The sequence below is a fragment of the Muscardinus avellanarius genome (assembly GCF_963383645.1).
Source record: "Muscardinus avellanarius genome assembly, chromosome: 17".
NCBI classification, from domain to species: Eukaryota; Metazoa; Chordata; class Mammalia; order Rodentia; family Gliridae; genus Muscardinus; species Muscardinus avellanarius.
This window is the reverse complement of record NC_137803.1, coordinates 42,805,488-42,949,666: the sequence shown is the minus strand read 5'-3', so window position 1 is coordinate 42,949,666 and position 144,179 is coordinate 42,805,488. Positions and strand designations below refer to the sequence as shown.

The following is a 144,179-nucleotide window of genomic DNA, read 5'->3' as shown; positions in this document are numbered from 1 at the left end:
GAAAGAATTGAAGGCATTCTTTAGGAGAGAAGAATCAGCATCCAATAAATGTCACATGTATGCACGTTTGCACATGCACACACCCCACACATGTACATACATACATATTCACACACACACACACACACACACAAAAACACACCCCAGATACAATAAGATGATAAAATAATATACAGAAATATTGAAGATGGCAAAAAGTAGGGTTGATCTAATAGTTGGCTATCACAACTACTTTAGGAAATGATTATATTTAAATACCAATTATAAGATGTTTATAGATAGTGATCATTTGATACTTTTTAAAACTTAATCAAATTCAATTGATAAAGTTCAGCCTGATAAAAAGTATAAACCAAAACCTTTCATCAAATATTTACTAAATAGAGATGTTTAGAAGCATTCCTGAGATTGTCAAAGGATATAAAGCAAGTTTTCAGGAACCAATTATTGCTATTCAAAATTTTACTGCAGATACTGATCAAAGAAGTAAGAAAATAGAATTCTCTCTCTCTCTCTCTCTCTCTCTCTCTCTCTCTCTCTCTCTCACACACACACACACACACACACACACACACACACACACACGGATCAGTATTCTCTCAGAATTTGCATAAATACAGTCACTCAGACTTAATAAATCAGAAACTTCTGGGAGCCAACAATCAGTGTTTTAACAAAAGCTCTAGTTGAGTCCAATGTGTTCTGACATCAGAGAGAGAGATTGCTCTGGGAGAGCCCTCATATGTTCTAAAGGAAACATATAATTTTAATATACAGCATTGCTTTGAATAGTGAAAATTTAGAAAAAATTGTCTATCCCTGGTTAATAAAAAATACATTATGGTGTGTTTATACCTCAAACCCTAGCACTTAAAATGACTGCACTAAAATTCTAAGTGGTATGTGTATTATAAAATTTATAGAAATAAAAAATCTGAAAATATTACATTATATTTTAACGTATTACATAATATGGTATTAAAATTAAAATTAAACAAGAGACCCTGAAAGACTAGTGGCTAACTCTGAGAAAGAAGAGGAATATTTCTAAAAACATCAGACAGAGATTGTTCCAGATCTAAATATGCAAAGCAAATGTAGCAAATGCTCAGATTTGCCAAGCCAAAAAAGGTGCAATACATTTATCATACATTTATTTACTTATTTATAATTTACACATATCCCTAACCTACGACATGTTTAGTTTTGTTAAAAAAAGAGAGCCCCAGTTAGGCCCATATCTCTACAATAAGGCATCATCCATATTTTGTGGCTTGAGGTTATTTACTTTTAGAGAATTTATTATAATCTTTTTTTAAAAGAGTATCTCATTATACTTGACCATCTGTTAACAAATAAATATGGCTCTTTTATACAAGACTTTATTATGTACCTACTAAATGTGACCTTATTATAAGAACTGTTCAAAATATTAAATTAGCTTATATCAATAAAGAAATAATTACTACTTCTAGATGCTTAATAAATTATCTAAATTTTTTGGTGTATTTTTCCACTCCCTCTTATACACAATTAACATAGTCATTGAGTAATAACTTGTTTCATGCAAAATTAAAGACTAATGTACATAAAACATTTTCAGGAGAATTTGAATTTCTACTTTCAAAAGCCAACTACAGAGTTCAAATATTAAAAATATATTAATCTAAATAACCAGAAAATTTTAAGCTTATACACATATTGTATGGTATTATTTTGAAATAATAATACAATAGTGTATTTTTCTTTAAAAATTACTTAAATTGTCTCTGTGCATTGCAGAACATAAATATCATTGCAAACATGCTTTAGATAAAATTAAATCATTTTTAGAGACATATGGTGCCAAAAATTAACTCCCCAAAGCACATAATTTAACTGGCTCTTGCAATTTAAGAACCCTGGTAAAAAAGAAAGGGAACATTTCAAGGAAATTGGAAGTGTCCTTATAATGAATTTCTGCTTATAAGAATCAGACATAACAACAGTCTTTTTAATTAAAATACAAATACCATATGTATAGTTATCTGAAAATGAACTATAAATTATCTTTCTAGAAAACAAAGACTAGTCAGTACTGAAAAAATCAGGAGTTTCTTAGAGTACAAAGTCCATACTAAATGGAGAGACAGAGAGTTCATGGTCAGTTCTTTGTCGATGAATAATGATTTGCCCATTTCTGAACTAATGAAAACATGGGACTGTTCGAGATTTGACTATGCAATTCATTTTCAACAATACCACATTTATGCCTTTTTGAATGAAATTTGTTTATAAAAAATTGAATGGTAGTTGTTTTTTTTTCACACAACATGAAAAATCCATTAGCTATGAAGAAAGAGGAAATCAACAGAATCACCATAATAAACAACCCTCATGAATAAAAAATAGAGGGCAAATATGAAAGGTGTGGAATAATTCCAAATCCTACAGGAAAAGTGGCCAAGCAGAGCACAGACGATTTTTTAAGTCATAGTAAGCATCTGTAATATACTCTGATGATAGGTACATGTCATTTTATATTGGTTCAAGTCCACAGAAAACCCAAATGTAAACAATGGATTTAGGGTCATTATGATTTGTCAGTGTAGTTTGATCAATTTTAATGAATGCACTAATTTAGTGTAGGATGCTGATAGTGAGGGAAGCTGTGTGAGTGTGTGTGTGTGTGTGTGTGTGTGTGTGTGTGTGTGGTGAGGGGTGAGGGGTGGCAAAGAGCATTTTGGAAATTTCTGAACCTTCTCTATTTTGTTGTGAATCTAAAAACGGGTAAGAAAAAAAACCTTAATGTCTACAAGACCAAATTATATCCAAGTGCACTGGGGTGGGACTGGCGTGGGTCTGTTGTGGTGATGATGAGTGACAATTTTTAAAGGTTACAGAATTTCTATGTGCAAGAATTAACTCATCACAGTTACCTGAAATCTTGAAAAAAATTATTTTTTGTGTTACCGGGAATGGAACCCTGGGGCATTCTACCTCTGAGCTACACCCCTGGTCCTATTTTTTAGTCTTTATATTTTTTGAAACAGGGTCTCACTGAGTTGTGAAGGGCCTCCCTAAGTAGCTGAGGCTGTCCGCGAACTGCAATCCTCGGGTCTTCCCCTCCTGAATGCTGGGATTACAAGCCTGTGCCACCACGCCCGGCGACAATTTTTCTGATAGGACTGCGAGAAAGCATGGGAACATGGAGGCAAGAAACCTGCGGCCTCAAAGTTGGGAGAAAAATTAAAAATCTCAGACTGTCTGCTTGTATCACCTATCTATAAACACAGTCATTCAAACAATCTAGCTGTAGATGTAACTCTATGTAAGAATATATGTATATATAATTCTTACATATATGTATATATGTAAGAATTACATATATATGCCAAAGGAAAGGGAAATGCTATTTCCTGCAGATTTACATTTGAATTTTAGGCAACCCAATTAAATATCATATTTAAAGCTTTGACAAAATATGATAATGGCCACTTGGAGAAAAAGCCAGTATTTTCTTATAGGAATGTATTTCAGATAGAAGATAAATGGATAATAGAAATGCACATGTATTCATTCATTTGGACTAGAATACTAAAAATAATCATTATAATTTCAACCTGCTTGTTATAAGATTTCACATACTGAAAGCATACTGCTTTTGTCAACTCCTGATAAGCAAAGATATGTGCTAGCAATTTTAATTCAACAGTGATGTGATGTGCAGCTCACAAGGCAAATAGCCTAAGCCTTATCAGCTCTGTTTTCCTAATAACCCAAACAATGGTGATTACAAACGACTCCACAGAATTTTGGCAAGGGAGGAGTGACAGATACATAAAACCCAGTTGATACTGATCTTTTTATAGTACTCAGCTACATATGCACAATATACAAACCTCAGAAGTAATGAGATGTTTATTATCAACTCTATTCCACAGACTAGTGTTAAAGATCACAGCTCATTTCTGGAAAACTCCATTGCCAATTGCTTAGATATACTTCCTTAAAATAAAGGGTCCCCAAATCTGGAGCTGGTTTCTAAAGACATCAATAAAGAGCCACTCTGATATTTAAATGATACAGAGAAAAATAACACACTTCAAAATCTGTTTTTGGACAGAAGATAATCCATAGCAAATGCCACTGAGTTTTGTATTGAGTAGCTAATGATCAAGTCTGTCATTTTATATAAACACACAAATACATTTATTATGCATACTTTACAGTTATAATACATATTGTGGCATAGGATATATAGAAAATCTGGTCATTTTACATATTCAAGACGAAAAACTTACAGTCTTCTTGATTGTATAGATACCTGGTTTTGGAATACAATTACTGCATTTGGATGAATAGCTAATAAAAAAGTGAGGACAATTGTTTAGATGGTTTTGTTTACTTTTAATACTAAATTTCACACTCAAATCCATCCCATGAACAGTTAAAAAAGGAATAAATGAATGATTGTATACTTGCTTCTAAGTATTGTTTTCTGTGACTTAAAAATGATGCTAAGCAAAGAATAAGACAGTTTAAAAATCTACTATTGAAAACTAGCCTCACAATAAATATTTAACATTGCTCAAGAGAATAACTGTTCAAAATAGAAGTACCTGAAGGTTAAATATGGAATTATTTGTTACAGATAAACATATATATATATATATATATATATATATATTTGTGTGTGTGTGTGTGTGTGTGTGTGTGTGTGTGTGTGTGTGTGCGTGTGTGTGTGGTACTGGGGTTCCTGGAAGCCCTTCTACCTCCGGGCTACACTCCCAGACCTATTTTTACATTTTTATTTGGAAACAGGGTCTCCTAAGCCAGCGCGCGTGGCTGGCTTCGAACCTGCGCGATCCTCCTGTCTTTGCCTCCCAAGCGTGGGAATTACAAGCGTGCGCTACCACGCCCGGCCCAGATAAACATATTTTAAGGTATCTATCTCCATGTCTGCTTGTCAACCATTCGCACAAAGGCAAGTAAGTCCCTTGGTTTTAAATGTGGCCAGATGAATGGTCTCAGCTGCCTCTTTGGTGTTCAGTTTGAGTTCTGGATGACCATTTTCTTTCATAATTATCTATAATATATAAGGTATATTTATAGTCTTCTGAGACCCATGTGTTTCCATGCAAATTAATATTAAGAATATATTTTAAAATCACATTTACCTAAAATTAGTTCACAGTAAAAAGATTATATTATAAACTAATTATTTAGAATAACAGGTTTATTTTGAATTTGTAAGAAACAGCATATTTCTATTTTAAGGACATCAAATTTAATTAAAGTAACCTCAGAACTTTTATATTTTTAAATACAAATAAGTATAAAGGTTTCTAATTTTTTACTGGGGAACTGTACTGGAGATTGAACTCAGGGCCGTTCTACCAATTGAGCTACACCCTCAGTCTTTTTTATATTTTTATTTTGAGCTAAGGTCTCACTAAATTACTATGCATTGGCCTCAAACCTGTGATCTTTCTGTCTTATCCTCCCAGATATTGGTATTTTAGGCAATGCATCAACACACCTGGCAACTTTCTTGCTTTAAACTAAAAAAAAAAAAAAAAATCAGCTGTTCCTGGAATAAAGAATATATGAAACATGCTTGTGCCATGTTGCAGAGCCTAGGGAGATAAACTAATCTGAAGAGTATGAACTGAATTTAGAATGTAAAAGTTTTCTTTTTCTTGTCTTGTTTGTGTTACTTATCTAGAATTACTCTAGGGCTAGAAAGATTGCAAGAAGACAATCTGCAAAACAGTATAAACATCACGGGTGCTAAACCTTTACTGACCATTTGTGGGTTTCAATCAGAGTATAATAATTGAGCCTGTGTCCTAGAAATATTACTGCGGATATTAATAATAAAATAACTTCTCTTATATATTTTTTCACAAGCATTATTCTTTCAGAAAGCATTATGAACCAAATTCTAGAGTACTCAAAGTAATTGAAAAGAACATTGGTGTCAACAATTAATATAAATTAAATGGCATTAACTCAGTGAACTGCAATTACCTCTTGCTGGAGGTTGTAATGGTTTGGATTTAGAATGTCCTCCAGCCCTCACAGAAACAAGACAGCAATGTTGAAAGGAGGGGCTCCTGGGGGTGTGACCTTGGGGATTGAAAAAGATTTCTTTTCTGCTCCCCTTTTCCTGCTTCCAGCCTCGAAGATGTGGGAGCAGAGCCGCTCTGCCCTGAGCACCACAGCCTCTGCCTGACAGGGACTAAGCCTCTAATTATCCAAAAACTGTGAGCAAATAAATTTTTCTTCCTCTAAGTTGTGTGGTCAGTTTTTTTTTTTAAATTTGAATCACAACAGTGAGAATATTGAACAAGGCAGAGATAATACAAAGATCAGTTTGGTTGGAACCAGACAACTGAACCTGGGTGTCAGGCAAGACTTGTACTTGGCCCAGGCCTCCCCGGGAGAGAGAAAAGGTGAAACTGATCTTTTATTCTCTTCCTACTTTCTTTATTAAATGTTGTAGCATATCAAAGGGGTTTCCAAAAAAAAAATTAGTGATATTTTGGCTAAAGCACTATCAGCTAAGAAATAACAGTTGAATTGGAAGCCATCATTAATATCACTAAGCTTAACTGAATGAACAACACATAAAGTCATACGTTAGTAGAGATCTGGGCTTCCCCAGAGGAAATGGCATGGAGGGGAAACTCAAATGGTTTGGGAAACAAGCACAAGATTAGTACAAAATTAAGCCAGGTGAAGGGAGAGTTTGAAGTAGCACAGAAAGTGGCCCTAATGGCAGGAAGTAGCGTGAGGTCACAGACAGTGGAAGTGAGAGTGAGGTCCCCAAAACAAAGAGAAGATTCAGTAGATGCATAATGCAAAACTCACTGGACTTTAAGAAACAACAGTGCCTGTCCTGGAAGATTTGCCTTGCTCTCAGTTTATCCTGGACCTCGTGTCTTGACCTTGTGTTCATAATCCAGAAACATAACCTAAATCCCAAGCTGTTTTTCTAAAACGGGGTCATAGCCTGGCGTGGTGGTGCACGCTTGAATATAAATTAAAAATCTCTTTATATTGTTGATAATGGAGCAAAATTATGTTATATGGCTGTGCACACATGTTCTCTTTCTAAGAAAGAGAAATATAAGAGTAATACTCCAAATTAATTTTGCAACTCTTGGGAATAGTGGTTTTACTGCTTACAGAAATTAACAAATGTTATGCCTCGAATAGAGTCTAGTCTTTGCTTTTTTTACTCTTTCCCCGAAATGAAAATCTACATAAACTTAATACTTTTGCTAGTTTGAGGTGCAACAATCTTATATATAATCTTGCATTCTGTAGGAAAAGAATCCATGTTTTAGTTATTTTTTTTTGAGTTCTCTTCATTTAGACTCTCAGACAGAGCCTAGAATGCAGCTCACAGTGCCTAAATTTTTGTTTCTTCTTTGGCTCCTAAGAAAAAACAGTTTCCATTCCCTTTGGATGAAAGTAGTTTAACTGGGGACACAAGACCGATAAGCTCTTAATAATAAATAAATATATGCAGTGAAAACACTGAGATTCAGGCAAACAAAAAGCCCTCTGTATAGCCTTCAAGACATTAGCTTCCACAAACAGAAAATGAAATATATATGCGCAAATGTTCAAGGGGAAAAAAAACACAATTACATGCTGTAGAATGATATCTTTAAATTCTGGAAAATTCATGGCAGTATTTATTTACAAACCCAGGACGACTGTAGTTTCAGAATAAGGATAATGAAGAGATACTTTAGATAAGACCAGAGTGAGAGTATTGGTCATTTACCTATGAGAAAGGATGTACGTAAGGGAGAAGGAGAATGTCCAGAGAAAAGCTCTGAGTTTCAAGAAAGAATGGTGAACAGCAAAATGTTAAATATATTAGTTAAACGTTATCTGCATAAAATAAGAATAAGATATCCTAATAAAATTATAATGCCTAGTTTAGGAGTCCAAAGATGGAAACTTTGTGTTTCATATGAAACACATATATGAAACTATATGTTTCATATAGGTAATATGTATATCTGAAAGTGAATAATTTGAATTAAGATGTTCTCATTGTATGTTACTTAAAAATGTCATGTGCTAAATAAAATTTTAAGTTAACTATCTATGGTTACATTTAAACTGTAAAAATAATAACAATTTTTAATAAATTGTTAGAAATAATGTTTGACTTTTAAACCAAAGAAAAAGAAGTGGAATAAAAAATAAACAATAAAACAATTCTTATTTAACAAGGAATGTAGGAAGAAACAATAAAAACAGAGCAATCAAAAATAAAAAGTTAGATAATAGAAAAAAGCACAAATATATAATTGATTGTAGTAACCATATTTGGATATATTCATCAGTTTAAATAGAATTTAGATTTAGAAAGTTGTGCCTACATATACATTATAAGAAACACATTAAAATCTAAAGACATAGAATCTTGAAAGTAAATAACCAAAAAATAAAAGAAAGATACTAGTATAATAAAATCTTGGACATAAATGCCGGGCGTGGTGGCACACGCTTATAAATCCCTGCCCTTGGGAGGCGGGGACAGGAGGATTGCACAGGTTCGAAGCAAGAGACCCTGTTTCCAAATAAAATATAAACTAGGTCTGGGAGTGTAGCCCAGAGGTAGAAGGGTTCCATCCCCAATACCACACCACACACAAAAAAAATCTTAGACATAATAGATGGAAGAGACTTAGAGGTAAATAGCATTCTCTAAGCAATTGCCTATATCAATGTCTCTCTCTCTATAAAAAGGCAAAAATAGGGAATTGGGTAGGGGCTAAATGGGCAATGTGTACATGTATGTCCACACAAGCTTTTTACCCCATTTTCATGTATGAATACAATGCACCAATAAAAAAATTTAAAAATCACAGTAAAGATGGCAAAAATAGCTTAATTTATTATAAACATTTGTATGAAACAAATAAATTAGAAATAATATAGTAAGAATAGAAATCAACACCGGGCGTGAGTGGAGCACGCTTGTAATCCCCGAGCTTGGGAGGCGGAGACAGGCTGGCGCAGGTTCGAAGCCAGCTGCGCTGGCTTAAGAGACCCTGTTTCCAAGTAAAAATATAACATAGGTCTGGGAGTGTAGCCCGGAGGTAGAAGGGTTTACAGAACCCCCAGTACCAGCAAAAGCAAAACAAAACAGAACAAAAAAAAATCAACAAATGTATCAATATTTGAGAGATTTCAACTTAGCCATTAATTTTGATAAATCCAAAATTAAAACAATAATGACTGACAAATTTAATAAACATGATCTAGCAAATATGTCTACATATAGGTGTGCATGTTCATGCATATATGGCTCAAATGAGAAATCATATTCTTAAGCACTTGTAAAATATTAGCATATACAGTACATATATTTTAATTGACATTATAAAACACATTCTTGATAAAAAGAAATGAATTTATGAAAAACAAAAACAAGATTGAAGTCTCTGTATCTTTAGAAAATCATGAGTAAAGTTCTAAATAACACATGGATCAAAACGAATCATAATGAATTTTAATCAACACTGAATGATAATTTAATGAAATTCAAACATGAGATACAATTTGATGATAGAAGAGTTTTATTACATAATACTATTTAAGCCTTGTATGCTTACATTAGAGAAAAGTAAATTGATGATCTTTATATTAAAAAAAAATTTTAAAAGATTGAGAACAAAATGAACTCTAAAATTTACAGAAAAAGTTAACAAAATGAAAGGAAAACACATTAAAAAAGTTTACATGGACAGAGCTGATTCTCAGTAAGACCTATGAACTATGCCAATGTCTTCTCATATTAGCACAATGAAACAGAAAGTAAAATTTAATATTATTTGAACAGAAAAAAACAATATCGATACAATAGAGATTAATACTACTAAGTCAATACTGTAAGTAATCTTATGTAATAAATTTAAGCTATAATGAAATGGGTAAAGCCCTAATGAACAAAACTTAATTAAACTGACTTGACTTGCAATTATTAAATAAATTGCTTTAGTAGTTAAAAATTACCTACATAAAGAAAACGCTCTTTTCTGAAGGGTTTCACATGAGAAGTCTTCCATTTGTGTGTGTGTGTGTGTGTGTGTGTGTGTGTGTGTGTGTGCACGTGCACGCATGCATGCGTGTGTGTGTGTGTGTGTGTGTGTGTGTGTGTGTGTGTGTTCTGTCTTATTCTTTTTTCTTCTTTTTATTGGTGCCTTGTAGTCATACATCTTAATGGAGTACAAGATGGTAGAGGCATACATGCACACATCACCCAATTAACTCTTACCCAATTTCCACCCCATTCCTTCCCCCTCCCTCCTTCTTATGTTTGGCTTAGTGATTGGCTTTGATGTTTGTGAATGTGCATTATGTACATTAGGGAATTTCCCTCCCCCCACCCGATCCCCTCAGATCACCTTATTTGCTCATCTATAGTTTTTCCTTCTTCATCTAGAGTTTCTCCTATGACTCTTTTTATCTCTAGTTTCCCCATATTAGGGAGAACACCCAATTTTTTACTTTTTGTTACCGAATAATCTCAATTAGCATAATGTCCTCCAGTTCCATCCTTTTCCCTGTAAATGATGAAATTTTGTTCTTCTTTATGGATGAGTAAAAGTCCACTGTATATATATCCCATAGTTTGGTAACCCATTCATCTGTTAATGGAATCTTGGCTGGTTTCATACCTTGGCAATTGTGAATTGTGTAGCTATGAACATAGATATGCATGCATTAGTTTGATACTTTGGTTTCCATTCTTTTGGATAGATACCAAGAAGTGTTTTTACTGGATCGTATGGTAGGTTCATTCCCATTCTTCTGAGGATCCTTTATACTCTTTTCCAAAGTGGTTGCATTAATTTGTAATCACACCAACATTATACTAGAGTTCCCACTTCTCCACATCTTCACCAGCATTTGTTGTTGTTTGTATTTCTAATGATTGCCATTCTAATTAGAGTTAGGTGAAATCTCAGGGTACTTTTGATTTGCATCTCTGATTGCTAATGATGTTGAGCCTTTTTTTTCATACATTTATTGGCTATTTGAATTTCTTCTTTTGTGAAGCATCTATTTAGTTCACTTGACCATTTTTATTCCAATCTTATAAAAAATCTTCAGAGAATATTAGAAAGGAATCTTTCCTAAACATTCTACAAGTTGATTGTAACATGAATATTGATATCAGATAAGTTCAATAAAAGAAAAGAGAAGTAGAATCTATTTAGGACCTTGTGTTCAAGGCTGTAAATATTTTTAAAATGAACATGGTAATAAAAACCACAATTAATCATAGATTAATTATGAAATAATTATAGTTAATCATATAAATCAGATTAACTATAATTAATATTGGAATGTAGAACTTATTTTATAATCTAAACATATATTTTATTCACCACATTAACTGAAAAAGAGGAGAAAAATCATATTATCTTCTTACTGGATTGAGAATATGCATTTGGAAAAATTCAAAGATCTATTTGTGGCAGTCACCATCACCACAGATAATAACCAAAGGTATCTTGATTCTGTACACAGGGTTTGAAAACATTTTTCTAGAAAGATCTAAAAAATAAATATTTAGTCTGTGGGCCAAGCTATCTGCAGGAACCACACAACCCTATTGCTTTAACTTGAAATCAGCCATAGAAAATATGCAAACAAATTAGTGTACCTGTATTATAATAAAAAATATTTTATAGAATCTGAGTATTATATAATTTCTCATGTGGGGAAATATTTTCTTCCTTTGGTTTTTTTCCAATAATTTTTAATTTTTAATTTTTTCCAATAATTTAATAAATGAAATTTTTCTTTGCTCATGGGCAGTACCAAAGCAAGTGTCGGGCCTGATCTGGCCAGGGAGCTACAGCTGGTCCTCTCCCAGCATAAGACATTGCATTGGAAGGGCTCAAAAGTGCAGTAAGACAGAAAAATACTACATAAGGAAACACACACACACACACACATATATATATATATGTATATATATATATAATCACAAAGGAAAGGGTGTTACATGATTAATAGAAGATAATTTACTGGTGATAAGAAAATACAATGAAACTTTTGCCAGTGACCACATTTAAGACCATATTTAGAAACCACTTAGAATTGTATTGGAAATAAACTGAAACTGTAAATATGTATACATATATATATTTAAAGCACCAAATTATAAGGTTATTAAAAACAAATAACTTTTTAAGTTGAACGGGAAAAGATTATAAACTTCTTTAAATATACTGAATGTTACCAGAAATAAATTCTGATATTGAAATTACAAAAAAATATGATAAGGAAATACACAAAGGAAAAGATTATTGGATTTTGCTTTATACAAACCATATATACAAAAAACACCATAAAAATGAAACAGATTATCTAAAATTCTGAGAAAACACTTGCTATGTGTTCAACCAAGAAAATTAGAATCTATGATTTATAAGTAGATACATGAGCAATACCAATATAAAAAGACCTTAAAATAAAAGTTCAGTGATGAAATGATATTACTTCTCACAAGAAAACACAAAAATCTTATTAGAAATAAATATGTAAGTTAATGACTCAATGTGATACTTTTATACATATTATATATTTGCCTTAAATAATAATTATATTTATGTGGTACTAATGTCATTATTATTTGGTGAGTATATACTATATATCAATCACTGTACAGAATGCTTTACTTATGAAAGAGACCTCCTGAAAATTGGAGAGGAACCAGTAGCATAGTGCAAGGGGATTGGGGAAAGGATGAGGAAAGAAACAGGAGGTATGTGGGAAAAACAGAGTATACTATGCTAGCTGTGAGGCAAGGCTGGTGCTGGGGTCTCCAAGGCCAGGATTGGAACCTGCCGAGGGGTTAGGCCAGTGCTGGGGGCAACAAGGCCGGGATCGGAGTCTCCCATGAGGCAAGGCCGGTGCTGGGGCCTCTGAGGCAGGGATCGGAGCCTGCCAAGGGGTGAGGCTGGGATTGGAGCCTGTCATGAGGCAAGGCCAGTGCTGGAGCCAGCGAGTCTGGGATCAGAGTCTGATGGGTGGCTAGGCCAATGCTGAGGCCGTCAAGAGTGGGATTGGAACTTGTAATGTGGCATACACAGAGAAATATCACAGAAAAAAAAAAAGATGCTTTCCCTAATATGCAAAAACTAGGAAGAAATAGGTAATAGGAGGAGATCTAATTGAAGAAAGGGCCCTATAAAGGAGCAATTAAGGTGACCAATCAGAGGGGATGGGATAGGGGAGGATGGAATCTCTTTAAAACTTATGAGGTATGTAAACAAATGTATCAAAGTTAATCGCCAATCAAGCATGGGATCAAGGGAGGGGGAGGGAATGAGATGGGAATTGGATAAAGGCTAATTGGATCATGTGTGCTTGTATAACCTCCCAAGTCTTGTATTCCATTGTGATGTATGACTACAATGCACCCATAATCTCTCTATATATATACAGATATATGAATATATATATATATATGTATATATATACATATATAAGAATATATATATATTCATATATATGAAGAAAAATATATAGTGTGCCAATAAAACTTACAATACTTACTTATATTGGTTATTCTTATATAAAATGATTATGTAATTACAATTTTACAGGATAGACAAAGAATTCTTTGTAAGAATAAATGGCTTTCTGTGTAATGTAAAACATGATCTCAAATCCATTCCTGTCTGACTGTGTACCCCACACTTTTAGCCATTACCCTTGGTAAATATTTGCTGGATAAATTAAACAGTTAATTTAGGTGTCCCATGCTTATACATTTTTAGGGCATCAGATACACATCAATGAACAAAAGAACAACTACAGGAGTTTACAACCTATGGGAGAAAGTAGGCTTTATAAGTAAGCAAACAATAAGTACACAAAAAACAAATTGTGGTATATGCCACACCATGATACTTATGAAGAAGAGTGACAGAGTCAGGGTTAGGGCAGCTGGCCTTTTGTAAGCTAGAGAGATATTTATTTCAAAATGGCAAATAAAACAACTTTAACATTGGTAGTCTTTTTTTTTTCTGACTGCTTGCTGCCTCTCCTCTTTAAAGTCTCCCACTCTATCTGCATCAGCCTCTGTGTCTTCAGACTGTCTCTCAGCTGCTTACCAATTTGCTCCTTCAAAGCCCAAGCACAAAAATTGTCTTTTCCCATTCCCAACAAAACTTTTTCAACATTTGACCCTATCCCCGAGTTTCTACCTTGAGACTCATCCTTGCATGTTCTAGATAGTCTTATTAACCAATTTCTGCTTTACATAACAATGTTCCTAAAGAGTGTTCAGCTAATTATGCCAGGCACTTACAAAGGAAATCTACAATTGCTTTGCCTAAGAGAGTAAAGCTAATGAACGGGATTTTAGATATTGGATTGTGTTTGTGATTAATATTTTAGAAATAATGCAAACATCTGTGTTTTCTCAAACCATACCTCAAAAGTCTCTACATATGCTGAAATTTAACATGTAGCACTTGGAATAAATGAAAGTGTAATAGTTGAACACATTTTATTTTATTTTCTGTCATGTTAGGATAAGTTCTATAACAACTTGTCAAATCAAGCATTTTTTTTTATTCTTTTACTTTCAGTAAATGAGCTTTGTGGATATCTAGTTACTCCTTTGTTCTTCTGAAAGCCTGTTCTGCTCATTACATGATATGTGGGATTATCAAATCAGTGAGATTTTTCTGTTTCTGAAATATATTATAAAATGGTATAAACTCTCTGGATTTTTCTAAATACAAGTTTCAAATCAGAAGATTATGTTTAAAAGCAGGAGGCTGACACAGAAAACTATTCATGGTTTTTCCTAAATTGTGGCCCATAGATGTTCAAAAGATATGCTAGAAATAAACCAAGACAAAAACAGTCACTTTTCTGGGACAAAGTGATAGATGAGAAAATTTTGAAGCTTAGAAGAAATGCAAAGGATATATGGACATTGTAAAGGTATAAAGCAGAACAGTTTGAGGATGTGCTTTGTATGTGGTGTTCTGTGATGTAGAGGGTGACTAGCCTGGGTGTGTTATGGTTGGCTGCACACCTGCTTTCTCTGCTAGTTCTTTTTCTGCTAGGTCCTTGAGGGCAGGATGTGTGGTGCTCATCTGTGTGTTCCTTGCACTTCATTTAGGGCCAGGTGCATGGAAAGTCCTCAATAAATATTATTGGAATTAATTAATATAAGGTATTTAATGAGTGTCAAGAAAGCTGGGTTCTTTTCACTTCAATTACAACAAATTGTACATTGTAAAATGTTATTACCTATTATGCCTGTTGAACCAACACCACAGGTTAACTCAGTACAACACAGTCTTGTATTGTAACAGAGATTACTACTCTGTGGAGAAGCCTTTCCTGAGGTTTCTTCCTGTCTCAGGCATAATAAAGAAAGCTCTTCCCCTTTCCTTTATAGAGGGCTATTATTATCTCTAATAAAGCACGTATCACACATAATTGTAAATCTTTTATAACATGCAGGTTTTGGTGGTAGATATAGAGGATACTGAGCTCAAGACCCATTTGCTTGTTTTTAATTGTAGTGTTACTGTTCAGTGTCTTAGTAAGTATTGGATAATATTTATTATGTGAGAGCATGAGAAAGTATACTATGATAGGGAGAATAATGTTTTTCTATCTCTTCCCTTAAAAAGTCAACATTCTAATTCCTGGAACCTGTCAACATATTTCCTTATACTGCACAAAGAACCTTGCAGATGTGATAAATTAGAGCTGTTGAGATGAGGAGATTCTGGACTATCCAGGTGAGACTGATGTAATTACGAGGGTCCTTCTGGGAGAGTGGAAGACAGGAGTGGCAAAGGCAGAGAAGGCTATGTGAAGACGGAATCAAGTTCATAAAGATAAGATGACACCATGCTGATGTCACAGTGGGAAGGACACAGAAACTAGTGAACGCCAGAGACTATGGAAACTAGAAAGGGAACTGAGTGATGTGTGCTGTAGGCCTCTACCATCTTGTACTCCATCAAGATGTCTGACTACAATGCACCAATAAAAATAATAATAAAGAAGGTAAACATTGTCCCAAGATACCTCTGGGAGGAACCATTCCTGCCTACATACTAGTTTCATTCCAGTGTGACTGAATTTGAACTTCTGACATCTAGAATTACAGAATAAACTTAGGTTGTTTAAGACATCAGGCCTCCTTTATGTCTAGCACTATGAACTAGCATGTGTAAACTGAATTAAGCACTTTGTTCAGGGTTCACCTGAACTACATTCCTTGCCATTTGAAAAATTTTTGAAACACAGTCTGGCTAAGTTGCTGAGAGCCTCACTAAGTTTCTGAGATTGGCAGTGAACCTGCAATCCTTCTGTCTCAGCCTCCCAAGTACTGGGATTACAGGTATGCACCATCATGCCTGGCTAAATTTAAGCATTTTATATAAGGTATAGAGTGCAAATTGTTAGACAGTAAGAATTCCCATCTAATTTTAAGAGATTAAATCTTTTCTTGTTCTTAAATAACTATTTGCTGATTAACTATTACTTGATAAACAAGCTGTACAAGGAGGCATAGAATACATAACACTGTGTGACCCTGTGCATTCCAGAGTAGAATCTGAAAAGGCATAGGAGGCATATAAATATATGATCAGCAACATAACATAGTATTCATGAAATATCAAGCAAGTCTTTTAGAAAGGGTTAGAGGCAAAATGGATTGACATAGTTCTAGTTTTCTTGGCCCAGCAAAATCTCTAAAGAAAGGAAAGGAATCTTCTACATTGGGGAAAACAAGGTCCTTCTAGTGAAAGAGGAGAACATGAGTACAGAAAGCTGGCCTACAGGGATTAGTAAGTCTGGACCTCAGTGACAAAACAGCCTGACTAAAGCAGAAGAAAGGGTAAAATGGAGCCGGGTGCAGTGATGCACTCCTGTAATCCCAAGACTCAGGAACGTGTGGCAGGAAGATTCCAGATTTGAGGCCAGCCTGAGAAACTTAGTGAAACTCTGTAGAAGGACCTTGGGTTCCATTCCCAGTACTACACACACACACACACACACACACAAAAAAAAAAATCATCAACAACAAAATAGAACACATCCCTGGGTTTGATTCCAAGTTCCACACACATACACACACACACAAAAAAAAAAAAAAAAAAAAAAGGAAGAGAGGGATGGGAGGAAAACAGTGGAAGAGGGTAGGGACCAGCAGGAGCAGGGTAAAATTTTACCCTGTAGTTAAAAGTCTTTGTTTCTTTGACCATACAGTACTGTATATAACATAATTCTGTTTCTTCCTTACCAACTATTTTAGATTTCATGGACTCTTTGGTCAATGGTGGCATCATACATATCATTATACTGTGAAGTAACTTTGGTTACTTTCCTCTTTGATTATCTTTCCTCTTTCCTCAAGCATCCCTATCCAACTGGTTACTAAACTCTTTGTTTCTACTACTATATATTACATTATTTTTTTTCTCTGAAATTATTGCCATTGTTTAATTTTCTTTTTTAACTTACCTTGCTGGACTATTTCACAAAGTTGGCAACTGATGTAGAAAGAAACCCAAGATAAAATTTAAAGAAGAAGGGATCCATTCTGCAAATTTTTATCACCTGGAAAATCATTTTAATTCTCTCTGAGCTCCTTCTCTGGGCCAGCAGTGTATGAATTTAGACCTATATCATCAAACACAATTCTACTTGGCCTTAGAAATGAAGATATCCTATTTCTAGTAATAATGTGTCTGCAGTTTTATGTAATAAAATTCAAATATAAAATATAAATTGACATACAGTACTTCATTTATATAAAAAATTGAACAGAAAAACTTTGAATAAAAAACAGACCAGAATAATCACTAAGTTCATTGCTCTGGTCAATAGAAATTATGGGTTAGCAAATAGAGAAACAGGTTTCATCTATACCACTTTCAGTTGATTAATTGTGGCACCTGCAGCGTTGTGTTTATGAGGTGCTGGAAGATTTGTTTATATAAGGCAAAAGAGAGTGTAATGATGATTATCCAGAAAAGGCATGGCTGTGGCTAGGAGAAAAAGAAACAAGAATAGACCTTTGGTTTTAGCACTTAGAATATCATGTACTATTTCCACGATACAAAATCATGATTTTAACACCAGCAGGTACAGGGATATTTTGTTTTGTGGTACACATGAAAACCGGTGCAGTGATGCATGCCTGTAATTCCAGGACTTGGGAAACTGTGGCAGGAGGATCCCAGGTTCAAGGCCAGCCTGAGCAACTAAATACACGAAAGTGCTTAGTGTTTTGTTATCTACTTTGATGATAGCAGATAAGTTGTGCCAGTAACTTCAAATGACAGTTGGCAAGGCTCTGTGCTCCCTTTTATAGGGGCTATGCCGGCCTGCCTGTGGTGCAAAGGGAATTACCTGGACACAGTCCCTGGAATAGCATTTCATTAACTTACAGGCGGTCCTGCATTTCAAATTATGGATGGAAGGAAGGAGGAGTTTATGGCTCATAATGAAAACAACTCTACAAGTAAGAATCAGAATGTAACAATGCAGTAGAAGTTGTATCTTTTTATGGATTTGTCCTTTCTGCAGGAAAGCAATTGTTATTTAAGTATATGGGATTGTTCAGTCTCGAATGTGATTCTTCAAAGAGGAATGATTTTATATCAAATTGATGTAGTTTTCTTTCTATTATTTTTGTTAAAAAAAGATGCTCTAGGAAATAAATTTGCAACATGGAAAATGAATCACCAACTGATTTATATGAGATTTATTAAAGAAAAGTATAATAGAGCCTTAAATGAGGACTAGATATATACAACATAAACAGTTGTGTGCAATGCCACTTCATAAAAATGGGTAAGCTGCCTCTTTTTCTAGGTAAAAATATTAAATGGATTAATAAATTCTCTGGACATATTTCTTAACAGTGTAAGCTATGGTTTCTTTTTAGGATAAAACAAAGCAAGAAACAACAAACCATAAACTGAGAAAGTATTTTTAGATATGTCACATTCTATGAAAGCATGGCACAAGACAAGGATTTTGGGGTATAAGTCAATAATCCATCAAAGCAATTGAGTTAGTTATCAACAAATAAGCATGACATTTCTGCAACTTTTTTGATACTAGGTATTAGCACCCAGTTCTATCTACCTTTGAGCATTCTACCTCAGAGCTATCTCCTATTTTATTTTTATTTTGAGAAAGGGTCTCACTAAGTTTCTGAGGGCCTAGATAAATTGCTGAGGCTTTCCTCAAATCTGCAATCTTCCTGTCTTAGCCTCCTAAGTACTACTAGGAATACAGGTATCTATCACCATGCCCAGCTAGCATCACTGTTCTTTTGCAAGATCAGTACAGTATAGTACAGTAGCACAATAAATAACACAGTCAAGAAATGGACAACTGAACTGAATAGACACGTCACAAAAATTTTGTATCTCTTGATACAAATGGCCAATAGATACATGAAAATATGTTCAACATCATTAGCCATCAGGGAGATGTAATTTAAAACTATGCAGAGATTCCCCAGTGTAACCCATTCTTGATTGGGTTACCCAATCAGAGTGTCGAGCATAAAGAATTCAAATAACAAATGCTGGTGAGAATGTGAGGAAAGAGGAAATCTTTTACACTGTTGGTGGGAGTGCAAACTAGTTCAGCTGCTATGGAGATCAGTGTGGAGATTCCTTAGAAAAATGGGAGTAGATCCAACATATGATCCGGCTATACCACTCCTGGGTATCTTTCCAAGGGGGTTGAAATCAGATGACTACAGTAACATATGCATACCCATGTTCATAGCAGCACAATTTGTAATAGCCAAAATATGAAACCAACCTAGGTCTCCATCAACAGAAGAATGGGTTGCAAAATTATGGGAAATACACACAATGGAATTCTACTCAGCTATAAGGAAGTCCAAAATCATGCCATTTGCAAGAAGATAGAAAGATCTGGAGAACATTATGTTAAGTGAGATCAGCCAAGCACAGAAAGAGAAGGGACATATATTTTTTTCTAATATGCCCAAACTAGGGAGCATTGGGGATACCAGAGGGACTCCAAATAATGGACGGGAAACCTCAGCAAAGCTAGAATGGGAAAAAAGGAGAGGAAGAAGGATGAGGTTATTAATGGAAGAGCTATATCTGAATATGTGTAGAAGTATGAATATAGCATGGTCAACCTGGACACTCATTGTTGGGAGGGGGAAGGGAGACAGGAGGGGGGAGAGAGGGTACCAAGCACAGTCTAAATGTATGCCTTTTTTATATGTTACACATATAAATAAAATTAAAAAAAAGAAACCCTGTAACATGTAGTCAGGACCCTCGTGTATGCTTGTAAAGTTATAATGATCCAATAAATTTATAAAAATTTAAAAAGCACAAGTTGTATAAAAAGCACAAGTTCAAACATAAAATTATCATTCAGCTACGCTGTCAGATAAATGATAAACGTATAAAAACTTGTGAGCTTTCTGTTACCACAGCAGTGACTTAAGTAAAAAATAGTAGGAATAAAAGTTTCCAGTCATAATAACATGAAAGATGCTGACAACCACACAATTAAAAAATATAAAATCTTGGGATAAGCTTTAATAACAATGATAAAACCCCACAAAATATATTGTAATAAATTTATACAATTTCATTAAAATATGTATAACATTGCCAGTTTAATCCTTTCAACAAACTTGAGTGTGATATTATTATTCCTATATTGTATTCAAAGAAACTTATGCACAGATATATTAAGAAACCATAATAAAGGTCACATAATCAAGAAATAATATGCAAGAACATAATATAAACTAAAACTTGGAACCTATGAACAATATTTGAGAAAACTGGAAACTTGGATAACTATAAATGATATCTCAGTTCAGATCATATACCAAATATTTGATTTTATTGGAAAATGCTCTACATATAATGCTATATGAATAAAAGGTATATAAAATTGCAAGTACAATATGATTTAAAACTGATAAAATATAAATTAAAGAGTTAGATATAAACAATTAAACTAGAGAAAGTAGAAGTAAATCCAGATGAATTTTTATTGGTCATGGGATCTGCAAATATTTTCTAAGCATCTAATCATGAAATAAATCATAAAGGAAAATCTAGATGCATTTGGCTGCAAGCAAAATTTAAAATGATGAACACAAATGCAAATTTTGAATCTAGAAAATATTTGAAACAAAGAGTTAGGATATGTGTAATAAAGAGAAAATACAAATCAGTAAGAAAAAGACTACAACTTCAATACAAAAATAATAAAGAACAAGACCACATTAGAAATGAATTTATATGAATGCTGAATAAAATTATAGACTAGTCAGTGCTATGTCTGTCAAAGAAGTACAAAATGACAAATCACAGAATTTACCCTGCCTTTCCCCATTCCTACAAATATTTCAAAGCATAATATAAAAGTTCTCCCTTTTTGTCTTGGATTTAAGTTCTCATTTCTGGGAATTCATGAAAAATTTTGTGAGATGGTTGAAATGAGCCCAGTACAGTTTTTATTCTTCATGGAGTGGAGGGGGTGTGAAGGAGGGAAGGCAGATGTGATCGCTAATTTTATATGTCAAAGTGGCTAGGCCATGATGCCCAGATATTTGTTTACACAGAGTCCAGGTGTTTCTGAGAAGGCATGCTTTTGGATAGAATAGTTACATGAGTAGAATATGTGTAGTCTATTGCCCTCCAATATGGATGAGCCTCATCTAATCAGTTAAAAGCTCTAAGAGAAAAGAACTGAAGTGACTTCCAAAAGAAAAAAAGAAATCTGCTGGCAGACAGCCCTGGGTTTCAAGCTATATCTCTTTCCTGGGCTTACAGCCTACTGGCCAACACTGTGGATTTTAGTTATCACAACTTCCAAACAGTGTCATTTCTATCTTTCTACATCTTTATTTTATTGGCTCCATTTCTCTGGAGAATCCTGACTAATACAGAAGGTATCTAAGGAAGGCATATAGTTTTGCATGTATGTATGTGATGGGGGAAAATCAATAATCTCATTCATTCTAATAGTATCCAAAATAAATTCATGCTATAGTTTGAATTTGGTGTATCAATGAGAAAATAATTATCTTTACAATATAACTCCTGCCAGTAGTGAAAATCTAGACTAACTAGAAATAGACTTACATCCTAGTATAAAATGCAACTATATCAGTTTTTCAATTGATTGTGATGTCTTTCACTTGAATTTAGATAAAATAATAAAACATTTCCTTTAACAGAAAGTTCTTTTTTAAGCAAGGGAGAAATAAATTAGCATATTCTTCTTTTAATGTGAGATTAATTTACAAACTGATCACCAGTTGCCACATATAAGGACCTGTGAGAGTCATCTGGTTGAGTATATTGACATCACATATTTAGACTAAGTCAACTTTAGGATAGACATTGATTACTGTTTAGCTTTTATAACTGGCTGAGATATCTTAATTTATTTAAGATTGAGTATGCTTTGGTTTTATTTTGCACCTCAGAATATTTATTAAGAGATGCTGTTTTAAGAGGGAAACATTCCTAATGCTTCACTGCATTGTGTAAGCTAATTTACCTCCCAGGTCACAATTCATTGGAGAGGAATGTACAAATGAATGTCTAATAAATGTTGTCTGATGGCAATAATGACAATTTCCAATTCCCAATTTGATAATTTGTTCTGAATTTCACCTTACAGCTACTATTTGCTTAGTGTTTAAAAATTACATAAAAAATAGAAGTCATAACAGTTTATCCTTAGCAAGTAATTTCATAAACAATACTTTAGACAATAGATGCATTATCTCAATAAATACTCCCTATATGTGGCAGCTGTAATTCTGAGATGATCCCCATTGAGTCAGACTCTTGTAGAGTCCCATCCTCTTGAGCTGGGGCAGGATCTCTAAATTGCTTCTAGCTAGCAGAATATGGCAAAATAGATAGGATGTTACTCTGTGATTATGTTTGATTATATATAGAAGAATTTATTTTAGCAGACAGGAAGAAGTGTCTCCTGGCCTTAAAGAATTAAATGTGGTGCTGCAAAATGACTATTGAAAAAACTACATTGTACCAAGAAACTGTGGATCCTCTATAAGCTGAGAGTAGCCCCCAGCTGATAACCAGTAAAAAAGATTGAATTCTGCAAATAACATATGACCTTGAGAGATGAACCTGAGTTCTAGACAGGAGCACAGCCTAGCTGACAACTAGATTGCAGCCAGATCTAGAGATGCTCAAGAGAGAGCCCTGGTAAAATATGCTTGCATTCTGATCTATAGTCATTGTGAGATGGTAAATGTAGCTTAAGTTACTTAAGTTACAGTAATTTGTCACATAGCAATAGAAATATAATGCAAACACCAGTAAAAACTATACAGAGTCATGCATGGTGGTGCATGCCTGTAATCCTAGTACATGGGAGGTTGATGCAGGAGGATGGCAGGTTCAAGGGCAACACATGGTAATTTAATAAGTCTCTATTTCAAAGTAAAAAATAAAATAGAACTGGGGGTGTAACTCAGTGGTACAGCTTTCCTGGACTCAATCCCACATAACACAAACAAAGAAGAGAAAACGACTACATATTATTCTTGTAGAGGAGAAGTACTTCATACACAGAAGTCACATAAATATTTCATGTTGGGGGCAGGTGCGGCACGCGCTGAGTGGTCTGGTCCAGTCTCCTCCGCTTGGGACCCGACCCGAGCCCCGCGGGTTCGGGGAGAGGTGTACTTTGCAGGTATCTGATGAATCAGCAGAAGCCTCCACCATATCCGGGCCCAGGCCGACGGCCCCCTAACCACCTTATCCACCACAGCCAATGGGGCCTCCGGGGAGGGGGGCTTACCCACCTCCTCAGGGGTACCCCTACCAAGGATATCCACAGCTGGCAGGGCGGGCCTCAAGAGCCTCCTAAGACCACAGTGTTATGTGGTGGAAGACCAAAGAAGGGATGACCTGGGCCCATCCACCTGCCTCACAGCCTGCTGGACCGCTCTAGGTTGCTGCTGCCTCTGGGACATGCTCACGTGACGGGCCAGCCCCCACCTATGGCTCTGTGCCACAGTCTCTTTAGATGCTAAGCGCCTCGCCCTGCAGACACCTCTACCTTCTGCACTATGGGATTCTAGATTAGCGAGGTCGCTGCTGTTTAATTCAGTAACTTGATTTTTTACTGTTGAAAATACCTTTCTTATTGATCTTTAACAAATGTGCTAAATGATACTCCTTTTATTTTTTTTGGCCAAAGATGGCTTAGTTATGAAATATATATTTATAATTTTCAAATTATAAATTCAAGGTAGTGAGTGGCAAGATGTAACAAACCACTGAATGATTTCTCTGCTAACATCCTATATGTTTCAATAAATCTGTCTACAATTAAAAAAATAAATAAATATTTCATGTTCACAGAACTTATAAAAGGGTTTTTATGCCATTTTCTAGCTGACAACAAGGACTATGGCTGTCATTCTTCAGCATAGAAAGTCCCACTTGCAACAATAGTTATTTGCAGGGATTCTAAGGTCAAGGCTGTACAACATATAAAATGTAAATTCATATTCATTTTTTATGGTCTTGAGTTGAAATTTACTTCTCTGTCAAAAGTTCTAAACAAACAAACAAAACCTGATTCAAAGTTTATTTTTATTGGTAATGTAAATGGACATTTCAAGTTAGTATATATTCACTGATGAGTTATTTCTATGGCCAGTTTCACTGTCATCACAAAAATCCTCTAAGAGCTCTGTTACTCAAGATCAAGGAAACAGAAACATGTCATCTAGTAACTCAAATAATATCTGTTCTCCCATTGCTGATAGGAACTGGGCCAATGGGAAGAGTTCTAAAACGGAACCCTGGAATACATAAAAAATAAGGCCACTAGTGAGTACTGTATTTTTTTTTAATCTCAGACCATTTATTTTTATTTTTATTATTTTTATTTTTTTATTTTTTATTTTTATGTGGATCATATTGAAATTGGCATACATTTAGACTGTGTTTGGTGTCCTCCCCCCACTTCCCCTTCACCTCCTTTCAATAATAAGTGCCCAGGTTAACCATGCAACATTCATATTTTTACACATATTCGGATGTAGCTCCTCCATTAATCAACCTCAGCCTTCTTCGTCTTCTACCCTTCCATTTCAGTTTTGCTGAGGTTTGCCCTCCATTATCTGGAGTCCCTCTGGTATTCCTAATAGTCCCTATTTTGGACATATTAGAGAAAACATATGGCCCTTCTCTTTCTGTGCTTGGCAGATCTCACTTAACATAATGTTCTCCAGATCTTTCCATCTTCTTGCAAATGACATGACTTTGGTCTTCTTTATAGCTGAGTAGAATTCTATTGCGTGTATTTCCCATAATTTTGCAATCCATTCATCTGTTGATGAAGACCTAGGTTGGTTTTATATTTTGGCTATTACAAATTGTGCTGCTATGAACATGGGTTATATTACTGTAATTCTCTGATATCAACCCCTTTGGAAAGATACCCAGGAGTGGTATAGCCGGATCATATGTTGGATCTATTCCCAGTTTTCTAAGGAATCTCCACACTGATCTCCATAGCAGCTGAACTAGTTTGAACTTCCACCAACAGTGTAAAAGATTTCCTCTTTCCCCACATTCTCACCAGCATTTGTTGTTATTTGATTTCTTTATGCTTGTCACTCTGATTGGGTAATCCAATCAGGAATGGGTTATGCTGGGGAATCTCAGCGTAGTTTTGAATTAACATCTCCCTGAAGGCTAATGATGTTGAACATCTTTTCATGTATCTATGGCCATTTGTATCTCTTCTTTTGTGACATGTCTATTCAGTTCAGTTGCCCATTTCTTGATTGGGTTATTTGTTTTACTAATGTAGAGTATTTTGAGCTCTTTGTTTTGGATATTAGCCCTCTATCAGAGTGGTGGCTGGTAAAGTTCTCCCATTCTGTAGGCTTTCTCTTTAAGGTTCTTGATGGTTTTCTTTGATGAAAAGAAACTTTTTAGTTTGATGCCATCCCACTTGTAAATTATTGCTTTAATTTCCTGCTCTTTGGAGGTCTTGTTGAGAAAGTTACTGCATGTGCCTATATTTTGTAGTGTTGAGCCTATGCCCTCTTCTAATAACTTCACAGTCTCTTGTCTAATTTCTAAGTCTTTTATCTAGAAGAGCCAAAGAACTCAACCAAAAGACTACTGGAGCTGATCAACCAATTCAGCAAAGTTGCATGATACAAAATCAATCTAAAGAAATCAGTTGATTTTCTATATGCCAACAATGAATCCACAATGAAAGAAATAAAGAAAACAATTTCATTCACTATAACTTCAAAACCAGTAAAATAAACCTAACCAAAGACATAAAAGACTTCTACAATGAAAACTACAAAACTTTAAGGAAAGAAATTGAGGAAGACTTTTGAAGATGGAAAGATCTCCCTTGCTCATGGATAGGCAGAATAAATATAATCAAAATGGCCATTCTGCAAAAAGTGATCTATAGATTCAATGCAATTCCTATCAAAACACCAACAAAATTCTTCATAGACCTAGAAAAATCAGTCATGAATCTTATATGGAGAAAGAAAACACCCAGAATAGCCAAAGTAATCCTCAGCATTAAGAACCATGCAGGAGGTATCACAATCCCTGACTTCAAATTATATAGAGAGCAATAGTAGTAAAAGCAGCATGGTATTGGCACAACAACAGGCCGACTCACGAGTGGAACAGAATAGAAGGTACAGAAACAAACGTACATTCCTATAGTCAATAGGGGCTAAATAGACAAAGGGGCCAAACTCATACACTGGAGAAAGACAGCCTTTTCAACAAATGGTGCTGGGAGAACTGGCTATCCATTTGTAGAAAGATGGAACTAAATCCTTACCTCTCACTGTGCACAGGAATCAACTCGAGCTGGATCAAAGTGGCTATTATATTCTTATTCTCACTGTTTAGATCAATTAATTGATACGACATGACTGACTTAGGTCATTTGATTGTTTATAGTATAACTCAACTTTCACAAAGGCTGAGTATTTTTACTGGTAACTACTTCTATGAACTTTTCAACCCTTCCTAACATGTATGAAAATGAAAGATACGATGCAAATATTGTGCAATAGAACCCTTAATCTAATGGTAATTTTTTTTCTTTTCAGTCCTGGGGATTGAACTTAGGGGCATTCTACCTCTTAGCTATACGCCAAGCCCTATTTTATTATATTTATTTTGAAATAGGGTCTCACTAGCTTGCTGAAGCTTTTCTAAGTAACTGAGGATGGCTTAGAACCTGAGATCCTTCTGTCTCAACTTCCCAAGCACTAGAATTATAGGTGTGCACTACCATTCCTGGCTAATGGTAAACCCTTAAATGTTGACAAATAGTTGGAATTGGGCTTTTGTTTTCTAGGTGTGATGTTTTGACTTTTTTTTTATAATTGTGATTGGAAAAAGATTGATGAATTCAGTGGCTACCCGCAAAATTCTGAGTCCTAATTTTGGAAATGCATTTGAGATTTAGGAGGCACAGACCTGATTTGGGGTTTCTTTATCAGTGTCCCCAGGAAATCATCCTTTACTTGGGCCACATTTCAACTTGAAGTGAAAGAGTGAATTAGGGAAATGGGTGGGTATTAGCAGCGTGGATCTTAAATAGCTCCCAGAGGTTACAAGTTTAAGTCATGGTTGACAATTCCTTGTACTATGAGAGGTGGTGGGACATGTAAGATGTTAGGTTATTGGGGCATGCACTTGAAGAGTTACCAGCACCACATTCTCTTCTCTCTTTGCCTCTTGGATGCCAAGAGGTAAACAAAATTCCTCTACAATGTACTTTAGCCATGATACAAAATAACTTGTGTATCAGCACAGCACCTAATATCTCTATTTGAATGTCTTGAATCTCTACTTGAATGTCTCAAAAGCATTTTAAACATTACATGTTCGAAACTGAGCTCCTAACCTGACTTTTCTGCAGCCTTCTAGTCAGTTAAAAGCAACTTCTTGTTTAGTTTTTTATGCAAGGCAGTCGGTGTCACTCTTACTCCTCTATATTTTTCTTAGTCCCTTTTTCTGATTATCAGAAAATTCAAAATTTGGCTACTTCTGACTCCTGCCACATGTAACATCTTTTGTTTTGGCCTAGGAACTAATTCCACTTCTTTTTTATATTGGTGCATTGTAATCATACATTTTAATGAGGTACAAGATGACAGGGATATACATGTACACATCACTGATTTAGCCCTTCCCCAACTCCCACCCCATTCCCTCTCCCTCCCTTCTTCTCATGTTTGCTTAACAGATTGTCTTTGATACAGGTACCATCTTGATCCAAAGTAGCATAATGTCTTGTCTGGATTATTAAAATAGCCTCTTTGCTTCTATCCAAGACTCCTTCCAGCCTTTTTACCCAGCAGGAAAAGTGGTCCAGTTAACTAATGAAATAAACATTTCTATTGAAATTATACACATATGTGAAATTATGAATACCAATCTCAATATATAGAGAGATGGGGAGGGAGAGATGAGGGAGTGGAGAGTGGTGGAGCTTACCAACTACTGTGTGCATGTATGTCACTATCACTCTGAACTACATTATGATGTGAGATTTCAATGCAGCAATAAGAGTTTATTTAAAACAAAAATAGCCGGGCGTGGTGGCGCATGCTTGTAATCCCCGCGCTTGGGAGGCGGAGACAGGAGGATCGCACAGGTTCGGAGCCAGCCGCGCTGGCTTAAGAAACCCTGTTTCCAAATAAAAATATAAAATAGGTCTGGGAGTGTAGCCCGGAGGTAGAAGGGCTTCCAGGAACCCCAGTACCACCAAAAAATAAATAAAATAAAATAAGAAATAAACAGTAATTTAGATTTTTCACCTCTTTGCTCAAAACTTTTAATGGATTTCTATCTCACTTTGAGAAAAATCCAATGATTTGCAAAGCTCTAAATAATATGGCCCCTATCACCTCTGTCTCCTACTCTTCCTCTTTCCCTTCTTCCTACAGTCCCTTTGTTCTTTTATTATTCCATACATGTTCTTGGTGGTCTCTTGAATAATCTCTTACCTCAAATATCCACATGGCTAATTCACTTAGCTCCTTCATATTCTTTTTTAAAAACAACCCTTTAAGATAATTCTTCTTTTTCCACCCTCTAGAATCCCACACCTCTTTCTCTCCCAAAATATTTCCCATTCCTAGTACACAATGCATTGCATTTATTCTGTTTGCTGTCTATCTTCCTCATGAGGACAGCTAAAAGGATGCATTCCCCTCATTATATTGCAATGTATGAAGGGATAAATGATAGTGCTCTCAAATGCTTATTTGTAAGAACAAAATATTTGGGAATTGAGGCATAAACTATCTCTTGATCTTAGAATCATTGACAGGAATTTTTAAAATTATCTCTCTGGAATTCCAGGTAACTGAACTCTCCATAAAAGCAATTGACTCCATGACACTGGCTACATTACCACTATCTTCTAATCATCCACGTTAGACAGTTCTTACCACACACTATCCAGTGTTTTATGCTTTTGCTATTAGAAGAAAATAGTGTCTTGAGATTATTTTCATGAAAGAATAGCAGAGTTCTACAAGGTGAACTATACACTTAATATGCACAAAAATTTATTTCTGCAGTTGTTTTAATATTATGCTTGCTTTTTAGGTGTTTTTTCTTCTCCTCTCTAAGCTTCCATTGTGGAAGTTCTATTTTATAATGGGCTACTGATCAGACCTGTTATTTTAATGGTGGAATCCCAAAGGAAAACATGTTTCAGATGTAAAGTATTCCCCTCAGATTCCCTGGCGGTCATGGAAAGCAGGAGAAATTCTTGATGTATGAAGTCACTGTCACCATTGTCAAAGCACTGTAGTGTGGGAAATGAACCACAACCAAAATCAAAGGGTGTTTCTTCCAAGGCTTTGAATATTAGTGTACAAACAAAAATTTTTCATTAAAGTACAAAATATTTCAGATGAAATCTTAATGTTTAAATGTCCAGAGAACACATTTTAGCCTGAGGTGGTGATTTGGGGATACACTTGTAAATATCTAAAAGATATTAAAAACTCTTCATCAAAATGCCTAGACCATTTTTTCTTGTAAATGTGAAATTCTCTATAATCCAACTTAACTTTCACAGCAAAAGGCACTGTAAAAGTAGTCCTCTGTCTTCTATTCTCAAGAATTAATTTCAAGGCATGCATATTTTCTCTTTAAAGACTTCTTAAACCTAAATTAAATGACCAAATGCCTCAATAAAGCAATATTAAACTTGAACTGAGTTCCATGAGAGCAAGACCATTTGGAGGTAGGGTAAAATTTCTTTCTTGCTCTTCAAACTTAAATCAGACTGTGGTGTTAAGGTGTTGTAATGATCTAAGACTGCGTGTCATCTTTCATGCTAGGCAGAATATGTTACAATTTCTGAATTAGAGAACAGCTATTCTCCCAAATTATTATTTTAACTACATAGTCATTCTCAGTTTAGATTTAGGTCAGGCACCAAAACTTCTTCTATGATCTCAGGAATGAATATCATAACCCTCAGCTCAAAGCATAATCATCAAAGCCTCATCCCAAAAGGCATTACAGGACACTTTGAAAATTAAAAGAAGATTTTGACTATTGCCTAATATGAGGGAATGAATGTGTTTATCTTTGTAAGTAGCACTTGAATATGAGTGGCTCAAATGTGGCAAAACATCCACACATGGTTCCAATACAAGTTGCAAAATCAAACATTCAGGCATGAAAAGTCTTTTCCTTAAGTTGTTTTCAAGCTTCATCCTTTTTTCTGCAATAACTAAAGCAAAGCTACAGTAGCTGCAGCCATTTGCATCTGAGGAAGAGATGTTTTGCCTTGGTGATATAGTTAATGAGTCTAAAAATATTCAGTATAATAATTCTGTCAAAGCCCCCACAGTCTCCTCAATGAGCAGAAGCCTGCAGGATTCCAATGGGGAGCCAAGTAATGAGCTCTCAGCATTCGCTCCCACACCGTCCAGGCGAGATATACTCGGGCCTCTATGGTTCCACATCATTAGCAACATGAAACAAAGACACATGCTTGACTTTAATAAGCGACTAAAGTTGCTGGCTTACTAGTCTGTTACTGCATGTAAACTCTGTTTTAGGATTTCAAAACAGATCCTTGCAAGGAGAAAGCAGGGGAGGCTTTGGCAAACTTGGGTTTAATTTAATGCAGCAAATGATTGAGCAGAATGGGGAAAAGGACAGGAAGTGATGAGTTTCTGACACTGAATCTCCTGGGCTCACTGCCGACTGCAGCTGCACTGTTGGAGACAACTGTTACAGTGGGCAGCTGTGATAGGGCTACAGGCACATGCGACTGAGTTTTAGTTGATATTCTTGCAAGACAGCGAGACAGGAAGTGAACAAGCTTATTTCCCACTGGGAAAGGTTCAGACATGATTAACTTGGGCATGACCAAATAGGTCAATAATATGACAATGAATTTCTATCAAAATAATTAAGTGGGAAAATTTGTGTGATTTGTTCTTCTTGTTCTGCACATACCAATAATGCATTAGCATGGATGCATTTAGTTTCTTTCATTAGGTAAAATCATATGGCTACAATTTAAAGTAGTGAGAGCTCACTTTGAATACTTAAAAGTTATTTTTGCAAAACAACATCACATTATTTTTCTATTTTTCATTTTCAACATAGGCTTTTGCATTTCAGCATTGAAGAAGAGATCTGAAATCTGTAGCTACATACATACTAATTACTTCAAGGGTGATACTCTAATCTAATCTCAGGTCTTACAGATATCAATTGCCAGGAAAAAAGTAGGACTTATTGCAGAGAATGAAATAGGTAAAAAATAAACACATTGCTTTGCAATATTAGAATTCAACATTCTTTATATATTTTTTAGGTTTTTTTTTTTTTTGGTGGTACTGGGGTTCCTGGAAGCCCTTTTACCTCCGGGCTACACTCCCAGACCTATTTTTACATTTTTTATTTGGAAACAGGGTCTCCTAAGCCAGCACACGCGACTGGCTTCGAACCTGTGCGATCCTCCTGTCTCTGCCTCCCAAGCGCAGGGATTACAAGCGTGCGCCACCACGCCTGGCTATATTTTTTTAGTTTTTAAAGTGTTTAAACCTTTCCTCAAATAAACAGTCCCTAAATTTAATCCTCAAATTTTAGCATTAGAAAATAAATCAGAAATAAAAAATTCTGTTAGTTCAGTCTGTGCAGTTCTGGATTTACATAATTGAACACTGAGATCTAAATGTAGAGGGTTTCCCTTGTCTTCTTTTAAATTGTGTCGTGGTTTTATGTATTATCAAGATAATCCTCAATATTTTTCGTCATTGTGCGTATTGCCTCAAAATATTGAAAACTAAACCTTTTATAAAAATTTGCCTTTAGAAAAGAGAAGAAAGTAATACAGAGCCTAGCAGTAGTTCAATGGTAATATCAAGGATAATATTAAAACTTGTAATCAACTTTCATTGGTTTTGTATAATCACTTTGTCCTATACACAAAGATACCAAAAGATAATTTCATAATTTGCAAAATCAACATATATAGTAAATGGAAGTTAGAGTATACTTTGAAGGGAATGAGGGAAAATTTGGTATTCACCATTTTGGTGAATCCATATCACATTTCAGGGAACAAATTGTCTTTCACATGTTTTCATAGGAGTCTCCTAAATAAGTCAGCCTAGGATCTGTTTCTGAGGTTCAGATTCATTGGTATTAAGCTTTAGTTTTGTCTCCTTTTCGATGGGGAGGGAATGGGACGGGGATTGGGTAAGGGCTAACTGAGTGATGTGTGCATGTATGCCTACACCATCTTGTACCCCATCAAGATGTATGACTACAATACACCAAGCTGGCAAAACTGGTTAACCATATGCAGAAAAATGGAAATAAATTCCACTATCTCACTCTGCACAAGAGTCAATTCAAGATGGATCAAAGACTTGAAAATTAGACCAGAGACCTTGAGAATCTTTGAGGAAAGAGGCTATAGGTCCAACACTGCAACACATAGGCAAAGATAAAAACTTTCTCAACAAGATCCCAAAGGCACAAGAAACTAAAGGTGAATCAATATTTGGGATTGAATTAAACTGAAGAGCTTCTGTACAGCAAAGCACACTATCAAGAACCTCAAATGAGAACCAACAGAATGGAAGAAGATTTTAGCCTACTATTCTTCTGATAGAGGACTAATATCTAGAATAAACAGAGAACTCAAGAAACTTAGCACTAAGAAAACAAATAACCCAATCAAAAATGGGCAAGTGAATTAAATAGATATATCACGAAGGAAGAAATTCAAATGGCCAATAAATGGATGAAAAAATAGAGATGCAAATCAAAACTATTCTGAGATTTCATCTAACTCCAACTAAAATGGCAATCATTCAAAACACAAACAATAACAAAAGTTGCTGAGGATGTGGAGAAGTGGGAACTCTAAAACATTGTTGGTGGGATTGCAAATTAGTGCAACTACTTTGAAAAAACAGTATGGAGGATCCTTAGAAGAATGAGAACGAACTTACCATATGATCCAGCAATACCAATTCGGTGGTATCTACCCAAAAGAAAGGAAACCAAACTACTAAACTAATGCATGCAGATCTATGTTCATATCTACACAATTCACCATTGCCAAACTATTGAACCAGCCAAGATGTCCATCAACAGATGAATGGATTACAAAACTGTGGGATATGTACACAATAAAATCTTACTCAGCCATAAAGAAAAACACAATTACATAATTTACAGGGAAATGGATGAAACTGTAGGACATTATGGTAAGTGACATTAGTCAGAAAAAATAAGAAATTGGATGCTCTCCCTAATATGTGAAAGTTAGGGAAAAATAAGTTATAGGAGAAACTCTAGATGAAGAAGGAGATTTTATAGATGAGCAAATAAGGTGACCTAACAGAGAAGATGGGAGAGAGGAAGAGAGAAATTCTTTAATGCACATGATGTACTTTAACAAACATATCAATCACTATGCCAAGTATGAGAAGGAGGAAGGGGGAGAGAATGGGCAGGAATTGAGTAAGGGATAATTGAATGATATGTGCATATATGTCTCCACCATTTTGTATACCATTAAGATGTATGACTACAATGCACCAATAAAAAATTTAAAAATTTTTAAAAATTTAAAAAATTTAAAAAAGATGAGGCTAATCACCCAATACTAGTTTTCTATTATATCATCCACCTGCTCCAAAGCTTCTTATCAATATCTAACATGAAAAGAAGTTGATAGGCAAATGTATGCAGAAGGTTGTGTGAAGATTTCAGACAAAAAAAGAGAGAGATACTCTATAATTAATCTGTGTAAATAGGCCAATTAGAAAGGCCAACCTTATCTGGATGTGGTGGCACATGTTTGTAATCCCAGCATTTGGAGGCTGAGACAGGAGGATTGTGGTTCACAGGCAGCCTTAGCTATTTAATGATGTCCTTTGCAACTCAGACCCTGTTTCAAAGTAAAGAGTAAAAATTAGGGCTGGGGATATAGCTTGGAGGTAGAGTGCCTCTAGGTTGCACCTCCAGTACTGCCAAAAAAGGGGGGGGGGCAACCTTAACAATGAAGGACATTGTGTTGGTCTGCCATAAACCCTCTTTCTGTTTTTTCATCCTATGTTGCTCAAGTCATATGTGATTGCTAATTTAGTTTCCTGGTGACCCTGTGTAACTGCAGCACAAGCATGTTGTTCTTATAAAGATAGATGTACTGATTCTTAACTCTTGCATAAGGCATTTTTCTCATTAATAATTAAAAGTAAAAGAAAATTATTTGTTGAGCATCCATATTGTCAGGTACTATGAAAGGTGCCTTATTTATATACTTTATGTATAAGTATCTCAATAATTCTACCATGTCTAATACCCATTACCATTCAACTGAGAAAGTCTTAACTGGTGGAAATGTTTTCAATTTTATAAATCAGAGAATATTTAATATTGGAATCAGAGACTGAGTTGTTCTATTGTTATAGCCCTTTAGTGAGATAATTGTAAAATTATAAATTAACTCTTTTCTAGCAATCATTTTTGATTCCTAGTTAAATCATTTTTGATTTCCTAAGAATCATTTTTGATTTCCTAGTTAAAATATCTCTAAGTTAATTCATTTAAGGGAATTTGGGGTTGTATTTACTGGCTATATTTGTGAACCTGTAAGATGCACTACAACTATTTTAAAATGATATTTGTCTTTGTGTCAAATGACCTCAGGTTATCATGCATCTCATAGAAAGAAATGGGATGTGATAAGTTACACATAAAAAATATGAGTGTGAGACTTCACTGCAAAAAAAAAAGTACAAGTGATTTTATCATTTCTCACGTAGGATTCCAAGCCTGCTGGTGTCACAAAAAGCCACTGCAATAAAGCCACTGCCACCTGGAGGCTCAGAAACAGCAACATTATTTAATACAGTAAGTTCATAGAGTTCACTAATTAAAGTGACTTTGTACAAAAAAGAGCTGCAAATCAGATGGGGCTAAAGAATAAACAGAGATATTGTGGAACTCACTAAAAACATTTTTATCTTGCCTGTTTTGATGGAAATGGACCTTCTGTACACCCAGCAGTTCTGAAAGAAAAGATTGTACTAAAGTTCTGAACTGTTTTCTACTTTTCTTTTTTCATACACATTTTCATTTTCTTTTCTATTCACATTTTTGTCACACACACATGTACACACACTCATACACATTGTATGTGTGTGTATATATATATATATATATATATATAGAGAGAGAGAGAGAGAGAGATTGTATTTATGTTAAAAATAATAAAAAGCTTCTTTCTTTAGCACTGGTTTGTGACAAATGTACTACCCTTTTGCTTTTGCCCCATTTATAAATTTAATTTTATTTTTGTGGTATTGGGAATTGAACCCAGGGGCATTCTATCTCCAAACTACATCCCCAAGCCTATGTAGTGTGTGTGTTTGTGTGTGTGTGTGTGTGTGTGTGTGTGTGTGTGGTGTGTTTCTCAAAAATTTATTCGTTGGAAATAGGGTATTACTAAATTGCTAACAGCCTGTGATCCATCTGTCTCAGCCTCCCGAGTACTTGGATTAGGCACATTCCACCACACCTGACCATTTTTACTCCTTTTTAATCCAAACTTCTTGAAAGTACACCTCAAGTCTGACATGAGCTTCCCATTACCTGGCTCTCATGAAAATCTCCAATGACCTGGAAACGTCATATTTGAACCTTCAAACATTTTCCTCTATTCCAATCTTCTACTTCCTTAACTTGATAAACACTCCCACCTTTTATTTTTCTTCCACTCAGGCTGCTAAACTCAATCTTCTCTCCTTCTCTATGCATACATTGATGTCTACAAAGATATGTATTTTTTCTTCCTCTTTTTTCATTATACATGTTCTAAAAGCAACAGTTCCACAATTTTATTTTAATTTTAAAATTAAAATATGGTTAATTTGGGAAATAAACATACTACAAAACCAAACAAAACTGAGGAATGTCTTACTGCCTAACTGTCCTGTGGTACAATTTTCTAGCATTTACATAGGGAAGGAGATATGGCTATATTGTGTTCATCATTTGTTCTTTGCTTTCAGACCCTTTACTCTTTGGTTTGGTTTGTACTGTGGACGGTTGAGCCTGAAAAACATACAACTCAGGTTCTTTAACCCACAGAAAAGTAAAGATAAAAACTTTGAAGATCAGAAAAAAGGAAAAGAACATGATATGCAAAAATAGGTAGATACAATATGTTCTGCTCCTTCTTGAGTTTCTTTATGATACAATTGTCCCAGTGTACTTGCAGGCGATTGCTCTATGTTCCATCCTGTCTCCCACAAATACCCAAATCAGCAAATCATCAAGTCTGTTACATAAAATTGCATAGTATACACATAACCTATGCCATTTTTCTCTGCACATTTAAAACCATCTCTAGGTTACTTGTAATACTTTATGCAAGTAAATTATATGTAAATATCTGTTAACTGTACTGTTTAGGAAATGACGACAAGAAGAAAAGTCTGTATGTTCAGTACAAATGTAATTTTTTAAAATGTATTTTTGAAGTCAATCAATAATACAAACACAAGAAAGAGGTGGATGGGAAGGGAATGGGGTGAGAATTGGGAAAGGGCTAAATAAGTGATGTGTCTATGTATGCTTCTACCATCTCGTACCCCATTAGGATGCATGACTACAATGCACCAATAAAAATGTAAAAAAATGTATTTTTGATTCCATGGCTGGTTGACTACCCAGATGCAGAAACAACATGGAGGTTCAACTTTACCATAAAATTAAGTAGGTAAAACAATAAGGTCAAATTCAACTTCATCTCGGAAAGTTTTACTGGAGAGTAATTAGATATTTTATGTAAATCAAGTACCTCTATAAGATATACTAAAAATAAGCATGCACTAATAACATATCATCATAATATATTAAGCAGAGATGCTCATATGGTAGTTCATTAAGAAACTGAAAAATTTCCAGACTGTATCAAATCAGTTCTTTGATGTCACTGGAATCAAACTAGAAACCACTCACATAAAGATAACTAGAAAAACAATGTACAATTATTATTGTTATTAAATTAAGCAAAATATTTCTTCTTCTTCTTCTTCTTCTTCTTCTTCTTCTTCTTCTTCTTCTTCTTCTTCTTCTTCTTCTTCTTCTTCTTCTTCTTCTGCTTTTTTTTTTTGGTGGTACTGGGGTTCCTGGAAACCCTTCTACCTCCAGGCTACACTCCCAGACCTATTTTATATATTTTTATTTAGAAACAGGGTCTCTTAAGCTAGGGAGGCTGGCTTCAAACCTGAGTGATCCTCCTGTCTCTGCCTCCCAAGCCCAGGGATTACAAGCATGCACCACCATGCCAGGCAACATATTTCTAAAACAAAAACACTGGTCAGAAAAAAATCTAAGAATAAATTAGATAATATTTAGAAATTAATGCTAATAAGCATATGATATCTAAACCTATAATTTAATGAAATTAAATCATTGCTGGAGCAAATTCAGAGCTTCCACGTTAGAGAGTCAATGCTCTGAATTTCTATCAAAGGAGTTTAGTATGAATTAACAAAGATGAGAAGAAATAAAGTTAGGATTAGAAATAGATACTAAAATGTATTTATAATAGAGAAAACAGCCAAACCAAATGCTAATTCTTGGGCTAGATTAATAAAGCAAAACAAATGGGCAACTCATTTAGACAAGAAGTGAAAGAAGGCACAAACCATTAAGAATATAGGCAATAAGATTATAAATTTAATGTAAAACAGTGAGAATATTAAACACTAATTCACAATAAATTATAAAATTTCAATGAAATGGACAACTTTTTTAAACAATGCAACATTATCTAGAATGAACTGTTTTCCAAAATGACTTAAAATTTTGTATATTTTATTTAGTACTAATGATTAAGCCCAGGGCTATTACAGTTCCTAACTATACCCTAAGGTATTATTTGAAGATTTTTTAATTGGGTCTTGCTAAATTGTGCCTGGACTTGAGCTGCAGTCATTCTATCTCAGCCTCCCAATGACTTGGATTATAGGCATGTGTCACCTTAGCTGACTGAATACATCGTTTGTTGTTTATGTTAATGCTCAATTTTCAACAGGGTTGGTTTTTTTTTCTCATCTCTGAGTTTTAAGACTTCTTTGATTTTTGTTAAGTCTTTTGTCAAATGCGCCTTTTGCAAATAGTTCCTTCCAGTCTGTGACTTGTCTTCTTTTGGCAGTGTCCTTCCAGAAGTTTTTAATTTTAATAAAGTGTAGCTTATCAACTCTTCTCTATGTTTGTTTGTTGGTACTGGGAATTGAACCTCTGAGTTACACCCAAGTCCTTTTTAATTTTTATTTTGAAGCATGGTTTCACTAAGTTGTTGAGGCTCTTTTTGAATCTGTGATCTTTCTGTCTCAGCCCCCCAAGTACCAGGATTAGGGGCAGGTGCTCCCAAGCCTAGCTCTCTTTCATGGATTATGCCTTTAAAAATCCATCTCCATGCTGAAGTTCATATAGGATTTCTCCTGTTATCTTCTAGGAGCTTTAGAGTTTTGAATTAAGTTTGGTGAAGAGTTGGAAGGTTTATGTCTAGGTGGATTGAGTTATTATTATTATTATTATTATTATTATTAATTTGCTTGTTGTTCATCATTTGTTGAAAATACTCTTTACTACCTTCTGTTTCCTTTGTTCCTTTGTAAAAGCGTATCAGCTGGCTAAACTTCTATGGGACTATTTCTGGGCTCTCTATTTTGTTACACTGATCTATTTGCTTATTTTTCACCAATAACATATTCTCCTGATTATAGCCTCATAATTCCTGATGTTGGATAGTGTTAATCTTCTAAGTTTGTTATTTTTTAATATTGATATTGTGCTGGCTATTTTAGATATTTTACCTTTCCATATAACCTTTGGAATGAGTTTATTTCTATCAATGAAATAACATGCTAGGATTTTGATTGGGATTGCACTGGATCTATAGATCATGTTTAGAACTGAAGTCTTGACAATATAAAGTCTTCCTATGTATAAACAAAAAATATCTCTCCATTAGTTTAGTTCTTTGATTTCTTTAATCAGAGTTTTAAGGTTTCTCTCATATAGATTTATACCAAAGTAGGTTTTTGGTGCATATGTAATAGTATTTATTGTGTTTTTAATTAAAATTCTACTTGATCCTTACTGATACACAGAAAAGTGATTGACTTTTGCATATTAACCTTACATCCTGCAATATTGCTAAAAGTATTTATTCACTCTAGGTGTGTATTTATTGATTTGCTTGCATTTTCTGTAGAAAAAAATGTCTATTTAAGTTTTTCCCATTTTTAAACTGGATTGTCTTTTTTATTTTTAAGTTGCATTTTTGTGTATTCTTGGTAATAGTCTAATTAGCCAAATGATTTGAGGAAGATTTTTTTCCATTCTCTGGGGTGATTTTTTTCACTTTCTTGATAGTGTCCAGGAAGGCACACAGTTTTTAATTTTCAAGAGGTACAATTTATCTATACTTTTTCTTCTGCATTTTTACATTGTTGTCATATTACCTAGGATGTATTTGCCTGCTCCAAACTCATGAAGCTTTACTTCTGTATTTTGGCACCTTTTAGATAAATCCCTCATTACTTTGTGTCTGAGAAGTTTTCTTTTTTATTTTGCTCTTTTTTTATTTATTTATGTGCTTTTATTGATGCATTATAGTCTCAAATCATAATGTAAATCATGTTGACAATGACATACATGCACACAGCACTTGGTGCCCTCCCCGTGCCTCCCCTCTGCCTCCCCTCTTCCTCCCTCCCAATACAGATTATGGAGATTGACAGGTATACACGTGTATACACATAATCGATAGTAGTATTTTCATTAGTAAACCTCAGTCTTCTTCCTTCCCTACCCATAGAGCTCCTCCCTTGCTCCATTGAGTTTTCTCCTCCATTATCTGGAGTCCCTCTTGTATTCCAGTTATTTCCACTCCTTCACATATTAGAAAAATCCTAGGACCCTTCACATTTTGTGATTGGCTAATCTCACTTAACATAATGTTTTCCAGGTTCTTCCATCTTCTTGAAAATGAAATAATTTGTTATCTGTTGTGAGTAGAATTCCATTGTAAGTATTTCCCATAATTTTGTAACCCATTCATCTTTTGATGGACGTCTGATTTGGTTTCATACTTTGGCTATTGTGAATTGTGCTGCTATGTACACGGGTATGCATATATTACTGTAGTTCTCTAGTTTCAACCTTTTTGGAAAGATACTCAGGAGTGATATAGCCAGACCATATGGTGCATTTATTCCTAGTTTAGAAGGAATCTGCACACTGGTCTCCATAGCAGCTGAACCAGTTTTCAATCCCAATGTGTAGAAGAGTTCCTATTTCTCCACTCCTTGACAATATTTATTGTTATTTGACTTCTGGATGCTTGCCATTCTAATTGGGGTTGGATGGAATCTCAGTGTAATTTTGATTTGCATCTCCCTTATTGCTAATGATGTTGAACATTTTTCATGTATCTATTTGCCATTTGTTTCTCTTCTTTGGTGAAGAGTATGAGACTCCTTTCCTATCTCATCCTCTCTGGTGAGCTACTTCAAAGGACTATTCATATACATGATGCACTTAAATAAACATATCAAAGTCAATCACTAAGCCAAGCATGAGAAGGAGAGAGGGAGAGGGAATGGGGTGAGAACTGGGTAAGGGCTAATTGGGTGATGTGTGCATGTATGTCTCCACCATCTTGTACTTCATTAAGATGTATGACCACAATGTATCAATAAATTTTTTTTTAAAAAAAGGACTATTCCTAGGATGAAAGACTTTATTTATTTTTGCCATTTCTCTGCTTAAATTCCTTTTATGAAAACCAGTATATTTTATGATAAAGTAAAACTCAGGCCAGAATATAAAAACCTTCTTCAGTTAGGTTTCGGTCTTTCTTCTAAGTTCCTGAAGACGGCCATAATATTTTTCTTTTTTTTTTGTTGTTTCATATTTGCTGTTTTTCTGTAATACCTTTCCAATTTCATATACGTAGATAACCCAACATGTGGAAAAGCTGTCTTCTTTTCCAACCAGTTTTCATGTCTCTCTAGAGTGATCTGGACACTGCTCTTCTATTATCTTCCTTGTTTATTAAATTATTGCAAAATCTTTCATTATTGCAATATGTATCTGGATCTTCTACTGGCCTGATATCTTGTGGTTTTTAACATTTCTTTTGCAAGGGATATTAGCTTGCTTATAGTTGCTGCTCAGTAGGGATAAGGAGAATTAATTTGAGGTAATCAATAGTTTAATTATTATTTATGTATACATCACATATTCTTTCAGTAGATATTATTTAAATAACACATATATGATATGAGGTATTTTGTGTATATAAATATGAAAATGGATATATTGTTCTTATTAAACTTAAGGAACACAGTTGGGTAACAGAATATTGAACATAACACATGTTTCTTTAAGGTCAGCTCTTTATGATAAATGTATAAGTGAAAATGAGGTAGAATTCCTGAAAGATGTACAAACCCACATCCTGAGACTTCTGGAGAGGAGAAAACACTTTTAGGTTGCAGAGGAATGCTCATGATAGAGGATGTAGGATTTGACTTCTGGTTGAACAACAGGGTAAAGTACACATACATGGTAATGGAGGGAAACATTAGCTGAGTCAGAACAAATGAGCTGAGCACAGGCAAACAGATTAAAAAAAAAAAAAAAACGGACTTCCGGGAAGATGGCGACCGAGAAAAGCGGGGCTTAAGAGCCCCACTAACAACAAATCTCCATTACCACAAAATCAGCGCCTTTCATAGCCAGAAAACACCATCACCAGTGAAACAAAAAATCACCAGGCTCCAGAGAGAAAGCGGACTGAGAACAGAGCCACAGAGGAGATCCTCACGCCCGAGGACGCAGCAGACGCGGCAGCAGCACCATACTGCCAGCGGCACCTGCGAATTCACGGGACGGCTACAGCAAGCCGAGGTGAGCCACTGCGGAACAGCCAGGTGGGATTTCTCCAAGCAGAGAGCGTCTAAAGCTCCCAGTGGCTGAGCTCAGCACACGCTGCAGGGATTCAGAGTCGAAATCAAAACCAAGAAGAAAACGCCAGCCCCATAGCCGAGGGTGTAGCAGCGGCGCCAAATTGCCACCGGCGGCAGCAGCAGCAAATTCAGCGAGGCCAGTACAGCTACATCTGCGCACTCAAGAACAGTGAGTCAAATTGCGGGCCACAGAGGAGAAATCCCAGTACTGTACTCCCTGGGACTTGACCCAGTAGGGGAGGGGCGGTGGCAGAGATATCACACCATAGGAGAACGTGCAACCTGGCACCCCCCACAGTCTAAAGCAGCCTCTATCGACTCTCTGGGTTGGAGACTCTGTGATACAACCCAGTAAAGGAGTAGTGGGGTCTGAGATACTACTGACTCGAGATCCAGAACACCTTAAGTGAAGTCATAGTGACCCGAGGGAAGAACCCAGAGAAGGCACAAACATCCGAAATCATGGGAAAGAGGAATAATACTGGAGCAATGAATGCACACAACCCCACAACATCAGAACCCGATAAAACTGAAAATCAGAGATTTCTAGAAGATCAAATCAGGAAAATAACTGTAGAAATAATAGAGGTGCTTCGAAAAGAACTCAGAGAGAGCCAAAAAGACATAAAGGATGCAATTAATGAAGTAAAGGCCTCAATTCAAAGCACAAACAACCGATTAGAACACATTGAGAACAGAATCTCACTCTTAGAAGATGAGCAATCCAAAAATGAACGCATAGTTTCTAATCTAGAAAAAAATATCCGGCAGCAGGAATCTGATATTGAAGAAATATGGGCCCATTTTAAGAGAGCTAACCTAAGAATAACTGGAATAGAGGAGGGAAAAGAAAGTGAAACCAAAGGGATCAACAATCTCTTCAAGGAAGTAATAGCAGAAAATTTTCCAGACATCGAGCAAGAGGCTGATACGCAGGTCCAGGAAACGTATAGAACTCCCTTTAGACAGGATCGGAGAAGAGGATCCCCATGCCACATAATTGTCAAAATGACCAATGTGGAAGCCAAGCAGCGAATCTTAAAGGCAACAAAAGCAAAGGGCCAAGTGACATTCAGAGGCAAACCAATTAGAATCACTCCAGACTTCCCAAACCAATTTATGAGAGCCAGAAGGGCTTGGAGTAACATATTCCAAACTCTGAAAGAAAACAACTTCCAGCCAAAAATTTCCTACCCAGCAAAACTTTCTATCAAATTAGATGGAGAAATAAGAAGCTTCCATGACAAACAGAAACTGAAGGAATTTATGTCTTCAAAACCAGCGCTAGAGAAAATACTCAAAGAGATTAACTACAAAGAAGAAATAGGTAACACACACCAGAACTAGAGAAACAAGATTTTCCATCCAACAGACAACTAAGATTGGTTATCTGTGGAGATTCATTACTTATGTTAGTCTTTTACCTATCTCTAAAGGGTATTGTTTGCCTTTATTGTTGTTAATTTTTAGGATTTCTAGTTGGAATATTAATATACCTTCAGATATAGCATTTGGAAATATTTTATCCCATTCTATTAGTAACTGTTAACTCTGTTTACATTGTCTTTGGATATACAATATTTTTTTTTACTTTTTAGGGAGTTTGTATACGCTTCTGTTGCCTGTGCCATTGAAATCATATCCAAAAATCACTGCCAATTTCAATGTTGTGAGGTTTAATGACCCAGATTTTCTCCTAAAAGTTTATAGTCTTAAGATTTATATTTAGGTCTTTTATCTATTTTGAGTTAATATTTGTATATGGGATTAGGTAAGGGTCCAATTTTATTCTTTTCCATGTAATTATTATTTTTAACAATATTTAGTTAAAAGATTGATATTTCCACCACCAAATGTTCGTGGAAACCTTGTCAAAAATAACTTGACAATATAGGGAAGAATTTAGCTCTAGGCTTTTATTTAACTCCAATGGTTTATATATTTGCCTTTAGAATAGTACTACACTGTTTCAATTATTGTAGCTTTATATGGTTTGAAATCAGAAAATATATATCTTCTAGCTTTGTTCTTTTTCAAGATCGTTTTGGGTACCTAGAGTCCACATTCCATATTAGGATAGATTTTTTTCTGAAAAATAAATATATAAATATATGATAGTTTCACCTAAAAAATAGAAAAAAATATTCACTGGTAAGAAAGAAAGCAAAAAGAAATATTGAAATGTTATCTTTAAGTCATCAAAAGCTTGGTATCAGACAAATGAAACTGTTATGTGAGATTACCATTTTTAATTTTAGATAAATTGCCATAATACTAGATGTCAACTACTAAGCCAAGCATGGGAGGGAGGGATAGGGAGAGAATGGGGTGGGGATTGGGTGGGGGCTGACTGGGAAAAGTGTGCAAGTATGTCTACAAAAGTATGTATCCTACTATGATGTATGAATATAGTGCACCAATAAAAAAAAATAAAAAAAATAATGTAAAGACAAAAAAAAAAAAAACACACACACACAAATTTCAGAATAGAGCAAATGTAATGGTTTGGCCAAACAGAAGAGTAAGTAGGAACTCTGAGTAATGAAGCTCAAGACAATGAATGAAAAAGAAAAAATGTGAGGTATATATCACATTTGTATGAATATTATTCAGCCAGAAGAAGAAGGAAATCCTGACATTTGCAACAACATGGATGAACCTATTTCCTTCACCCAATGTAATTGGAAACCTTGTCAAAAATAACTTGACCATATATGGAAAAAATGTTGAGGGATTAGTAATACATTTCTGCTAATTTGAAGCATCTATGCAATCTAGTACATAATATCACATATACACATCATATAATAAATGGATATGTTTACATAAAAAAGAATGACTCCCAAGGCTGGGGATGTAGCTCGGTGGCAGAGAGTGTACAAGGTTTGATCCCCCAAATCACACACACACACACACACACACACACACACACACACACACACTATCTCATTCTCCCATTAGCTGATTTATACAAATTACATCTTCCTCAATATGGTCTCTTGTATTTGAATCAGTGTCTGAATTATAAAAACAGCGATTCTCAAAGTAAAAAAAAGAATATTATGCTATTTGATTACTCAGTCTCTCTTATGTGGAAGCTGATGAGTAATTAAGAAACAAAGGGACTTCAGATAAAGTAGAAAAGATACCAGTAGATTAATGAAAGGGGATTGGAGAGAGATGGGAGGAGAGGGAAAAGGAGACTTGAGGAAGGAAACAAGTCAAGTATTGCTACGTACATATATAAAGGTATTGATACCAATCTCAATAATATGGATAATGAGGAGTATGGATCAGAGTAGGGTGCAGTGTAAAGCACACCAAGTCTGTGTGTATGTATGTTTATCACTCTGAACCTCATTATAATGTATTAGTACAATGTACCAATAAAAGCATATTTGAAGACTTCAAAAAATCAAATCAAATAAATCAGACACAGAGAGATGAATACTGTAAGATTTCACTTAGATGTGGAACCAAAAAAATAGTGGAACTCATAGAAGCAGAGAGTAGAAAAGTGGCTACTAGGATCTGGGGTTGGGAGAAATGGGAGATATTTGTCAAAGAGTACAAATTGTAGCTCTAGGATAAAGAATTTTTTCTAATCTAATGTATGGCAATGGTTGGTAATATATGCATTTATTAATTTGGCTGTAATTATCATTACACAAGGCATACATAATCATTGCATTATATACTGTGAATTTATACAGTATTTTTCAGTTATTTACTTTTAACAACAGTTGGGTTTAGACTAGGTTCTGAGAAAATAAAACTCAGGACTTTAAAAATAGAAAAAGCATATATTTTGACATTTTCATAGGTGTATTAAAAGTAAAAAAAATTTCCAAGATTCACTGAGGTTCATTTTGTAGCAGAACTCCAGCAACATTGGAGATTTTGAAAATCTTTACATGCCCTAGAGATCTACTTCTTGAATAAATAGTTATGTGGTATTTTGTAATTATTTCCCAAGTCACTGAACTTCACTCCAATTTGAAACAGGCACAAGAATGTCAAGCATAGTAGAAATAGGCCTGTACTATTCAAGTAACTTGGAAGGGCATCCAGGCTGCTTTTTGTGATTTTTAAATTATTGATATTTATTAAAAGCAGTAATTGGTTAATTCACATATAAAGAAAGAGAATGTGTTTGATTTTAAGAGTCTTTGTAATTCCTCTTTTATTTAGAAAAAAATCTTTTCATTGTTTTATTAATATATTATCAATGATTTAGTATATATTATAATTTGCTAAACCTGTGCTAAGCACAGAGTATAAAATATGGCCATACATGGAGCTAACATTGAGACAATCATATGTAACACACAGTAGAAAGAGCAAGAGACATGGTGTATATATATTAGAGGGGAGAAAGATCTAGGGAAAGCTTTATGAAGAGGAGACATTTACACTGAGCATCACAGGTGGCTGGAAGTACAGCAATCTGATTGGAGCGAAGCATCCTGTAGAGGGAGCAGCATGAGCAGAAGTCCAGAGGGGAGCCAGCAGGTATACTAAAAGAACTACACACAATTCACGAATACTGGAACATATAGCTTAGAGATGGTTGGTAATGGTTCAAATTAAGGATGAGAGTTTGGTAAGGTTCACATTATTGAGAGCTTAGATTTTGGATAATCACATTGAACAGCATTAAACAGCTATGATGAAAAAGCTTTTGAAAAAAAGAAAGAAAAATGAGAGAGAAAAACAAGAAGCTGTTGGGTAATTCAGATGAAAAATGACAATTGTATACACTAAGACAATGATAATAGTGGTGGCAAAGAGAACATATATTTTAAACTCGTTCTGGGCATAAATTTTAAGAACTTGACATTGCTGGCATTCGTATTTGGGTAGAAGAAGAGACTGTGAAGAAGACTAAGAGCAATGCATGCAGTGGTAAAGGCAAATTGGGAGGAAGTAATTCTTCAGGAACCAAGAGGATGTCGGTATAGTGATAAACAGCATCTTAACCCACACATTGACCATCAAACATGATGAAAGGCCTTGTAAGATAAGGATCTAAATGTGGCTGGTGCTTGATCACAATAATTTGTTGAAAAATTATTTTATTTACCAACAGCACCAATAGAACCTGTTGATTTTTGAATTAGACTAATAGAAGTGTGCTTAGATGCAATACCAGTTATTTGAATGACTATATTACTTTTATGGAATCTCTTGAAATCACAAGTGGTATATTCACATATTTCTTATAAAATTTTCTAATATTTTTCTTCATAGAACTCATTTGGAAACACTTCAGTTGTTTAGGAAGGAAAACTCTCTAGCTAGCCTGAGTTTATTTATTCATTAAGTGTAAAATCATGCAATTGAAGTTCTTTGTTACTTTTCGTGTGTGGCTGACTAATAAGAATGTTTTTTAATGTTGTTTTCTTGCCTCTTTTAATAAAGGAAAATTCTGAATTTACTCTCAATAGTCTATATCCTGGGGTTGTAAGATGCTCCTCTTTATTTCATAAATTTCTCAGAAATTTATGAAAGCATTTAAACCTTCTTGGATAAATCAGATCTTACATACCTTTCTCCCTTCATGGAGTCATGTTGGGGAACAAGAAGGCAGCTATATTGTAAAGCAGTTTAGTAATGTTTTGTTTGTTTTTTAAAATAATTTTTATTAATGGATATGTAGCAACAAAATTATATATTTTGATGAATTATGATTAATATATGATATTTCTTTTCTTTTTTGTGGTACTGGAGATTAAAACTAGGACTATTTTACCTCTGAGCTATATCCCAGCCCATTTTATTTTTTCTTTTGAAACAAGGTTTCAATTGGTTGTTGAGAGCCTTGTTATGTTGCTTGAGGCTGTCCTGGAAGCTCTAATTCCCCTGCTCATACTCCCAAGTACCGGGATTACAGGAGTATACCACCATGCCTGGCTTAAGTGCCAAACATGAGAAGAAGGGAGCGGGGAGGAAATGGGCTGGGAACTGGGGAAGGGCCTAATGAGTGATGTGTTCATGTGTGCCTCTACCATATTGTGTCTCATAAAGATGTATAACTACAGTGCACCAATAAAAATATATATTTTAAAACATGTATATGTAGTGTAATATTTAAATCAAATTAAATGTACCTACTTAAAAATTTTCTTAAATATTTTCTTCCATTCTGTGAGTTGCCTCTTCACACTCAGTATTTTCTTGGCTGTGACTAAGCTTTTAAGTTTGATGTAATCATATATGCTTATTTTTACTTTTGTTTCTTGTGCTTTTGGTGTCTTGAATTAAATTGATTTTACTAGGATTTAATAGTAAAGCTAGGCTGGCCCACTTATAAAAACATAAGTTATCATTAGAGAATCATTACCAACAAAGAGAAACATCACTCATTTTTGAAGGATGCTGGGTGATTATTTAAAGCAAAATAGGGATGGGAGCAAAAGGAAGAAGCATTATTACCATAATATAAATTATTTCTATTGGAATGCTATTTATTTATTTATTTATTTATTTATTTATTTATTTATTTAGGTGGTACTGGTATTCCCGGAAGCCCTTCTACCTTCGGGCTACACTCCCAGACCTATTTTACATATTTTTTAAATTTGGAAACAGGGTCTCTTAAGACAGCATGGCTGGCTTTGAACCTGCGCGATACTCCTGTCTCCTCCTCCAAAGCACTGGGATTACAAGCGTGGCCACCATGCCAGGCCCTGAAATGCAATTTTAAATATATAGATCTAATATTTTATTTCAAATTTGTCTTTCTCCTCTATTCACCGGGGAGCCACTGGTTCTTTAATTTTATTAATAATTATGCAGAAATTAGAATTGACCAGAAAACTATAGCTCCCTGTTTTCTTTAAAATAGCATGATGATTTCAGATCACTACAATAGGAAGGCAAAACCAGATCATGTTACCAGAGCAAACAATTGTAGACATTTTATTTCTAAAAGTTTTATTTTATAAGCTCTAAAATATGAGAGATTCAACATGGTTTGATTAGTTTGTAGAACTGGGTTAAGGATGAACTCAAACCTAGAACAAGATCTCTGCTCATATTTCAAAGAAGTGTGAGTAGGGGTCAAGCCTAAGATACGATTGTGTCACTTTAATCTTACATACTCTTAATTCACATATTGAATTTGCTTTCATTTTTATAGATTATTAATTTATAAGTTTTTGCAGTTTTAAAAAGGTAAATTTGGAATTATACTTCTGACTCACTGCTTACTAAGAACTTCTAAGAGAACTTCTGATGTGGAACAACTCACTGAAATGTGTGCCAAAAGTTTAATCTGGATTGCCTTGGACTTCATCTGTATGGATTCTGAGGTATCTCTGTTAAGTAATTCTATTATCATACAATTAAAATATTAGAGAATTCTCATTTCCTGTAATGAAAATGGTATGCATTACCGGTTTAGAGAGCAGAAGCATCATTGGGTGGTCAAGAAGTTGACAGGCCTCCCAATAAGAGGCTTTCAATATTGAATTGGATAGTTCTTAGGAACATGAAATAAATGTATTTATACTTAAGAGAAAATGGATCAAGAAGAATTCAAATTGATTTCTAGCTGATTGTCAAAGAAGTGAATATTTATTTATTTATTTAGCATGTGTTATACTGAGGATTGAACCAAGGAACATTCTACCTCTGAGTTATACCCACAGACCTATTTTATTTTGAAACAGAGTCTCACTAAACTGCAAGAGCCTTGCTAAGTTGCTGAGGCTATTTTCAAATCCTTCTGTCTCAGCCTCCCAAGTACTGAGATTACATGTGGGCACCACATGCCTGGCTTCCTGTTAAGCTTAGATTACAATTTTTTAGTCACTCATGTCATCAACAAATCATACCCAGCTTAGTTTGCTTTTTATATGTCAATATTCTGCACTTGCACCTTGAGTCCTTCTCCCCACATCTAGATGCCTTTGGCACCTTGTTTGGGGACCCACAACCAATACTTGATACAGCTGTGATTTGAACATATAGCCAATCACCTACTCCCATTCTAAAACCATTTTTAAATCCTAGATCTTGGTAGCCCAAACTCATTTTTGATGGATTAAAGAAAGAACTTTTTATATCCTATTGATTCAATATAAGATGAAGGCAGCATACAGTTAATAAACATTTAAAAAATTCTAAAACTATGATAGCTACAGACAAAAAAGGATGTAGTCATTCTAGAACCTAAATGGTGCTATAGAACAGTTAAACTATTTTAGAAAAAAATAAAGTATCAATTTTGTGGTCATACTAAAATCCATGGTTTAAGGATAAATGAAGCAACCTTTGCTACTGAACAGTATGTCATGTACTCATTAAAAGATCATTTATATTTTACTTACTAAGGTTAAAGCATAAGTATAGAAATATAGAAGTGCCTCATGCAATAAATATTTGACTGTCTTCCACAAAGTAAGGATTTCTCGCTTTCCCTCAACTTTGACACATATTATAGATGAAAAAAACACTGTATTGGAAGTATAACTATGCTATCTCCTAGATGTAAGTGTTTTTCACAATTCCAAGAATTGTATAATGATACACAACAATCTTCTGCCTTTATGTTACTTTAAAAAAATCAACTGTAAAAGCAAAAGATGTCACAACTTATCTGACTTCAGTTGCTTCAGTCAGCTAAATAATCAGAGCAGAATTGAGAGAAAAAATACAAACAGTGCAATAAAGAAAAAGTGAATCCAAACCTCAGGCTGATGATGTCCCAGGGCAGATATTAATTGTTCTGTTTCTCTAAGTTCATTTCTTTCCTCCTTTAAGTTTGTTGTCTCATAGTTGTACGCAGCGCGTTGCAAAGTGGTAGCCTACATTGTGGAGGTTTCATTTCTGAGTTATATCTGCATTTTCCTGGATATGCTTGTTAAGTATTAAAGTATCACCTTCCCAACTGATGCCTGTAATTCTGTACACTTTAAAACAAACTATTCTTTATGGATGAAACTTTGTCTGCTTAATCCATCTGCCAGCAGGTTCTTTTGGTTCTTTTTTTCTGGCCAAATATTGCTTAGGGCCTTCAAATGTTTCTTCATCTGTGAAATGAAAAGAGATACTTCCGACCTAGAATGCCTCATCGTCATGTCCCCTGGTAAGTTCAAAAGTCTTTCTGTGAAGTTACATACTACGCAGGAAGTAGCACAGGGCTCGCAACGAGCACTTAGCTCTTCTCAGGGCTCTGTAGAGATGATGAGCTGCCATTTGCTGTGTTTTAGTATTTATGTTTTTTCGTGGATGTTTTAAGTGACTTCCCAACAGCACAAAGCATTTGCTTGAAATATTATTCGTTTGTTTTTATGTATAAATAACTTGTATGTTTTCAAATGATAACATCAATTTTGAAGGTGAAAGTTTCTTAGAATGGTGAATATCATATGTGTTAGCCATTAAATTCTGTCTCCCCGAAATATAAGTTAAAATCCTAACCTTGAGCATTTCAGAAGGTGTCCTTGTTAAAAAATGAAGGTATTTGCACAGTAATTATGTTATGTCATTACTGTGGATTTTAACCTGATATAATTTCAGTCTATATAAGAAGGAGAAATTTGGGCCAAGACACAGACATGCACAGAGGGAAGAGGATGTGAAGCGGCATGGGGATCAGAAGGCCATCGACAAGACAGGAATCCCTAAGCCTAAAATGTAGAGGAGAGCCCTATAGGGCCTTTCCCAGCTCCTTCAGAGGCAGCATGGTTTTGCTGACATCTTCATTTAGCTGCTAGTCTCTAGAATTGTGAGATGAGAGAGTTCTTATTTCATAAACCACCAAGTTTGAGGCATTTTGTTGCCGCAAATACTATGCTCAGTTTTTCAGTAATTCATTCATGAAATCTATATTCAATTATGATAGAATATCTTAGAACCTTCTAGAAACTATTCTGTTACTAGTATTCTTTTATCATAATGGAATATTCTAGAAGTTTCTAGAAATTGTAATAGCACGAGGAAGTTTGAATAAATCACTGAGAAAAATGACAACTATCCCCAATTTACCACAGAGGAACAAAAAGATAAATTAGGTCATGTTAGTATAATCATTAGAGTTTAATTTTAAAAGTTTAATAATATTGGAATGACACTGAAGTCTAATAAATCGACAAGAAGATGGTTGTTAAAGTAAGCATATCTTACAACAAACTTAACAGTAGCAGGCTATAAAAGTGAGACTTCTAAAAAAGAGAGAAGATGAATTAAATCCAAAATTAACCATAAGATAAATCACCTACTGCAAACATTGTATATTAGCTTTCTTGATAGCCTCATAATACGTTTTTGGTTTTTTATTTTTTTGTAGTACTGGGCATGGAACCCAGGGGCATTCTATCTCCAAGCTACACCCCAAGCCCTATTTTTTATTCTTTATTTTGAAACAGGGTCTCACTGATTTGCAAAGGGCCTCACTAATAGTAGCTGAGGCTGTCCTCGAACTGTGATTCTCCTGTCTCAGCCTCCCAAATACTGGGATTTCAAGTGTGAGCCACCACGCCCAGTTCATAATAAGTTTTTTAAAAACAACATTTAACACGTTTGTAATTTATAAATAATATGGTTATGACAAATATTGAGAATATAGAAGAAATTATAAAAATGACAACACATCATCAATAATAACTCATAAATCAATGATAAATTGTATTTAAAAACTTAGATTTTCTATCAAATAACTATATATACCACAAATGTATGTGATTTAGACATTTTTACCCTGTATATAAACTTTAATCACTATATTATATCAATGCAATTTCCATGACATTTATTAACTTAGAACTTACAGTTTAAAGTAGTCACTTTTATATTTGGTTTTATAATTGTTGCATTAACCGTTTTCTAATTGTTTGGCATTTATTCTTAAAAATTCTGGAAGTCTCAGGGTATTTTATAGGGTAAATGCTTGCTAATATTGATCACAGACAAGCTTAATATTTTTAACCTAAAATAGTATACTATACTTTTTTTTGGTACTGGCAATGGAACTCAGGGATATTCCACCTCCAAAGTAAAACTCCCAGCACTTTGTTATTTATTTTGAAACAAAATCTCACTAAATTACTGAAGGTCTTGCCAAATTGTTGAGGGTGGCATCAAAATGGTAGTTTTCAAGTCTCTGTCTTCCAACTACTGGTATTACAGGTGTGTGCCTTCACACTCAGCTTGTACTAGACATTTTACCAAAGGACAGTAATAGAAGAACCAGACAATCACTAATTCTGTTCATTCTCAACATAGTTTTCCTGGAGGAGCACTTTAAAACATTATATGAATAAAACTAAAATCAAATTATGTATTTGTTTAATTTGTACTTCATATCAAACAGCTCTTAATGGAATCAAATCTTTGTGGGACCATTTTATTTTCTGTAGTTTATAAATAAATATAGTTGGGTTCATTTTCTCATACATTTGTTGTATTTTCCAAGTTGTGCTTAGTTTTTGAGGTCAAATGGCAAAATGATTCTGAACACTAAACCTCAAATTTGAATTTTTTAAAAGACACACAGCAGACATCATTATTTTTATATCAGAGATAGTGAATTTATTAATGCAAGATTTTAAGAGGCAAACTGAGGCCCCAAGTGGCCTGGAGTACGTAGAAGAGTAAATTGGGACTCTAGATAATATAAAGGAAATAAATAATAAATAGTATAGTAGAGCAGACAATCAAAACAAATGAACAATCAATTCCAAACAGTATGTGATGCAGCTAACTTGGAAGTTTGAATAAATCAAGATGGTTTATGTTGGATATATATATGTATGTGTATATATTTATATATATGTATCTGTATATATATGTGTATACACACACACGCATCCTACTTAGCAACCTTGCGGATTAGGAGCTGATGCATCTTCTGAAATAACATATCTTTTATTAGAAAGTAATGAGGCATTTGGAGAATATGCTTACTGATGTATGAATTCACCAGAATGGTCATCAAGAAAGACCTGGAATTTCTTTTTCTATGTAGACCTCACTTGTGTCTAACCTATAAGATAGGAACACAATTGTTAAAAGCTCTATCTACTTGATTGCATGGACTTCCGGCTTTTCCTGATACCAGTGCTTTTACTCCTCATGTTCATTATATGATGCAAAGTTAATATAAGTTAAAATGTCACTAATACTAACACTGGATAAAAATTCTCTCAAGAAAGAAATGATAGAAGAAAAGACGGGAGGTAAATATCCCGACAAGAGCTGGAAACGCTTCAAACTTAGATTCCTAACAATAAGTGCTCCAAATACCACTTCTCCAAAAGACAAGAAATAATGCCACTTGGGAAAGGATCTTCTCACCTTACTATAAATTCCAGTGCACCTGAACTGATGTGATGCTCACCCTTCAAATAAATGTTTTCTAGTGACATGAAGATTCAGAAAATGCTTCAACAGCAATAACTGGGATGGACGCTGTGTTGTAATAATTTGGATACACTCCACTAATGCAGTTATTTGCAATGAGGTTGGCTCAGTGCCCAAAGCAGTGAGCAAACAGATATAGCTCGACAATTGTTTTCTGCCTTCCACAGCAGCCAGAAGGATTTGTTTTTTTGCTCTGTCCAGGGGGCTGCTGGTCACTGCTGCAGACTCTGGTCATGAAAACCTCATCAGATACACACATACACACACACACACACACACACACACACACACACACACGTTTTTTTAAAATTGTCTTTGTTAAATTCACTAACGTGTTTTATGTAAAAATGCTGGTGAGGCACTAGTGTTTTTAATCAAATTAGTATGCAACATAAGGCAGCTGTGTATTCAAATGGGTTTTTTAGCAATTTGGTTGTTTTCCTTATAATAACAGGAAAGAACATTTTGATTTTGAAGGTGACAGAGGCAATATTACCAGAATTAAACAATCTGAATTAGCTTTTCATGAAATGTAATATGTTTTATGCTTTTAGATGGAATGCTCCGGTGCTTTGAGATGAGCCTTCCACTGTCACAGTCAGTGGGCAGGAACAGAATAAGCTCTGGAGGTAGGATTATCCTCAAATTTAATTTTTTTTAGAAGAAGCTAATGGCAAATGTTTCTAGCAAACTTTAGGTTCATCTATGTTATAACTAGAGAACCAAGACAGGATATTAAAAGAACAGATAAGTATAAAATTAGTAAACAAAGTTTGACATTTTGCTTATTCTGTGAATTTAATGCTGAAAATGAATATAATCCCTAAAATCATAAACAGCAATGCATGTCAGACAAAAGCTACAAAATTTCATTTCTTTGTCAACTTAGGTAAATTCAGGATGATGGCATAAGAGGGTAACAAGATTGCAAATTTAACTTTAAGTTTGATGATAATAATATTTCCTGCTGAGAGTTTACAAGCAGAGCTGATTAAACATGCAAAGAAAGGCTCTCTGTTATTTCTACCATTTGTATGGCTTAGAATTTCAATGGGCAGCATTCAGAGTCCGGCCGTATCGCCATAAAGCAGGAAAATTCTTGTTCACATTGATCAAGAGGAAGCAAACCCCAGAAGAGGACAAAGTAGATCGTATAGTGTTGAACGGGAATTTGGATAAACAGCTCTCATAAAGCCATTTCTTTGTCAAATGACTAGAAAGTTGACTAGCCCCTTACAAGGTCCACAGTCACATCAGTGTTTGAGTAGGGCCTTAGGAATCCTTACCAACTAGAACTCCCTAGTATTAATATGTGTAGAAAGGCAGTGATAATAAAATAGTTTTAACATTGCTGATGGTGGTAAGCCATTTCTTTACCTCGTCTTAGAAAAAGTGTCCGAAAGTCTTTCCTCAGAAGATGCATTTACAGAAACTTTTACCCTAAGGCTGGACGGATAGTGATTAATGAGAATGACTGCAATAGAGCATAGGAGCCATGTGACCTAGCTCCCGAAAGAATAATGTGTGCCTAATAGAATAATAAGTGTATGCACTAGGGACCACATAGATGCTCTACAAATATTAGCACGAGCAAGGCGACTATAGCCGGCTGCTAGTGTTCTGGATGAAAGGATTTTAAAGCCATCTGTTGTCTGGACATCAGCCTGAAAATCACAGGCTTCGATCCATAAGATAATCCATTTACACAGTCTACATCCTGTGATGGCTTTCCCCACGGATTTGTTCCATTATCCCAAATCAGTCCCTGTAACCTGTGGGAAGGTCTAGTGTCACCTAGACAATAGTAAAGAAGCATTTATTATTTCATTTAGGGGACACATTTATTACAATATTCAAATAGTTGAGAGAGCCATACTTGGAGAAAGAAAAGGAATAAAATAGCAGGCTAACATGGGCCATACTTTGCAATGAAACTGTATTTTCTTTACAAAGAAACAAATTAAGAACATGTTCAGTTGTATGTCTTGTAAGAATGGCAAATAACTTTAAAATGACAGTTTCCATGAGGCCAAAATAGCATTCAATGGAAAATTGACTGACAATATATTAAATGTCACTAGAGACAGAATAAGTTGTGTGGATTTCTGCCTTCACAGATGAAAAAGTCACAGAGTGTGTGTGTGTGTGTGTGTGTGTGTGTGTGTGTGTGTGTGAGTGAGAGAGAGAGAGAGAGAGAGAGAGAGAGAACAATGCAAAATAAAATCAAACATACACAAATGAACAGTCCAACTGCACAAAGTAGTACATTTGAAAATAATGCTCAAAGTTTCAAAACTGTATCTCAAATTGTAGTCATTTAAAATACAATTTACATTCTAAGCTTATTTGGAAAATATTTTATAATGATTTTTGCTTCTTTAGAAAAATTATTTTGCCTGCTAGTATATAAAATAACAAATATATAAAATATTTAAATATAATAATAAAACATGGTTTTATGTTAAAGTTAAATTTCAGTATACTATTTCTATTCTAAACTTAAAATATAATCCTCAGTATTTCTTTTAGTGGTAGATCAACACAGAGCAAGACACCTGATGCTTTTCCTTGCCCTGTATGTGCAAATAATTCACATGTTCTATTCCAGTTTATATATACCCCTTGCCATTATTATTACCTACTTTAGCTTTTCCCACTGGGCTACATCATCTTGAATAGAGTCTGCTTTACACTGAATACTCCTGTAAGCTATGTATTCAAATTAGGTAAATATTATAATCACTTCATATATATTTTTATAAAAATAGAAAATCTGGTCTTCTATTTCCTATAATTTGTGATTGTTCTCTAATACTTAACAGACGAAGTCTCCACCTACAAGGTAAGATTACATATGCACTGAGGGAAGAGCTCGTTCCATCTGCTAATTATCTTGAATGCCCCCTGCCACCAACTCATGGGTACCTATTATATAGATAGGGTTACAAGAACTCAATGGATATTTTTGTAAGGACTGAAAAAAATTACTTCCTTGGGCACATTTTATTGTGATACTCACTACATGTGATTAAAATGTCCATTTTACTATAATATGGCCCCTGTCTTTATCTAGGTATAAGAAGAAGAGGTACAAAGGGATCAGTTTGCCATTTTTAAGAAAATATCTATTGACAATCACCTTGACTATTGACTATCAACCCTCTTATGCCTTATTCTAGTTTTCTTCCCCAAATTACAATGAAATTAGATAATCTAACTTCAAAACATTGAATTGCCTTTTTGGGTGTGTGGAACTGGGGTTTGAATTCAGAGACATTCTACCTATGAGCTACATCCCACCCCTACTTTATTTTTTATTTTGAAAGAGTGTCTCTAGGTTGCTGAGTGTCTTCCTAAATTGAGGCGGCTCATCTTGAATCAACAATTCTCTTGTCTCAGCCTCCAAAGTACTGGGTTTACAGGTGTGTACCACCACACCCAGCCAATTTCCTCTTAATGGTCCTCAATCTTTTCACTTTGTTACTTATCTATATATCTATTCTTATCCTCTTCATTTTGCCTACCTTCCAGATTTCTCTTTTCTTTAAGAGAGAGCCCTGTAAAAATCCAGGCCAGGAGAGAGGTCAAGTTAAATATAATTTTAGCTTTCAGAATTTTATAATTCAAAAAGAATCAAAGAGCTTTATTAGCTTTGAAAAATTATTATTGTCTTTTGATTCTACTCATCTTTTCTCTAATATTACAAACTTTTAAGTCATTATTATTCTGAGATAGTCACCAAATATGATTCCCAGGTAATGATTTGAAATTGGCCAATTATCTGTATAGGTGACAACTAGGATTGGTGAAAAAATATTGCTAAATGTGAGAGAGGCATGAAGTTGGCCCTGTGGAAATAAGTAATCTCAAGACAAGGTACCCAAAGGATATTCCAAGTCTTTGATCACTGAAAAAAAAGTACTAATAAGCAAGCAAACTATCAGGGACGTTGTTAAAATTAAGCTGATAGTTTACTTGTAAACACATACATATTTAAACGGTTTTATAATTTACCAGATTTTTTTGTGTGTGTGGTACTGGGGTTCCTGGAAACCCTTCTACCTCCGGGCTATACTCCCAGACCTATTTTTATATTTTTATTTGGAAACAGGGTCTCTAAAGCCAGCACAGCTGGCTTCGAACCTGCACGATCCTCCTGTCTCCGTCTCCCAAGTGCAGGGATTACAAGCGTGTGCCACCACACCCGGCCTATAATTTAATAATTTTTAAACTTGTAAAGTTTTTATAAAATTGAAGATCAGTGTGGAAATTCCTTAGAGAACTGGGAATAGATACACCGTATGATCCAGCTCTACCACCCCTGGGTATTTTTCCAAAGGGATTGAAATCAGAGAACTACAGTAACACATGCATATGTATGTTCATAGCAGCATAATTTGTAATAGCCAAAATATGGAACCAAGCCAGATCTCCATCAACAGATCAATGGATTGCAAAATTATGGGAAATACACACAGTGGAATTCTTTCAGCTATAAAGAAGAACAAAATCATGGCATTCGCAAGAAGATGGAAAGATCTGGAGAACATTATGTTAAGTGAGACCAGCCAAGCACAGAAAAAGGATATATGTTTTCTCTAGTATGCCCAAACTAGGGAACATTGGGGATACCAGAAGGACTCCATAAATGGAGGGGAAATCTCAGCAAAGCTAGAATGGAAGGATAGGAGAGGAAGAAGGCTAAGGTTGATTAATGGAGGAGCTACATCCAAATATGTGTAAAAATATGACTGTAGCTTGGTTAACCTGGACACTCATTGCTGGGAGGGGAGAAGGGAAATTGAGTTGGTGGGGAGAGGGCACCAAGCACAGTCTAAATGTATACCATTTTCAATATGTTCCACTTATAAAGAAAAGAAAAGAAAAGAAAAAAACCAAAATTGAACATTTCTTTAAAATGGGTTTACTCTATTTTTACATTAAACTATAAAGATGCAGGAAAATTAACAGCTCTACCACTGAAAACAAAGCATAAAAAAGAAAAACAAACTATTTTTATACAAAACCCATAGTAAAATAATATAAAGATGGCCTCTTTTGTAACATATCCTCGTGTCTACCAATTCCTGATATTTATGCTGGAATAAAACTGTATGTATTGTTAAAATATAAAAATTATATGTCCTAAAATCTAGAAAGATAACATACTTCTTTAACATATTTTGCAGGCTACTGAAACATAGAAATATTTTATTTGCTATCAGGCTTACCTCAATTTAATGATAATATATTTTCACATTTTTGTGTTGCTGATTGAACCCAATGATTTCCTATCTCTACCCCTTTTTATTTTTTTTTAATTTTGAAACAAGATCTTGCTATGCTAAATTGCTAAGGCTAGATTTGACCTTGCAAGTCTCAACCTTCCAGGTCCTCGGATTGTAGGCACATGCCACTATGGATGTTTTTTTTTACTTACTAATAATTTAGTTCTCTAAGAGTATCTCCAATGTTTTAACCCATTTTTATCCCTAAATGAGATAGATTGATGAATTATAAATTTATTGCTAAAATGTAGACATTAAGATAATATGGAAAGAGGTCAAATTTAATAATTGTTTATGCAATTTATTATGTTAACAATAATAATTGTCTCCTCCTTAAAATACAATGGCAGCATAGAAAAGGGCAAACTTATGGATTAAAGACTTGAACATTAGACCAGAGACTTTGAAGCTACTAACCAACACTCCAACATATAGGCACAGGTAGAAACTTCCTTAACAAGACCCAATAGCTCAGAAAATTAAGACAAGAACTAATAAATGGGATGTCGTTAAACTAAAAAGGTTCTGTTCATTAAAGGAAACCATCAGGAGTCTAAAGAGAAAACATAGAAGGAACTCTAAATGAAGAAGGAGAAACTATAGATGAGCAAATAAGGTGACCTAACTGAGGAGGATGGGAGGGAGAAGAGGGAAACACCTTAATGTAAATGATGTACATTCACAAACATAAAAAAGTCAATCAGTATGCCAAACATGAGAAGGAGGGAGGGGAAAGGGAAGAGGGTTTGGAGTGGGGAAAGGCTAAATGAGTGATGTGTTCCTGTGTGCTGCTATCATCTGGTCCCCCATTAAGATATATGACTATAATGCAACATTAAAAACAAAAGAGCCTACAGAATGGGAGAAGATCTTTGCTAGCTATCCCTCTGATAGATGACCAAAATACAGAATATACAAAAACTTTGAAAGACATTACACTAAAAAAAAAAGCCAATCAATAACTGGGCAATTGAACTACCTCACAAAAAAGAGATACCAGTGGCCAATAAATGCATGAAAAAAAGTTCAACATCATCAGCAATTAGGGAGATGCAAATCAAAACTACACTGAGATTCTATCTAACCTCAATCAGAATGGAAAGCATTAAGAAGTCAAAAAACAATAAATGTTGGCAAAGATGTGGGGAAATTGGAACTCTTTTACACTGTTGGTAGAATTGCAATTAATTCACTCACTATGGAGATAAGTGTGGAGATTCTTCAGAAAACTGAGAATGGATTCACCATATGACTCAGTTATATCACTCTGTTATATCTTTCCAAAGGAGCTGAAATCAGAGATCTACAATGATACATGCATATTCATTTTCATAGCAGAACAATTCACTATCACCAAATTATGGAACCAGCCTAGATGTCCATCAACAGATAAATGGATTAAAATTATGGGATATACAATGAAAGTCTAACCAGCAATAAAGAACAAAATTATATCATTTGCAGGAAAATGGAAGGACTTGGAGAACATTATGTTAGGTGAGATTAGCTAGTCACAAAAAGTGAAGGGTCATATATTTTCTCTAATATGTGGAAGCTACAGAGTAATTGGAATATCAGAGAGACTCCAAATAATGAAGAAGAAGCTTTAGTGGAGTCAGGGAGGTGGTCTCGGGACAGAGGCAGGGGAATAGTAAAGATCAATGAGGGATTTGCTACCAATGGATTTATGTACACATGTGAGAATACCAATGTCAGTCACTGTACCCTGTATGGGGAAGGGGTGGAGTGGGAGGGAGTTGATGAAAGCCTACCAAGTGCTCGATGTATATATGTATGTCACTACCAACATGATTTACATTATGATGTGAGACCCTAATGCATCAATAAAAGTGTATTAAAGATAGAATAAAAAGGAAAAAAGCCATAATTATTCTGTCAAGTTTAGGTTTTCTTATAGTAATAAATAATGTATAAACTTTACTTAAGTTTACTAATAAGCCTAAATGCTCTAGTTGATCACTTACTTTGATTTTGAAAGAAAGGGAAGAAATCTGAAAACCCACTTGTAGTTTTTATTTAAATTATTTGAATATGCTTTATGATATGATGTATTTCTTAATCATTCATTCTCTCTCTGTAAAGGTCAATGTCAAAACTCAAATTTTAGAATGGATTACATAAGTGACAATCAAAAGGGGGGCATTTTCATCAAGTGGTTTTATTTTATTTACAGTAAATTCCAAGCCAGGCATGGTTTGTGCATGTCTGTAATTCCAATATTTGGGAGGCTGAGACAGAAAAATAGCAGGTTTGAGGCTAGCAGTGTTTGCTACTAAGCAATACAAACTAAAAAATATTTTATCTTTTCAAACTAAAAAATAAAATAAAGTGGGGGGAGTAGTTAAAAGGTAGAACAGCCTTGGGTTCAATCTCCAGTACCACCCCACCATACACAAATAAATTTCTAGATAATATACGCAGATGTTCAAATAAAAAACTAAACAAAAATTATGGTTTAAATGATTCATAAATTGTATGCCATTAATACTTTTGTATTATTAATTCTTTTCAAATATTTAAGATTTGTAAAGGTAAAATTTATAAGGTTAATTATACCAGGATATTATAGGTTTGTTTAGTGGAAATCTCTCTGCTTTAAAGCAGTTATCAGTGGGAGATTTTACATACCTCTCTTCTTAACAAATATTTCAAAGACACAATCAAAAGGTTTGGTGGATTTTATGGAAACATATTGTTAATGTAAAAGTTACTTAGATTTAGCCTGCTCTTATTTTTGCTGCTACTAAGTTGAGGAAATTATGGTGAATGTTAAGTCTTGAAGCATATGAACTGATATATTGATTCAAAGGTAAAGAAAGATATTTTTTAAAGTCTTCTGTTAGGTATCTTGTGTGTAGATACATCCACATATTTTTTTTATTTTTTCCCTCTACTTAGCACATTAGATGTTCTAAATGAAGCAATGAGTAATAAGACAAAGCCTTCAGAAATATATGTATTAGCTAGGTTCGGTTACTCGCAAGAAACCAAGTAAGAATTAACATAACCTAACTATATAGTTGAAGGTCAGAAACAAAAGTAGTTAAATTCAGAATTCCATACGAGATTAAAAACAAAGGGAAAGTGCTTCAAAATTAAATTAATTTGATTATTAAAGACAAATGCCAAAGAAAATAGGCACAAATGCATAGAGACACATTACAAAGATAGAAGTTATTACCAACAGAGACTATAAATATGGAAGTAAATTTTCAAAGCAACTAAGAAAGAGGATTAGAAAATAAACAGCTGTACTAAAGACAGGGAAGAAAAATATTATGGACTCTGTCAATATGTGTTTAACTGCAGCGAATTATTGAATGGAGAGGTTTATACAGTGAACAGCAAACAGGCTGGAGTCCAGTGACTTCTTCACCATTGCCTTTTAGAAGAAAGCAATTGTGAACTGTTGATCAGACTAAGCTGGCTAAGGAAGGATGGGCACATAAGGAAAATGAATTAGCCATGTCGGCACTGAACAAACAAAAAGAGCTGTCTATACATAAAATCACAAGAATGGGAAAATCAGCTGTCCATATTAAAAATCATCAAAAATCTCTTTTTCATATTATTAGGGGTTTATGTCTAAAGATAGAAATAATTTGGAAAGGACAACATGTTTATATATTTTTAAAGAGGCAAAGGAATCTCAGTTGGTTACCAAGGGAAATACCAGAAGTGATCAATCAAATTTTAATCACCTGGAAAAGTATGAGCATCATGAAATACCAACATGGGTTACTGAATAGCAAATCATGCCAGACCCATTACATTGTGTTGTGTGATAGCGTTACAGGCCACAGAGACAAAGGGAAGACAATAGTGATAATCCATCTTGCTTTCAGGAAGTCTTAGAATCTGTTCTTTGTCACATTTTCATTGACAAACTTGGGGAAAGATGATGTTAGCCACATTATTTTTAGGTGGATGAACGTAAAGCATGCTTGAATCTTCAACCAAAGGACAATTGAAGCTTCAATTTCAAGTTGCACTCATCTTTTGATGTACACACAATTTGCATGAAGTTGTTAGGAGTGTGCTCATCATATCTCTAGGTAATTATAAATCTACTTGTATTAAGTGGAGACAAAAAATGAAAAGATGGTATTATTTAAACACCAAATAGATACCTGGGAAATTTTTTATGGTACTAGAGATTGAACCTAGGGGCATTCTACCTCTGATCTACACTACCAGTGGTAGTAGATTTTTTTTTTATTTATTTTTAAAACAAGGTCTCTCTAGGTTGGTGAGTTTCACTACTTGCTAAGCCTATCCTCAAACTTGTGATCTTACTGTTTCACCTTTACAAGTACTGGGATTGTAGGTATGCACCACCATGCCTGGCTGGGAGAAATTTCTAATAGAATAATAACAATGTGATTTATTGTGAAAATTGTCCACACTCTATAGAAAATTCTTAGAAGGAGTTTGGTATGCAAAACTCCTTTAATGAAAAAAGTCCTTTAATTTTAATCATGTTTAAGATACTTGCTTCTAATTAAAATGCCATACTTTTTAATAAATTCTGAAATAAATTTGACTTTTTATGTTTTTTGAAGGTTCTTCATTGTATATGCATTAGTTTTGTAACTGAATAATTTAAGCTGCAATTTACAGATATCTTTTAAAACCAAACAAATATAAATAATTTCAAGAAAATATAGAGGATATCCCCCTCAAAAGTGTTTAAGGCAAAAAAAAAATGAAGATAATGCCCATAAAGAAATAAATACTACACAAAGTGAAGAGAGTTGTTTATACTATGGTAAGTGGATATGAATAAAGATACATTTCAGGCCCTTCATATCCACAGGCTCTGCTTCTGCAGAGTCAACCCAAATGTGGATGAAAAATACTCTGATAAAGCAGTATGTGTATTAGACATGTAACATTTATTTTCTTATTGCAATTCCCTAAATACTACAACATAAAAACTATTTACATGGCATTAACATTTTAAGTAATCTAGAAATATTTAAAGTATATAGGAACATGTGTGTAGGTTATATGCAAACACTATGCCATTTCATATAATGAACTTGATAATTTATAGATTTTGACCAGTCCCCTGTGGATATCAAGGGATGACTGCACTATGCAATAGCCACTACACTAGGTTCCCACATATGTAATCCTATGTAATCTGAGCAGTATTACTCTACAGTTAAAGAGGAACAAAATTTGGAGTAGAAAGGCTGGCTGAGTGATGTTCCCAAGGTTTCAGACTTAAATTTGCATTGCTTAACTGGAAAAAAATTAAACTGTATCTTCATTATTTCTTACATGTATCAGATGGCATCACCACAGAAGAGCAAATAATTTTAACTATATATATATATATATATATATATATATATATATATATATATATATTAAAAGACAGGGCAATGTTTTACTAACTCCTTTCACCACTGGTTCAGATTGTCACATAGGATCACTCTGTCCTTGTGAAGCCATGTGAGCAATTCCTAGGAAGAGTGCCTTGACTTCAGAATGGATATTACAAAGGACCTCATAACTGACTAAGCTTATATTCCTTAATGTAAGCTTAGAATATTTGAACTGCTTTTCAATAATTAACACAGATGAATTATAGTGATAATTATATTTATAGTGGAAGCTAGGGATATCTGGGATTGTGTCTGATCCGGATTTTTCTATATTTTTCTTCTGGATGTCCCACATTCCCCCCCAAAATCCATGCCATTCATTTTGGAATGAACACTTACTGTTTCAGGGCTCTAATTATTTTTCTTCCTTTTGCAGCATAAAAATAGATTTATGCCAGGTGTGGGGGTGCACACCTGAAATTTCTGTGCTGAGACAGGAGGATCATAGATTCGATACCAGAGTCAGTAACTTGGCCAGACTTTCAGAAATCCAGCAAGACCATGTTTCAAAATTTAAAACTAAAAATAAGAAGGACTGGGTGTGTAGGTTGGAGGTAGAATGTCCCTGAGTTCAATCCCTAGTAGCATACAGAAATAGATTTACATTTTTATATCATGAAATAGTATTCATAAAAGACAAAGTTATGGGAAATCTAGTTAAAATTATCTACAGGTGAAGTACTACTATCTTTTGGAATATTGTTTTCTAGATTATGTGATCGAAATTATTATAATAAAATGTAATAAACATGAGAGTACGGGGGTAGGTAGGAATCATATCTTTTCTTTGAAAGACTATAATGCTCTCCACCAATTCTATTATGTATTTAGACAGATATATATAAACATATATTGAATTTGTTGACATTTTCCTTTTCATGAACAATGCTATAATAAACATATTATGCAAATATCTTTGTAGAATTTTTCAGACTTTTTTACAGATCTCTAGTAGTAGATGTGATGCCATTGCATGTGCATTTTTGTCAGATATGCCACTAGCATCGATCATGTTACTGTAAAAATATTTTTCAGTCACTTTTTTTTAGGTGACAGAGTAATGGTGAATAAGATGCTACTTTCTTTAATCTTAATGAGTTTATATTTGGAAATAGACCAGGAACAGATGAACATAAAGTATTATCATTAAATATGAAGAAAAATAATAGGGTGAGATGATAGTGAGTGGCCAAGGGACCTTTTTGTGACATTTTGATATTTTGATTGCAATATGTAAAAGAAAGTTAAAATAAGCAAATTGTTTATAGTCCTATGTGACAGTCATTATACTAGACATTGCATGTAACACTATATGTACTATATCATAAATATTCAGTCAATTACAAATAACATTATCTTTTTTTTCCTTTTGGTACTGAGGATGGAACCCAGGGGCATTCTACATCTGAGCTACACCCCCATCTCTATTCCACTTGTTTTAAATTCTGAAGCAGGGTCTCCCTAAGTTAGCTCCCACTAGCCTCAACTCTACAATCTGTCTCAGTCTCCCAATGCATCTAGTTAGAGGCATACCTTTTAACCTGGAGCTAAGTGGTAAGAAGCAGCCAGCAATGGGAAATTTAAAGAATTTTACAACTAGAAGTTCCTGAAAAATTCTCATGGATACAGAGGATCAAATGTCTTCACAAACTGAACACAGGTCAGAAAGAAAAGCAATACTTCATTCCAAAAGCCACCTGGATGCACTTCCAGCAACTTATTGTCACAAAGGGTAACTACTGTCCTGACTTCTAAGAGCATAGATAAGTTTTGTTCATTTATATAGACAATTTATAGAATTTCTCATAGGAAGAATAATTCTATTGGTCAAGGATTTAAAAATAGCTTGTATTTAGAGAGAAAGAAAGAGTGAGCAGAAGGGGAAGGAAACTGGGTTATGCAGCCTGGCAAGCCAGAGTAAGAAATATGACTACGGAGGTAAATATAAATATATATCCCTTCTGAATATGGAGGCAAATATAAACATAGATGCCTCCTGAATATGGAGGCCAATCACTGAGTGATTTTATGTTTTAAATTAATTATTATCTACAGTAATTAAAATTATGCAAATCATAAGATGCAATTAATGAATTATGTTTTTTTTACATCTGGGGAGATTGCTTCCAAGTCTTCCTACCCATTGGATACCAATACTCGAGAATGTTCAAGTCCTTTATATAAAATAGCATAGTATTTTCATATAACGTATGCACATCCTCCTGAATAGTTTACATCATCTCTAAATTGTTTCCAATGTAAAGGTTATATAAATAGTTTTATTCTGAATTTGTTATACTGAATAATTGTTATAATGAATAATTGTTATTACTCCCCAATAATTCCATAATGATTCAGTCTTTTCTAAAAATATTTTTATATGCAGTTGGTTGAATCCATGGATGCAGAACTCATGGATACAGAGGATCAAATGTCTTCACAAACTGAACACAGGTCAGAAAGGAAAGCAATACTTCATTCCAAAAGCCTCCTGGATGCACTTCCAGCAACTTATTGTTACAAAGGGTAAATAGTGTCCTGACTTCTAAGAGCATAGATAAGTTTTGTTCATTTATATAGACAAAAATCCCTGGCTTTTTTGGGGGGGGATGGCTCCATAACATCTTATCACACAGGTGTGTGACATTGCATGGTTCCAATAATGGAACTGCATGAGGGATACCTCCAATACTGTCATTTCCAGGTAGATACGTTCTTAGTAAGCTGAGTCTTCAAGCATGAAAGGGGATTCAGTGTCCTAGTCCTCACCTCAGCCCATAATCCTCTAACATGAGAGGACATTGGGGTAACAGGGTTCTCATAAGTATTCCATTAGCTTATTGCCATATTTCAGTGTTCTTTTGCAATGGCAGTTTCTCCTTATCAGAATTTATTATCTTTTTTCATTATTTTCCCCAAATTGTAGTGTTTCACAAAAATTCTTCTATTTGTGTGATAAATTTGTCAGAAGCCTATCTTGCCAGCATTGATTGCTCTAATGATTTTTATGATAGTCATTATTGGTACTTTCAAGTTGTCTCTTCTGTTAAGATAACTGGCCATAGCTGTGCATATGGACCTCTAACCCCAGTCACTGTGCATGTGGACACAGGAACATCTCACCCCAGTTTTTCCGAAACCTTGAGTTCAGTATCTCTATCATCAGATTTAAACACATAGCTTTAATTTTCTCTATATTTTCTAATAAATTCTGGCTGCTGCTTGAAGATGCTGTTTTTTCTCCCTCTCCATTTATTTATCCATTTATTTATTTATTTATTTATTTATTTATTTATTTATGGGTTCTGGGAATTAAACCCAGAGGCATTCTAAGTCCAAACTATACTTCAGCCCAAAGTCTTGGTATGTTGGTGAGTCTCACTACTTGCTGAGCCTGTCCTTGAACCTGTGATCCTCCTGTCTTAACCATCCAAGTACTGGAATTGCAGGCATGTGTCACCATACCTGCTTTATCCCTCTCTTTAAGCATGCATAACATGAATGTTTGTCCTGGTATCTGCTGTAATTTTTATAGGATTAAGACACTCACCTTTGGCAAATACATGTTTTGCAGTCTGAGACAAAGGGAGAAGAATTTTAAATTTCCTTTTGGGGAAAAGGTATTTTCCTGGTTGGTTTTCTGATCACTGATAACATCTCTCTCTCTCAAAAAGTATTTATCCACTAGGCTTAACTGCTTAATAATACTCATGCTCAGTATCATAGGAAAAGCAAAATATGTATAATTGAGTTACTTTTGCATTTAAAGGGGTTCATTTTTGGCTATTTGGAAACAGGGATTGAACCCAGAGCACTGAACCTGCAAAGCAGGTGCTTTGCCACTGAGCTACATCCCGGCCCCGAGATTCTTTGCCTTTAAAGAGAGACAATGGTACACCATATTTGGATGTCAAGATGGACAGGAAAATAGAAGAGAATGTGAAAGAGGCTGTGGAATATCAGAAAGTCCATGAGCTTGAGTGCAAAGAGCCAGGGTTGGAATCTCAGCTATGCTTCCCATTCATGAGAAAGGTGGCCTAAACGTACAACAAAGTACCCACTATGAGCTAAATTGTGTCTTTTTCCACACCAAATTCGTATATTAAGTCTCACCTCAGTAACTCAGAATGTAACTCTATCAGAACACAAAGCCTTCACAGAGGTAACTAAGGTTAAAATGAGCTGGATATGCTTTTAACAAGAGGAAATATGGACAGACATATAGAAGGGTAAGGCACCACAATGACAAAAGGAGAAGACAACTCTACAGAACAAGGAGATAAGCCTAGGAGAAATCAAGGCCCTTAGAAGACATCAACATTGCTATAATACTAGATGTCAACCACTAAGCCAAGCATGGGAAGGAGGGATGGGAAGGGAATGGGGTGGGGATCGGGTGGGGGCTGGCTGGGTGATGTGTGCATATATGTCTACAAAAGTTTGTATCTCACCATGATGTATGAATACAGTGCACCAATAAAAAATTAAAAAAAAACATTGCTGACACCTTGATCTCTGGTTTGTAACCCCCAGAACTGTGAGACAATAATTTTCTATTGTTTAAACTACCAGTCTGTGGCATTTGGGTACAACAGCCCTAGCAATCCAAAACAGACAACAACTTAGTTTTAAAACAGGTTATATTCCATTTTTATAGAGATTTTACTTTTTTATGTGTGTGTGTGGTACTGGGGTTGGAACCCAGGGGCTTTTCTACCCCGGGTTGTACTCCCAGACCTATTTTATACTTTATTTGGAAACAGAGTCTCTTTAAGTTGCTGAGAACCTCACTCAGGAGCTGAGGCTGGCTTTGAACCTGTGCGATCCTCCTGTTTCAACCTCCCAAGTGCTGGGATTACAAGCGTGTGCCACCATGTCTGGCTTTCTATAGAGTTTTTAAAAACTTAAGTGATAAAAATTATAATGTGCCAGGAGTTGTGGTGCACACCTGTAATCCCAGTAGTTAGGAGGCCGAGACAGTAGAGTCACTGTTTCAAGGCCAGACTCAGCAATTTAGTAAAGCTCTCAGTAACTTAGTGAGACTCTAATACCAAAAAAATGAGGTTATGATAATGATTAATGAATGAATAAAGTCAACTGAATATTTATAAAATAGTGCATATAGTGCTGTGTGCAATGTCTAACATGATAGATGTCACATAGGATGGTAAACAATTTGATTGTTTTAACTTACTTTCTCTTACTTATTACAACAGATTGAATTAAATAACTGAGAAAGGAAAGATTTAAAATATAGGAATAGTTCGCACTCCCACTAACTGTAAAAGAGTTCCTCTTTCCCCACCACCTCGCCAGCATTTGTTGTTGATTTCTTTATGCTTGCCACTCTGATTGGGGTTAGATGGAATCTCAGCGTAGTTTTTATTTGCATCTCCCTGATGGCTAGTGATGTTGAACATCTTTTAATGTATCTATTGGCCATTTGCATCTCTTTTGTGAAATGTCTATTCAGTCCAGTTGCCCATTTCTTGATTGGGTTGTTTGTTTTGCTAGTGTAGAATCTTTTGAGCTCTTTGAATATTCTGGATATTAGCCCTCTATCAGAGTGGTGGCTGGTAAAGATCTTCTCCCATCCTGTAGTCTTTCACTTTAGGTTCTTGATGGTTTCCTTTGATGAGCAGAAACTAATTCAGCTGCTTTGGAGATCAGTGTGGAGATTTTTTAGAAAAGTGGGAACGGATCTACCATATGATCTGGCTGTACCACTACTATCTTTCCAAAAGGATTGAAATCAGAGAATTACAGTAACACATGCATATACATGTTCATAGCAGCACAACTTGTAATAGCCAAAATATGAAGCCAACCTGGGTCTTCAACAACAGATGAATGGACTGCAAAATTATGGGAAATACACACAATGGTATTCTACTCAGCTATAAAGAACAAAATCATGTCATTTGCAAGAAGATGGAAAGACCTGGAGAACATTAGGTTAAGTGAAATCAGCCAAGCACAGAAAAAGAAGGGGCATATGTTTTCTCTAATATTCCCAACCTAGGGAGAATTAGGGATACCAGAGGGACTCCTGATAATGAAGAGGAAACCTCAGCAAAGCTAGAAAGGAAGGGTAGGAGAGGAAGAAGGCTGAGGTTGACTAATGGGGGAGCTATATTCAAATACGAATATATAAGTGTAAATGTAGCATGATCAACCTGGACACTCATTATTGGGAAGAGAGGGAAGGGGAAGTGGGGGGGGGCACTAAGTACTGTCTGAATGTATGCCACTGTCAATATGATACACATTATGATGTGAAACTATAGTATACCAATAAAATATAAAAAATAAAATATAGGAATAAATAGAGATAGCCCATAGATGGGAAAAGAAACTAGTATACTGTGGAAGAAAAAAGGGAAATATGTCAAAGACTCCTTATAATAGAGGGTAACAATCAGACCTTGAAGTAGTGGTAAGAGACCAACCAGTACCCAGTGCCCAAAGTGAGCAGAGGACAGCATTAAAATACTTTGTACATTTATTTGGCCAGAACTCTCACAACGAATTAAGCTTTTAATTCTACATGAACCTGCAGTTTACAAAGTGTTTGTATTATAATTGTTTTATAATATTAATAACAACAATTATCATGAAGTCATACATAATGTTGACTATTTTTATTTCCTTTTTTGCTTTTTGAATTACTGACACATTATTGCAGCAAAACATATGTAGGGTCAATTCATGCTGAATAGTTATTAGAAACCATGATAACAAAAGTCATTACACTGCAGTTCAGTTTTGACAGTAAAATTTCTGCAACATTATCACAAATCCTCATGCATTAGTGCAATGATCCTTACTATAGTTTCATATTAGAATCAAAAGATTGCTGTAGCATGCTTGATACAAAAAGTCAAGCAAGCCGAAATCTTTTCTGCTTTTACAGATAATATTTTTGTTCTTTTTCTATGTACATCATGCAGATAGTAGCTTTGTTTTATATACTTTCTCAATAACCCATGGGTATATCACAAACCTTTTTGCTTAAAATGAGAAAATTTTCTTGAAGGTCCATACAAATTCTGATGCTTAGAATCAAAGTGAACAATTTTAAAATGTCTGATAAAAGTTCACAAAATTTTAAATGCTGTACTATTCATTGCATTATTATCTTTCCTTTTTTCAGATATGTTGACTGTGTGTAGGTGGTTTGTTTAATTACTGTTACTATGATGAAATATTACACTATTTAAAAAGAATATTTATCATATTTGGTATTGCTCTGATAGGAAAGCATTGATGGGTACTCTTTAGCTAACAAAGAGATTATTTGTTTGATTGTCTGTTTTGGTACAGGGGATGTACCCAGGGGCATTCTACTTCCAGGATACACTTCAGCCAGTTCTTTTTTTATTTTAAAACAGGATCTCCCTAAGTTGCTGAGGCTGGCCTTACACCTGTAATCTTCCTGCATCAGCCTCCCAAGGTTGTGGGATTATAAACATACCATCACTAGCTGAGATAACATTTTAAAATTTAATTTAATTTTAGGGTGTATTGTAGTCATACATCTTAATGAGGTAGAAAATGGTAGAAACATATATGCACACATCACTCATTTAGTCCTTCCCTAACTTCCACTCTTGTCTGTCCTCCCTCCCTCCTTATGATTGGCACTGACTTTGATATGTTTGTGAATGTACACCAAGTACATTAGAAAATTTTCCTCCTCCCCCTTCCCATTCCCCTCAGTTAGGTCTCCTTATTTGCTCAACTATGGTTTCTCCTTCTTTGATAGAGTTCCTCCTATGACCCATTTTCCCCTAGCTTCTGCATCTAGGGGAGTTCATCCTATTTCTTACGTTTTGTGACTGACTAATCTCACTTAGCATAATGTTCTCCAGTTCCATCCATTTCCCTGTAAATAACATAATTGTGTTTTTTATTATGGCTGAGTAAAATTCCATTGTGTACATATCCCATAGTTTTGTAATCCACTCATCTGTTGATGGACATCTTAGCTGGTTTCATAGTTTGGCAATTGTAAATTGTGCAGCTATGAACATATATTCATCCATTAGTGTGGTAGTTTGTTTTTCATTCTTTTGGGCAGACACCCAGAAGTGGTATTGCTGGATTATATGGTAGGTTCATTCTCAATCTTCTGAGGATCTTCCATACTGTTTTACAAAGTGGTTGCAACAATTTGCAATCTACAAACAATGTATTCATTTTCCCACTTCTCTACATCCTCACCAGCGTTTGTTGCTGTTTGTGTTTTTAATGCCATTCTAATTGGGGTAATGTGAAATCTCAGGGTAGTTTTTATTTTCATGTCTCTAATTTCTAATGATGTTGAGCATTTTTTCATACCTTTATTGGCTATTTGAATTTCATCTTTTGTGAAGTGTCTATTTAGTTCTCTTGCCCATTTTTTTGGATGGGTTGTTTTCTTAGCGTTGAGCTTCTCAAGTTCTCTGTATATTCTAGATATTAGTTCTCTAATGAAGAAGTAGTTGGCAAAACTTTCTCCCATTCTGTCAGCTCTCTGTTGAGGTTCTTGATAGCTTCCCTTGTTGTACAGAAGCTCTGCAGTTTAATGCAATTCCATATATTGATCTCCTTTTAATTTCTTGTGCCTTTGGGGTCTCTTTGAGAAAATGTTTACCTGTGCCTATGTGCTGCAGTGTTGGGCCTATGCCCTCTTCAAGGAGCTGCATGATCTCTGGTCTAATTTCCAAGTTTTTGGCCCATCTTGAATTGACTCTTGTGCAGGGTAAGAAAGTGAGGTTTACTTCCATATTTCTGCATATGGTTAACCACTTTTGGCAATATCAGTTGTTGAAGAGGCTATCTTTTTTTCAGTGCATTTTTGGCCCCCTTTTCAAAAATCTACTGGGGCCAGGGGGTGGTGCACGCTTGTAATCCCCGTGCTTGGGAGGCAGAGACAGGAGGATCGTGTAGGTTCGAAGCCAGCCGCGCTGGCTTATGAGACCCTGTTTCCAAATAAAAATATAAAAATAGGTCGAAGAGTGTAGCCTGGAGGTAGAACGGCCTCCAGGAACCCTAGTACCACATATACACAAAAATTCCCTCACTTTTAGCCAGGCGTTGTGGCACACATTTGTAATCCCCGCGCTTGGGAAGTGACCGGAGGATTGCTCTGGTTCAAATCCAGCCTTGCTAGTTTAAGAGACCCTATTTCCAAATATATATATATATATATATATATATATATATATATATATATATATATATATATATATATATATATATATAGTTTGGGAGTGTAGCCCGGAGGTAAAAGGGTTTTTAGGAACCCCAATACAACACATAAAAAAATCTACTGGCTTTGTGTAGATTTGCTTCTGAGTCTTCTATTGTGCTCTATTGGTCTATGTGTCTGTTTTTGTACCAGTACCCTGCTTTTTATTTTTTATTACTATGGCTTTGTAGTATAGTTTGAAGTAAGATATTGTCAATCTATTTCATGAAATAGAAAGAAATGAGACTCTTCCACATACATTCTACAAAGCCAACATCACATTAATACTAAAACTAAATAATGGAGTGCAAGAAAAAAACTATAGACCTATGTCATTGTTGACCTTAGATGTAAAACTTCTAAACAAAATACTAGCAGCAGGCATTCAAAACCACATCAAGAAATCATACTCCATGACCAAGTAGGGTTCTACCCGGAGGTAAAAGGGTTTCCAGGAACCCCAGTACCACCAAAATAAATAAATAAATAATTGAGAATAGCACTCAATGTGGTAAAAATATTAAGTCCATGTTTGTCACAGATGTTGAAGATTTTTTTAAATTTAATTTTATTTATTATTTTTTTAAATGTACAGATTTTAAATTTTTCATACCAGCAAATAAGTAGGTTGTTTTCTAGAATTTGTTTTCTTTCATAATATTGATAAAAACTTTCTTCATGTCAAAATTAGATAAATATTCAGTTCTATTTTATGTGTTTATAACTACCTATATCATTTGTATTCATTGGACTGGTAACAAGTAGGGTTTATTTGTATTTTTCAAAATATAGAGTGAGGACTTGTACCATTTTGTTTAAAATAGTTTTCCATTTGTTATCATCTCTGTATTTTATGTAATTAACTATTTTACACATTAGGACACCTTTTTATTTCTATGTGATAGCATTGAACTTTGTTTCACTCATATAACATGTTAACCATATTATTTCTTTATTTCAGAAAAAATTAGGATAAATGTGCCCTCATTATTTTCTCCATAATTTTTCTGTGTAAATATAGAATTATTTTATCAGTTTATAGCTAAACTATGACATTAAGATATCAACATTCAGCTGGGCGTGGTGGCTCACGCTTGTAATTCCCGCGTTTGGGAGGCAGAGACAGGAGGATCGCGCAGGTTCGAAGCCAGCCACGCGCACTGGCTTAGGAGACCCTGTTTCCAAATAAAAATGTGAAAATAGGTCTGGGAGTGTAGCCTGGAGGTAAAAGGGCTTCCAGGAACCCCAGTACCACACACACACACACACACAAAAACAAACAAACAAACAAACAAACAAAAATGTCAACATTCAAATTATGTATGTATCAAAAAGAATATTGAAAAAGATTCCAAGTTTGTCTAGGGCTTTACAGGTCATACAAGGAATATTTACTTCTTCCTTATTAAAATTATAAATCACTAGAATTTCATGAATGCGTAATTTGTGACCTGAAGGCTTATCCTATTTATATACGGTAACATTTTCCAAGGTATAATCTAATAAATACAAAGTCAGTCAACTGTAAATAGGTTTCCTAAAATTAAGTTTCCAGGGCCAATAGGACACCCAAGTTTGACTAAGTTGCCAATTTTAATATAAAGATGTACTTCAAATATGTAACAAAAGAATATAGAATATAGTGTTTCACATATATTACACATATATGACATGCACATTATCTTTGTGAGTGTGTGTATTGGGATAGTTTATCCTCACTCTGCTGGAATTTTGGGCTGGAGAATTCTGGTATGTGTGTAGGCAAGCAGGTTTTGGGTGAGCTATGCTATGCATTTTAGAATATTTAAGGACATCCTCATGCTCTGCCCTAGATGGTCAGCACAATCAAAAAAGCCTCCAAATAGTCAAATATCCACGTATCTTCAGGGAGACAAACTTAACCCCCTGTGGAGAAATATGAGATATTTTAAAATTTACATATGGAAATGTATACATAAAATATGTACATATACACACATATTTATGGCTTGCCTTGAACACTTTTAATATATTTTTCCATCGTCATCATACTCTGTAAGTCACTTTTTTGTGGTACTAAGGGTTGAACCCAGGGACATTCTACCTCCAAGCTATACCCCTAACTCTATTTTATTCTTTATTTTGAAACAGGGTCTAAGTTGCAGAAGGCCTCACTAAGTAGCTGAGGCTGTCCAAGAACCAAGATCCTTCCATCTTAGCCTCCCAAGTACTGGGATTACAAGCATGTGCCAAAACACCTGGCTTAGTAAATCACTTTTAAGATGTTGCTAACATCAAAATTTTGCTCATTGCGGACTCCTTAAGATGCAGATCCATGCAAAGTTGCACAAAATATCCATAAATCTGAAATTCACTCAAAACAAGGTGCTGTACTGAGGAGCTGGTTTGGTTTAGGCTAAATTTATTTCTCCAAAGGATTATCCAGGTTTTCAGTGTTTTCCTCATGAAGTTTGTAGACTGGAAAAGAGAGTTAATCAGAATGAAACAATAGACTAGGCTCTCTATTCCTTTCTCAAGAATCACAAAAGCTCTTCAGAGGTCTCTTAAGGATAGCTCTTCAGAGAAAATGGACAAATGGATAGCAGGAATTTAATAGAAATTTCTCAGCCCAAAACATTTGTATTTCCTTTAGAACGAATATGTTAGAGAGGAAGAGAGGGGTCGGGGGAGGGAGCTGTGTTTCAAAGAGCAGAGGCCAAAACCAAACGTACTATACATATGCATCCTTCTCTTGTAAGAAACAGAGGCAGAGACACCGACACCAACAGAGCCACCCTCCAAAAGTGGCTGAGAAATTAGCCAAAAGCTGCTGAGAAATTGTGAGTTTCCTCTGAAAGGAATGAATTTCTATTTACATTGAAACAGCACAACAGAAATCACCACCCAAAGCACAATTTTAATATGTGCAAGAACAACAAGCAATAAGAAATACTTTAAAATGGTAACTAACACAGCTTTCACATATCGCTAGGAAAATAATTTTGTTTCTAGAACTGACTCTGACTCCTCACCTAATCAATCTAAAGCAAATACTAGAGGAAACCCTGTTTGAAATCCAAGGAAAGAGGGGAAAGAAAACTAAGGCAATCTACAAAGGATACAGTTTTTTGAGCATATGAATTTTTTGCAGCCCAGAAATGTCCCCCAGGGCCCAGCACATTTTGCTGCAGACTAGTGCTCAGACTTGTGTTTCTCTATGATTCCTTCATATGCTCACAATACTTAACAATGAAGCTCCTGTCTAAACAATTCCATGACAGTAACTCATATATCAGAGGCTGGTGTGTGTGTGTGTGTGTGTGTGTGTGTGTGTGTGTGTGTGTGTTGTGTGTGTGTGTGTGTGTGTGTGTGTGTGTGTGTAGCACATATATACTAATCTACTAAGTTACGACAACTGTATCCTAGACCAATTTATCTTCCACTGAACTGAAAATCACTAAGAGACTCTAACCCCTTCCAAAGTTTTTCATCTGTAAGATTTTCTTTTTAAAGGGTAACCCTTTTAAGGATAATTCTAGTTTGTAAGTGTTAATTTATAGGTATGAGCCCTATCTACAATCTCTGTGGGAATCATATCTCTTCTTATTAAATAGGTAGTCCTTTCTTCTGAGAACATTCATTGACAAAGTGACTCCAATGAGATACAAGTACAAAAATGAGTGAATCAAAGAATCTGTTTCAGCTGGACACCTCTCTGGTAATTTATATGGCTCTTGCAAGCTGTGTAAACCCTGATGAGATATATAGATAGGACTGTTTAATTAATGTCATAGTAAAGAGGTAGTATTACAACTATGAACTGGGATGGATGTAAGAAAAACACGAGCTTTATTCCCATCAGAGCAAATCTCTAGCTCCTTGGATGAACTTATAAGATATTCAATATTATATTATATTGCATCTTATATTGGAATGGTTAATAATAATAATATACGTTTTTAGGGTTATTGAGGAACATTAAAAAGATAATGTTTACAAGTTGTATATAAGTGCTTGTGGAGTACTGCCTGATTCTATGATAATTCTTATTTCCTTAGTTTCAAAGTACTAGGATTTAAAGTAGGCAAGGGTTAAACTTTAAAAATGGGTTATAGAGACTTTCAAAATATTTTGCAACCAGTTTTAGAAGAGATCTGGTTTTCAGCCAGAAGACTGCATTGACATTTGCATGCTGGCTTAACTTACCTTTCTTTGAGGATGAAGAATTTCAGATGGCACTTGAAACAAACACATGATGATTTTCTAAAAATATTTATGTATATTTTAAAGGAAAAAATATAAGGATGTGTTTGAAAGCTTCTTAAGAATATGTCTATATTCACACAGAAGTAAAACCAGGGTTTTAGAATTTTTGCCTTCATTCATTTGTAATGTTATTTTAATTTTGACATTGAGAATTTTTATATTGAATTCTTTTCTATCGTTACCCATGAATAGGGTAAATAAGACTTTTACATAATTGTTTTTGCTTCTTTCTGATTTTAAAGGGGAAAATATCAATTGCTGTAAAAATTTAAAGAGAATTATCAAGAAACACAAGCCAGATGCAGCAAACATAGAGTGATACTATAAAACTCTAACATTGGGCACATCTGTGTATAAAATGTGGTAGGAAAGAAGACATTATTTTCAATTTGTTTTATTCTTCCATCAGGCTTACTTTTCTACTCTTTGTTTAAAAAGACAAACAAGTATGAACATATATAACTTACATAGAGAGAATAATATTTTCTAAGGAGCACAATAATTAAAATAAAATTATTTATCATGTACAAAAAAGAATTCAGATTCAGACGCAATAGAATTAGCTTAAAACAGGAAAATGATTAAAACTTTGAAAGAGTGGGATCCATTTTATCTGATAAATAATTCAACAAGGCAAACTGGAGTTCAAATATTGCTTTTGTATACCCCAAACTAAACTGGCCAGAGAACTAAAACCTAGATACATGGAAAGTGTTGCAATATCAAAGAAATGGGCTAAAATATTAAAGGGTTTTCTCATTTTTGATGGCCAAATTCCATCCTTTAAGCAGTGCATTAGACACTAATGACATACGATTTCTCACTGACAGATTTAACAACATCAATAAGGCCTCTCCGTCCATTGCAGCAAATTGATCCTACATGACACCGACAAGGGCAGCCTGCACTTAATGACCTCCACTGCTGAAGGATGGAGGTGAAAAATGACTGAAAGTACAAATAAATCTTTGAAAGTTTTTCCAAAACAGGTATGCTTAAAGCAATCCATTTGAGAGATCACACACATAATCCCAATCTCCGAACTTTCCTCCTTCCTCTGCTCATGCCAGGGTCTTACTCTTGGTATCTGGCATCAAGATTTGCTTAAATCCAAAAGATGAAATCAAGACACTTTTGAAATTACTATGAAAAGAGGATGTTAGAGTTCACTCTTAAGAAGCATGATTCTTCCCTACTTTTGAAAAAATCAAATGTGTTTTTCACTGGCCCCTAGAGGATTCGGTCAAAACTATAACAAAGGACCGTACACTTCAGTTTGTTTTCTTTTTGATTAAAAAAGAAAATACAGTGTAGCATTGTTTATTTTTTCCTCATCAGTTACTGGCAACACATAGAACATGTTTAACCTCAATAAAAATGTCAAATGCATAAAATGACTGCGCAAAGCCTCCATGCACATAGAGATACACTTTTTATGAATCCTACAAGGTGGTGGAAGGACACCTCAGATTTGGGCAGAAAGGTGTAATTTCAGTTTTTACCAGAGCACTGTTGAAATTCTTGAACCACCTTGGTTTTTTGCTATTCAATACAAATCAGTAAGAGAAAAACACATTCTCTTTCCCAGCATATTCAGAAGGTTTAATTCTCATCCAAGCAAGTGGATGATAAGGGAGTTTATAAACAGCATACCAGATGAGTATAGTAGTTATACAGAGTTGAATAGCATCTTTATATTTTCCAAGTAACTTAATATGGATTTTTTATGCCTGGCCAATTGCCCTGTGAAAAGAATCTTATTTATTTATTTATTTATTTATTTATTTATTTATTTATTTATTTATTTTGGTACTGGGGATTGGACCCAGGGGCATTCATTCTATGTGTGAGCTAAAATACCAGCTCTATTTTATTTTTTCATTTTGAAATAGATTATTTCTAATTTGTTAAGGGTCTTGCTAAGGTTCTGAGCCTGGCCCCAAACCTGCGATCCTACTGTGTCAGACTCCCAAGTACTGTGGTTACAGGCCTGTGCCACGTGATCCAGCTTCAATTTTTTTTTTTTAGATGAGAAAACTGAGGTTGAAAGGGTAAGTAACTTGCCAACATCCCCAAGCTAGTGTCTTGAGATACTGCACTCAAAATCCCTGCTTTCTGCTTTCCTGATATTATATAACAAGAAGAGGTAAGTATAGTGTCAGAACTCTAAACCAGTCTTGAGTACAGCAATATTAATAATACCAATAAAAGAAATTGTCCATTAGCAGTATACTGGTTGCCATGCCTAGGTAAATTGTTAAAAAATGCTCTAGTTTTTGGAATTCTAATCCTGGGAACACAGATTGAAAGAAGATAATGTTATCTTGACACTAAGTATCAGGAGAATGTAACATAAGTGGCTGCATCTGAACACCCTTAGAATGCAGATTTTTCTTCCATGTTGATTCATGGCACATTGTATACTTTACTTTTCTGATCTTCTCATCATGGAAAATTTTCCACATTTTTAGATTATTTAGAAATATTTAGAATTCTCAGCAATATTTAGCAAAAAGTAAGCTATTTTCCAAGTTTATAGTCATTTCTCATATCAAATAATAAGTTAAAGTCACAATTTAGAGAATATATATCAAAAGGAAGACTTAGTGGCCTATCATGAAATTTTAAGTGTGTGATAGCATATTTCTTTTTGGTACTGAGGATTAAACACAGGAACATTCTACCTTTGAGCTACACCTCAGCCCAATTTTCTATTTTTTTTTTTTTTTAATGGAGTCATGCTAAGTTGCTTAGATTGACCTCAAACTTGTGACCCTCCTGTTTCAGTCTCCCAAGTTCTGGAAATACAGCATTACACCACCACAACCAGCTTGTTACAGCATATTTAAGCCTGTAAACCAAGAAAGTAAAAAAGGAAAGAAAAAAATGGATTGGTGGACATATTAAAATCAATGAATAAAAATGGTATTAAATAAGTTTTTCATGGTAATATCAAGTTTTCATGTTTCAAATATTTTTTTCAAAATCAGCTTCAAATGTTGACAGAAATACACAATAGAGCTTTACAAAAAGCAAATATACTATCATTTGAGGCATAAGGACCACCATAACACTGAAGACTCCCAAATTGACTACTGTTTACCTTTGTAGTACACATGTCAGATTAATCATTATTTAAAGACAATTAAGATACATACCTGCTTTTTATCTCTAACTGAATTATCAAATGATAGCTGTCTGCCATACACATTGAAGTAATTCTCCTTTACTACTAAGTAATCAGCCTGTATCTTTTGATACACTTGAGCTAAATGTAAATTTTCTTTCAGTGAAATATCTTGTAGTTCCTAGAAAATAAATAAATATAATTAAAGTATGTTTGAATTTTTGTAACTTTAAATTATTTAAAAGCATTCTAATGCATAGTATAAAAAAATAACAATACAACCAAAAAGTGTTTCCCCTGACACTAATGTCCTTCTTGAATGTAATAATTTTCCATTTTTAACTATTTTTACATGATTTCCAGAGTTTTTCTACCTTTGGCTCCACCTCTCTCCAGTACCCTCTTCCTGGGCTTCCCCCATAGTGCCTGGAAGTAACTGGTTCTGGGAGCGCCCAGGAGCCAATGCACATTCCACTATTTTTCTACTGCTTTTCCCTTCTGCGGCCCCTGGTGTTTAGAATCAGATCCCTAAGAGGCTGAGAGTGCTGCCATTCAGGAAAAAAAAGAAACAAACAAACAAAAACAAAAAATATATCCAATACAGGAGGAAAGAATGAAATACAGAGTAGGTAACCCAAAATTTAGAAGTGCCCAGGACTATTACTTGTTTTTATATACTAACTATATCATGCACATTCCACTGCTTTTCCCTGCAGCCCCTGGTGTTTAGAATCAGATCCCTAAGAGGATGAGAGTGCTGCCATTCAGAAAAAAAAAAAAACAAACAAACAAACAAACAAACAAACAAAAACACAGGAGGAAAGAATGAAATACAAAGTAGGTAATCCAAAATTTAGAAGTGCCCAGGACTATTATTTGTTATTATATACTATCTATATTAAATCTTAAATCTGCCTTTGTAGGCTGAGAACTTTATAACACTCTCCTTAATGACCAAATAAATAAATGTCACTTAGAAATTACTTTTTGCCATTACAAACTGGGGCCACCTATTATTTTATGTTAGATGTATGAATTTAGTTTAGTCGATTTCTTACACAGAAAAATTCCACTGGCTGCTTTAAAATTTATGAATTTTATGGACAGCTTTAAGAATTTTTAAGTCTGGTGATTTAGTCATTCCTTTTTGTGGTAATCTATTCTAATTTTTTTTTAAAAACACCATATTTATTACAATGTTGCTTGCAGTAGCAAAAATGTTTTTAAAACACATAAATGCAAATTGATCATGTCAATAATGATTAAATTACTAAATACAAAATTAACTAGATGCAAAACTAATAAATGTGAAGCAGCTAAAGTGTTTCTTGTAAAAACTGCTATCACATCTGATCTTTAGTATAAATTATTAAAACTATGTGGTATGAATGTACATAGGAAACATGTAATTCAGCAGAAAATTGCCTGTGTAAACATTTCTGTATTTAGGCACTGGAGATTTATTAAGGTCAACGAGCATGTTTCTCATGAGAGCCTGGTATCCATATTGATCCCCTGTGATTCATTCTGGATGTTCTTCAAAGAGCCATATGATGAACTAGAACCATTTTATTTGCCCTTGTCCTTACTTTGGCAACAAAATTTAAGACTTTTTAAATTTATATCTAGTAAACATGCCTAGAATCACACAAAACTATATTTTGTGGGAAGATAAATTTCTATGAGTATTTTTGTTTGATGGAATCATTTTTTAAGCCATGGCTATAATACACTGAAAGTGTCTTCTTTATGCTTTGCTGTCATACCTCACAACTCTGAATCATTTAATTTTAACAAATCATATTAAACATGCAAATGAAGAGAAGGAGACATGATAATTATTGGTGGAAATGTGTCTGGAGAAAATAATGCTACAGGAAGCATTCCACTGCAGGAAGTTGGACTGCTCATAAAAGGAGAGCAGTAGAAAGTATTTAATATGGGCAGAAAAGTGGAGGTCAGGATTTAATAGAGGTGAGAACAGAAGAGAAAAAATAAACTACCAAGGGAAGCAAAATGACATCCATACTTTTAAATTCAAAGGCAGAGGATCATTTTTGTGTGTGTGGTACTGAGGATGGAACCCAGGGGCATTCTACATCTGACCTACACCCCCAGCCTTATTTTATATATTTTATTTTGAAACAAGGTCTCACTAGGTTGTAGAGGGCCTCACTAAGTAGCTGAGGCTGTCTGAGAACTGCTATCCTCCTGTCTCAGCCTCCAAATACTGGGATTACAAGTGTGCGCTACCATGGTTGGCTTCAATTGAATTATAATGTAAAATTTTTCAAGTTAAGATCTTGGGTAAGTATGAACTTGAAAAGTATGTTTATATAAAACTTTTTATTTAGCAGCTAGTACATGCCAGAATCTGAGATAAAAGGGTGCACCTCAAGAAGTTTGTACTCTTGTAGAGAGATTTTATTTGAAAAATTATGCAAACAATAATTAGAATGTAAAATTTTTAATTTTTATACTTTGTCACTTTTGTTTTCAGTATTTATTATATTTATCCAATTATTCTAAATGAATATAGCACTTCTCAAAATTAGATTATTTTGTTGTTTATTCAACTCTCATTATTAATGACAATTGAGAAAACATTGGGAACTCATTTTGATAAAGAGCTCTATAAAGGGAATTATAAACAACTCTCACCCTGTTTAAGTTTCAGCTCAAGATGGACCTAAGACTAAGAATTAAACCCAAACTTTGCAGTTACTTGAAAAAGACATATAATCGACATTTCAATTTATATATACTGGTAGGATCTTCCTTAGTAAGACCCAGAAAACTCAAGAAATTAGCACGAGAATTAATAAATTGTATGGCATAAATTAAAAGCTTCTGTGCAGCAAAGGAAATTATCAAGTGTCTAAAGAGAGACCCTACACAATGGGAGAAGATCTTAGCCAGCTACTCCTCTGGCAGAGGACTAATATCTGGACTATACAAAGAGGTTAAAGATTCAACACTAAAATAAAACAAATAATCCAATCTATTTTGATTTCCTCTTTTGACCTTTCTTATGCCATGCATTTAATCTTGGACTTTCCCTCCATTTTCTTCATTTTTAGTTTATTTTTCTCATTGTTTCCTTTCTTCTTTCCCACTCCCCCTGGGAGTGACCATGGCAATATTCTCATTCTATATGTTTTTCTAAAACTTGTCACTTCGTCTCACAAGGTAGAGTGTTTCTACCTCCCTGGATCTGTGGTAAACTTATGCCATCTTCATATAATAAAGTATGGTTGAAAAGATGCAGTGATATTCAAAGTGGATTTATAAAAAGTAGATAGCTTCTGCCTAGCCCTTTCTGTGCACATTCACTCAGAACCAGCCACCATGCTGCCAGGAGCCCACACCACATGAATAGGCCACAAAGAGGTGTCAGGTAAAGAGCCCTAGCACAAGTTTCATCCTAGCATCAATCAGGAGTGGATGGATCATGTAAAGACGAATCCAAACCCCAGCCTCCATGCTGTCTAGCTGATGGTCCAGAAAATGGGAAATCAAGACAATTCATCCCTGCTGGAATCTTTCCCCAAATTTCTAACGCCCAGACTTACGAGTACAGTAAATTATTATTTTAAACAATGAAAATTTGAGGTATTTGTTAGATACCTGGTGTTAACAATATTACATGAGATATACCAAGTATCTCATGTAATATCACACCGTTATTAGCAGAGGAACTTGGCTTTGCATCCAGGCAGAATAGCAACAGGGCCTATACTATTTTACACATCCCTTCATAAACACAAGCCACCGGTATTAAACATGCAATGCTGGGTTCATAAACACCTAATGACATCGGACATCCAAGCCAAATAACTGTGGAATTCCCTGGTTCTGAGTTCATTTTGGCAAGCAACTGTCTCACAAGCTAAATACATAGCTTGTTAACATAAATAAAATGGGCTGTGAAAGGAAAAGAGAAGATGGGCTTCTTGGAATCCGCTCTCCACTGTAAGGCAATCTAGGCATGTTTGTTGTATATAAATCGCCTCTGGAGTCTTTTCAGCTATGTTATTTTATATTTCATGTTTTGATTAGTACTGCTGTTTTTACTAGGGAGACCAAGTTCATGGACCTTCCATGCTGCACTGCGTTTGAATGAAGCACAGTAATGCTACCATTGAGACTGTGCAGGGCCGGCTAGCGACACTTGACTCTGAAGAGAGCCTAAACTCACTTCATCTATTTATTTATTTGGTACTGGGGATTGAACCCATACCTCTAGCTCGTATTACTTTTTATTTTTAAACACAGTTTCGCTAAGTTGCTTAGGCTGGCCTCAAACCAATGATCCTCTTAGCTCAGTATCTCAAGTATTGAGATTACAGGAATACCTGGCTCATTTGAACTATATTTTTTATTGTAATATGGACTAGTGAAAAAGGAGATTATTAGACAAACACTTGAATGGAACATTCTAGAGAGATAGTTATAATTAAAGTATTTTTATTGTACATATACAAGGAACATCCACATTGATGTCTATAAATACTGTATATTGTGCATAAAATCATGGTGCCAATGAATAGAGTTAAAGTAATATATCATCTATAACCTCAGTTACTCTTAATAGAGGTATTTGGGTCCAGTTTACCAGGCAGAAGGGGCTAGTCTTTTTTTTTTCAATTATGTATTTTAAAGGAGTTGTCATCTTTTGACCCATTTCTAACTCTCCTATACTGATATAATTATCTGCTGCTATCTCTGCTGATCTTTTCTGATGATTCTTGTCTGTCATATCCTGATTCTTGGTTACTGATAGTTTACTGCAGGCAGCTCCTTTCTTTCTTGCACCTCACCAGGGCCTTGCTGCCTGTTACTGCCATGTCTAGATTCTTACACAGACTGTACTGCATTCATTCCAGTCCCATGGCTAGGAGGAATCGACTTCCTGCCAGAACCACCAGAAAGCCCAAGCTGTATTACCGGTGAATATATTGATTAATTTTACTCCAGAGCATCCTCACATCTAGCTTTTCATTCTTTTATTTGTTTGTTCATTCAACCATTTGTTTAGCAGACCTTCAGTATGTTTTCTCCATTGGTCCAGATCTATGGCTGGTGAAAAATAGAAGACATGAGATATGATCCTGTACACCAGGGATCATTGGTAGAGTGGGAGGAGCGAGAAGTGCACACGAGTCTATTCAAGGTGCAGTGGACTGGATTTTGTATGGTGGGGAAGCAAGATCAGAACAGCTTTCACGGAAGAAATAATCCACGGCCTGAATCTTAGACGAGAAATTTTTTTTGGCAAGTATCAAAGCTGCCCAGCAACATAAGCTTGTATACATATGAAAATATTTGGATAAATTGGAGTCAAAAGAAATGTTTTATGGACTCCTTTAGCATTATTAAGATTGCTGTTTGACTGCCTGTTGGTTATCTGACTTGTGAATTAGACTTTCACAGATTATATGTTCTGCTTTCTCTTTACTTTAAAATATTACTGGCCTGTGAGGCCGGGGCCTGCTGCACAGCAGAGGGCCAGTGGATCCCTGCAATCCTGCTGTCAGGAAATTCTGGAAGCTGCTGCTGCCTCACCCCATCTCCCAGCAGATTCCCAGATCCAATTGACCTCTATTAAAAAATTGGGTGAGCCGGGCGTGGTGGCTCACACTTGTAAACCCTGTGCTTGGAAGGCTGAGACAGGAAGATCGCACAGGTTTGAAGCCAGCCTCAGCTACATAGTGAGGCTCTCAGCAACTTAGTGAGACCCTATTTCCAAATAAAATATAAATAGGTCTGGGAGTATAGCCCGGAGGTAGAAAGCCGCTGGGTTCCACCCCCAGTACCACCAAGAAAAAAATACAAAAAACAAAAAATTGGGTGTGAGTGGATCATCTCGTCAGAATCACTCACCTTCTGGCGATCAAGATTTCAGCAAATGGGAATCAGTGTGGAAAATAAAAGAAGGACTTCCAAACAGGAGATAAACTGTAATTGATCTGATGTATCTATGTTCATAGCTGCACAATTCATCATTCCCAAACTATGGAACCAGCCAAGATGTCCATCAACAGATGAGTGGAATACAAAACTATGGGATATGTACACCATGGAATTTTACCCAGCCATAAAAAAGAACAAAATTATGGCATCTAAGCTGAGCGTGGTGGCGCACGCTTGTAATCCCCGCACTTGGGAGGCTGAGACAGGAGGATCACATGGGTTCGAAGCCAGCCTCAGTTACTTAGTAAGGCTTTCAGCAACTTAGTGAGACCCTGTTTCCAAATAAAATATAAAAAAGTTCTGGGAGTATAGCCCGGAGGTAGAAAGTCTCTGGGTACCACCACCACCACCAAAAATAATAATAATAATAATAATAATAATAATAATAATAATAATATGGCATCTAAGGAAAATGTCACACACACAAAAAAAGAAATCAGATGCTTTCCCTAATATATGAAAACTAGAGAAAAATATTATAGGAGGAACTCTAGATGAAGAAGGGACCGTATAGAGGAGCAATTAAGGTGACCTATCTTAGGGGATGGAAGGGGGGAAGAGGGAAACTCTTTAAAGCACGTTATGCGCTTAAACAAACATATCAAAGCCAATCACTAAATCAAGTATTTGAAGGAGGGAGGGGGAGGGAATGAGATGGGGATTGGATAAGGGCTAATTGGGTGATGTGTGCATGCATATCTCCACAAGTTTTTTTGTTCCATTAATATGTATGACTACAATGCACCAATAAAAATATATTAAAATAAAAATAAAATATTGCTAATAGTGTAGAAAAGGAAGCACCCACACATTTGTTATCCCATCGATACACAGCATGGTAACAGATGCTCAACACCTAGCACCAGGGTTTCAGTAGCCTTTAATCCTGTCCACATGCTCATGAATGACACTGCTGATCCCAGACACTAATCTCTGTGGTCTTCACATACACCTGTGGCGCATCTCTGACAGCTTCAGGTACTGGATTGGCAGTCTCGCATGCAGTGATGTTTGATGTCACTAAATCAAGCGTCAGTACTAAGACTGATTCACAGGATGTGCAAGGGAAAGACCTCAGAATAAAAAAGACAAGAGGCCGTCCAAGTCTGTGAATCCTGGTGCTTCAAAAGCAGCCCCTTTTATATATGGGCTTTAGTACAAAGAACAAAAACTGCATGATAACTATCTACAGTATAACAAACACAGCGGAAATATATCAGGTACATCACCTACTGTGTGCACAGAGGCATAATTGCATTTTTGCTTCCTTAAAATCCATATACCAATTACTACAGAAAGCAAGAGTTCCCCAGTGTTCCAGAGGAGCACGTCTGCAAGAATGATATGTGTCGATACCCTGAAGCCTCAGAGGAACAAATAACTGTTCTAACTCTCCCAGGACCCACTTCCTTGTCTGTGCTGCCATGGAAACCAGTCTCTTGTCCAACTTGAGTTCTCTAATAATTAGTCTTAAAAGAACATTCTTGATTTGTAAATGAAGAAATCAGTCCTGTGAATCAAGGTTGTTACAGGCCTCAAACTCTGCATATCATCATTATGCTCGACAAAATGCTCTCTATTCACTCATGAATTCAAAATTATTTATTGAGCAACTGGTATATACAAAGTACTCTGTGGGGCACCATAGAGGCCGAAGAGCACCTTTATGACGCTGCTTGATGGAAATCTGCCCCATGTCACCTGATGAGGCCACCGGTACCTGCCAGAGTTCAAGGAATACTTCAACTACCCACCACAGCACTCACACAAAAAACTACGCAGGACTCCCTGACTGGGTTACAGATTTAGCTACTGCTTTGACTTATTCATAAAATTTATTAATTCACACTATGACACTGCCTTTCTTCTGGAATTTGTGAATTTTTTGTGTTAAGCCTGCTTGTTTCTTATTATTTTTGTCTCTATTGTATATTCTTGGCCAGAAATTGTTGATACCACATGAAAAAAATGCACAGCTTAGCGCAGAAGGGGCTTGCAATAAGATAAGAGAATCAGGGCAAGCTGAGCGTGGTGGTGCACACTTGTAATCCCAGCATTTGAGAAGCTGAGACAGGAGGACTGAGGTTGGTGGACAGCCTCAGCTACTTAGTGAGGCCCTTTGCAGCTTAGTGACACCCTGCTTCAAAATAAAGAATAAAAAATAGGGCTGGGGGTGTTGCTCAGAGTTAGAAGAGACCCTGGGCTCCATTTCCAGTACCCCAAAAGAGAATGGGGGGGGATCAGAACCTTCACAAAGGTAGCTATATCAGAATACTTTATACAAAAAGAAGGACAAAAAACCAGTCAAATAATAATAGTAGTTCCCTCAGAGATCAGTTTCAGTAAAAGTGATGAGCAAAGTTTTAGAGAAGAGTGAGTTTTGAGAAGATTTCTGAAGATATTACATATATAGGGTTCTGTATGTGGTCTCAATAGGAAAAACCTGTCTTAAAATACAAATGTTGACTATTAAAAAACAACTGATTAACATGGGTATGTATTCCAAAAAAAAAAGGATCATTTGTCTCCATATCAACTATAGTATTTCTCCTATAACAACTTTAGGAAAACTCTAGATAAGTGCCACATTATTAGCTATTAAATTTCTATTTGGGCCAGGTGCGGTAGCACATACCTTTAATCCAAGTACTTGAAAGACTGAGATGGCAGGGACATAGGTTTGAAGCCAGCCCCAGCAACTTAGAAGTATCTCTCAACAACTTAGTGAAACACTGTTCAAATAAAATAAAATAAAATAAAATAAAATAAAATAAAATAGGGCTGTGGATATAGTTTGGAGGTAGAATGCTCCTGAGTTCACTTCCCAGTAATACATACACACACACACACACACACACACACACACACACACACCTCTACTTGGTCAAATTTTCTTCTATAATTTTATGTCCCTTCTAAGTATTAATATAGCTGACTACAGAAACAAATTATTCAATGAATAAAGAATAAAAACTAGTGTCACCTAATCCATATCCTCAATGAATTTTTCAAAGCTAAAATAAATGATTTAATGATTACCTTACATAAAGTATGATGTCTTAGTATAATCCCTGAAACACGGTGTGTCCTCATTATCTTAGAGTCACAGTAATAATTTTCTTATATGTATTTTTACTTAGTAAATAATCTTAAAATGTTAACCCTAAATTTGTTTCAATAATATTGTCCTATGATATTATTTAAAATCATTAAACTGAGTCATATTTATGTATTATATCCTTGTTAAGTATTTCCAAACGTTGTCTTAGTTTAATTATATTTCAATCATCAATGTTTTCAAATGTATTTTTAAAGCATTTTACTATTTTAATGATATTGTCTGAAAGGCTGAACAACCATTTCCTCCTCATGTGCACCTTCTTATTTGAATAGTTTAAGTTTTAGAAAGGTTTCCTATTTACTCACATTTTAATGATATACATTTCGACTTCACTGGTGGAAAAGGCTGATCAGTCACAGAAAGGTCAGTTAACACTAAATAGACCCTTTCTTTATGTAATTACAAAGAATAATATCTTTGCACTGATGGCACTGAACATCGAGTGGGTGATGCAGAGAATTAATGCGCTGCCTTGTTGGCCCATGGGATACAGATTCCAATACAGTAGCCACAACTTACTCTAATTATGCAGCTTTAAAAGGTCATCAGCAAAAAGAGTTAAGGAATTATCAACTAACTTTATCATAAAGTAATAATGTAGTATATAAATTCAGAATCTGTAAGAACAATACCCAGAAACTTCATTACAAATGAGAAAAAAAGAACAACCTGAGAGGTTCCAGTATGGATGGCATAACTTGACAATACTCTTCGAAAACTTAAAATATACAATAATTTGCAACTTGCTATGAATGTGGTCAGGTAACCTGATCACATTGAATGTTTGTAGGAAATGCTTATTTTGAAATGTAAAAAAATTTCATTGTCATATTTATGTTCTATCAGAATCTAAATATTTTCTAAAAGTCTCTGTTATAAAATAGTACCTGCTGATAGAGTATAAGCAAAATACCAAAGAGAAGAAAATTAAAATCCTGCTTCCCAACTACTGTCATTTTTTTTCTCGTGGTACTGGGTTCCTGGAAACCCTTCTACCTCCAGGCTACACTCCAAGACACCTATTTTTTAATATTTTTATTTGGAAACAGGGTCTTTTAAGCCAGAGAGACTGGCTTCGAACCTGCATGATACACCGGTCTCCGCCTCACAAGTGCGGGGATTACAAGCGTGCGCCACAACTCCTGGTACCCAAACACTGTCATTTTTATTCCTAGAGTTACCATTAACAATTTGATGCAAGTCCTTCAAAAATGAAAAATTTAAAAAGTAGATTTATTTTTATTTTTCTGTGTATGTGTGGTACTGGGGATTGAACCTACGGAAATTTTATCTCTGAGCTATAACCTCAGCCATTTTTGTTTTGAAACAGGTTCTCACTAAGTTACTTAAAGTCCTGCTAAGTTGCTGAGGCTGTCTTCAAACCTATGATCCTCCTCTCTGAGTCTTCCAGGTTCTTGGATTACAGGCATGTGCTACTATGCCCAACTTTAAAAAAAAATTATTGGGAAAGAAAAGATAATAAGCATCTCTATTTACCTTATAGTTTCCTACATTGGGGTACTTTACAAGCCTTGAAATGCATCTCAAGCATAATTGAGATCTAAAATACCTAAGGAGATTTTCTACAGATGCTCATTTATCAGGATGTGCCTTCTCTCTAACTTAAACTAGTATGAAAAAATATTCCTACTGTTCTTTTTTTGTGTGTGTGTGGTACTGGGTGTGGAACCCAGGGGCTTTCTACCTCTGGGCTGTACTCCCAGACCTATTTTATACTTTATTTGGAAACAGGGTCTCACTAAGTTGCTGAGAGCCTCACTAAGTAGCTGAGGCTGGCTTCGAATTTGTGCAATCCTCCTGTCTCAAGTGCTGGGATTATAGGCGTTCACCACCACACCCGGCCCTATTGTTTTTTTCTAGATCAGGGATCCGCAAAGTTTGGTGTTCAGCCAAATTTGGCCCAACACTTACTTTTGTAAATAAATTTATTGGAATACCATCATACTGATTCATTTACATTTTATCTGCAGCTGCCTTTGTTCTATGATAGCACAGTAAAATAACTGCAAGAGCGTGTGGAATGCAAACCCTAATATAGTTACTATCAGTCCCTTTACAGAGAAAGTTGGCTGACCCCAATTCTAGGCCCTTGGTTAATATATTTTTATGATGCCCAACAGTTTCAATTCAGACCTCTTATTCAAGATCTCTTGGGGTTGTATTTATGCCTAGTGTACAAAGGAAGACTGCTGGAAAACATTTTATTTTTTTCCAGCAGTGGCAGATACTAAGTAGCCTCAGTCAACAAATAATAATTTTTAAATGTCTTATTAAAATAATGAGATGTTTGTGAGCCTTTAAGTATCTCAAAATGGATTCACTAACTTTCAGAAATTTCTCAGAGCTATTAAGATATCATAGCTAATAACCAAATGTATCTATTCCCAACCATACTTTCTTGAGTTAATCATGCTTCATGTAGGTCTTGCACTAGAGAAGGCCAGAGTTCTTACTTTATGTTACTAAGATGAAGTTCAGTTTAGAAGACAACATTCGTGTCTGCTCAATTTCAGAATGACTAAAATGTGGTGATAACCGGCCATGACAGACTGTGCAGTGATTAGGAAAAACAGAGTAGATGAACATTAGAGCAACACTAGTGATCTTTAAAATGCAGCACTGAATGCAGACGACGGAAATAGAGTGACAAATATCCCACAATTAAACACATAACAGAAGTACTAGTGGACAATTAGGAAAAATGAAAATTGAGAATTAAAGAGAAAGAACGTAAATCAAGACTTGATGTTAGCCGGTCGTGGTGGTGCACGCTTGTAATCCCCGCACTTGGGAGGCGGAGACAGGAGGATCGCGCAGGTTAGAAGCCAGCCGTGCTGGCTTAAGAGACCCTGTTTCCAAATATATAAGTTTGTATGTTCAGTAATTACAGTGCTTACTTAAATGATTAAATAAATGGACAACTGCATCTTCTGGGGAAAAAAACTTTAAAATAATGGAAGCCAAACATCAAACACCTTTGGAAATACAAATTCCCCTAGAATCTCAGCACTAGAATTTATTTGTATCTAAGCCGGGCGTGGTGGCGCATGCTTGTACTCCCAGCATTTGGGAGGCTGAGACAGGAGGATTGTGCAGGTTCGAAGCCAGCCTCAGCTACTAGTGAAGTGCTTTGCAAGTCAGTGAGACCCTGTTTCAAAATAAAGAATAAAAAATAAGGCTCGTTTTCAGTACCAAGAAAAAAAGTATTTATTGTATCTTCCAGAACAAATAAAGGCAGAAAGAAGTCAGCATAACTAGCTCCCAGGCCATAGTTGTTTCTCCCTAGGACTTCTTTTTCTCCTTTCATCTGTGTGCCTCAATATTTTTTTACTTATTTCCCTTTTCTGTTTCCTTTTTTCTCCCTCCCTGTTGCCATGTGTGAAACCTCAGTCGATGGAGGGTGTTGACAGCCCTCTCCTGAAGACACCAGCTTCTCTCCCCTCACGACCCCAGCTCTGTTCTCTTCACCTTTCACCCACATCATAGTTTGGAAATAGATGTGCATCAAGCAATTTAAAAGAGAAAATATTGAATAGGACACCTCATGAAAAACCTAATAAAAGGGACGAAGGAAGGTGAGAAGTAAATCATGCAGTTCCTTATACGTCTGCTTCCTTTTTGATCCTGGCCAGATGCTGATTGGTATACTTATGGTAACAGATGCTGATTGGTATACTGATGGTAACAGATGTACGAAACTGAAAATCTTTTCGTCTACCAGGGAAGGCTAGAGAGAGCTCATCCCTCTGTATCAAAATGACATTTCAGCCTAGCAGAGAAGTATGAGAATGGCAATGTAATAAATTTGCATATGTAAATAAATTAAATATGACAAGTACAATTAAATTCTTATATACATAAAATATGCAAGTGTGATTTTACATTTTTAACCTATAAATACATAGGAAGGAAGCTAGATTCTGAAAAGTGAATCCAGTTGGAGTTTCCATAAGAGTTATAAAGAACAGAAAATCAATTAAAGTCAAATTTATGAGAAGGTATTTGTTATTGGGAAGTATTTCTTAATTGATTGGTAGTAAATAATGTGCATATATACCAGCGTGTGGTGAAATGTCTAAAAATTAGCATTTTCAAGTCAGATGTGATGGTACCTTCCTGTAATCCCAGTACTTGGGAGGCTGAGCCAGGAGAATCAAAGGTTCACAGCCAGCCTCAGCTACTTACTGAAGCCTTCTGCAGTTTGGTGAGAACATGCTACAAAATAAAGAATAAAAATAGAGCTAGAGATGTAGCTCAGAGAGAGAATGCCCCTGGGTTCAATCCCCAGTACTGAAAAAAAAAAAAATTGGCATTTTCAATTTTAAAAAACAGGCACTAGTTGTTAAGACAGTCAGTACTTCACTGTTGTATTATGTGCATCTATGCATTACAATCACTGTTTTATTATAGTTAATAACTTTATGTTCATTTTCCTATGCCTACAAACTGCTTGTGCTAAATTAACTTTTTGCCCTTAAGCTTGGTACATAATAGACTCTCACTAAACATCATTGAAGTTAATAGATAACTCAAACTGTATAATGATCTTTCATTCTTGAGCACAGAGATACCTGGACAAAGGAATTGGGTGCATGAAACCATAATGATACTTAATTTTTAAAATTATTCATATCAGGCTGTGGTTGGCCTGACTATGAGCTCAGTACTTGGGAGGCTGAGACAGGAGAATCAAAGGTTCAAGTTTAGCCTCAGCAACTTAGCAAGATCCTCTGCAAGTGAGTAAAACCCTGTTTCAAAATAAAAAACAAATATGGCCAGGGGTAGGCTCATGGGTTGAGCACCCCTGGCTTCGGTTTCAGCACCACTATACAGACAAGTAGCCTCTTCATCCAGGTATTGTTAAGTGAGGGGACTCTTCAGAGGACTCTATGTAAATGACATTTTATGTGTGTGATTTTAGAAATTTATTCTCTTGAGAAACATTTCACGATTCATGTTTACAACATAAAAATATAAGAATTTACCCATTTACATTTTGACTGAGAAAAATAATAAGGTTTCCAGTTCCTTAAATCCTAGTTTGCAAAGGCATTTTACTGTATAATCTCTCTATGTTGTGTTCCAGTGTACCTGTAGAGTTTCCTTGGAAGACTAACAGAAATCTAAACTACTTGCTTTGCTGCCTTTCTACACTTTGCTAAGCTGTGTTCTTACAACTCAGGAGATTAACATTTCAAAAAAAATAGTAAGAGTTCACAAAGAATGAGTACAGTCGACTTTTAAAAATGACAGAGGATTTCCACAGTTATAGATATGAATGCTTTAAGTGAGAATTGTACATCAGAATATACAAGCAGTATGCAAATTATACTATCTCAAGTATTTTTGAACAAAGAAATCATAAATTTACCATGTGTTTCAATGACCTATATGTAGTGACATAACTCTTCAATTAAAAGTATACTTTACACTCTGCTTTCTTTTTGTGTAAGAGACAATGCTACTCAGTTACGAAGGATTCATTCTTTCTTCATCCCAGGACACAAAAATACCATCCCCAATTCCTATGTTTCTACCTATGTCAGATCTACTGTCCTTCCTTGTAACAGATTCTTTCAATATTTCCAAGAAAGAAAGGAAGAAAAATCAAGCCTTTTGGAATCAAATGCTAGAGCCACTCTATATATGTTTACTATCCCTCTTTTAACCTTTCTTTGATCTCAGAGAAATGACTGACCTGAGGATACCTTTCTATATGTTCATATATAATCAATTTCTGAAATTTGGAATCACTCAAAATGAAAGACCTAGTTTGATTGTGAGTTCTCATACTCATGGGTGCTATCTGAAGTCCAGTCAGGTAATTTGCCATCCAGTGAGCCCTTCAGAAGTTGTGTTCTTGAGCCAGACGCAATGGCACACACCTGTAATCCCAGTACTTGGGAGGCTGAGGTGGGAAGATTGCAGGTTTGAAGCCTGCCTCAGCAATTTAGTGAGGCTCTCAGCAAGTAAGCAAGGCATTGTTTCCAAATTAAAAAAAAAATAATAGGTCTGGTAATATGGCTCAGGGGTAGAATGCCCTGGTGTTTAATCCTCAGTACCAAAAAAAAAAAAAAAAAGAGTTGTGTTCTTGAGAGTTTTCCTGGACAACTGTGAGAGTCCCAGTCCCCTGAACCTGTACAAAGCAAGGAGACTTCGCAGACATGGTTCAGGTTGCAGGTTATTTTAGATTTATCCGGATAGGACTATCTAATCACAGGAGTTTTACAAGTGGAGAATCTTTCATGACTGAAGTTTAGAGATTCAAAGCAGAAAGTAAAAGAAATTTAAAGTGTGAAAGGGAACTGAATTCCATTATCTCCTTTTCCCAGTTACTGGATTAGAAGATGGAGTAAAGAAGCTACAAACCAAGGGCTGCAACAGCCTCTAGAAGCTGCAAACGACCATCTTGGACTGCTTACTTACAAACTGTAACATGGCTGCATATTGTTCCAATCTTCTAAGTTTGTGATTACTTATTATGGTAATAATACAAAACCAATACAATGACCCAGATATTGTGTCAGGTACTAGATATATAAAATGTAATAGTACATTGCATAGAAACAAACAGTTTAATGGTAGTAAATCAAACAGTGGTCAGTCATAGTGGTCATGCCTGTAATCCCAGTATTTTTGGAGCCTGAGACAGGACAATCACAAGTTCAAGGACAGCTTCAGCAATTTAGTAAGACTCTCAGCAACCTTTCAAAACTCTGTTTCAAAAAAAAAAATTTTTAAAAAGGATTGGGGATGTAACTCATAGGTAGACTGTGCCTGGGTATAATCCTAGGACAAAATAGATAAATAAATAAAACAAAGAAAGAAAAGAAAAAAGATAATCAAACAGTGTAGATATTTTGCAACATTCATTAGTAAATGATTTTTAAAACTATGCAATAATTTATTAATTCATTTTACATGTAACTTTTGTTTTTAATAGTATGAAAAGTGACTTATGTAGCATATCAATTATCACTGAAAAATCAATTCTAACATATCTAATATAGAGTATACCTTGATTTCCTAAGTTTAAAATTGTTTGATTAGGATTTTAACCTAGAATTAAAAAAAACCCAAAATCTTCTGTTAGAGATTTTATTTGTGCTAAGGAAATTATAAACTGGGTGTAGTAGTGTGGTAACTCACTCCTGTAATCCCAGCACTAGGGAAGCTGAGATGGAGGATTGTAGGTTCGAGAACAGCCTCAACAAATACTGAGATTCATCCACCTAGCAAGACCTTGTTTAAAACAACAACAACAAAAACAAAAAACAACAACAAAAAAACAGGCCTGGGGATATAGTTCAGAGGTAGAATACACCTGGGTTAAATCCTCAGTAACACACACACACACGCATGCACACACACACACACACACACACACACACACAGAAAATTATAAAAATACAAAACAAAACACAACAAAGTATCAAGACCCTCCTGTCCACTAGCAAGGCTTCAGGTTTTCTTCACAACTGCTCTTGGTTTATCCTTGCGCATTTGTTTCATAGCTGGTAGCCAGTGTGGTGAAAGCTCAGCAGTGTGCCTGTTATTTGTTATAATGGCAGCAGCTTCCAGTGCCCCTTTTCACATAAAGTGTAGTCACTACCGTTATGTATAAAATATATATAAAAATCTTTTTTTTTTTTTTTGCAGTACTGGTGATGGAACCCAGGGGCATTGCACCTCCAAACTACACCACCAGTCCTATTTTTAGTCTTTTTTATTTTTTTGAAACATGTTCTCACTGAGTTGCAAAGGGCCTCACTAAGTAGCTGAGGCTGTCCGAGAACCGTGATCTTCCGGTCTCCACCTTCTGAATGCTGGGATTACAAGCGTGCACTACCACACCCAGCCACAAGTAATCTTTTTTTTTTTTTTTTTTTTTTTTTGGTGGTACTGGGGTTCCTGGAAGCCCTTCTACCTCGGGACTACACTCCCAGACCTATTTTTACATTTTTATTTGGAAACAGGGTCTCCTAAGCCAGCGCGCGCGGCTGGCTTCGAACCTGTGCGATCCTCCTGTCTCTGCCTCCCAAGCGCGGGGATTACAAGCGTGCGCCACCACACCCGGCACAAGTAATCTTAATACAGTATCTACACTACAGCTTTCAACAGGCTAAGAAATTGTTGGGTGGATGACTTTATAAACTTTAAGAACATTAACCATCTATTAAATATGCATATAAACAGATGGCTGGGTTTCTCAGATAAACATACTGATTTCTATATATAATACAAGGAAAGGAAATATCAAATTTCCTTAAATTTCTGAATGATAATGTATTTTAAAAATTTACTCCACATTTTCACATTCAAAATATATATACACATGTATGTATTAACCTTTATTTCCTTTTCTTAAAAAATGTAAAATATTTGCATTCATTATATATCCTGTATAGAAGACCATGACAGATCTGTTTTCTTTTTATTAAAAATCTCTTTTAATCCTATTTGGGCTTTTTAAAAATTGTTTTTAAAGATGTTTGGCACACATACCAAGTTATAGCAACTGATAAATTTTATGAATAAATATACCTACATAGCTACCACCTATATGAAAGCCTAGAAAAAATATCATCACTCCAGAAATCCCCACTCCCATTCCCAGTCAATAACTAACCATGCTCCAAACACAGATGTTTTGACTCTTTCTATACTCATATAAATAGAAGCAGACAGTATGTACTTTCTTGAGTCTGACATACTTTACTCAATATCAATTGTTAGATTTATCTATATTTTATATATGTGGCAGCTGTTCATTATCACCTCTATATATTATTTCATTATATGAATAAACTATAACGTATGTACTCTTTTCTTAAATTTATTCAGGAGCTATCATGAATAAAGCTGCTAATATCATTTTGTATAAAATATTAACATATTTTTGGTGTACATGTGTACTAATTTCTGACATCTAGAAGGAGAATAACACATTCAGTATTTTCAGCTATGGTTGAATCGTGTTGTATGTGTAGTGTTGGGGATAGAACCAAGAGCACTCTACACCCCCAGCCTGATTTTATTTATTTTTTATTTTGAAACAGGTTATCACTAAGTTGCTCAGCCTGTCCTTGAACCTGCAATCCTCCTGTTTCACCCTCCTAAGTACTAGGAAGTTGAATATTTTTAAATAACTGCATCAGCCTATCTTTCCAATTGAGATGTCTCAGAGTTTCTGCTGCTTTGCATTTTTATCATACTTTGAAAATTTAATCATTTAGGTAAGTATGTAGACTCATGGAACCACATTTATAGCCTTCATTTTCTTGATTATAATATTTAGCACATTTTTATAAACTTATGGCCATTTGGACAGCCTTTTTGTGAAGTGGGTTTCAAGTCTTTTGTTGTCTTTTTCTTAATTAGGCTGCTTGTTTTTAAAGACTAAATATTTATTATGGATGAGAGTACATTGTTGGATATATGTAGCATAAGATTTTTTTAAGATGTGGTTTCTCTTTTTATTCTTAATGATGCTTTTTGGGAAATGGAAGTTCTTAATTTGATTGAGTTTATGGGACTTTTTCATGGTTAGTTTTGTTTCTTTTCTTAGCTTCTCTGGCAATTATAAAATTATTCAGATATTTTTCTCCTAAAACTTTTAACATATATATTTGTAATAAAATTAGAATTGATTTTTGTATATATATTATAAAGTAGAAGGATTACAGTTTTTAAAGTAAAATTTATTTTTTTAAATTTAGTTATTCAATGGGTCATATACCATTTATAATTCAACACCATATATTACACAGTATATTCGTTTGTTTGTTTTGTTTTGTTTTTAGGATTGAACCCAGAGACAATCTACCTCTGAGCTACTCCCTCAGCCCATCTTTTTAAATTCTGAAAATGCATTCTCCCTAAGTTGCTGAGAGTCTCACTAAGTAGCTGCGGGTGCCCTCAAACCAACAATCCTCATTCTCCAAAGTACTGGAATCATAGCCATGCACTACTATGTCTGGCTGTAGTACATTTTTTACACTATATTTTGGTGGAATCTTAATATCCATCTTAAGATTTATTTCTAATTATTCATGGCTAGTATATAGAAATACAATTGAGTATTGTTATGACTGGTTTTAGAATCATCATTTATCATTTTACACAAGTTCTTTTCTGTTTTTAATTTGCTGAATTATTATGAATACATTTTTAATTTCTCTAAAGTGTTTCTGTATCTATGGAGGTTATTATTTTATCCTTTTCTTTCTTTCAGTGCTAATATAGTTAATTCTATTTTTTCCATTGTTTTGATTCTGGAGATTGAACCCAGATGAATTCTATCACCACACTACACCTCCAGCTCTTTTTATTTCATTTTAAATTTAAATTTAAATTTATTTATTTATTTATTTATTTATTTATTTATTTATTTATTTATTTATTTGTGATACTGGGGTTCCTGGAAACCCTTCTACCTCCGGGCTACACTCCCTGACCTATTTTATTTTATTTTATTTATTTATTTTATTTATTTATTTATTTTTTGGTGGTACTGGGGTTCCTGGAAGCCCTTCTACCTCTGGGCTACACTCCCAGACCTATTTTTACATTTTTATTTGGAAACAAGGTCTCCTAAACCAGCGCGCACGGCTGGCTTCGAACCTGCGCGATCCTCCTGTCTCTGCCTCCCAAGCGCCGGGATTACAAGCGTGCACCACCACGCCCGGCTCCCTGACCTATTTTATATTTTTATTTGGAAACAGAGTCTCTTAAGCCAGTGAGGCTGGCTTTGAGCCTGCGCAATCCTCCTGTCTCCACCTCCCAAGGACGGGGATTACAAGCGTGCGCCACCACTCCTGGTTTATTTTTTAATTTTCGAAACACGATATAAGTTGCTGAGACTGACCTCAAAATTGTAATCTTCCTGTCTTAGCTCTCAAGTACTGGAATTATAGGAGTGTTCCACCATGCCCACTTATTTATTGAAAGCTTTTTAAGGTCAGAAATTGTTTGATTTGTTTTTGGGTAAGTTAAAAATCCCACTATTCAAATTTTATGTTATTAATTACTTTTTCATAGTCTACTTCACTCTATGGATTACAGAAAAATTATTATTTACTGTAACACAATTAGCATGATATTAGTAAGGTATAGTGAGAATAATAGGTGTGAAGATCTTTTGTGTACTAATTGTGTATTACTAATATTCTCTATTCATGAAAATAATCAAATCTGCCCCAGCTGCTTAATACGGTGGTTATAAAGTTAAATGACTGAAAACATATAGTAAGCTATCAAGAAGTTCAGGTGGTCCATTTTATTACATTGTTCATCAATCTTCTATTTAATAAAATAAAAAAATTAAATATCTTGATCCTTTCTTCTAATACTTTTATTTTTCTTGAACATTAATATAGAGTTTGTCTGCTGACTTTTTATTCCAAAAATATCCAAATTTCCAAAACTTTTCAAATCAATGAAACTTTCCAAACTTATGTTAAATACTTATTTAAGTAAATATTCAGAAATTCATTGTAGATACTACAAATTAACATTTAAGATAGATTATAAGTCTGATACTTTTAGTATTTTGATAAGAAGTATTATAATTCTTATATGATTTTAATAAAAATATAGCTCCTTAAAATGGACTCATTGACCAGATCGAGTTCATAACACAGAGTACAAGGTATAATCACAGCCTCTCTATCTCCATTGTACTAGGTACAGGGAACATGGACCAAAATGAAATTCTTTGTGACACTTGGTTAGATAATATCACGTTAAATTTTTTCTCCTTACTTTTAACCTTTGTGCCTCCTATAAGCAAATGATATTACATCCAAGACAGAAGCTACTTGATCCTGTCCAACATAAGCCGGTTAATCCTATTCAAAACTTTGAGGTCCTCTTAAAGTCAATTGCCAATCGCTTCTTGGCATTTCCTTTCTTGTTTGTTTCCCAGCTTCCTTCACTCTTTGCCTTTTCGGAGGGCCTGGGGATGGGATTCCAGGGATAGGCTCCTTTTCTAAAAGGTAAAGTGAAGAGCTCAGCAGTGGAGGCTGAGACCACAGCGTCACCAGCTATCTACTGAGTTTCACTTTGTTAGCTTTCATAGCCAGTTAGCTTTAATGCCGGGATCATCATATGAATGGGGGGAGCAAGATCAGCACTTGGCCTCCAAATATCTTCCCTATTATTGTCGCTTCATTTGCTTTGGTGCTTATTCTATACCTGCCATGCTTACTTATGGCCAGGAAAAACAGAAGATAAGGGGGGAAATTCCTGTATTTTATACTGAAGGAAAACATAAAAATCAGAAGAAATCCATGCTAACTAAAATTCATACCTATATAAATGAAATGAATACATGAGCCAAAGTTAAATATGGAAAATACTTAGAATTTCTACTCAAAGTATCAAGAGTATTTTTGTAATCTATTTTCACAAGTTATTGCCTTAAATGAAAAAAGTTCTTATATGAAAATTCCTTAAAACTCAACTCTACCTAAGTATTTCTTTTTAATTTTTATGGAATGTCTAAAGATGAAAGAAAACATATAATCAATATTGAAAGTTTGCTGAGGGAAACCACAATAAATTATAATTTAGTTTTTTAAATAATTTTTTGTGGTACTGGGGAATGAACCTAATTGCATTCTACCTCTGACCTATATCCCCAGCCCTTTTGTATTTTGAAAGTAAGTGAACATTAAAAATTTTAAAAATTACTTTGTACTTTCATGTATATATAGGATTATTTTGGGAAGATCTTAAAAACCAGTAACCATTGATATGATGAAAGACATTTTTCATCTGGGCGTGGTGGTGCACACTTATAATCCCAGTGTTCAGGAGGCTGAGACAGGAGGATCCTGGTTCGTGGACAGCCTCAACTAGTTAGTGAGGCCTTTGCAACTCAGTGACACCCTGTTTCAAATTAAAGAATAAAAAATAGGGCTGGGGGTGTAGCTCGGAGATAGAATGCCCCTAGGTTCCATCGCCAGTACCACACACACACACACACACACACACACACAAAAGACATTTTTCTTTGAAATAAAAATGTAAATATTTCTTTTGTTTAGCTTTGCTTTTGTTGGAAAGAGATTTAATGATTTGTAAAGTATGATGAGATTCCTTAATAATTTCAGAATAAACTAGGGTGAAAATTCCAAATAAATATAAACTCTGATGTTAATAAAATGATTTCTAAGGACACTAGCTTTCTCAAAATGGACCCATCTACCTACTAGATCTTACCCAGATGAAATTCATTATCTTGAGATTCAACATATTGGCAATGTCTTCATCACTAATTAAAATAATAGCAATGAAAGGGTATCTGCAATTACTCTGTTTAAGATAAAATTACAAGGGCTATAAATCTCCAAGCTTCAGGGCATAAACTGATCACCAGCTGGGGTAAGAAAGAAATGTCTACCTATTGTTTAGTTTTGCAAAATTAGATACATTATATGTGTTAGTCTCTCAGAAACATCTGGAACAGATTATTATTTGAGCGTACATAGGATACCACTTGGCTAAGTTATAAAAATTATGTGATTTTCTCTAAACATTTTTTCACCTAAAATTTAACAGCTCACTAAGGGTCCTCATCTTATTGCCATTATTCAACATTTTCCAAGATGTTGATCAAAGGTCATTGTCATGTCAGAATATAATAAATTTAAAATAAATAGTTTATTTATCTATTTATTTATTATTTTTTCAGTATTGGGGATGGAATCTGGGTGCATTCTACCTCTGTGTGACATCCCCATCCCTATATTTTATTCTTTATTTTGAAACAGGGTCTCATTGAGTTACAAAGGGCCTTACTAAGTAGCTGAGGCTGTCCTTGAACCGTGATCCTTTTGTCTCACCCTCCCAAATGCTTGGATTGCAAGCATGAGCCACCACACCCAGCCTAAAATGAATAGTTTAAATGAATAGTTTAAAATAATTCTTACTGATAAGACAGTGCATTTCAGGAACTGGAACACCCTAAATTACCTTGTGACATATAAGACTGAGGTCATCTTCACAAACCTCCTGCCCATTCCTCATGAAAGTCCCCTATAAAAGAAGAGCCCTACATTCCCAAAGAGTTTCTCTCATGTTTTGGAGGGAGACTGGCCCACATTATTCCTTGAATGCATAGTTGCTACTTTCCTAAATGAATTTGTCTATGTCTCAGAAAAAAAACTTCAATTTTTGGTGTTTAGTTTCTTTGCCATAAAGTGGAGCCAATATTACCACAGACAATATTTTGTTGTTTCCACATTCTTTATTTGAGTACTCATGAACTTTGAATTATCATGGGAGATTGACAGAAAAATAAGTGTAGCAAATAATTTTTTAAGATAGCTCCCCTTTCAACCTTGTTTTTGCTTCTATAACTGAAGAGGCTACTTTATTTTCAGGCCAAAAAGATATAAACCTACTGGAAGAAAGGGCTGTAGGATTCCTTCCCTCTTTTGATGGGTGGGGTGAAGAAAAGGAGGAAGAAACCAAATAATAAAGAAGGTCTACAGCACAGGATCTAGCATTTGCCCAAGGATGCTGTCCAGGATGGGTCCAATTGATGCAGAACACATGTCAGTCCAAGAATATGAGGTACAATGGTTTGGATTTGGAATGTCCCCTTAAGCCTCACAGGAATAAGATAGCAATGTTGGAAGTGGGGCTTGGTTGCTAAGGAGAGGTCCCTGGGGGTGTGGCCTTGGAATTATATATTCTCCCTCCTCCCCTGCTCACTCTCTGCTTCCTGCCTCCAGCAGAGCTTGCATGCTTTCTCTCTTCACTTCCTGCTGCCTGCCCTGAGATTAGAACACAGAATCTTCAAGGAACTGTGACCAAATAAATCTTCCTCCCTTTAAATTGTGTGGTCAGTTATTTTGGATTATATCAGTCAGAATGTTGCCTGAGACATGGGGCAAGGAAATTTGGCAGTTGTAGGGAAGAGACCCAGACCTATTGATCTGTCTGAAGTTAAAGGAGCCTCAGAAAACTCAAAAAGAGAACACAAAGCAAATAGCTCTTTTTATGTCCAACTGTCGTGTATCAAATTTCTGAATCATAAACCGGGCAATATGTATGCTAATTAAAGGATATGTATGCTAAATAATTTAACTTAAATTTTTTAGTGTAGTATCTTTCCAATTTACTTCAGTCTCCAACACTCTACACTAACTTAGTCTTAGGTCTTAGCTTTCTTCTTTCTTTCTCTCTTTCTTTCTTTCTTTCTTTCTTTCTTTCTTTCTTTCTTTCTTTTTTGGTGGTACTGGGGTTCCTGGAGCCCTTCTATCTCTGGGATACACTCCCAGACCTATTTTTATATTTTTATTTGAGAACAGGGTCTCTTAAGCCAGTAAGGCTGGCTTCGAACCTGCATGATCCTCCTGTCTCAGCCTCCCAAGCGTGGGGATTACAAGCGTGCACCACCATGCCTGGCTAGTCTTAGCCTTCTTGTACCTGTATCTTATCCTCACATCCCACAAAAGCACAAAGGTTTAGAAATATTAGTATATGTGTATCTTGCTTAAATATAGTTATTACTATTTCTTATAACTTTCTTTATAAATGGATACATATCCAGAATTTGTTTGGGAGCCTTATTATAAGAAAAGCCTAGGAAAAATTTAATTCTCAATATCTTTATTATATCTATGTTTTGAAGTACCTATTGCTCAAAATCTGATCACAGAATAATTTGTGAAACACTTCAAAAATCTTAAATTTTTTCTCAACCATAGAATGTGGAATAAAATATTGGCTAATATTTAATGAGCACCATACAATGTTTGCATTTTTCTCTCCATACATGTCCTATAAGTCTATATTTGTGTGTGTTGGCTTTTATGCCTCTATGTTAGTGTTCTGTTGCTGACGGTCAGTTTACAGTTCAGTATGAACCCCATATGTGGTCCTGAACTCTATTTTTCACTTTCAAGGGGTAAAGTGTTCTGTATAAGTCAAGGCATATTTTCAATTTTCTCTGAGAGGAATTTGCTAATAGCTATTTTTCAGAATAAATACGTTCCTAGTAGTAACATTATAAATGATGACTATATTGGCAATTATGAATTTTGATACTCTTACTAAATTTATTTTGACTAAATTAATGTCAAGTGAAAAGTTTCAAGTAAAAATATTACCACAGATATTTCTTAATATTTTCTGATTGTTACTCTTAGAGAAACTACCATATTTATATTAGTCATCACTGTGATTGTTGGAATGCATGAATAAGGATGATTCATACACTCATATTCTGTAGCCAGAGATAACTACAACACTGAGCTCTTACAGAAGTGGCTTTATCTTCCTAAACTTCAAGTTACCTCCAGTATTTCTGAAAATTTTGGGAAATTCTAGTCATAACTGTGATGTTCAAACTTATGCCAGCCTAGTGCTGCCAATACATGTTCTCAGAGGGAAGAAACACGGTTCCAAAGGCTAGTCAAAAAATTCTAAGCTAGAGATGAGCTAACTTCATCTTGTACAAGTGAAATTATTGATAGTAGAGAGAATGGCTCTGTATAAGTTTTGTATTGCTGCATAACAAATTACCACATGTTTAGCAGCTTAAAATGACACCCATTTATGTTCTCACAGTTCTGTAGGTGAAAGTTCAGGCATGGCAAGTTGGGTTTCTGCTTGGTATTGGACCCACAAAATGTTATCAGGACAGAGTTCTCATCTGAAGACTCAACCAGGGCTATTTCCAACTTTCCTGGCTGATCCTTTTGATTATTGGCAGAGTTAATTTTCTTGTCACTTTATGACTGAGGTCCTTCCACACCTTTTTGCTAACTGCCAACCAGGCATTGGTCTCAGCTTCAAGATATGCATAAAGTTCTAAACATGTGGTCCAGGTCTTTAAGCCAATAATGGAGAACCTCCAGTCAACACTTTCTCACAAATATACACACAGACACACACATATATTTTAAAACTCTTTAGACAGAAATAGCCCAGACCCTATTAAGAGCTACTAAATTAGGTCATACTCATCAGATACAATCTCTTTTTCCTAAAAATCTACTGATTTGAGGTCTCAATTACACATACAAAATCACTTTACAGCAGCATATAAGCTGATTTTAATTAATTAATTAACGAATGGGAAAAGGTGTGTGTACACCAGGTGGTGAGATCCTGAGTTCAACCAAGAAAGTAGAAGCAGTAAAATAGATACTTATGGGTGGCATACCAAAATTTTTATCAAAAACAGACCACATATATAATAGTAGTCTCATAAGATTATAATGGAGCTCAAAAATTTCTATTACCTAATGATGCCATACCTATCCTGTTGGAGTGCAATCCATTACTCATGTATGTGGTGATGTTGATGTAAACAAGCCTACTTTACTGTCAGTTGCAAGATGTAGAGAATATACAATTATGGACAACATAGAATACTTAATAATGATAGTATGTATCTGATATATTTTTAAACAATTTGTAGTCTATTTCCACATACATAAAAAGTTTGCTGTCAAACAGTATTCTGTGTTACACCAAAACAGCCTCAGACATCTAGAATTTATTGTTTCTTGATTATAACAAAAGGCCACATTGAATGATTGAACTATAACATCTAGATTTATTCACATACACTCTATGATGAAGTCACCTAATAAAACACTTACCAGAACATATTACATGTCAAGTGATATGTGGCTTAAGTTAGATGCCTGATGGAAATAGTCATTATTTATACACTTAAAATGTATCATTAGCTTATACATTGGAGGAGCTGGCTAGGCAAATTAAAATTCTATAGTCAGGAAGGAACAATCACAGGAAGACTAGAAACCATAACCATGAGCTAAAACAGCTGTCCATGGGCAGGACCTGCCTCTGGTCTCATGGAGTTTTCCCTATCACAAGTTGGTTAAGGTGGAAAAATCTCAGACCTCACTTGTAGATGATTCCACATGATATGCAGGTACCTATTGGGCTGCTTTGTTTGTATGAGTGGAATACTCTGAATATGGATTTAATTTTCCTGGCTACAAAGCACCCTAGCTTGCTATAGCTCTGTGCCTGGTGGGGTATCCCAAATCCTGATCCTGATGTAATGAGGCTATTGTAGTTTTCCATGAACTTGAATCATAGAACATGAGCGTTCTAAAGGAGAATCTTCTGTACCATAGGCATGTTCCTCATCACCTCGAGTGTGTAATAGCAGCCCCATTTCCACTTAGCCATCAGGATCACCCTAGCCAGCACAGTAACCCACGTGTGATATCCATGGACTTGTAGGATGCTATATTCACTGTCAAGGCATTCTGCACAGAATTTTTTTTTTTATCAAGGAACTCATTTCACAGCACATGAAATGCAGTGATAGACCAATGCTCATGAAGTTCATTAGTCTTATCATGTTCCCCATCATCCTAAAGCAGCCACTTGATAGAATGGTGGAATGACTCTTTGAGCATTGACTGATGGTACCTTCCTTACAGAGCTGGACAGTGTTCTCTATAATGTGGCATCTGTGCTAAGTCATAACTCAATATATAGTGCTATTTCTTTCACCATTAACATCTACTAGTGCATGAATCAGAAGCAAAAATAGAAATGGTTCCACTCACTACTACCCTTAGAAATTCAGTAACAAAAGTTGTGCCTTCTATGTTTGTGATCTTTTCCTTTGATTATTTAGAGGCTTAGATCCAAAGGAAGGAATATTTCCCTATTGAACACAATGCTTATTCTAATAAACTAGAAGTTGAGACTTATACAAGCCATTTTTTTTGTTCTATGTACCTACAAACCAGCAAAGATGGTGATAATTCAGTGGCTTGGGCTATTTGTTCTGACTAAAATCGGAAAATTAAAATACTACTACACAATAGGTATAAAAAGTAATATGTCTTGAGTACAGACAATCCTTATATACCTCACATTACCCCCATATCTTATGAAAATTTAACTTAATTCAGGCAGATTGCTAATGGTTTAGATCCTTTTGTACGAGAGATTTGGGTCAACACCAGTCAAAGAGCAATGACTTGCTAAGATGCTTGATGAAAGCAAAAGGAATATAAAATGGGTAGTATAACAGATAGCTATAAATACCATCTCCAACAATGAGATTGGTTGCACAAGTTAATACTGTAATAATTACAAGGATTTTCCTTATATTGACATAAATATATATAAAAATCATTTATAAAATTGTTTATTTTATTTTATTATCCACTAGTCCTGTATGTGATAGACAACTTTATCATTTGAGTATTTAAATTATAGGCTATTAAAGAGAAGAGTGAATAACAAACAAGGACTTTGAATCCTCTTCTGTGGAAAAGGTTACCTTATTTTCAGTTATATTTTGCTAGGTGGATATAGGACTTTGCGTTCATTTGGAAATTTGGTATAATTTTAAAATGTTTGTATAGATGTTCATTTGAACTATCACAGGGGTGACCTGTGATGGCTATTCAGATATATCAACTTTGCTGGGCTTAATTCCATAGTTATTCAAATACTAACTTAAGTGTTGTGGTAAAGGGATTTTTGCAGATGTGGTTAAATCCCTTAACCAATTAACTTTAAGTAAGAGGAATAATGCTAGATAATCTGGATGAGTCTTCCACTTGGAATGACTTGGAAACAGGTCTGAGGCTTTACAGAAAATGTAGAAAGATAGATACAGAGACAGAGAATACATTCCATCTGTGTCCCACAGCTTCTGCTTGTGCCTCTGGTTTCTAGCGTCCCCCACAATCTTCCCTTCTTGATTTCTTGTCTCACAAATTTGACATTGGCTTTTTTAGTCCCCACAATAGTATAAGCTAGTTTCTTGTAATAAATGTATAAGTAAACATATATACTCAGGTAAATAGGTAATAGAGAAATAGATGTAGACATACATATAGACATGGAAAAAATCCTACAGGTTTTGATTTGCTGGTTGAGCTCCAGTTAATACAGATGTTATCTTAAAATTCTGTCTAATGCAGACCTTTCTTGGAATATAGGACACAGTAGAATCACCAGCATCAGGTTTGAAGTTAGGTTTTGTCACCCAAAGCATCAACCCCAGTCAAGTCCTGGCTGTTTTTGAGCTACACCAGCTTTTATAATTCAGGAACCTAACAGCCCAATTGAGGGCATTAGATAAGAAAAATGAACACAAAAATGTCCTGTAAACTTTAGAATTCTACACAAATTTTCCATTTTGACTAATAGCATTTGATTTGTTCATGCTAATTTGTCTGTTGGAGATAATTGAAGTGGAAGTTGATTCAGACTTGGAGATCTGTGGTCTGTGCATAGACTATTCAGGAATATCGTAGATTGCTTAACTGCTTACTTGGGATTTGGAATATTAGACCAGATATCTGGCCTTATAGGGAGACAAAATGTATGACAATTTTGAAATTTTTATTGAGGAATTATTATAATTCTTTTGCATTAAAAGTTTATTTAACTGTCATAAAATAAATAGTACTGCAATTAACATGAGATCTCCTATGTAAAGGCAAGCATATAATAAAAAAGTATTCTTCATATTCCTACCACTTAGAGAAGCTACACAGACAGCATTCCATTATCTCATATTCCTTGAAGGAATTTAAAGCAAACAGCCATCCATGGGCGATGCGGAACAAACTAACAAGAATATAGCACTGAATTCTATTTCCAGACCTAGTTCATTTCTAGAGCCTCTTTTACTGGCCCTGAAAAGTGCTCTGAATGGCAACAGCTAGAGAATGACATTTGCCTGGCTCCTTTTTGTATAATTGATGCATTGTAGTCATATATCCTAATGAGGTACAAGATGATAGAGGAATACATGCCCACATCACTCATTTACCCCTTTCCCAATTCCCTCTCTCCTCTCTCCTTCTCATGTTTGGCTTAGTGATTGACTTTGTTTCTGAATGTACATCATGTACATTAGAAAATTTCCCTTTTCCCCTTCCCATTTTAGATCACCTTATTTGATCATCTATAGATTATTCTTCTTCGCCTAGAGATCCTCCTATGACCCTTTTTCTCCCTAGCTTCCATATATTTCTGATTTCTTACTTTTTGTGAATGATTAATCTTACTTAGTATAATGTTCTCCAATTCCATCCATTTCCCCACAAATGACATAATTTTTTTCTTCTTTATAGCTGAGTAAAATTCCATTGTGTACATATCCCATAGTTTTGCAATCCATTCATCTGTTGATGGACATCTTGGCTGGTTCTATAGTTTGGCAATTGTAAATTGTGTGGCTATGAACCTAGATACACATGCATTAGTTTGGTATTTTGGTTTCCATTCTTTTGGGTAGATACTCAGAAGTGGTATTGTTGGACCATATGTTAGGTTTATTTCCATTCTTCTAGGGATCCTACATATTGTTTTCTAAAGTGGTTACACTAATTTGCAGTCCCACCAAAAATGTATTAAAGTTCCCACTTCTCCACATCCTCACCAGCATTTGTTGTTGTTTGTGTTTTGAATGACTGCCATTCTAATGGAAGTTGGTGAAATCTCAGGGTAGTTTTGATTTGCATCTCTCTGATTGCTAATAATGTTTAACATTTTTTCATACATTTTTGGCAATTTGAATTTCTTCTTTTATGAAGTATCTATTTAGTTCACTTGCCCATTTTTTTTGAATGTGTTGTTTTCTTAGTGGTGAGTTTCTTGAGTTCTCCCTATAGTCTAGATACTAGTTCTTAATCAGAGTAGTTGACAAAATTTTTTCTCCCATTCTGTCGGGTCTCTGTTGAGGTTCTTGATACTTTGCTTTGCTGTACAGAAGCCCTTCAGTTCAATGCAATACCATAATTCCACTGAAAAAGAAATTAAGAAAACATTTCCACTCTCGATATCCCCCCCCCAAAAAAAATAAGATACTTTGGAATAAACCTAACCAAGGAGGTAAAAGACCTCTACAAAAAAAATTGTAAAACACTGAAAAAAGAAACAAAAGACCTTAGGAAATGGAAAGATCTTCCATGTTCTTGTATAGGCAGAATAATAGGGCCTTGATATCATCAAAATGACTATTCTTACAAAGTGATCTACAGATTCAATACAATACCTGTTAAGTTCCTTACAGAAGTAGACAAATCAGTCCTTGAATTTATTTGGAACAACAAAAAACCTGGAATAGCCAAAGTAGTTCTCTGCAATAAGAACCATGCAGGAAGAATCACAATACATGACTTCAAACTATGCTACAAAACCATAGTCATAAAAACAGCATAGTATTGGCACAAAAACAGACACATAGACCAATGGAGCAGAGTAGAAGACTCAGAAACAAATCTGCACTTTTACAGCCAATTTATTTTTGACAAGGAGGCCAAAAGTAGCCTTTTCAACAAATGATGTTCACAAAAATGGCTAACAGTATGCAGAAAAATGGAAATAAACCCAATTTCTACAAGAGTCAATTCAAGACTTGGAAATCAGACAAGAGATCATATAGCTCTTGAAGTGGGCACAGGTCCAACACTTCAACTCATAGGCACAGGTAAAATCTTTCTCAACAAGACCTCAAAGGCACAAGAAATGAAAAGGAAGATCAATATGTGGGATTGCCTGGCTCTTTGACAAGCCTACTTATCTTATTATTCTGCAATTGTGTTTAAGTGACTTACTAGCTTCTTTCAGGTGAGCTTCAATGTACTATTGAGCAGTTCTATTGTTCTATCAAACAATCTATCAAACTCTGAAATTCTTCATAGACATAGTTTGTAGAAGTAACTTCCATTTTTAGTTAACTGGAACATGAAGCATGAAGAACATAAATACAAGTTGAGTTCAGCAAAATCAGATGCGCTGTAACTGAACATATGTATCTTAGTCTCCAAAAGTTGAGCTGGAAATGTTCAGGGTACCATTTTGATTTTAACTATTACTTTAGGAATAGTTTTTAAGTTTCAGTTTCAACATCATTGATGCTTAGGAGGCCCAAGTAAGCAAAACTATTGTAATGTATATTAAAACATAATTTTGATGACTAAAACAAAAATCATAATTTTGTCCAGAAAGCATTATTCTTTCAATTGCTACATCAGTGTAGAATTTTATTAAGTTATTACTCAAATTCTTTAGACACATAACCCTCATTAAAATATATTTTTGTTTTATTTATTTATTTATTTATTTATTTATTTATTTATTTTGTGGTACTGGGGTTCCTGAAAGCCCTTTTCCCTCCAGGCTACACTCCCAGACCTATTTTATATTTATTTTTAATATGGAAACAGGGTCTCTTAAGCCAGCATGGCTGGCTTCAAACCTGCACGATCCTCCTGACTCCGTCTCCCAAGAGCAGGGCATGCGCCACCATGCCCAGCTAAAATATATTTTTTAAAAATTTGAACCAAAGATCTTGGGGAAAATATCTTAATTTCTTAAAGGTCTTAGCAAATTACTTGCCAAATGGTCTTAGTATAATCTTTTCTCGTTTTTTGTTTCTTTTTTTTTCTGTTTTGTTTTGTGTATGGTACTAGGGATTAAAACAGGGGAATTTTCTGAGGTAAACCACAGCCATGTATTACTACTTTTTTTTTGAAATAGGGTCTCACTAAGTTGCAGAAGGCCTTGCTACATTGCTGAGTCTGGCTATGAACGTGAGATCCTCCTGCGTCAGCCTCCCCAGGACTGGGATGACAAATGCGTTCCTGGCTGCTAATTTTCTTGTTTTCAGAACAGTAAATAATTCTGAAATTGTTGAATTATGGCACAGCATCAGACTCTGTGAAGGAAACAACAGTGGCGCTCATGATGTACCACCTGAGAAAAAGAGGCAAGCTCTAGAATGAGATAATGGAGACTTGAGGACATTCCACACCTGACCTAAAATTGAAAAGATATAAACTGTATATGCTGCTCCATTTATGCTTCTACATAGCTCTTGAAGAACTCCACTTACACAGCTTTCAGAAAGCAACAAACATCCCATCTTATGTTTGAGAATAATTTATATCAATTCTCTACATATTAGAGCTTCTTCAATTGATAACTTTCTTTTCTTTATTATTACTTTTACCAAAAATATGAATCCTATAAGGATTTGGAATATCACTTAAATAACTAGAGTTCTTTATGACAGTTGTGGCCAGTAGAACTTGAGTTGTCATAAATTCACATCTAATTCATGTGACAATAAGTTAGATTTATACTGTCTAGAAAGCAAAATGAGCTTAGCAAAAATTTTCAAAGTTAGGATACAATTATATAAGTTCATTGGATATAATTTTAACAAATAAATTTGAGAAGGATAGTGCTGTATTAAAATATTAAAACATCATATGAATGCAAACACATGAAAGTAATATGGATTTCATGAATAAACAAATAATTAACAATGAGATTCATTCTTATAACAATTCTGTTTTTCTGGGTGTACCAAGACAAGTAGTACTATATGAAGAAGTAAGAAGCTTAAAACTTGCATAAAATGAGGATAATAAAGGATTTCATTAGGTGCCTGAAACACGCTAAACAAGGCATGCATTTCAACTTCCTTCAACTATGTATGTTAAATTTAAGTTTACCACTGAACTGCAAATTCTCTTACTGTATACGTCACCACATACCAACAACATCATTTAAAAGATTAATAAATAAAAGAAATTTGTTCAAAAAGGAGTGAAAAGAATTAAAGAACTAAATGACAGAGAAGTTTTAATGAAGAATTTGTAATTAAAATTGGGAAAGACCAATATTCTTCAAATAGGGCAACAATTTTGGATCTTAGACATTCTTTACTCTTCAAATAAAAACATGTCAGCAACCCTTATGTACAGTTTTACTTAGTGTCAAATTTCATCAAATTCCAGATGAGACGTTTTACCCATTTGGGAGCTCAGGGAATCTATTATCTCGGACCACAAAGGGTTTCCTAAAAAAGATGGAAGGAAATGGAAATCCAAAACTGGTTAAGGAAATCAGCAAATAAATTACAAAAGTTGTCCATTTGCCTGTCCCTTTTAATCTTAATGTCGTATTCAAACTATTGGGCATGTAACTGAATATCTCAACTGTACCTGAAGAAATAATGGAGCGTGTCTCTGCAGTAAAACAGAACGGCACTAAACTGATGAGTTTAACCCAGCAGAAAGAGCGGCTGTAAACATGACAAATGCCTGCTATTGATTTCAGGTTTAATTACTCTGTGCAGCACTGACAAAGCCCATCAGATGTTGTTGTGAAGTGTAAATGGAACAGACTACACTTCACTGCCCGTAGGAAACTGATGGTGTCTGCAGTTTGCATTGTTTACTTTATCCTTCGTAAACTTCAGCCTTGATCAAATTAACAAGTGCTACTAACCTCCAACAAACTACAATGCACTATGGTTTTACAGCAACAGCCTTGGAACAACAGTTCAGCAGCATCTCATTGATAACAAATGTCAGTCTTTTGGCTGCTGGTGAACTCTTGGGCCCAGGACCTGAATGTCCTGACTCTGGAGCCACTGGGATCTCTTTCTGCAGGCTTGATGTGTAAGGGAATGGAAAGCTGATTCTGTACACTGCTTAATATTGTGGCATGATAAATAGCTGGTGCCATACAGTCTTTTCCAGAGAGCTCTTAAATTATTTATTTTTTGGTTTCTAGTATTAGTTTTTCAAGAACATTTGTGAGTAATTATAACCAACTTCAGGTTAATTGCTTTTTAGCTTTTTACTTTTCACTCTCTTTTAAGATACATCAATTATTTGTATCTTCTCTCTCATTCAATCGAATTCAAACTTTAAGAATTAGTGATTTACTAAATTATATTTCTGAAACAACTAGTCATTGAAGGTACTTGCAAAAGATTATTTTCCTTAAATGGAAGATTACTTATTTGACCTATTATAATGCTTTTCTCCACAAGGCTGTGTCCGAAGTTGCTATTTTCTCAGCCTAATGCTAGTAGATTGGTTATGTATAGAAATCTGTGTGCAAACAAATAAGACAATGAAAGGAAGCTATCTGTAAGCATCAGTACTGGGTTCAGGGTCTGCCAGAGTGTGACAGTGTCTTCATGGTCCACTTAGCTCACACCTCGGGGTCTTCTGAGCCCAGGCACCCCACCTGCGCACATTCGCTGGTTGATATTGTTGATACTGGTGTCATTGTGTGCTGCCAGGGTTTTCCCCCTGTTCTCGGCAATGCTAGCACATTGTTAAGTATCCATTTCCCAGTTTACACTCCCAGTCTGGTAGGTTTCAATTTCTCCTCTGACCTTTGTAATTTTCACACTCCCTGAAACCGTCTCATTTTGTTCTAGAGTTTTCATGATATGATGCTCTTCAGACAAGAACAAAACCAGAATTTACTATATATAAAGAAGACTTAAAATAAGTGATAAAAACTTGATATAAACTAGGCAAAAGTTAGTTATATTCTAAAATTCTTCTTTAGAAGAAGATAGTGTAGTCATGAATAACTTTTTTTATAATGGATAGTTTAACAATAATAAAAAGAATATTAGTGATGATCTCAAAAATACCCAGACGACCTCATATGTCTGATCATTTACAAAAACTTAAGTGGTGCAAAATCTTATCTTAGAAATGTCTTTTTGTGTCCTTAAGTTAAAAAAAAACCTCAAAGTTCATTCATTTATTTGAAAATACTTGAGTGCCTTCTCTTGCTGTGAGGTGCTAGTGGTGAAGAAAATAGATTTCACCTCTAGTGTGAAAAATAAAATAAATAACTTAAATAATTGTATAGCCAGTATTGCAGTGAGTGCGGGAAATGAAAGGTAAAGGTAGAAACTGGAATCTGGGGAAGAACACCTGTTTTTGAACCCTAGAGCTCAGAGGTGCTCTCCTAAGACTAAGGGGCTGTGTATTGTACAGGCGGGACTATGCACATGTGCACAAGTTTTTAGGTGCGATTCGTTGCTGCGTGAACTTTAACGTGTCTAGAGTGCAGTCAACTACATGGACAGTGGCCGGATATCTGGATGTGGAGGTGAACAGTGTTGGGCCACTGGCAGTATTAAGAAGTTAAGATTCCATCTCTGAAGATCAAGGAAGCCTTGGAAGTGGGCTCAGCACTGAAGGTCCAGGCGGTTTTTTTTGTTTGATTTTCTCATTTGGCTTAAGATCATGCGAATTGCGTGGTAAAGAACAGTTCCAACTTTACAAGAAGAAGGTGTGTGTGGGGGGAGGGAGTCCAACAAGAATTTAAGAGGATAGTTCAAGCAAATCATGTAGTGATTTGATTTGCATTGTGTTTGTGGAGATGCATAGATATCCAATAGTGCTGAGGAAATCAGGAGATTACATATATATATGTAAATATATATTATATATATACATATATATGTATGAAATTTACTGTATAGTTAGCATGTATATTTAGTAATATTTTAATATGTATATATGATACTAAATATTTTTAATATATGTAATATATCTAAATAATATACAAGAATGTATATATACATATTATATCTATATGTACTTATCAACATATATGATGCATGTAATATATTAAGTACATATTTAATATGTACATATGCCAAGAATATAATATATTGATTATGTGCATATGTGTGTATACAATATTTAAGGTGTTATTACTTTAGATTTCTTTACCTCTACATGTTAAAATTTTTTTCCAGTTATTTAAAAAAATGCTTCTGACAGTCATTTGTTCAAATATATGGATTTTCTACTGACTTCTTAAATAGCAGTGGAGATTGCTCTCATAGCAATACTCCCAATAATAGCATATCTAAGCAGAGTTAGAGATTCTGATTTAGTTGAAGTTATGTTACCTGTTAAAGTTCAGAATACATTTCTACATTTTACTCTTATAAGCCAAAGTTCACAGTTAGAAATTTTTAGTAGATTACTATGTGTTTTTCATAATGCAGAGGACAAAATATCTCTGATTCCATCTACAAATTTAGATGTCATGGTTGAAGAGGCTACCTCAGACCTACTTCAAAAGCTATGAAACTGCCCTCAGATCACCAGCTCTGGAGGAAGGATGTGAGGGAGAGAAAGTGGTGACCACAGAGAGATCCTGAGGCCAGGGGGAGGAACTACAGAATATTATCAAAAGGTGCCCTGCAGCTCCAACATGGATAGAAACAGGGCAGTTATAAATTCCAAACCAATATTAGGTAATTTGGACAAAATTTTGGAAGCCTGAAATTCAGCTCATTTTAAGTTTGTTCTTAACCATGAAGCAAAAATGTGGGCATAGTTTCTGACAATGAATGGAAAAAAGCTTTCTACTTCTCTGAGCAAACTATTCCTAGTGATTTACCCCATTTCTTTCACTTAGTACACAAACCTCTCCTCTACACTTTGGAATTGTTGATCCTTGTCATTTTAAGTGATAAAAAGGAAATATGATTATTAAAATAATAAAATTATATGTTCCACTACATAATTTTGTGATATTTTAATCAATTAGTAAATATCTGTGAACTGAATTTACCTATCAAAGTAGTACCCCTTCCTCACCCTTAAAAAATTAGAAGAATTGAAGGTCAAGTTATAGGATGATTTGTGGGAATTCTAGAAGAATTTTACCCAACAGGTAAACATTTTCTAATAGAGTACCCAATTATTCTCTCAAAAATACTTAAGTACCTACCAAATTGAAAACCCTGAGCTTCCTGGGACATCGCCAGGATATATGAACATACCGGTCAAGAATCAGTCCTCTTGCAGGTTATTTATAATCCTCAACACGTTAATTTAAAACGGCCCTACTCGCCGGGCGTGGTGGCGCACGCTTGTAATCCCCGCGCTTGGGAGGCAGAGACAGGAGGATCGTGCTGGTTCGGAGCCAGCCTTGCTGGTTTAAGAGACCCTGTTTCCACATAAAAATTAAAAACTAGGTCTGGGAGTGTAGCCCGTGGGAGTGTAGCCCGGAGGTAGAAGGGCTTCCAGGAACCCCAGTACCACCAAAAAAAAAAAAAAAAAAAAAAAAAAAAAAAAAAAAAAAAAAACGGCCCTACACTTAATTACTTCCCTTCAAATTACTGAATTGAGATGTCCAGAACCACGAATCACAATAGAATAGAAGGCAAAGGCTTCCACGAAGCTTGGAAGGCATGATCTATCTGGAGAAAATGAGCGACTAACATTTTACCCTGCACAGGGACTGCACCACATAATCTGTCACTGTCCAAATACAATTTTCTTTTTTTGTAAATGAGTCAGTCTGAAACCTCTTATTGCGCCATTTCAAATGCAAATAATTCTGTTCCAACTGCCTCTTTACATTAGCTAAATGAAGTCATCAGTAACCAAAATTGGATAAAATCTTAACACAACTGCCGTAAACAACTTTTAAAGTTTTATATCCCATAAGAATGAAACTGTTAGGAGATAGTTAAGATTCATTAGAGATACCCACCCCTGATATAACTCATATTCAAAAACAATAATACTTTCCCCCCATAACCAAGAGTGGCCAGAACAAATTATAATCAAAGATAGATTTCTTGGAGGGTGATGATACCATTAGATTTAAGGAATTAAAAATACATGAAACTTTTGAGTTAATGAACAGGGTCCTTAACTGCTCATTTAATTCAAACAGCTGTTTGTTAATGCCCTAAGCAGTGTCATAAACTGTGAAAATACTGTTGAGTGCAAGACACTAGTTAATGCTATAAAGCAACACATGCTCTAATATTAAAAGGATTTAATGGGATTAATAGAGAATAAAACATTAACTCCCTATTATGATGTTTTAGAACCCAAGGGCAAATTCTGGCTAAAAAGGACTCTGGTTCTAAAACCACAAAAAAGTAAACTCCAGCACTGTACAGCAAATCATGGCAATTTTATGCCCTTGAAAAAAAGTGGAACCCTGATAAGATCACATCTGTTCCAATCACATACTGGATAAAATCACTGTTTACTAAAGTCCTAAATAACTAAAAATGTGGAACCCCAACAGGATCCCATCTGTTAATGCTACAACTTGGATATGGTCCTATTAGAAAAATTCCATATAATAATGTTACAGCATAAAATAGTGAAGAATTTAAGTTTCCTTTCATCAGTTTTGTCTATCGACTTATATACTATTTTTTCTGCAAATATACCACTGTGTGATCTACAAGTACATTTTCTTTTGAGTTGGTGCTACTATTTTAGTACATGAGATTCAAAAGGATTTGAAATAGTAAGTTGCAGTCTTTTTCTGTGAATTCCTGAATTGTAAGTCAACTTCTGCTTGATAAATCATTCCTTACAATAGTGAGCACTTTCATAGGAAACTTATTATTTGGAATATTTCATAATATAAAATTTTTAGCAATATTCTATTGAGAATTTTTTAGCTTTTTGAAAACATAATAAGAATTTTGGTTCTGGATAAAATATGTAATTTCACAACTCAAAGAGAAATGCATTCATGTTTCAAACTCTTTTGGCAGTATAATATTTAGCTCTAAATTCCATTCAAGATAGCCTTAAGTATTAAGATAGTTTTAAGCTTAAACTTAGGATAATTACTGAAGAATAAGGACTGGTGATTTAAAAATATTAAAATAGTTTTGGTAAGATTGGTAAGATTAAAACAATTTAAAGTTTTAAAACCACGGCAGATTATAATTCTCAGAATATATCTTATTTTTAGCCATTGTAATATTTCAATTTTCTTAGAATACTGTGGAAATGTAGACTTTCAGATTTTTTTATGAAAAAACATCTAAAATTTTTATTTCAACCTTATCATGTGCTATAAGCATAGTTTAACCCTCAACAACAACAACAAAAAAATCCACAAACAATGGGAATAACAATACCTAGGATAATTATCCCATTTTACAGATGAGGATACTAAGACTTACAAAGGCCAATTCCTCAGGTTATTCAGCTAATATATGATAAGATTTGGACCACGAATATTTGGTAGTAAAGCTCATGTTTATAACCACTGCATTATACTGCCTAGAAATACATCCACTTACAGGGATTTGTATTAGCTGTCTAAGTATCCTGGACAAGCTAACATTTCCCCCCTGCTCAATCTTTTCCTTCAATGAACTGTGAGTTTTCTTTATTTGGACAAAAAAAGTATTATGCAATTCATTGACACTTTTATTTGCCTTGGCTGCCAGCAAATTTGAAGCTGAATCTTTTTAAACATTTATTAAACATTGATTTATCTGGGATAAGAAAGGCACCAGTAATAAGGTGGGTTGCTTTACTTCTGCTTCAGCATTCTATGTCCTTTGGTGGGAGCAAGACAAAGTTAAAATTTGTCCATTACATGAGGAGTTGAGTGTGGAGCTCTGAGCTAATGGGAGCCATATTTTCAAATTATTCCATCGATGTTTTATTGAATGGCATTTTAATGATAGAATTCATGATGATTAATACCTATCTGCAAATATTCAAGAGAAAGTTAAAAGGTCATTTAAACTATTGATTACTGTAGGTGCTTTCAACTTTATTCCAGTATTAAATCAGTCATGTATAATGCAGCACAGCTAAATTATATTAAAATAGTTTCTTGCAAATAACTTTACTAGAGAAAATTTCATTTTAAAATAGTTGAATACTTATTAGTTATAAACTAAACCCCTCAACAGAAACAATGTAGGAATATCATGTCTAATGAAAACTATAGAAGTAAAATTCAAAAAACCTAAAAGGGATAATTTCAAAGTTAAAGTGAAAATATTAAAATATTATTTCTCATTGACTAACAAATAATTATTTGAAGGTATATTATTGACTATCATATAGGATAATATAAATATCTTAAAATTATGAACATAATAACTTTCAAAAGTATTTCTTATAAAATTTAAGCATTAAAAATATTTGCTGCATTGAAATACTGTCTTAGATAAATGAGAAAAAAACTTGATAAACTTGATAACTAATTGTAAATTTGTAAGAGTTACTCAGCCTTGGTTATCGTCAGTTTCCTAAATTGTGAACAAGAAAATAACTTGGAAATCACACTGACTTGAATAACTTAACCATGACAAATCACTAAATATAATGCCCCACTCAAGTCAGGACCATTACAATTAAGTTCTCTCTTTGTATTTCTAACTACATTCTGCACTTCTTTTGGGGTGGTACTGGGAATGGAATTCCTCTACCTTCAGGCTACCCTCCCAAACCTTTTTTTTTTTTTTTTTTAAAAAAAAACAGGATCTCTTAAGCCAGCTAGGCTGGCTTCCAACCTGCCAGATCCTCCTGTCTCTGCCTCCCAAGTGCAGGGATTCCAAGCATGTGCCACCATGCTGGGGTAATCTTTTCTTTTGGTTAAGGTTGTCACAAAATGGAAAGCTAAATGTTTTTAATTTTTGTTTATTGGTGCATTGTGGTTGCACAGTTTAATGGAGTACAAGTGGTAGAGGCAAGATTCAAAAGGCACAGAAGCTAAATTTATTAATGTGTGTTACTCATGAAGCTAGGACATTTTTCTCCCAGAAGCATTTTCAGAATCACTTCCAGTTTTATTTTATAAGTGACTATTTCACAATTGTCTGACCCCATCTATGTTTTAATTGTACAAATGATCGATGATGGGTTGATGACTTTGTTGGAGCAGTTATGTAAAATAAGTATAACTTCTATTGAACTATCCTATTTCAAAATAATAGAACTGAAGCAATGAAATTCTTCTCTGTATAAATACCTCCAAATTTCAAAATTAAAAATTAACTAAGTATACTTTCGAAATATTTGAGTTACACATGAATTTTCAAAAATGTCTGACACCAAGAAATGTCTTAAGAGATGGCACTACTTTTGAAAGCAATTTTGTTGGTTTACTATTCATCATTCTTTCTTAATGTGTCTTTTGACAAATTAAAAATATAACCCATTTTTGGTAAATATTTGGTTTCAATATTTCAAATAATTCACGAATATTTGCACATACACATCTATAATTTAAATGACTATTGCTAATAATCAAATCTAAAAGGATAATAAAAGTACTTGTTTTTTATTTTTATTTTTATGTGGATCATATTAGAAAAGGCATACATTCACATAGAGCTTGGTGCCATACACCCCCTGCTTCCCTTTTTCCCCCTCCCAACCATGCTACATTCACACTTATGCACATATTCAAATATAGCTCCTCCATTAATCAACCTCAGCTTTCTTCCTTTCCTACCCTTCCTTTCTAGCTTTGCTGAGATTTCCCCTCCATTATCTGGAGACCCTCTGATATACCTAACACTCCCTAGTTAGAGAAAACATATGTCCCTTTTCTTTCTGTGCTTAGCTGGTCTCACTTAACATAATGTTCTCCAAGTCTTCCCATTTTCTTACAAATGATTTTGTTCTTCTTTACTGCTTTGTAGAATTCCATTGTGTTTATTTCCCATAATTTTGCCATCCATTTATCTGTTGTTGGAGACCTAGGTTGGTTTTGTATTTTGGCTATTACGAATCTTGCTGCTATGAACGTGGTTATTCATATGTTACTGTAGTTCTCTGATTTCAACCCCTTTTGGAAAGATATCCAGGAGTGGTATAGCCAGATTATATGGTTGATCCATTCCAAGTTTTCTAAGGATTCTCCACACTGATCTACATAGAGACTGAACTAGTTTGCACTCCCACCAACAGTGTAAGAGTTCTTCTTTCCCCACGACCTCACCAGTACTTGTTACTAGTTGACTTCTGTATGCTTAGCACTCTGATTGGGATTAGGTGGAATCTCAAAGTAGTTTTGATTTGCATCTCCCTGATGGCTAATGATGTTGAACATTTTTTCATGTATCTATTGGCCATTTATATCTCTTCTTTTGTGAAGTGTCTATTCAAGTCATTTGCCCATTTCTTGATTGGGTTGTTTTGCTAGTGTAGAGTCTTTAGAGCTCTTTACATATTCTTGATATTATCCCTTTATCAGAATGGTGGCTAGTAAAGATCTTCTCCCATTCTGTAGGCTTTCTCTTTGGGTTCTTGATGGACATAAAAGGCCTCTATATTGAAAACTATAAAACATTAAAGAAAAGAATTGGAGAAAACTTTGGAAGATGGAAATATTTCCCTTGCTCGTGGTTAGGCAGAATAAATATCATCAAAATGGCCATCTGCAGATTCAATGCAATTTCTATCAAAATACCAATGACATTCTTCTCTAGACCTAAAAATCAGTCATGAATTTTAAGCAATTCTCAACAATAAGAACCATTCAGGAGGCATCACAATCCCTGACTTCAGATTATACTACAAACCAATACTGGTAAAAAAAAAAAATGGCATGGTATTGGCACAACAGGCATACAGACCAATGGAACAGAATATAAGAAACAGAAATGAACCCACACACCTATAGTCAATTGATTTTGACAAAGGGGACAAACTCATATGCTGGAGAAAAGACAGCCTTTTCAACAAATGGTGCTGGGAAAACTGGCTATCCATTTGTAGAAAGATGGAATTAAATCACTGTGCACAGGAATCAACTTGAGATGGATCAAAGACTTGGAAATTAGACCAGAGACTGTGAAACTATTAGAGGAGGGCAAAGGTCAACACTCCAACATATAGGTATAGGTAGTAAGTTTCTCAACAAGACCTCCAAAGTACAGGAAATTAAAACAAGAATTACCAAGAAACTAAAAAGTTTCTGCTCATCAAAGGAAACCATCAAGAACCTAATAAAAGTACTTGTAATAATTTATTTAAAAAAGCAGAATTCGTGCAAAAAGTGTAAGTTTTTCTTTCAGTTTTCCTTTTCTCTCAACGTTTCTCTTTACTGGTAAAAACATCAAACACAATTTTTCTAAATAGTGTTAATAACACACCATTAACAGAGTAATTCCACAAATAAAACCACAAATAGTATGTGAACGGTGGTGGCTTGCTGGAAAAATGCTTTTATAGTTTACTGTCCTATTTCTTTATTACCAATTGTAATTTGTAATGATGATGTAGCAGTGTACCAGAATTAAAAAGGGAAAGAAAACTTTGCAACAGATTTCAATTCTCTAACCCTAAAAGTTGTTAAAGGCATTTTAATTTCCCAGAGCGAAAGAGATCATTGTGTACAACATTCTATTTTAAGTCTTACCTTATTAAAAATAAAAACAACATTAAAGAAACCTATTCTCCATTTGGAGCAAGTGAAATTTATGTTAGTAACTCTAATTAGCTCTAATGGGAGTTACATAAATAAATCTTAAAAGCACTGAGAAGAAAGGAGTTTTTCTATTATAGGATATTCAGAAAGAGCCCAGATATAATTTTGTATGAACATTGAAAAAACATTGAAAAAACTGTGAAAATAAGTGAATAAGTAGAAAAATATTTAAAATTTGACAAAATGAATTAACATGCCATAATAGATTTCAACATATAGAGAATTCATAGACTTTTAATAACATTTTCAAAGAAATATTATTTTTTGTTTCTAGTTTTGAGAAATGAAACAGTATTCAAGAGAAAATGTGTTAATTCAAACTTGATTATTCCTAAATTTAGTGCCCTCTGGGTTCTGTAGAAAGAAGAAAACAAAACCCACTTAGTTTTGACTCTTCTCCTTCTTCTTCTTCTTCTTCTTCTTCTTCTTCTTCTTCTTCTTCTTCTTCTTCTTCTTCTTCTTCTTCTTCTTTTTTTGGTGGTACTAGGGGTGGAACCCAGAAGCTTTCTACCTCCAGGCTATACTCCCAGACCCTTTTTATATTTTATTTGGAAACAGGGTCTTGCTAAGTTGCTGAGAGCCTCACTAAGTAGCTGAGGCTGGCTTTGAAGCAGTGCGATCCTCCTGTCTCAGCCTCCTGAGTGTGGGGATCACAAGTGTGCACCACCACGCCCGGCTCTAGTTTTGACTCTTCTAAACATACCTATCCTTCAGGGCCTGTTGAGATATATGCTTAAATCTTTTTTATGATGTATAATAACAACTCACTGAAAAGTATTAAAAACTGAAAATGTCACTAACTCTTCAATCAATTTCCACATGTATTGAAATATCTTTTACTATTTTTATAAATTTTATGTATTGTGGTGAATGCAGAGTCTATTAATAATGTGTCCGAGTCTCTCAGAAACTACTGTAAATGCCTCCGGAAGTCTTCACGTGCCTAACGCAGGCTCTGAGGAACCACACTGAGTGGGGTCCTTTCATTTATGTCTATTTTAATAAGCACCTATTTACTTAGGGGATATTTAAAAACTGAGTTTTCATATAATGATTAGAGAATAATTTCTTCTGCTTTTAATAAAAGAAGTACATTTTAATAAGTCACCAGCTTTAAGTCCCCGAGATACATTTATGCAAAAGAATCATTCATATGATGTGGACAGAGATGAAAATGATCCAGTAGGTAAAATTGTGATTTTGCCTCTGTTAGACATTTATTACACTTAAGCCAACCAATTCTGCATACAATTGTAAAAGAAGAGAAAAACATAAAGAACTGTATAGAATACTTGAAACTTATGGATCAAAATTTATATATGAAAAATAAGTTATTAATGATAATTATATAATAATTTGAGATCTCATTCTTTTAGAATATGGAAATCCATTTATTTGCACTATACTTACATATATGGTTTTAACAAAATATTCCTAATACACTTAAGAAGTATCTTTTAAATGTTTTATGGAAATTCATAACTGAGAGAATAATTTCTTGAAAGGCTAGATCAACCAAGAGATTATGTTCGATGTCTGCCTAGATCACAGGCCTATTTCAACATGTGCTATTTTAAAACGGCAGTTTTTAAAACAGCGATTGCAAGTCTGAATCCTTAATTATCTCAAATGTTTTGAGAAATTTTCTAATAACGATCTGAACATTTTAATGCAATTGAGAAAAATTAATAATAGATACAAAATGTTAGTTACTAGCTACTGAAACATGTAATTTATTCTATCCACATGTAAGGGGTTTCATAGCTGAATTTTAAGAAAATGGCCTTTCCTTCAAAGCACGATATATTTTCAAATCTCATATTAGAAGCAATTAAATATCCCCTTGTGTACCCTCCACCCCTCATTTTCTCACTTCCTTCCTCCCTTCTAGTATGTTTCAAGTAGCTAATAAATGCCAGATTAAATGGAAACCATTTAAGATAAAAACTTGGCGTAGTATAATACACATATGAAAAACTGAGTTTTTGCCATGTTGTTCTTTCATTAGCAAAAGAGATGTCAACGTGGTCAGAACAAACAGATCTCCCTGGTGACATTGCAGAGAGCAGGTGCTAATTTTCACAAACGAACAAAAGAAATTATCCATTCATTCAGCTTAAAACTTCTACTGCTCTAATTCATTATTTTATAAGAACCAAAACTAAACTGTCATTTAAATGAAAAGAAATATTAGCAAAGACAAATATATTTTAGGAAAAACAAAATTAAAATGCATTTCCTCATTATAAAATTTATCAGATAACCTAAAATGTCGAATATTAAAGTGATTGTTTAAACAACACAGAAATGTAAAATAAAGTCAAGATGAAAAATGCACATATACAATTCAGTAGTTTTGTGATTAGTAATGAAGAAAAGCTTATTGGACTTAATGCCACAAAAAATTTAAGCTTTTAAAGGGCAGTTTACATAGGTAATGATAAACTTTTTTTCTTTTTTTTTTTTTTTTTGGTGGTACTGGGGTTCCTGGGAGCCCTTCTACTTCCGGGCTACACTCCCAGACCTATTTTTACATTTTTTTAAATTTTATTTGGAAACAGGGTCTCCTAAGCCAGCGTGCGCGGCTGGCTTCGAACCTGCGCGATCCTCCTGTCTCTGCCTCCCAAGCGCGGGGATTACAAGCGTGTGCCACCACGCCCGGCTAAACTTATTTTTTTCATTAAAAAGAAGCAGCCCTGAGTTTCATCTCCAGTACCACAAGACATTAAATATTAAAAAATAGAGGGGGATTCAAAACAGCGACTGAGGGACACAGCACTTCTCAGTAGCTGAAACAAATAAAGTTCAACTACTTAGAAAGCAGTATCTTAATCAAGAAAATAAATACATCCCAGGAACCAAAACAGATCCAGGTACCTCGGCGGAAACCCTGAACTCAAAGAAGAAGAAGAACAAAGATCAGACACCAGACCTGCTGCAGATACAATCAGGATGCCCGCCGGCGGGCTGCCTGCGCGGGGCACTCCCGAGCCCTGACTGAAATCACCACAGCAAGATAATCCGAGATTGAAAATGGACATAGGGCCTCATCTTAAGCAGCGAGCAGCACCCACGTCAGAATTCTGTGTGCTCACCAGCGACTGGACCACAACAGCACAGAGACTCCCACAGAAGCCTGAACCAAGGAAGCCAGGTACCTGAGTGCGTCCAGGGAAAGTGCGGGTCCTAGCGTGTGCCCCAGGCCCAGCACTGGCCCGGGGCATCGATCCCAAGCCTCAGAACCCAGCACTGTCCTCGCGCACCCTGTCTGCGCCCCGGACCCCTGCTAGTAGCCAGTGCCATCCCTAAAATCGGAGCTTACCTTGTGTGCCTAGTCCCCGACCCCCACTGGAGCCTAGACACCCACCTTGCCAGAGGCCTGCTTTCCAGGCGGCGAAAGCTCTGTGCACCCATGAAATCTCCTCGGGCACCCAGCTTCTACACCCCGCGGGAGACAGAGATCATTGCTGGACACCTGGACACTGCGCAGTGCCTGTGCCCCCAAATCCTTGAGCACCTATCCCGTGCCCCTGGCCCACCACTGGGAGTTCCTGCCCACCCAGTAGCCTGATACTCAGTTCTAGTCTAGCGCACAGCTCAATGTACCTTGGAGGAGCATAGAAGCAGGCGCTAGGCAGCTGCACCGACTCACACCTGGGTCCAGTAATAGCAGCGCACCCAGCCTGCACTCTCGGAATTGGCAGAGCTCTGGCAGTAAATGTGGGCATCCAGGAACCAGCATCCCTTTGCCCAGGGTACATCTTGGGACCACACTGGCTAGCCCAGTTAGAATTTCCAGAGACACAGGAAAATCCATCAAGACACAATATCTACACAGGACCTCAGGGGGAGGTTCCAAGTCTACTTTAGACATCCTCCACTCCTGCTGTAGGGAAGCATAGGCTGAAGTCTAGGGTGGTGAGTGCAGAGGTACTAACTACAGGTTGGAATTTCACAGAACCTGGGAATTGTACAGAATCTAATAACCGTGATACCAGACATCCTGACACATAAACCCAAAGAAGTTAAAGGAAAGAAAGGTGCCCAAACACCCAGAGTGATGTAAGAAGATAAAAATAGAGTACAAAGAAAACTAAGAGACATTGGATAATATTCTGAAAGCTACCAAAGCAATCAGATATGCAAATATTATATGGACCTGACCCCATATTCGTAAATAAGTAGGACTGTTTTATTTTTTTTTAACTTTTATTGTGGATGTTTTGTTTTGTTTTGCTTTTACAGTGCTTTTGTTTTTTGGTATGGTTATTGCTGTTTTATATATTTTTTCTTTGCCCATCCTTCTTTTACTTTAACTTGTTTTTTTTATATATATATTTGATAGTTTGCCTTATTTTCTGATTTCACACAGCTGCTCGTTCCTTTTATTTTATTCTTGTCCTTTTTTCCTCTTTCTTCCTCTTTCCTTCCTTTTTTCATTCTCCTCCTTTGATTGGTTTTTCCTTTATTTTTCTTGGATTACATAATAGTCTTGGTACTTTGTGTGGATTTTTTTTTATGTTTGTCTGCTCCTTTCATCACCCCTCTTACAAACTTCCCCACACAACCTATATACTCTTCTCCCCAAAACTTTTCCCCATAATATACCTCCTTGTTTAATACTCAAAGTATTTCATATCTCCATACATACTCTACTAACGACAAGAGTCCTACTAGTTAACTCTCTCTCATTCTCAGCAAGATATTACCTTATCATACTTAAAGTTTTTCTCAACCTAAACATATCCTCTACCTAATCTGACTCCTATACCCATCACCCCAGCTCCTCCCACATCACCCACCCTCAACACTGGAAAAGCTCTGCTGACTTGCCGATACCGCTAAACTCCTAATATTAAGACTGGACTAAGCATAATACTCACAAACGATGGGTAGAAATCAGAAAAACAGGACAGAGAACTCTATAAATATGAGAACCAGGAATTATGAAGAGATAGCAGAAATCACGAATACTGACCTACTAGAAATGCAAGAAGGGGAGTTCAGAATCTTGATGTACAATATGATGAAAGGATTTAAAACAAGTCTAGAGGAGGTGAAAGGTGAGTTAGAAACACTAAAAAAGAATCAGAAAAAGGACTGGAATGAAATGAAAGAGGCAACAAGTGAAATGAAGACAGCAATAGAAAGAAATTCTGGAAGATTAGATGAAATGGAAAACAGAATATCAATATTAGAAGACAGTACATCCCAAACCGAAAACACAGTCAGCGATATACAGAAATCTTTACAGCAACAAAACCTAAACATCCAGCAAATATGGGATAATATGAAGCGTCCTAACTTACGGATAATAGGCATTGAAGAAGGGATAGAGGTACAGACCACGGGCATCTGTAATCTCTTTAAGGAAATAATCTCAGAGAATTTTCCAAATATGGAAAGAGACTTGGACCTGCATGTCCAGGAGGTATACAGAACTCCACTGAGACAGGACCAAAGAAAGACCACTCCACGCCACATAATAACCAAAATGACCAACATAGAGGCCAAGGCAGGAATCGTAAAAGCAGTGAGAGCAAAAGGAAAGGTGACATATAGAGGCAAAACAATAAAAATCACCCAGGAATGCTAGGAGAGACTCGTATGACGTGATTCAGACCCTGGAAGAAAATAACTTCCAACCAAAGCTCATTTATCCAGCAAAACTACTATTCAAGATCAATGGCAAAACCAAAGTCTTTCAGGATAAACAGAATCTCAAAAAATTTGTGAATTCAAAGCCAACACTAAGAAAATTCTTAAAGAAATAAACCATAAGGAAGAAAAAAGAAGCAGACTTCAGAATCAGAGAAGGGAGTAAGTTAATAAGTGGGCCATTTAAGAAAGAAGAAAGATCAAACCACCCAAGAGTAGACAGAACACAAAATGGCAGAAAACAAAAATCATATTTCAATAATATCTCTTAATGTCAAAGGACTTAACTCACCAATCAAAAGACATAGACTGACAATGTGGATTAGAAAACATAATCCAAATATATGCTGTCTGCAAGAAACTCATTTCACAGCCAAAGACATTCACAGGCTGAAAGTGAAAGGATGGAAAAAGATATACCATGCCAACTGTGACCAAAAAAGAGCAGGGGTAGCAACCCTGATATCCAACAAAACAGACTTTAAACTAAAACACATCAAAAGAGACAAATCAGGGCACTTCCTTTTATTAAAAGGAACAATACACCAAGAAGATATAATGATAGTAAATATTTATGCCCTAAATATGGGTGCAACCATATTTGTAAAACAAACCCTTCTGGACATAAGATCCCAAATAAACCCAAATACAATAATTCTGGGAGACTTTAATATGCCTCTCACACCACTGGATTGATCTTCAAGGCAAAAGATGAGTAAAGACGCTTTAGAACTAAAGGAAACCATAAACCAAATGGACCTAATAGACATTTTCAGAGTATTTCAACCAGGAACAACAGAATACACATTCTTCTCAGCAGCCCATGGAACCTTCTCCAAAATAGACCACATTCTGGGACACAAAGAAAATACCAGCAAATTCAAAAGATGTAATATAATTCCTTGCATCTTTTCAGACCACAATGGAATAAAAGTAGAAATCAACAACATGAAACTTGAAAGAAAGTATTCAAATTCATGGAGAATGAATGATACACTATTGAATGATGAATGGGTAAGAGCAGAAATTAGGGAAGAAATAAAGAAATTTATGGAAACAAACGAAAACAGAGATACAACCTACCAAAATCTATGGGACACCATGAAGGCAGTATTAAGAGGAAAGTTTATTGCATTGAGTGCCCACATAAGAAGGACAGAGAACCACCGAGTAAAGAACCTAATGACACAACTCAATGTTACCTAGAAATTCTGTAACAGTCTATTCACAAAGCCAGCAGAAGGCAAAATATCATTAAAATTAGACCAGAAATAAATGAAATAGAGAACAAAAAAAACAATTCAAAAAATCAATAAAACAAAAAATTAGTTCTTTGAAAAGATTAATAGAATTGATAAACCCCTGGCCAACCTAACCAAAAGAAAAAGAGAATCAACTCAAATTATCAAAATTAGAAATGAAAAAGGAGATATCACCACAGATAGTGAAGAAATTCAAAAGATTATCAGAAACTACTTTAAAAATTTATACTCCAATAGACTTGAAAACCTGGAAGAAAATGACATATTTCTAAGCACAGTTAACCTTCCTACACTCAGCCAAGAGGACATAGCAAGCCTAAACCAACCAATAACAACCAAAGAAATAGAAACGGCAATAAAAATTATTCCACCAAAGAAAAGCCCAGGCCCAGATGGGTTTTCAGCTGAATTCTACAAAACCTTCAGTGAACAACTAATACCAATACTTCATAACTTGTTCCGGGAAATTGAAAGAGATGGAACTCTCCCAAATTCCTTCTATGAGGCCAGTATCACATTAATCCCCAAACCAAATAAAGATATCTCAAGAAAGGAAAACTACAGACCAATATACTTAATGAACATAGATGCAAAAATTCTAAACAAAATACTAGCTTTACATATTCAAAAATATATCAAAAGAATAATACACCACGACCAAGTCGTTTTCATCCCAGAAAAACAAGGCTGGTTCAACATACGCAAATCAATACATGTTATTCACCACATAAATAGAACCAAGAACAAAAACCACATCATCATAGCAATAGATGCTGAAAAAGCATTCGACAAAATCCAACACCCATTTATGTTAAAAAACACTGCAAAAAATTGGGACCGAAGGAAAGTACTTCAACATCATTAAGGCAATATACTGTAAACATATACATTATATTGAATTATATACATTATATTGAATGGGGAAAAACTGCAAGAATTTCCGCTAAAGTCAGGAACAAGACAAGGATGCCCATTATCACCACTCCTTTTCAATATAGTCCTTGAGACTCTTGCTGTAGCAATAAGACAATAGAGGGAAATCAAAGGAATTCACATAGGAAGAGAGGAATTAAAATTATCCTTATTCACAGATGACATGATCCTTTATCTGGAAGACCCAAAGAACTCGACTAAAAGACTTCTGGAGCTGATTGACAAATTCAGCAAAGTCGCAGGATACAAAATCAACCTAAAGAAATCAGTGGCTTTTCTTTATGCCAACAACAAATCCACAGTGAAAGAAACAAAGAAAACAATTCCATTCACTATAACCTCAAAACCAATAAAATACCTAGGAATAAACCTAACACAAGATGTAAAAGACCTCTACAACAAAAACTATAAAACATTAAAGAAAGAAATTGAAGAAGACCTTGGAAGATGGAAGGATCTCCCATGCTCATGGATAGGCAGAATAAATATCATCAAAATGGCCATTCTGCCAAAAGTGATCTATAGGTTTAATGCAATTCCCATTAAAATACCAGCGAAATTCTTCAGAGACCTAGAAAAATCAATCATGAAATTTATATGGAGAAAGAAAAGACCTAGAATAGCCAAAGCAATTCTCAACAATAAGAAACATGCAGGAGGCATTTCAATCCCAGACTTCAAGCTATACTATAGAGCAATAGTAGTAAAAACAGCATGGTACTGGCACAATAACAGATATACTGACCAGTGGATTAGAATAGAAGATACAGAAACAAACCCACACATCTTTAGTCAATTAATCTTTGACAAAGGGGCCAAACACATATGCTGGAGAAAAGACAGCCTTTTCAACAAGTGGTGCTGGGAGAACTGGCTAACCATTTGTAAAAAGATGAATCTAAACCCCTATATCTCACCAAACACAGGAATCAACTCAAGATGGATCAAAGACTTAGAAATTAGACCTGAGACTGTGAAGTTAGTAGAGGAGAACATAGGTTCAACACTACAACATATTGGCACAGGCAGTAACTTTCTCAACAAAACCTCCAAAGCTCAGGAAATTAAAGCAAGAATAAACAAGTGGGATTGCATCAAACTAAAAAGTTTCTTCTCATCAAAGGATACTATCAATAACCTAAAGAGGAAGCCTACAGAATGGGAAAGGATCTTGACCAGCCACCATTCTGATAGGGGGCTAATATCCAGACTATACAAAGAGCTCAAAAGATTCTACACTAGCAAAACAAACAACCCAATCAAGAAATGGGCAAATGAACTAAATAGACACTTCACAAACGAAGAGATACAAAGAGCCAAAAGATACATGAAAAGATGTTCTTCATCACTGGCCATCAGGGAGATGCAAATCAAAACTACACTGAGATTCCATCTAACCCCAGTCAGAGTGGCAAGCATAAAGAAATCAAACAACAACAAATGCTGGCGAGGATGTGGGGAAAGAAAAACTCTTTTACACTTTTGGTGGGAATGCAAACTAGTTCAGCCACGATGGAGATCTGTGTGGAGATTTCTAAGAGATGTGGGAATAGATCCACCATATGATCCAGCTATACCACTCCTGGGTATCTTTCCAAAGGGGTTGAATTCAGAGAAATACAGCAACATATGCATACCTATGTTTATAACAGCACAATTTATAATAGCCAAAATATGGAACCAACCCAGATCTCCATCAACAGATGAACGGATAGCAAAACTTTGGGAAATACACACACCACAATGGAATTCTATTCAGCCATAAAGAAGAACAAAATTATATCATTTGCAAGAAGATGGAAAGCCCTGGAGAACATTATGTTAAGTGAGATCAGCCAAGCACAGAAGGAGAAGGTACATGTTTCCTCTAATATGCCCAAACTAGGAAACACAAAGGATACCAGTGGGACTCCAGATAATGGAGGGGAAATACCAGCAAAGTTTGAATGGAAAGATAGGAGAGGAGGAAGGCTGATCTTGATTAATGAGGGTCTACATCTGAACATGTGTAAAATTATGAATATGACATGGTTAACCTGGACAACCATTCGTGGGAGAGGGGAAGGGAAAACAGGGGTGGGGGGGGAGAGGGCACCAAATATAGTTTAAATGTATACTATTTTTGTTCAATAAAAAACTGTTAAAAGAAAAAAATATATAGCCTGTATATATTAATATCCATGTGTATGTAAAATATACACAATTTATAATATTGCATACTTACTAAATTTACATGTTTATTTAATACTTGTGGCAAAAAAACAGAGAACATAAAGATGAATAAAATGTAATTTTCACCTCATAATACTGAGCTAAAACCTGATATATAAAGTCTTATAAGAAAGCCTAAGTACTGTCATCTCTACTGCTGTTTAAAATTGTAATTTCTCTTACTTTTTATAGTCATGAAAGAACAGAATTTTGCTAATTTTTTTTATTTTCTCTGGTTAACAAAACAAGCAGAAGTGATTTATTTTATGTGTGAATAAAGATGTTTGCACACACACATATACATACACACATATATCTGTGTAATGTGTGTATGTATATGTGAAGCTATGTTTAAATTTTGCAAATGAGCTTCATGATAATATTTATTGATTGAACCCAAGTTAAACAATATGCTAATTGTTTTTTCTTAGTGTTACTAAGACCAAATGCATATGTTCTTAACTGTGTAGTATTGAGACCAACCATAGAAGGTAAAAACTGAGAAGAAGAAAATGAGTTGGAGATAAATGAGCAATTTTTGAAACGAAAAATATCCTTATTAGCCTAATAACATTTTAAAGATATTACAGTGCAAATTTATATCTGCCAGAATATATTTTGTGCAAATAAATGTTATACTTTATTAACAAAAAATCCAATTCTTAGTCTCCTAGTAAAATACTTCTTCTGAGTTGGATAAATAGGAAAGCAAAGGCTCATATTATTACAAAGCTTGATTGCTAAAACTACATGAAAACTTCCAGGGCTTATTCCGTGTATGAGTTTAATTAAATGTATGGAAATGTTTGCTCTTCATATGAATTTTTACATCCAGCAGAATGATTCTAAAAAGGTTTTATCTCAAAAGATAAATTATTAATGATGTGCCCACACAGGCTCTGAAACAATAATGTTCATTTGTGGCTTTTAAAAAAAAATTAAAAAATAAATATTAAAAACAAAAGTATTAAATAAAATTTAATTAAATAAAAAATAAAAAAGAAGTGGCAAGACATGGTTACACACCTACAATTCCAGTACTTGGGAGGCTGAGACTAGAGGATCATAGGTTCACAGCCAGCCTCACCAACTTAGTGAGACTCTCAGCAACCTAGCTTCAAAAACAAAATACTAAAAGGGGCTGGGAGTGTACCTCAAAGGTAGAATGCCTCTGAGTTAAATCTCTAGTAACACATATATGCACACGCGCGCACACACACACACAACGTCAGGGTGGGTCTTGGTAAATAAATATGAAAAACATGATAGGAACAAATGCAAGGCATACGAAAATGTTGCTTTATAATACAGCATAAAATATAAAGTAAAATCAATTGCCTGATTTTTATCATAGAGTAGCATTGAAAATGTATTAGATATAGAAAACAACTATCTTACATTTTGCTGATCCAAAAATAACTTGCATTACAGAATTACATAGAAATATGTACAACTGAGAGAAGGAAATAAAAATCACAAAGCATTGGCCATCTGTAACTGAGTTTGTCTACTTTTAGATATATGGTGATGGTGTCCTTTTGTTTTGTGCCTATATTTAATTGCTTGCTTGGGCAGTTTTGCTATTGCTATTGAGTGAAATTGTTTTGAATTTTGCATAATCATATATTTAATTTGCCTAATTTTGGCCATGTTAGGAGATATCATCTAGCATGCTGATGGAAAATGTAGGGCACTGGATATATGTAACACTGACTCTTCAACTGCCTTGTAGGTTTCTACACTCCTCTTCTGGTAACAGACCCAGACCTTTGTCCACAGAGGTGGGTCAGATCTGATATAATTGATTTTAGATGTCTTTCTCATAGGTAAATTAAAATATTATTTCAGAATTTACATGTCAGCATAAATAAATGTTCTAAAATATCTAGCAAATAAGACCAATACATATATTCATAATATTGACTATGAGAAAGAAGAAAATCTGATCCTGGACTGTTATATTGGAGAGCAAGTCCAAGACCTATTCTGACCCAACTTCCCTGGAACTGTGGGCATCCAGAGTTGGGAGATTGAATGTTTAGCACGTAAAGGAGCTGAGATGCCAGAGAACTGAACCATGGACAGCCCTGGCCTATCATGTGTGGTTTATATAGTGAAGGGACACATTCTCTTTCTCCAATACAACTGCAATTGCAAGACTATATCATCAGAAGCATTGGTGACTGTCTTCATCAGAAGAGCTGTAGAACATGTCTACTCCAACCTTGGGACTGCTAATTTCCCATAATGACTTTACAAACAGCAAAAGAATCAGCGTTCTCCAGGAACCTACCGGATTTTAGTTTTCCCTCAGCTGGATGAGACCCACTAGAGTTGATCCCTTAGCCCAGGTAGTAAGTCTCTGGGAAGAAGAATACTGGATATAGCAACAGAGAAGGATATATGTGTGGTCTTCAGGATAAAAGCATGGGGTCATTTAACTTGACTGCTAAAAGAAATATGATCTTATTTTGGAGTGGTATTCCATTTATCTAAAATAGTTGAATCTCAATAAATTTAAATATGTAAGTACTATTAAAGAATTTTTCACTCTATTTCTTATAAATAATTATAGAGCAGTCGGAGTAAAGAAATTTAATCAATGTATAAAGGAACTAAACCAATGTATAAAAGAGCTACATATGTCTTTTTTTTTTTTTTTTTTTTTGGTACTGGGGTTTCTGGAAGACCTTCTACCTCCGGGCTACACTTCCAGACCTATTTTTATACTTTTTTATTTGGAAACAGGGTCTCTTAAACCAGCACGGCTGGCTTCTAACCTGCGCGATCCTCCTGTCTCCGCCTCCCAAGTGTGGGGATTACAAGCGTGCGCCACCACGCCCGGCTACATATGCCATCTTTAATTTATTATGTTATTCATTGAATACCTATTACATTCCTAGCATGTGTGTGTGCGTGGGGGGGGATTGAACTGAGGAGCCTTCTTTCTCTGAGACTAAACCTCAGCTCTATTTTTTTTTTTTTTTATGGTACTGGGGATGGAACCCAGGGACTTTCTACCTCTGAGCTACACTCCCATACTTATTTTATATTTGGAAATAGGATCTCACTAAGTTGCCAAAAGCCTCACTAAGTATCTGAGTCTGTCTTAGAACCTGCATAATCCTCCTGTCTCAGCATCCTACCTACTGGGATTACAAGCATGCGCCACCATGCCTGACTCAGCCCTAATTTTTGAAACTGCGTCTCACTAAGTTACAGAGGGCCTCATTAAGTTACGTAGGCTGACCATGAACCTGTAATCCTCTTTTCTCAGTCTCCCAAGTACTAAAGTTCTTTAAAGCATGAGCCATTGCCAGGCATGGTGGCACACGCTTGTAATCCCTGCACTTGGGAGGTGGAGGCAGGAGGATCGCACAGGTTTGAAGCTAGCCTCGCTGGCTTAAGAGACCCTGTTTCCAAATAAAAATTATAAAAATAGGTCTGGGAGTGTAGCCCAGAGGTAGAAAGGTTTCCAGGAACCCCAGTACCACCAAAAGAAAAAGAAGAAAAAAAAAAGCATGGCAGTGAGTGAGTGAGGAGATAATATCCCAGGCCCTGTCTATGTACATATAATTTAAGAGACATTCATTATTAAAGTTATATCTTCTTGTTTGGGGCCAATTTAAATGATAAAATTAGTGAGAGTGAAAACAAGAGCCAGAGTAAGGGAGAAAGAGATAGAGATCAACTTGGAAGTTTAAAATGTCTCTATTCCTGCTCCAGTAGAAAAAAATGATGAAATAAATTAAAATGTTATTCTTTCAGTGGAATATATTTCATTAATTTATTCATTTTAGTTCACTCATTAGATTTGCTGAGCATTTTTATGCAATTTATCATGTGCAAGCACGTTTTTAAAATTTATTTTATTTTATTTTGCAGTACTGGGGATGGAACCCTCATACATAGCTCGGTCATTCTATCTCTGAGCTATGTATACTCCCAGTCCTATTATTTTTTTTTTGGTGGTACTGGGGTTCCTGGAAGCCCTTCTACCTCCAGGCTACACTCCCAGGCCTATTTTTACATTTTTATTTGGAAACAGGGTCTCCTAAGCCAGCATGCGTGGCTTGCTTTGAACCTGCGTGATCCTCCTGTCTCTGCCTCCCAAGCGCGGGGATTACAAGCGTACGCCACCACGCCCGGCTCCCAGTCCTATTTTTATTTTTTATTTTGAAACAGGGTCTCACTCAAATGCAAAGGGCTTCATTAAGTAGCTGAGGCTGTCTATGAACTGCGATGCTCCTGTCTCAGCCTCCCAAATGCTGGGATTACAAGCATGTGCCACTACGCCCAGCTTCAAGCACTTTAAAAAATAAATAAATAACATTTTGTTTCTATAGCTTAAACTGCTTTAAAATTATTTTTATAGAACACAGTCTAAGGTAAAATAAAATATTTATAAGGAATTAAGTTTTTAAAAACACTATACTGAAATAAGTTAATGAGCATATATTAAAATTAATATAAGATTTTGTTTTAGCTATAATATTCACATAATTATAAATTTCCATCAATTCCATCCCTCGAAGAAAACCTCATCTATATGAATTGCTATTTGGTCCATGTATACAAAGAACCACCCCCCTCAAAAAAAGTGCAAAAGTGCTTAGTATTCAATGTGTAATCCATAAATGTTAGATTTTTCTGTTTTAATAAAAGTGATTCAAAACCTTTCCATCTTTAATCTAGGTAACTTGCTTTATGTTCTATTTATACTTCATAAATCTATTATAAGCCCATCTGGAAAAGCAATTATTTCCAGGCATCAACTAATTTACTAGACTTCCTTCTCAATGGATATGTGGTTTCTACTTTAGACAACCAATTTCCATAGCAAATCAGGTGGATTTAGTTTCTGCATCCCTGTTTATACATAAGCTAAATTAAGAATGTTGCCATCATAGATGTAGCTACTGGCCAAATAGAAGGTGAAAGACTTGGAAGTCACAATCACTTGGGCAATTAGTGGAAGCCATGCCCAGAACACAAGTTCCCTGCATTTCGCTCCAAGCTCTTTCCCTACATAAGACTATGATTGAACTTCTCTGTAATGCAGTAGTGTGAATGGAAGTGGACGAGGTGAATACTTAGAATCTGTTCTTCAGCCATGTGCTTTGTTGGTGTCAGTACTTATCTCAAGGCATTTAAAGTTGCACATCTGTAATATAGAAATAATAATCCTATTCCTAGTCTTGCATTAGTTCAAATGGAACAATAAATGGTATTGCTGTTTACATTCACAGAGCATTCTTGGTAAATGTGGAGCCTCTGCTATGCTAGCATTTAGAGCTTCCAGGAGATATCTAGCTGAGGATCAGTCACTTAGTTCTTTGGGGTCAACTACTTATTAATGATTATATCCATCTGAATGAGAAGGGCTGAGAAGCTCCTTTTGTTTGGCTAAGTACGAAAAACACCTATTTTCTGTATAAAAAAGACATGAGGACTAATTTATGCTTAATAAGAATAAGGTGAATGAAATAAAAAGTTTGACAAAAGTATCCATACCATGGTCACAGCAAAACAAACAAAATTAAAAGAGCCAAATCTAGGCCGGGCGTGGTGGGCACGCTTGTCATCCCCGCGCTTGGGAGGCAGAGACAGGAGGATCGCGCAGGTTCGAAGCCAGCCACGTGCGCAGGCTTAGGAGACCCTGTTTCCAAACAAAAATGTAAAAATAGGTCTGGGAGTGTAGCCCGGAGGTAGAAGGGCTTCCAGGAACCCCAGTACCACCAAAAAAAAAAAAAAAAAAAAAAAGCCAAATTTAATTCACTAACTGTAGATGTGTGTGTATATGTGTGCATGTACTTATGTGTTCATATATGTGTTTCTGTATGTGTATGTGTGAAATATTCAGTATTTATTCATTATATTTAAAAGAAAATCCGTTATTCAGACTTGTTTCCACTCAATTCACTTCTATTATAATAGCAACAGAATATATAAATTATATCAACCAATGTTAGCTTTATTCAAACTTTCCAAATAATTGATTTACTGAAAATCACACAGTAAAGAAAGTTGTATCTACCTCTATAACCAGTATTGTTGATAACCTATATATATGAAAATTCAGATTTTAGAAATACACAGTCTTTACTATTTGGATAAGATAAAAATTTTATACTTAATATTTACAAACTCATTTGGATAAAATAATTAGTTTTCTCTCACTGATCCAACTCCATAAATGTGTATTTGTTTTATATCAAAATACATACTCATTTACATCTATATGTGTACATATATATGAAGAAAGAATTTAATTTAATGTGATCATAGCATTAAGACATTGAGGGCAACTTTTCTTCAAATATTTTAGGAATATCATTGAAATTACATAAAATATAAGCTCTCCACTAGGTGTCAATCATAGGAGTAAAATATATAATTAAAAAAAATATTTAAGTTGGTAAATACTTTTAACCGGGTATGTGGCACATGTTTGTAATTGCAGCATTTGGGAGGCTGAGACTGAGGATCGCGGTTCGCAGACAGCCTCAGCTACTTAGTAAGACCCTTCCCAACTCAGTGAGACCCTGTTTCAAAATAAAGAATAAAACTAGGATAGAGGTTATAGCTCGGAGGTAGAATTCCCCTTGGTTCCATCCCCAGACCCGCAAACAACAATAACAAAAAATAATTTGGTAAATACTTTTAAGTCTAAAAAAATGACAATTCTAGACAACATCTTGAAATTTGTAAGGTATGTATAAAACTAAAATTCATTTCTACAGGGTTATCCATATTGAACATTTTGAGCCCAAAATAAACATTTATATTTGTTGGTGATTAAGTGAACATTCAATAAATATTAAGCTTACTGAGCTTTGAGACATTTAGTTTTAGCTTCTGGAATGATCTCTCCCAAATAATACAGACAGAAAAGTTCCTTTGGGGAAGATGGGAAGTTCCTGCATGGTAGACTCTTGGTCAACCCCAACCTCTGTTTCCAATGCTTTCCTCACTTTCCTGAGTCAAGTATGGACCCAGGTTCCCTTGAATTAGTGTGGGTCATGAAACACCATTCTGCTCATTAGATGTACATGCAGGTTTCATGAGCGTTCCCCTTTCCCATAGGTACAACTGCCTTTTCATGTGAGACAGAGTGTGATGCCTGATTTTGATACAGCCCTATTGTAATAACGAAGGAAAGGCCAAGAGAATTTCAGAGATAGCACTTTCAATATGAGGAACTATATCAATCCCCCAAACTAAAAACTCCTATCAATATAAAAAGAAACAAACACTCTTGACTTTCATTTTTAAACTCCAGTTATTCAGAATTTGGTCACCTGAAGCTTTTTTTTTTTTTTTTTGGTACTGGGGATGATGGAACCCAGGGGCATTCTACCTCCGAGCTACACTCCCCAGCCCTATTTTTTAGTCTTTTTATTTTCTTGAAACATGGTCTTACTGAGTTGCGAAGGGCCTAAGTGGCCGAGGCTGTCCGGGAAACACGATCCACCTGTCTCACTCAGCCTTCTGAATACTGGGATGACAAGTAAGCACTATCAAGCCTGGCCAAAGCTGACCCTTTTAACCAATAGGAGAGATGAGTGGATGCAAAATGGTGTCTCTCACCTAGGAGTGATTTTGCCCTCCTCACCCCAAGGGATATTTGGAAATGTCTAGATATTTTGAT

The 144,179-nt window shown here is 35.1% G+C and overlaps 1 pseudogene across 1 annotated transcript; it reads left to right on the top strand.

Moving 5' to 3' along the window:
• The first annotated feature begins 23,776 nt into the window (after window positions 1-23,776).
• LOC308276208 (cysteine-rich and transmembrane domain-containing protein 1-like) lies at window positions 23,777-24,062 on the top strand (annotated as a pseudogene). The gene has a single exon. The product of its transcript is annotated as a cysteine-rich and transmembrane domain-containing protein 1-like (transcript).
• The last annotated feature ends 120,117 nt before the right edge of the window (window positions 24,063-144,179 follow it).